At 35.0% G+C, this 135,000-nt stretch overlaps 8 protein-coding genes and 3 non-coding genes across 14 annotated transcripts in view; 10 read left to right on the forward strand and 1 right to left on the reverse strand.

Moving 5' to 3' along the window:
* Positions 1-7,149: 7,149 nt before the first annotated feature.
* thap11 (THAP domain containing 11) lies at positions 7,150-8,955 on the forward strand. The gene is given in 3 exon segments (XM_059356400.1): positions 7,150-7,820; positions 7,822-8,008; positions 8,052-8,955. Coding segments are annotated over 3 exon segments (822 nt in total). The 5' UTR covers positions 7,150-7,452; the 3' UTR covers positions 8,319-8,955.
* A 5,212-nt stretch (positions 8,956-14,167) lies between these two features.
* On the reverse strand, positions 14,168-17,272 carry LOC131990944 (tripartite motif-containing protein 16-like). Its single transcript, XM_059356197.1, has one exon. The coding sequence runs from the start codon at positions 17,213-17,215 to the stop codon at positions 15,548-15,550; it is 1,668 nt and encodes a 555-aa protein (XP_059212180.1). The 5' UTR covers positions 17,216-17,272; the 3' UTR covers positions 14,168-15,547.
* Positions 17,273-23,868: 6,596 nt separating this feature from the next.
* On the forward strand, positions 23,869-33,106 carry nrn1lb (neuritin 1-like b). Its single transcript, XM_059356367.1, has 3 exons — positions 23,869-23,993; positions 28,774-28,921; positions 32,803-33,106. Exons 1-3 carry the CDS (start codon positions 23,939-23,941, stop codon positions 33,104-33,106), a joined length of 507 nt encoding a protein of 168 aa, XP_059212350.1. The 5' UTR covers positions 23,869-23,938.
* A 14,076-nt stretch (positions 33,107-47,182) lies between these two features.
* kars1 (lysyl-tRNA synthetase 1) lies at positions 47,183-71,872 on the forward strand. Of its 2 annotated transcripts, XM_059356151.1 has the most exons (15): positions 47,206-47,338; positions 48,703-48,874; positions 50,029-50,164; positions 52,795-52,960; positions 54,062-54,155; positions 55,959-56,145; positions 58,759-58,884; positions 60,444-60,563; positions 61,496-61,658; positions 67,044-67,217; positions 67,830-67,915; positions 68,004-68,089; positions 68,179-68,305; positions 69,012-69,155; positions 71,207-71,872. In XM_059356151.1, exons 2-15 carry the CDS (start codon positions 48,729-48,731, stop codon positions 71,279-71,281), a joined length of 1,830 nt encoding a protein of 609 aa, XP_059212134.1. In that variant the 5' UTR covers positions 47,206-47,338; positions 48,703-48,728; the 3' UTR covers positions 71,282-71,872. The 2 variants fall into 2 exon arrangements, with proteins under 2 accessions (XP_059212143.1, XP_059212134.1); XM_059356160.1 differs by lacking the exon at positions 48,703-48,874 and having other exon boundaries at positions 47,183-47,338.
* A 1,360-nt stretch (positions 71,873-73,232) lies between these two features.
* gcshb (glycine cleavage system protein H (aminomethyl carrier), b) lies at positions 73,233-87,664 on the forward strand. Its single transcript, XM_059356354.1, has 5 exons — positions 73,233-73,444; positions 78,047-78,126; positions 83,288-83,351; positions 85,417-85,548; positions 87,252-87,664. Exons 1-5 carry the CDS (start codon positions 73,297-73,299, stop codon positions 87,347-87,349), a joined length of 522 nt encoding a protein of 173 aa, XP_059212337.1. The 5' UTR covers positions 73,233-73,296; the 3' UTR covers positions 87,350-87,664.
* Positions 87,665-91,666: 4,002 nt separating this feature from the next.
* Positions 91,667-94,693, forward strand: LOC131990952 (tripartite motif-containing protein 16-like). Its single transcript, XM_059356210.1, has one exon. The coding sequence runs from the start codon at positions 91,746-91,748 to the stop codon at positions 93,411-93,413; it is 1,668 nt and encodes a 555-aa protein (XP_059212193.1). The 5' UTR covers positions 91,667-91,745; the 3' UTR covers positions 93,414-94,693.
* A 1,544-nt stretch (positions 94,694-96,237) lies between these two features.
* rpl13 (ribosomal protein L13) lies at positions 96,238-106,349 on the forward strand. Of its 3 annotated transcripts, none has more exons than XM_059356325.1 (6): positions 96,238-96,347; positions 96,799-96,916; positions 99,157-99,298; positions 101,885-102,058; positions 104,823-104,879; positions 106,144-106,349. In XM_059356325.1, the coding sequence occupies exons 2-6, from the start codon at positions 96,813-96,815 to the stop codon at positions 106,300-106,302; spliced, it is 636 nt and encodes a 211-aa protein (XP_059212308.1). In that variant the 5' UTR covers positions 96,238-96,347; positions 96,799-96,812; the 3' UTR covers positions 106,303-106,349. The 3 variants fall into 3 exon arrangements, with proteins under 3 accessions (XP_059212308.1, XP_059212324.1, XP_059212316.1); XM_059356341.1 differs by having other exon boundaries at positions 96,322-96,343; XM_059356333.1 differs by having other exon boundaries at positions 96,325-96,466.
* On the forward strand, positions 98,059-98,136 carry LOC131961125 (small nucleolar RNA MBII-202). Its single transcript, XR_009389836.1, has one exon. It is a non-coding gene; the product is annotated as a small nucleolar RNA MBII-202 (small nucleolar RNA).
* Positions 100,966-101,043, forward strand: LOC131961118 (small nucleolar RNA MBII-202). Its single transcript, XR_009389835.1, has one exon. It is a non-coding gene; the product is annotated as a small nucleolar RNA MBII-202 (small nucleolar RNA).
* On the forward strand, positions 105,945-106,024 carry LOC131961129 (small nucleolar RNA MBII-202). The gene has a single exon (XR_009389837.1). It is a non-coding gene; the product is annotated as a small nucleolar RNA MBII-202 (small nucleolar RNA).
* Positions 106,350-124,059: 17,710 nt separating the features above from the next.
* cpne7 (copine VII) overlaps positions 124,060-135,000 on the forward strand; it is a 99,496-nt gene continuing 88,555 nt past the window's right edge. Inside the window, exons 1-2 of the mRNA XM_059356184.1 lie at positions 124,060-124,184; positions 131,155-131,493. Of these exons, the coding sequence (XP_059212167.1) occupies positions 131,320-131,493 (174 nt within the window). The 5' untranslated portion in view covers positions 124,060-124,184; positions 131,155-131,319. The remainder of the gene's footprint in view (positions 124,185-131,154; positions 131,494-135,000) is intronic.

Below are 135,000 nucleotides of genomic sequence, written 5' to 3' on the forward strand. Positions count from 1 at the left end.
TTATGTTTCCTTTGTTTCTTTTGGGTTCAACATTTTTATCAAGTAAGTCAAAGTTAAAAATTTTAGTATTGTGACAACCCTAGTCTGTAGAAACAAATAATATAAATAACAAAATATAAATCAATCATAAATCTAAAACCTATTATCAAGTGCAAATCTCAACAGTTGCCAAATACAAAAAGAAAAACTCTTCGCCACAGTCATAACGGGTCATTAATGGAAACCTTTATGCCTTATATACGTCAAGAAGTAGGAATGTTGCCAGTATCATGATATGCATTTTTTTTACCCATAAAAAAATATACCGGTATAATCATGAACGATACGATATGGCACACAACTACAAAACACTTTAAAAAACTCTTGTGAACAGACAGGAAGTAATTTAACCTGTTTCACAATGTTACAATAACTAAAACCAGCAGTTCTCAACCTTTCTGAGTCGTGACCCCCGCTCACTGAACACAATCTCACAGATCACCCAAGAAAGGAACAAAATGACCACAAAGACACAAAATGACCAAAAGAAATACACAAAATGACGCAGAAAAGAAACAAAATGACCAAAAAAAGACAAAATGACTAAAGGAAGACACAAAATGACAAAAAGACACAAAATGACTAAGAAAAGACACAAAATGACCAAAAAAGGAAACAAAATGACCAAAAAAATACACAAATTGACCAAAAAAGACACAAGATGTTCAAAAAAAGAAACAAAATGACGCAGAAAAGACAAAATGACTAAAGGAAGACACAAATTGACCACAAAATGATCAAAAAAAGACAGAAAATGACCAAAAAAAGACAGAAAATGACCAAAAAAGACCCAAAATGACCAAAAAAAGACACAAAATGACCAAAAAAGACAAAATGACCAAAAAAAAAAGACACAAAATGACCAAAAAACCCTGAAATGACCAAAAAAAAGACATGAAATGACCATAAAGACTAAAACACTTTAACACAGTGGAGACAGAGCTGACTAAAATGATTTGTTGACCCCAGAAATCATCTCGCGACCCCAACTGGGGTCCCGACCCCAAGGTTGAGAACAGCTGACTAAGACCACAGACAGACGACATTACTTTGTGTAAAATACTTTATGAGTGATTGTCTCCATAAAACAGGACAAACATGTCCGTTAGAGGTCCACACCAGTTTTTCTCATCAGCAGTCTCTCATTGTGTCCTACGACATAGTTGACATGCCATTCCTCACTAGTGCCACACCCACAGAGTCTACGTCACCTCCACCTCTGGAGACAGAACGCTGCCCTGAGTGTGTTTTCACCTCTCAGACCTTCAGCAGCAGCAGAAACTGATTGAGTCTGAGCTGCTGGTAACTCACAGCTGAACCTTCCATCTTTCAATCTGATTTTATTGAAAACAATAACACAGCAGCATTTTTCTTTAACAAATAAGAAAATCATAATGTCTGAGGTAGTTAATAAGATATTCAACTTAAAATAAATAGCAACAATTTACAGGACAAACTAAGAAAAGAACTGCAACCATAAATAAATAAAGAGTCCTAAAGAGGTTTTGGTTTCATTATAGTCCACAGAATACAGTTTCAGTTTTTATTTTTATTTCAGTTAACGAAAATGTTTTTTCAATTCTAGTTTTGGTTATTTGGTTAGTTTTGTTAACTATAATAACCTTGTTACAGACTGAGGCTGATCATATTAATATTTAGTGTAACTGTGGAGGAGAAGCTGATCTACTGTCAGGATGGAGGAGGTGAACAGCTCCGTGATGTGTGTTAGTGTGTTTATGGGATAAGGAGTTATCATTAGAGCAGTGTGTGTGTGTGTGTGTGTGTGTGTGTGTGTGTGTGTGTGTGTGTGTGTGAGCACCTGAACATGACCTTTAAAAACAGCTCTACCTTCTTCACTCTGCAGCAGCCAAACATTCATCAAGCTCTTTATTTATCATTTATTTATTCATTTAACTCTCTCTTCTTTATTTAACTCTTTATTCATCATTTAACTCTCTTTATTCATCATTTAACTCTCTTTATTCATCATTTAATTCTCTTTATTTATCATTTAACTCTTTATTCATCATTTAATTCTCTTTATTTATCATTTATTTTATCATTTAACTCTCTTTATTTATCATTTAACTGTCTTTATTTATCATTTAACTCTCTTTATTTATAATTTAACTCTCTTTATTTATAATTTAACTCTCTTTATTTATCATTTAACTCTCTTTATGCATCATTTAACTCTCTTTATTTATCATTTAACTCTCTTTATTTATCATTTAACTCTCTTTATTTATCATTTAACTCTCCCAAACATTCATCAAGCTCTTTATTGATCATGTATTGTATTATTATTTTTTATAGTTTAGTCCTCTGATGGTCAGATAACAGAGTCACTCTGTCCACATCAACAGTAGCTAGCTGCTCTTACACTTCATTTATTTATTTATTTAGATTTTATTACGATATCACAAACTTACACACACACACACACACACACACACACACACACACACACACACACACACACACACACACACAGTGAGCTAGCTAGCTGATGCTGCTAACGTTAGCTAGCTCGTCCAGCTAGCCGGCCAGACAAACTCATACCGGAAGTAGAGCTACTTTACAGAGTTACTATCTAAAGCTAATTCATCTAACGGCCTTTAAACTCGGTATGGAACAAAAGAAACGGAGGAGAAACATTATAAACCTACTGAAATCACCAGAAACCATCAGAGAGCTGCTCCACCGACCTGCTCCACCCACAGAGACTCTACAGAGGTGGAGATGGTCCCAGCAGAGGAACGGGCGCTGCCCTGTTGCTAATGGTAACGTCAGCCGGACGACCAGAGACTCTATAGAGGAAGCCGGAGATGGTCCCAGCAGAGGAAATTCACTTCCCCCGACACGCGGAAATACGGCTTCACCAAACACACGGAAAGTTTTTACTTGTGAAATATATTATAATGTAGATGAAAACTAAAATTAAAATATTTAAACACAAAAATGACTTAGAGGAAGTTATGTCACTCATTTTTTATTTTTATTTTTATTTTTTTCGTCGTTTTTTTGTTTTTTTTTGTTTTTTTAAATCAACTTTATTAAGGCAGTTGGGTGTAATACAAAAAAATACATCAGAACGTCGCCAGGGGGTTTCAATAAATCCTAAAGAGGTTGTCATACAAAAATATTATAAAAATTACAAATATTCAGAGTTTTAGCAGCTTTCAAATTAGTAGAGTCTTTAATAGAATTAATATACTGCTTGGTTTCACTTATAAATATAGAAAAGAGGGGATTTTTTTTGTGTATCGAGATTTATGTATGTGATATTTTGCCAATAGTATAATTAGATTTATAATGTAATATTGATTTGTGTATGGGAAGTCAGTGAAACCAAACAGTATATTTTCAAAACAAAGGGACAAATTAGGTTCAATTGAAAAAAAAAAGGAAGTTACAAATATCTTTCCAGAACTTAGACGAAAAAGGGCAAGACCAAAATAAATGAAAAATACTTTCAGGGTGCCCTTCACAAAAAAAGCAATTCAAATCTAAATCTTTTTTAAAACGTTGAAGAAATATGTCACTAATATTGGTGTAACTTACTGTGGCGCAAGTGCACTCGTTGAGACACCGGTTTTTCCCATGATGCACCATTCTAGCATACACTCACCTCATATGAAAAGTTTCTTTTTAGTTTTAGGTTTTAAGAAAACGTTATAGCATTCATTTTAGTTCTCAACAAGTTTACTGGTTAAGACATTATGACACATAATTTCTAAGGTTACCGCCGGCCGCTGCTTCAGAGACTCTTTAAGAGGTGGAGATGGTCCCAGCAGAGGAACGGGCGCTGCCCTGTTGCTAATGGTAACGTCAGCCGGACGACCAGAGACTCTATAGAGGAAGCTGGAGATGGTCCCAGCAGAGGAAATTCACTTCCCCCGACACCCGAAAATACGGCTTCACCAAACACACGGAAAGTTTTTACTTGTGAAATATATTATGATGTAGATTACACTAAAATTAAAGTATTTAAACACAAAAATGACTTAGAGGAAGTTATGTCACTAATATTGGTGTAACTTACTGTGGCGCAAGTGCACTCGTTGAGACACCGGTTTTTCCCATGATGCACCATTCTAGCATGCACTCACCTCATATGAAAAGTTTCTTTTTAGTTTTAGGTTTTAAGAAAACGTTTTAGTTTTCAACAAGTTTACTGGTTAAGACATTATGAGATACACTTTCTAAGGTTACCCAAAAATAAATAAATAAATAAATAGTCCTTTTTTTGGGCTTGATAATGTGACAGTATGCATTATATTATAATTACAATTATGATTATATAATTATATATACATTATTATAATATAATGTTATACACACACACACACACATATATATGTATATATATATATACATATATACATACATACATACATATATATATAGACCTATAAATATATAGGCCTATATATATATATATCATTATAATTATAATATATATTATAATAGTTGTTTAATGCAGGTGTGTCTTTATGTGTGTATATATGCTACCTTGTTATTCACAGCTCCATTAACACAGTGAATGGAAGGTGCTGTAGCTCTGTTATTCCTTTCATGTTTTATTTTCTCATGGCCTTTTCAGACCTGCATTAAAAAAAAAAAAGACCTGCATCAGGAGCTCTAAAGGAATACCGGCTCCTAGAAAACTATTTCAGAAAATAAGTCTATGTTAATAACCAGTTCTGTTTAAATGGCATTTGGTAGTGGAAGACTACACTGCAAAAACCAACTGACAAAAAATAAGACGGAAATAACTAGAATTATGCAAATAATGCTCTAAAAAAGTCAAATTATCTGCCAGTGCAGTAAGTAAATATTTATTTGTAAGAATTCGTGAAATAAGTAACATATCTAGCACTGGAAAAACAATGATGTCTTAAAATAAATACAAATTTACTTATTTGGAGTAATTATGGCTTGAATAGCCCGACTGTAGTAACATTAAAATAAGCCAGAAATACTTGAAACGAGCACATTTGGTGACATTTGGTGAAAATGCTTTTGAAATATCATTTTAACTCCATGCAACTAAAACTCTCAACTGGAGCCAATATTTGAGGTAAAAACTCACCATATTCAACAGTTGAATAGATTGAAAAGCATGAAAAAGCTCACAATGTCAATCCTAAAAACAAGTCTTTACACAATAAGATAATAAAATAAGCACATAATAGTAATACTAATAATTAAATAAGCACATGAAGCTATGGTCAGTAGGTAAATTATACTCAAAACAATATAATTAAGATGCTATTGCTAGATAGAAGAAGAAAATACTTGGTAAGCTTCATGTTTTTTTGCAGTGAATCACTTCTTTACCATATTTGCTATTAAGAAACGTGACTGTTTGTTTCCAATTTTGGACATTTTAAGTATATTCAAAATAAAGTGTCACCAATTTTTGTCAAATAGGCACAAATGAATGTGCTATGTCCACTTTACAGAGTTTTTTTAAAAGTATAATAATCCTTCTGTAACCTGCAGCCTCTGAAAGAGCTCCAGGTGTTGATGTGGTGGTTGGGCTTTTTATGGCTAAACTCATTTCTTTGATTAAGAACAAAAAAAAGATGCTATTGAAGCAGCTCCTAGTGCTCCATTATGGTCGCCAGCACAGACTCAATCACAAAGGAGGAATCTACAGCGCCACCAAGTGGCTGAGGAAGGTTACTACCACCTGCAGCCTGCAGGGCTTCACAATCAGCTGATTCACAAATACAACATGTAACATGTGCTATGAGTAGCTATGGGGAAGAAAACAACTAATTCACTCCTCAGATTGAATGAAACGCTTTAACGATGCTCTTTTAACCGTTTGTGTTTAACATTCTGGAGTCTCTAAAAGCTCCAAATAATCAGACTTGTTGCCTCCATCAGAGTATAAAACAAAGCAGCGTGGAGCCCTACTGTACATTTACCTCTAAAGTTCTGGCTGTAAACTCCATGAGGCCAGTTTCAGTTTGATGATGATATACCAAGTAAAACTGGAGACAAGCTCAAATAGATTTAGTATCAAATGATAGAACTGGATGGAACCCTCTTATATGGTAGATTTGACTCCTTTGGTCACATTTGACACATTTAACATTCTTTATTGAGCATGATAGTGTTTTGAAAGTTAAAAAAAGATTCAAAATCACATTTTATGTTGGACTAAAGGACTAAAAAAGAGACAAAATGACTAAAAAAAAGACACAAAATGACAAAAAAAGATACAAAATGACAAAAAAGGCACTAAATTACCAAAAAAAGCCACAATATGAGAAGCATAAATGACCACAAAATGACTGAAAAAGACCAATAATAATAATAATAATAATAATAATAAATACTCATAATAAAGACTCTTTATTATGTCTCTGGGCGTTACCTCAGACATGTAAAGATAAATAATAATAATAATAATAATAATAATAATAATAATAATGATAATATGATTATAATAATAATAATAATAATAATAACAATAAAGAATACTCTATAAATAAAGACTCTTTAATATGTCTATGGGAGTTACCTCAGACATATATAAAGGATTTAAATAATAATAATAATAATAATAATAATAATAATATTAATAAATACTCATAATAAAGACTCTTTATTATGTCTCTGGGCGTTACCTCAGACATGTAAAGATAAATAATAATAACAATAACAATAATAATTATAATAATAATAATAATAATATGATTATAATAATAATAATAATAATAATAATAAAGAATAAATACTCTATAAATAAAGACTCTTTAATATGTCTATGGGAGTTACCTCAGACATATATAAAGGATTTAAATAATAATAATAATAATAATAATAATAATAATAATAAAGAATAAATACTCTATAAATAAAGACTCTTTAATATGTCTATGGGAGTTACCTCAGACATATATAAAGGATTTAAATAATAATAATAATAATAATAAAATAAAAACAATAACAACAACAACAATAATAATAATAATAATAATAATAATAATAATAATAAGATAAAAAATAAATGTGCGCTACCTGCCTCTGGCCACTAGGGGCGGTAGTTGCCTAACGGGCCGACCGCAAGGCATTGTGGGACTTTTAGTTCTGAGCGGGTTTGTCTTGTTAACGGAGAACAAACGGAGACTTTTATCAGGTAAAACTGGACATCAGCTGCTGGTTCTGGTCCGATCCCAGCTCCTCGGACTCTAATCCGGATTAAACCGGGTTGATCTGGTCCCGTCCGGAGGGAAGAGACTCACTTTGGGAGGAAAATAAACAGGAAGTAGTTAGATTGTGGGACGTGTAGTTCCTGTAGGCCACCAGGACGGAAAAAAGAAACAACAGTAAATAGTGTAAAGTGTCTCCGGGAGCCGGACTCTGCCGGACTCTGCCGGACTCTGCTCCGCCGCCATGCCGGGCTTCACCTGCTGCGTCCCGGGCTGCTACAACAACTCGCACCGGGACCGGGAGCTCCGGTTCTACACCTTCCCGAAGGACGCGGGGCTGCGGGAGCTGTGGCTCCGGAACATCTCCCGGGCCGGGGTCAGCGGCTGCTTCAGCACCTTCCAGCCCACCACCGGGCACCGGGTCTGCAGCGTCCACTTCCCCGGCGGCAGGAAGACCTACAGCATCCGGGTCCCGTCGCTGTTCCCGCTGCGGGGCGTCAACGAGCGCAGGAGCCGCCGGGGCCGCGGCAGGAAGGTGTCCGCGGCCCCGGCGGCCCCCTCGGGGGGCCCCCCCGCGACCTCCGGGCTGGGGGTCAGCGGCGGGCTGGAGGGGGGGGGCCGAGGGGGCCGCGGGGGGCGAGGCCAGCGACGACGGCATCACGGTGGTCCAGATCGGCCAGAACGGGGAGTACCTGGGCACGGCAAGGCTGCCCGCCCAGTCCGAGGGGACCTGCTACACCGGGGGACCGGGTCCGGTGGGCTGCAGCGGGGACGAGCTCACCGCAGACGAGTGTGCCCCGGTGGAGCCCGGGTCCGGGGGGGACCGGGGGGTCCGGGGGGCAGCAGGTGGCCGTGCAGTACGTGAGCGTGACCAGCAGCCCGCTGGACCACTCGTACTCCCTGACCACCGGGACCACGTCCACCGAGCTGCTGCGGAAGCTGAACGAGCAGCGGGACATCATCGCCCTGATGGAGGTCAAGATGAAGGAGATGAAGTCCACCATCCGCCAGCTGAGGGTCACCGAGGCCAAGCTGCAGGAGGAGGTCCGGGAGCGGGACCGGCTGCTCTACGGGAACTCCGTGGCGTTTAACGTCCGCAAGAAAATGTGATGAGACCCGGTTTCTGACCCCGAACCCTACCGGAGACTGAGACCCGGTTTCTGACCCTACCGGAGACTGAGACCCGGTTTCTGACTCTACCGGAGACTGAGACCCGGTTTCTGACCCTACCGGAGACTGAGACCCGGTTTCTGACCCTACCGGAGACTGAGACCCGGTTTCTGACCCTACCGGAGACTGAGACCCGGTTTCTGACTCTACCGGAGACTGAGACCCGGTTTCTGACCCTACCGGTGACTGAGACCGGTCCAGAGACTCAGAGAGACTCAGAGAGACTCAGAGAGACTCGGAGAGACTCGGAGCGGGTCCAGCTCTATTTTGTATAAAACTTTGAGCGATGACAATTTATTTTCAACAAGTTGAGCTGATTTTTCAGAGGCTGAAGTAAAAATAAAGTTGAGTGGCTCGTTAATGTAGCTTCTATAATAACATGATCACCTGGAGACCTGCTGGTCCACCAGCCAGACTTGGAGACCTGCTGGTTCACCAGCCAGACTTTGAGACTTGCTGGTCCTCTAACCGGACTTGGAGACCTGCCGGTCCTCCAGCTGGACTTGGAGACCTGCTGGTGGACCAGCTGGACTTGGAGACCTGCTGGTCCACCAGCTGGACTTGGAGACCTGCTGGTGGACCAGCTGGACTTGGAGACCTGATGGTCCACCAGCTGGACTTGGAGACCTGCTGGTGGACCAGCTGGACTTGGAGACCTGCTGGTCCACCAGCTGGACTTGGAGACCTGCTGGTGGACCAGCTGGACTTGGAGACCTGCTGGTCCACCAGCTGGACTTGGAGACCTGCTGGTGGACCTGCTGGACTTGGAGACCTGCTGGTGGACCAGCTGGACCTGGAGACCTGCTGGTGGACCAGCTGAGGTCAATAAAAGACATTTTATCCAAACAGACTGGTGTGAGACGTTTTAACTGACTGATGAGGAGAAAACGCCTCGTTACATAGAAAGTTTTTCTCTTTCAGATAGTTTTTATTTGCTCTTGTGGATTGAAATGAAGAAGCTGCTGCAGTAAAAAGATCTGCAGAGATAAACATGATGCCATGAAGCATCTTTAGGGTTTTTAGTAACTGAAACACTATTGTTATGTAGAGCTGCAAATATTAATTGATTAGTTGTCAACTTTTTAATCAACCAACAAACATTCTCACAAGTGGTTTTATTTCAAATAAATCACTTTCCAGCTTCTTAAATCTCCCTTAGCTGAATATCTTTTTAATTTGTGGACAAAAACAACATGTAAGGACATTTAAGTCGTCTTTTCTGACATTCAATACACCAAACAACTAATCAGTGAATTAATAATGTATTTATTCATTTGCATATGAATGGAGAATAAAGACAGTTAGTTGCAGCCCTGCACTTGTTAGTAAATGAACTAAAACTACCATTTATTAACCTGAGTTGCCTTCAACGGTACCTTAAGTTGTTTTCCTTTTATTTTTGTTGCTAAGAGAAGTTTGTGCAGCAGATATTAATAATAAAAGACTGAAAAGGAATTCTTAAAACTTGAATGGGCGCTCAGAAGATGAGATCTATTAAAAAGATGTTTTTGATGCATTAAGTTACATTTGCTCAGCTTCTGTTGTAGGAAATCTAAAGAGAAGTAGAAGAAAAGAGCTTTTTTCTGCAGATAAATGAAGCTCGGCCCAGACGTTGTTCTGCTGGTCTCAGTGTGATTTAGTGGCTGCGTCTCATTACTGTTTCATGCACACGATGTTACATTTCACATGTTTGAACTTTTGTCTGACAGCTTTGTTCTGCTCTCATTTTGAAGTAAACTTCATTTTGTCATAGTTCTGATTCACGCTGATTAATTTCTCTGTTTGTGAGATGTTTCCTGATTGTGTCCAGTTTCACATTAACAGTCAAAAGATCATGGAGGATTTTTATTTATTGCTTTTACTTTAAAGTTGGGAAGATTTTAGCTCAACCCTCCTGGATTACAGTCACCTGGAGGAAGCACAGAACATTCTGAATGTCTTTACACTGTAAAAAGGTGATAAAAACCAGATAAAAACAGTAAATCTAAAGGTCTAAAACCAGATCAAACAGTAAATCTAAAGGTCTAAAACCAGATCAAACAGTAAATCTAAAGGTCTAAAACCAGATCAAACAGTAAATCTAAAGGTCTAAAACCAGATCAAACAGTAAATCTAAAGGTCTAAAACCAGATCAAACAGTAAATCTAAAGGTCTAAAACCAGATCAAACAGTAAATCTAAAGGTCTAAAACCAGATCAAACAGTAAATCTGAGGGAAATGATCTTGCTGCATGGACAGATAATTTACCTTGACAAGATTTATTAAATTAAGATTATTAAATCTAGAAATAAGCATGTTGAACACTTACCGTTACCTAAAATGTATGTAAAAATGACCACTAAAAAGACACAAATTGACCAGAAAAGACACTAATTGACCAAAAAATACACAAAATGATCAAAAAAGACAGAAAATTATTAAAAATGTATGTAAAAATGACCACTTAAAAAACACAAATTGACAATAAAAGACACTAATTGACAAAAAAAAAGACACAAAATGAATAAAAAAAGACGTGAAATAACCAAAAAAGACACAAAATGACCAAAAATAGATGTAAAAATGACCACTAAAAAGACACAATGATGAAATTAACTCTTAAAACCAGATAAAGTAAAGCTGCCAGCAGTGATGAACTGGCCCGAGCAGAGTGACCTGATGATTATTTGGTTCTTACCAAGATAAAAAAAAACTTTTTGTCTTTTTTTGGGGATTTTACGTCTTTTGTGTCCGTCTTTTTTTGGGTGTTTTTTTTTTTGTCTTTTTATGTATTTTTTTTGTAATTTTACATCTTTTTTTTTTTTTTTTGTCTTTTTGTGTCTTTTTTTGGTCATTTTGTGTCTTTTTACATCTTCTTTTGGTCACAAAATGACCAAAAAAGACAAAAAAATGTACAAAAGAGACACAAAATTACCCAAAATATATGTAAAATGACCACTAAAAAGACACAAATTGACAAAAAAAGACACAAAATGACCAAAAAATACATATAATGACCATTAAAAAGACACAAAATGAAAAAAAAGTTGTGAAATGACCAAAAAAGACACAAACTGGCCAAAAATAGATGACCACTAAAAAGACACAATAATAAACTAACTCTTAAACCAGATAAAGTAAAGCTGCCAGCAGTGATGAACTGGCCCGAGCAGAGTGACCTGATGATTATTTGGTTCTTACCAAGATAAAAAAAACTTTAGATTAAAAGTGTTAGATCATTTATCTGGTTTTAAGAGTTAATTTCTTATTTTAAGTGTTCAACATGCTTATTTCTAGATTTAATAATCTTAATTTAATAAATCTTGTCAAGTGAAGGAGGAGGATTGTGGTTGAGCCAGAAAATCATTCTGCAAAATGCAGCTATATGTAGTTGGACATCTTGGTATTTTTTGTATACTGCATTTTACATATTGGGACATATTGCAGTATAGTTTTTGGCAGAATAACTAGTACGGTAGTCGAGTATTTGATTGCACACTTTGTCTTTCTTGGATGAAACTACGGTGAACAAAGAATCTAAAAACTGAGAACATTTGAAGTGGATGTGGGACAAGTTTAACAACTGAAGAAGTAAATCCAAATACCTGTTGATAGACTAGAGCTGCAACAATTATTCTATTAATGGAACAATAATGGATTATTAAATTAATGGTCAACTATTTTGATAATCCAATAATTGGTTTGAGCAGTTTTTTTTAAAGACAATAAGTCCAAATTCTCTGATTTCAGCTTCTTCAATGTGAATATTTCTGGTTTCTTTGTTCCTTTATGACAATAAACTGAATATCTGTTTGGTTTGTGGACAAAACAAGAGATTTGAGGACGTCATCTGGTGGTTTGGGAACACTCATTGATATTTTTATACATTTTATTCACCAAACAACTAATCGATTAATCGTTTAAATAATCGACAGATTAATCCATAATGAAAATAATCGTTAGTTGCAGCCCTATAGTGATAGACTCTAACATAACTTGTGCAGTTTAATTTAAGTCTCATTTATCTAGTTGTATAAACAAACACATGCATTTTCATGTGGGGATGGATCTCCTCATGCTAATACATATTCAATTATTTGCATTTTTCAACAGTCTGCAGTTCTGTCAGATGTTCAGTGAATATTTGTCACCGTTGGTCTCAGCAGAATCAATCAAGTCTTCAGTGTCTCTGAGGAGAATTTCATGTTTTTAACAGCATCTCGTTAGTGCAAACTGTCTATTTTTTTGGCAGAATAAAGTGATTTTGACAGAAATATCACAATTTTCTCTGGAGTCCAAGAAAGCTCCGGAGCTCTTTGACTTCTTCATGACGTCACGAGGTAAAAACGTTCAGCAGCATGTTTCCTGCTGCAGCTCAACTCTAAAGTTTTGGCTTTTACAGTTAAGTTCACATGTCACATTTAATGCATCAACTCTTTTTCAGCAAAGGTAAAAAAAAATTAAAAAAACACCACAGAGACAACACAGGGATTTTTGCAGTGTTCATTCAGCATTTTTGTGTTAACTGTTTTTTATTATTTCCTTGTGTTTTTATCTGTTTTGTGTGTGTGTGTGTGTGTGTTTTTGAGTGTGTTTATTGTAATTTTGTGTGTTTTGTTTTTTTGAGTTTTTTGTAATTTCTTTGTTTTTTGTTTTTATGTGTTTTTTGTCATTTCTTTATGTTTTTATGTGTGTTTTTTGTAATTTATTTATGCTTTTTGTGTTTGATGTGTATTTTTTGTAATTTCTTTGTTGTTTTTGTGTTTTTATGTGTGTTTTTTGTAATTTCTTTGTGTTTTTGTGTGTTTTATGTAATTTTTTTGTGTTTTATGTGTGTTTTTTGTGATTTCTTTGTGTTTTATGTGCATTTTTTGTAATTTCTTTGTTGTTTTTGTGTTTTTATGTGTGTTTTTTGTAATTTCTTTGTGTTTTATGTGTGTTTTTTGTAATTTCTTTGTTTTTGTGTGTTTTATGTACATTTTTTGTGTTTTATGTGTGTTTTTTGTAATTTCTTTGTTTTTGTGTGTTTTATGTACATTTTTTGTGTTTTATGTGTGTTTTTTGTGATTTCTTTGTGTTTTATGTGTATTTTTTGTAATTTCTTTGTTGTTTTTGTGTTTTTATGTGTGTGTTTTGCAATTTATTTGTGTTTTTTGTGTTTTTATGTAATTTCTTTGTGTTTTATGTGTGTTTTTTGTGTTTTTATGTGTTTTATGTAATTTCTTTGTTGTTTTTGTGTTTTTATGTGTGTTTTTTGTAATTTCTTTGTGTTTTTGTGTGTTTTATGTAATTTATTTGTGTTTTATGTGTGTTTTCTGTAATTTATTTGTGTTTTTTGTGTGTTTTATGTGTGTTTTTTGTAATCATTGTTTTATTTTTTTTGTGTTCAAAATGTTGATCCAGTAAGTCAAAATGAAAAACAGTAATAATCAGGTGATATAGGTGAGGTTGTGCTGAAAACAATGACACCAACATGCAGGTGCGTGGCCACCGGGTGGCACCAGTTAACCCTGACATGTGATTGGCCTCCTCACCAGAGCTGCCAGTCAGTTTGCCCGAGCTGATTTTTGTTGCTTAAGCTTATGAATTCAGTCATTATTCAATGGTATTCTAAAAATCCATGTGGAAAAAATTACTTCTCACTGTTCTCAGGTCAAATATTTATCTGCAATTAAAATGCGATTAATTTCGATCAATTAATTACAAAGCCTCTAATTAATTAGGTTATTTTTTTAATCGAGCAACAAGTGATATAAAACTCTGACCTTTGAACTTTCCTCATTAAAACAGCTTTTGTTGGAGAAATGAGAGACTGACTGACAAATGTTCTTCTGCTCTCAACATGAACAGTGAACTTTGTGTTGTTTCAGGAGAACAGCCTCAGTTATATCTCATATTAGTCTCATCATTTATCCATCAGCTTTATATCAAACCCTGGAATTAAGACCAGAAGAAAATACTTTGTTTATGTTTGTTTATTCATTATAGAAACAGTTTTTTCACACATCCCATCAGTGAAGTTTGTTAAATCATTTTTGTTCAGTGATTTCTTGTACAGATTCACTTCATCCACACAATCAATTAGTTTGATCAGAATCTCAGAGATATACAAGATAATAATGATTATTTCCTTATTGATTATGAACATGATAATTATAGTTTTATAATACATCATAGAGCCTCATTTGTGCTTTGATTATAACAGCAACATTTGGTCTAACAAACAAATAAATGTAGATATAATTCTAGTTTTTTTACACATTTTCTTTGAATATCTGGAGCTTTCTCTCTTCAGACCCATGCATAAAAGAAAAACAACAACAACAACATACAAATATTCAACAAACATTTGGAGCTCAGAGAAATGTACATTTTCCTGCAGAGAAATATGAGTTGAGGTGAACAACAGTCATCATGAGCAGTGAAAGCCTCCGTGGCTCAACAGACACAGGAAGGAAAGTCAAACATCTACAGAACAACTAATGAGCAGATGTCAAAGCCCCGCCCATAATGTTTGATTGACAGCTGATCTCTGCAGAGAAGAAATGCCACAACGATGAGCTCTCAGCAACAAACATGGAAAGAAATCAGTTTAAAGGTCCCTTATTGTAGAAAAACACCAGTTACAAGTCTTGTGATTATAAAGCAGGTGCAGTTGCAATAAAAATACTGTGAAAATATATTTTCTGACTGCTTCCTAAAAATCTGTCACTCAAAGAAGCTGCTCCTATAGGATACGGCAGTATACACATTATCGTGTCCGACTCTAAATCTGCAACTTGTAAGTGAACCAGTAATATATTTCATGTTTGAGTCAGAGGGAAGCATCATCAGGCTCTAACATGTAAAGTCTGACAACATCTTCCTCAGCGGTGGCCATCGTCTTTTTACATTCACCGGTGAGTTTAACCTGCAAACCGTTAACTGTGGTTAGCCTGGCCGGGTGTCACTCAAGACTGTCAGCCAATCAGAAGAAAGGCTCATGAATATTAATGAGACAGGCCCAAAATGATCTGAGCTGCTGGAGCTGCAGAAGGAGGCTGAGAGAGCAGATGAACAACTGAACTGAGATGGTTTTTAGAACGAAAACTACAAATGTATATTCTTATAAAACACAACAAAGGTGAACAATATGGGAGCTGTAAGAGTTAAAACACATTTTTACCTGCTGTTCCTTTCAATGACTTTGGTTATTTGAGTTTACAGAACTCAGCAGTGGTTCCAGCGCTGTAACCAACCACAAGTCCAGCATAGAGCGGCTGAGTGAACGTGGTCTGGACTCTGTGGAGGAGGGTCATGGTTTCAGAGATGCTGTAGAAGGACAGAATACCTGCTCTGTGATCCAGGTACACTCCCACTCTGGAGGACCCAGGACCTGAGACGGGAGTTTGGATACTGTTGTACCAAAATGTATTTTCATTGTCGTAACATTGTAAAGCCCAAGACTTGTCATTGTATCCAAATAAAGAGTCAAACGACTCCCCTCTGCTGATGTTCTTGTATGAAGCTGCTACCCAAACTACACCCTCTCTCCACTCCACCTCCCAGTAACATCGTCCAGTCAGACTCTCTCTACTCAGAACCTGATAACATACAGTGAATCTGTCTGGGTGACTTGGATAGGACTGTTCATTACTCATGTGTGTTGCTTTTCTGTTCCCATCAGATAATAACAGGTCTGTGCATGCTGTGTTTGGATCCAGTGTGATCTCACATGAATATTTTAAGAACTCAGCTCTGGTCGTGGGCTCTGCTGGTGAATCTGACAGTAAAACATCCACTTCAGTCAGTGAGACGTCTGTCCATTTGTCTCTCAGGACGTCCTGCAGTTTGTCTCTGACTCGTGACACGGCCGCTGTCACGTGGTCAAAGTAGCGCAGAGGACGGATCTGGATGCTGGATGTAGACGGGCTGAGTGCTGACAGTGAGGGGTAGCTGTGGAGAAACTGGTTGTGGTCCTCTGTGTTTGAGAGCTTCTTCAGTTCAGCGTCTTTCCTCTTCAGCTCTCTGATCTCCTGCTGCAGCTTCTCCTCCACCTCTTTGACTCGACTCACTTCAGTTTCCTGCTGGGATCTGACCTGCTGCTTCACCTCAGAGCTTCTTTTCTGCATGAGAAGGATCAGCTCAGTGAACATCTTCTCACTGTCCTCCACTGCTTTATCAGCAGAGAGATTGATGGCCTCCAGCTCCTGTTGAAGCAGCTTCACATCTTTCTCTCTGTCCTGGATTCTCTGCTGGATGTTGAGTCGACTCACCTCCAGCTCTTTCTGCTTCTCCGTCCGTTCTGCTGCAGCTGAGACCGTGTCGTGGCCTTTATGTTGGTCCACAGAGCAGAGATAACAGATAGACTTCTGATCAGTCCGGCAGAACATCTTCATCACCTCATCGTGCTGAGAGCAGATGTTCTCCTGCAGCTTCTCGGAGGGCTCCACCAGCTTGTGTTTCTTAAATCTCGGTGATTCATAATGAGGCTGGAGGTGTTTCTCACAGTACGAGGCCAGACACTGCAGACAGGACTTGAAGGCTTTCAGTTTTCTCCCAGTGCAGACATCACAGGCCACATCTCCAGGTCCAGCATAGCAGAGATCAGCAGGAGCAGCTTGGAGTCCAGTCTTCTTCACCTCATTCACTACAACTGCTAACATGGTGTTTTTCAGCAGGACAGGCCTCGGAGTGAACGTCTGTCTGCACTCAGGGCAGCTGTAGATTCCCTTTCTATCCTCTCCATCCCAGTGTGTTTTAATACACTTCATACAGTAGCTGTGTCCACATGTAGTCGTCACCGGATCCTTCAGTAGATCCAGACAGATGGAACAAGAGAAAGTTTCCCGGTCCAGCTGAACTCCTTTCTGCGCCATTTCACCTCTCAGTCACAACGACTGTCTGAGTTTCACTTCCTCATAAGTGAAACCGGTTTGAGCTCTGTGTGTGTGTGTGTGTGTGTGTGTGTGTGCAGTGAGTCACCACCATGTTGGTAACACCCATTTTCTAACTAGTAGATGTGAAGGGGAGGGAACCAGGAAACAGAGTGCATGATTTCTTCAGGGGCAGACAGTGATAGGGAGAGAGAGATCAGGATGGAAAGGACTCAAAACATTGAGACATTTTTCATGATAAATAACAAAAAAAGTCTGCAGATAACGATGATGAAGGTATCAGTCACTCCATCCTGAATCAGTCACACTCAGACTCACTACTGCCACACAACAATCAAGAACTATTAAATACATTCTGTTTTATTACTTTATGTGTATTTCAATAGTCTTTATTGTTGATGAGTGGACGTGTGGTTGTTGTTTTTATAAGCTTATAGACAGTTGAATATCTATCTATCAAATAGAAAAAGGAATAGGCTAGAAGTATATATATATATATATATATAACATTTTATAACATATATATATATATATATATATATATATATATAACTTCTTAAGTGTCCTTGTTCTATTCTGTGTTTTTTCTATTGTTGTTTTTATTTATTCTACCTCAGTATTTTATTCTATTGTATTTTATTGTACTTAAAATACCGGATTACTGTGACCACCGAATGTCCCTTCAGGGATGAATAAAATAATCAATCAATCAATCAATCAATCAATCAATCAATCAATCAATCAATGAATCAGTGAATCAATGAATCTATCTATCTATCTATCTATCTATCTATCTATCTATCTATCTATCTATCTATCTATCTATCTATCTATCTATCTATCTATGTCTACAATGTCAGGAAAAGCAGCAGGATTACTTTAAAATTAATCACATTTGAATAAGTTCAGTTTATGTTATTCTTGTATTGATATTTTAAGTAACTGTTACAACTTTTCCCAGGAACTTTGCATATTGCTGAGGTTGCGGGCCCATCGTCTGCATTTCAGCATTCTGCAGGTCGCTAAATATTAAAGTCATAATGGATAACCCTAAGCAATTAAATAAAAACAGTGTGTTTACATATCTTCTTGATCCAATAATTGAATATTTCTTTGTGATCAGACACTTCCCCTAGTGACCAGTTGGATCACGACAACACATGCACACATGATTTTTTTTTACAATGTACATTTATAACAAAATCAATTTGAAAATGTTTATTGACTGAAAACTGAATACAAAAGCTGAAAGAAGACAACAATGCAGACATGAATGTACACTGTAAAAATAATCTGTTTAATTTACGGTAAAATACTGTCAGCTATGTTTGCCAGAATTTCACCGTGAAAAATACAGTGAGTGGGTTTTCTCCTGTAAATTAAAATGTAAATATTAGCAAAAAAAAAACAGTAATTTAGTCAGAGTAGTCCCTTTATTTTTAGGGTAATTGTGTCCTTGTGACAATATGGTAATTTCCCTTTAATTTTAGATGAAAAAAACTGTTTTCTACTGTTAAAGGGTTTTGTACTATTCCTTGATTTACGGTGATTAAAAGTGTCTACTTCAAAATTATAGTTACTGCACTCTGTTTATCATTTTTACAGCAAAGTAGAGTAGAGTAACTACATTTTTGGGGTCAAAGATCAAATAAATGATCATGATTTTTGAGCACAACTAATTAATGAATCGTTTAAATAATCGACAGATTAATAGATAATGAAAATAATTGTAAGTTGCAGCTGTTTATCATATTGACTAATCATTTGCTGTTACAGTGTGTGAAATAAATGACTTTCTGTTTATTGACCTTTTTTAATAAGTTGATTTACTTTTATGTTATACATTGGTATGAATATTTCAACCATATTTACACGAGGATTTACATAGGACTGGAACATGTGCTGGAACATGTGCTTAACTGTCATTTATTTTTGTATCTATATAATTTCTGAATCGTCTGTCGATATGTATTTTTTTCTTATTTATTTATTTTTTCTCTGTGTCTGTGAGCCGAGTTGTAGTGTAGTATAGCCCAGTGTGGGTTGTTTTTATTTTATTTTTATATATTCTATTTTATTTGTTTGATTGTTCTTTGTGTTTGTTTGTTTTTCACTGTGTGCTGTGAAAATCAATAAACATATTGTTTAAAAAAAAAAAAAGTTGATTTACAGTAGAAACCAGTGTGAACGGGTCAGAGGCTGCAGGAGGAAGTTCAGCCTGTAGGTGGCGCTGCAGTAACAGCTTTAGTTGATATGGACTAATTTGTTTCATCTGTGTGTCTGAGGCTTGAATGGTCATTTGCTTAATTGTTACTCGTCAAAGCAGCGAATCAGCTGAATGTTTCTCTGTGATTTTAAAAGAGACTCGTTCTAAACTTGACATGCGTCATTCTGAACACCTGCTGCTGTGATAATGTGTCACATGAAGCAGAGAACGAGAGAGAGACAGATGAATGGATAGACAGAGAGAGAGAGAGAGAGAGAGAGAGAGAGGATCCAGATCCTAATCTCATCTGGATTTATTTTTTTTTACTCCCAACAGTGTTACATAATGTTTAATCCAGAGCTGTCCATCAAATTTACACAACTCTTTTTATATGGCGGCTGCTGCCTTTACATTCAGGACAAACAGACCAACAGCAAACTGTCATTATTATTATGTCATTATATTCTGTCATTATGTCATATTAGAGAAGGGAAACAATGTTTGTAATATGTGATGCTGCAGTTTGTCATCAGACGAGGCTCAGACTGATAAAAAGGTGTTTAAAAACCAGATCAAACAGTAAATCTGATGGAAATGATCTTGCTGCATGGACAGATAATTTACCTTGACAAGATTTATTAAATTCAGATTATTAAATCTAGAAATAAGCATGTTGAACACTTAAAATAAGAAATGAACTAAATATCAATTATATGGTTCTTACCAAGTCTTTTTTTGTGTGTTTTCTTTAGTTTTTGTGTGTTTTTTTGGTGATTTTACATCTTGTGTATTTTTTGTGTGTGTGTTTTTATGTCTTTTTTGGTCATTTTACATCTTTTGTTTCTTTTTTGGTGATTTAACCTCTTTTTGTCTTTTTACATCTTCTTTTGGTCACAAAATGACCAAAAAAGACACAAAATTTACAAAAGAGATAAATTAAAGCTGCCAACAGTGATGAACTGGCCCGAGCAGAGAGTTATTTTTTTATTTTAAGTGTTCAACATGCTTATTTCTAGATTTAATAATCTTAATTTAATAAATCTTGTCAAGGTAAATTATCTGTCCATGCAGCAAGATCATTTCCCTCAGATTTGCTGTTTGATCTGGTTTTTAGACCTTTTTATCAGTGAAGACTGGATCCAGTGTATCTGCATGAGGAAAAGGTTGCCATCATAAAAAAATCGCTTCATACCTTTTTATTCGTGGTGTTATTCTAATGAATAACTGTCCTCTCCTCTCTGCTCTGTGTAAACAGCCTCTCCTGTCCTGTCCAACTGTTTATTTTTGGCTAAATTTTAAATGAGACATTTAGAATAAAGTGTTTTTGACAGAATATATATAATATCTGCAATTAAGCTTTGTTTTAATTACTTTTTCCAACAGAAACTAACCTATGGTCCGTTTAAGGACTGTCAGAAAGTTAAAATCTTAACGATAATTCCTGTTTTCACAGTTTCTTTCTAGATAAACGGTGTAAGTAGCGTCTGTTTTGATTGATTGATTGATTGATTGACAGCTGAACATCTCATCATCAGTTGGATGTCTTCAACATACAGTTGTTCTCTCAGCCTTAGTCAGAGATTGATCCTACACTGCAAAAACCAACTGACAAAAAATTGAAACAAGTTAAATTATCTGCCAGTGCAGTAAGTAAATGTTTCTTTGTAAGAATTCTTTAAATAAGTAAAAATATCTAGACACTGGAAAAAACAATGATGTCTTAAAATAAATCCAAAAATACTTATTTCGAACAACTGTGGCTTGAAAAGCCTGACTGTAGTAACATTAAAATAAGCCAGAAATACTTGAAACGAGCACGTTTTTTTCCTCATTCCAGTATCTGTGGGTAGATACTGGTGGGAGAAAATACTTTTGTAATAACATTTTAACTCCATGCAACTAAAACTCTCAACTGGAGCCAATATTTTAGGTAAAAACTCACCATATTCAACAGTTGAATAGATTGAAAAGCATGAAAAAGCTCACAATTTCAATCCTAAAAACAAGTCTTTACACAAGACTGAATCCCTGTGAAGAAGGGTTACTTTTGTTGTATCTTTTTAATTTATTTTGTGTCTTTTTTTTGGTCAAATCTCCTTTTTTTCCGTCATTTTGTGTCTTTTTTTGTCTTTTTTTTGGCATTTTGTGTTTTTTTGTCTTTTTGTGTCTTTTTTTTTGGCATTTTGTGTCTTTTTTAGTCCTTTAAACAAGACTGAAATCCCTGTGAAGAGGTTATTCACTCATTTTAGTTTTACAGAAAGACACATTCTTAAAATAAGCGCATAAAGCTATGGTCAGTAGGTAAATTATACTCAAAACAAGATAATTAAGATACTATTGCTGGATATAAGAAGAAAATACTTGGTGAGCTTCATGTTTTTTGCAGTGTGAGCATGTTTGCGAAACAGAAAGGAAAGAATAGCAACGTTTCCAGGAACATTGTTGCCATGATGTATTGATTCGGTGCAGATTATTGTGCTGTAGATGCTGATTTTAAGCCTCAGATTAACAAAGGGTTACTCCTCCTGTGTCACTATACAGATGTGAAGCAGGACTTATACTAATGCACAGAGTGTGAGCCATCGGGGGGGCGTGGCCGAGGATTTGGAGGCCGCGAGGAAGAGGAAGACGGACGTTTGTTCACAATAAGGTAGATGGTTTATAATCAACCATCTAAAGACATATAGTTTAATCTGTCCAACCTGTAGTTGAGATTTAACTCTATGGAGTTTTGTTCTATTTCCTCCATGTCTGACTCCTTCCATCCTGCCTGTATTCACCTTAAAACATGTTTAAATACCATGTTGGTATATTTTTCACCTATATGACCTGATAATAATAATAATAGATTTTTTATTCTGACTTACTGGATCAACATTTAGAACCAAAAAGAAACAAAGAAAAACCAACATAAATGTGATCTTGTGATTGTGTGTGATCCTGTCATCAACTCTGGTTTTATTCTAGTGGGACTCTGTTTGATTTGGCTCTGGTGTGTTTAGAGGAACAATTTTAGTCATTTTGTGTCTTTTTCTGGTGATTTTGTGTCTTTTTTTGGTGATTTTGTGTCTTTTTTTTGTCTTTTTGTGTCTTTTTTTAGTCTTTTTGTGTCTTTTTTGGTCTTTTGTGTCATGTTGTGTCTTTTTTGGTGATTTTGTGTCTTTTTTGGTGATTTTGTGTCCTTTTTTTTAGTCTTTTTGTGTCATTTTGTGTCTTTTTTTAGTCATTTTGAGTCTTTTTTTGGTCATTTTGTGTCTTTTTTTTTAGTCCTTTAGTCCAACAAAAAATGTGATTTTGAATATTTTTTTTAACTTTCAAAACACTATCATGCTCAATAAAGAATGTTAAATGTGTCAAATGTGACCAAAGGTGTCAAATCTACCATATAAGAGGGTTCCATCCAGTTCTATCATTTGATACTAAATATATTTGAGCTTGTCTCCAGTTTTACTTGGTATATCATCATCAAACTGAAACTGGCCTCATGGAGTTTACAGCCAGAACTTTAGAGGTAAATGTACAGTAGGGCTCCACGCTGCTTTGTTTTATACTCTGATGGAGGCAACAAGTCTGGATTATTTGGAGATAGATTATTTAATTTACTGCAGTTTCATCATATCTGGTGAAGTGAAGGGTCCTATATATATATATATATATATATATATATGGCCCTGTGGTCACCATCAGCCATCTAAAACATGGTGTTTATTGTGTCCAGTCTGTATTTGAGAGTTTAGCAGCTCTTCAGTAACTCCTCCTGACCTACATAGCAGCAGATGATTCTCACATCATCAGGGTCTCTGCTGCTGTCAGGGCGCTCTGCGTCCGTCTGACTCCCAGGTGAGCTGATTCTTTATCCTCAGCGGGACGTCCTCCATCTGTCCACATGACAACACAATCCTCCCGACACTTCTCATCATGTTTTACATCTAATCTAGTCATCTGAGGACTTGTTCAACAGCACACTCAAGTCCTTGTTTCTGCAGCAGCAGGTATAAATGTATAAATGTATAAATATATAAATGAGAACGAGGCAGAATCACTGACATACAATAATTTATTTGTGTTTCGAATAAAAAATGCTCTAAATACTAAAGACCGGAAATGAGAACGCTCTAATCCAGTGTGCTGTGTTGTGATGCTGTCATTGGTCTGCTGCCTCCACCGAGCTCTCTATGACACACACACACACACACACACACACACACACACACACACACACACACACACACACAGCCTCCTCTTACTCTGGTAATCCAGCCTGCTCTGCCTCTGTGCATTGCTGTACTTTTGCAATCTGATGAAGTCCCAACGGACGGCAGGAGGCGTCACAATCTAAAGCAGAAACTGTGGATTCAGTTTCACATCAGAGTCTCTGGTTCAGTTCTGGTTCGGCTCTGGTTCAGTTCTGGTTCAGGTCTGGTTCAGTTCTGGTTCGGCTCTGGTTCAGGTCTGGTTCGGAGGGGGACCTCAGCTCCACGGGACTTGTGGATCAAGCGATGGAGTCCCCACCAGGCTCTGGGACGGTGCTGCTGCTCCTCGCTCTCTGCCTCAGTAAGGATCTGTCTTTAACCTTCTGAAATCTCCGTCAATTATGTCCGTTAAAAAATATGTTTAAAAAAAATCTATACCATGCCATGTTGGTATCCGTTTTTTCAGCGCAACCTCAAAAGAAACTAAGGAAACATAAAATCTGATCTTGAAAATGATGCTTCAAAACACAGAATTTTAAATATTGCAAATATGAACACAGGTTGCACATGTAACATATAACATGCACAATGAGGATAATATATAGTTCTATATTTTATACTAAATATATTTGACATTATCTCCGGTTTTACTTGGCTGAATATCATCAAAAAAAATCTGGTATGGAGTTTCAAGCCAGAACTTTATTTGGAAGCTGATGGAGAGACTCAATGTTGCTTCGTTTTTATAGTGTGATGACTATATGAGACTCGTAGGGGGAAAAAGGTTGTAAGTGCTGAGTTTCCTCTTGCTCGTCTCATGTTGTTAACTGTTAGTGGTTTTTCAGGTTTCCTGACATTTGTTCACGTATGTTTTGAAACTCAGGTTTATCAATCAGACTGTATTTGTGTAGCACTTTTCATACAAGAGAGATGCAACACAAAGTGCTTTACATATAAAGGAGAAAGTCATAATAATAATAACAAATCATAGAAACATGCAAACACCCTCCACCCATCCTATTAAAAACAAAGCAGAAACTGAGGAAGCTCCATCTCTCACTGGAGGCAGACTAGAAATTAATTAGATACAATAAATAAAAATAAAGTAAGGTACGATCAAATAAAAAACAAAAAGTAAAAAAGCTAGATAAAAACAATAAATAAATAACGAAGAAGTAGAGCATGATAATATATATTAGTATATATATATATATATATATATATATATATATATATATATATATATATATATATAAATAGACTGATCAGAGGAATTAGAAGCGGTTAGGATGACTGAAGGATTTTTCATTCATCTGGTTCTGAAACTGAAGAGAGACAGGTTTTACAAATGCACTTACCTTAATGAGATGCTCATTGTTCTGATTCTCTCTTTGTGTGTGTGTGTGTGTGTGTGTGTGTGTGTGTGTGTGTGTGTGTGTCGTGTACAATGTTCAGTATTTAGTTGCAAATGCAACAATCTATTGTTTTTAGCTTATTTTGAGTTTTTTCAGTAAGATTACAACAGAGGAAAAAAACAGCTTTTTAACAACCATGTATGAGATTAAAAGAATAATTCATCCTTAAAACTATAATTTGTACACTGCAAAAAAGGTGTTTAGTCTAAAAACCAAATCAAACAGTAAATCTGAGGGAAATGATCTTGCTGCATGGACAGATAATTTACCTTGACAAGATTTATTAAATTCAGATTATTAAACCTAGAAATAAGCATGTTGAACTCTTAAAACAAGATAAATGATCTAACACTTCTAAATTTAAAGGTTTTTTTTAAATTATCTTGGTAAGAACCAAATAATTTGCAGTGTACATCAATTTCTTACCCCTTGTTCCCTTGAATTGTTGAATAAAATTGAGTAAATCCTTGATGAATTGAAGTAAAAAGTGCTCAAAACTCTAACACTGTTAGTTTAATCTGTTCAGTACTTCACAAACACTGTAATGTTACTATTTAAAACACTTTCCACTACTGCGCGGCTCCTCTGGAAGTGTTTTAAGTCGTAACATTTTAGAGAACATATGACAGGATAAATGAGACCTGGATTATACTGCACACGTTCCACAAATCTCTCAAAACATTTGGTAAATCCTTCACAATGTGGTTTTTCTGTTGTTAAAACCTGCACTGCAAAAAAAATGTTGTCTAAAAACCAGATCAAACAGTAAATCTGAGGGAAATGATCTGCTGCATGGACAGATAATTTACCTTGACAAGATTTATTAAATTCAGATTATTAAATCTAGAAATAAGCATGTTGAACACTTAAAATGAGAAATTAACTCTTAGTGTTTTTGCAGTGTGGGCTCCATTTACTTCAATTTATTAAGAATTTACTCCATTTTCAGATTCTTTGTTCACTGTGGAGGTGTGTGCTTTAAAAACATGACATATTTTCTTCAAGAATTCAAGGTAACATTGGGTAATTAATGGAAGTTTTCCTTTAACGAACCAGGACAGCAACATGTGAATCATTATAGAATTTGATGATCATCTGCTATATTTTAGGAAATACTTTAAATTAATTAGTTATAAAACAGAGGCCATAGCAACTCATTTCATCCACTGCACAAGCTGTTTACACAGAACTGAGAGGAGAGGACATGAGAGTTGGTAAAGATGTAAATAGTTAAACATGTATAGCATGTAGCGACCCAATTCATTTTTACAATATTCATGACAGTATCATCTGTCTGATGCAAAGGCAGGAGCTATAACTCATGAAATCTGAAAAGAAAAAGGCTAAAAACTAGAGCTGTAACAATTAATTGATTAATCGAACAATAATCGATTATTAAATTAATCGTCAACTATTTTGATAATCCAATAATTGGTCTGAGCAGTTTTTTTTTTAAAGACAATAAGTCCAAATTCTCTGATTTCAGCTTCTTCAATGTGAATATTTCTGGTTTCTTTGTTCCTTTATGACAATAAACTGAATATCTCTTTGGTTTGTGGACAAAACAAGAGATTTGAGGACGTCATCTTGTGGTTTGGAAACACTCATTGATATTTTTAGACATTTTATTCACCAAACAACTAATCAATTAATCGTTTAAATAATCAACAGATTAATCCATAATGATAATAATCGTTCGTTGCAGCCCTGGTAAAAACCACCAACAATAGATGAAATGAGTTGACCTGACCTGTTTTTTAACAGGTCTAATTTAAAGTAAATGGCTTTTTCTCATGTTTTGGATGCTTTGGACTCCTTAGTTACAGTTAAAGGTTGTTAATGCTTCTAGGCACAGTGAAATATTTTAAATAGAGAGCTTCCAAACAGTATAAAGTGAGCACAGATACAAACAGTGTTTAAAGACAAAGTAATGGTAGAAATCTGATCCACAAATAAATCTGACATTTGCCAATAGTTTGATGCTCAACATATAAACACCTTCTAATATACAAAATGGGTCTAAAATGACCCTCATTCATCCCCCATGTTATTAATGCTGCTGTGTGTTTGAATATATTTTTATTTTTATTACAACAGATCATTATATCCATTTTTCCTTTCATACTTTACGAAGAAAAATAGTTTTTGTATTATTACATCAAGTTTACACACATGGGTCTAAAATGACCTTGTGCATTAGAAGAGTAGTGATACAAAAAGTGATTCACTGAATGAACAATGTGAGTATATGTGTAACTATGTTTGTCTTATTTTGAAGGTTTAACTTTAAAAGAGTTGTTAGAACCACCAGATTACATTTAAAAAATCACATATTTTAACATTTCAGACTTATTAGAGCCACCAAATAATAATTTCCATTGGAAAAACAATTTAACAAAATAGGATAGTTAATATTTGTGTCTTCTTTGTCAGGTTTTAAATTAGTGACAACATATAAACACCTTCTAATGCACAACATGGGTCAGAAATCACCTTGTGACTTAGAAGAGTAGTGATAAAAAAAGGTTTTTATTCAAAAAGAAATGAAAACAAAAAATTAGGATGTATGATGATCAAAAACAAGTTATTTGAGGAAAACCTGCAATACTGAATGATGAAATTAATTTATTGCAAAGATATAGAATATAAGTGTTTTGGACTGGGATTTGTTTTGTGAAACTGTTAGCGAGAAAAATAATTCTGCTGAACTGGAAACAAAAAAATCCTCCTATCAGTCTATGAAGCTTTAATGAATGATAAAATAATAAGAAAAAATAAAATTCACCCTGCTGAGAGGTATATAGATAAACACCTTTTACACAATATGGCAGCCATTTATGGACTATTATACCAAATATAATCCCATGAAAAATTAACTTTAAATTCTCCGATTGTATTATTACTATTTAAATCTTTCTTTCATTTGTAAACCTTGTTATTGTTTTGATATTTGATTTGACTCCATCTAGGTTTGTTTTTCTTTTTTTCTTTTAATTTTTTTAAATTGCTTTTATTTTTCTACTATCATTCGGTTCTTTCGTGTTAATTTATGCTTGAAATCAGCATGCATCTACTTTATTTTTGTATGTGAACGAAAGAAGAATATAGAGAAGTTGAAAAAAAAGAAAAGATATCGAATATAAAAACTCAGTCGGGTGACTTTAGACCCGTGTTGTGCATCAAAGGGTTAAATAAATAAGTATTCATGGTTTAGTGGTTCCAGTTTACGTCCACAAACGTCTTGAAGGTCACACACACACACACACACACACACACACACACACCTCCACAGCCTCACGGACTGATCGGATTAAAGCACAAATCTCCTCTATTCCAAATCAATATTTAAAAATATTCCAGTCAGTCCTTGATTTTTTTTTTCCAGGAATGTGTGAGTGCCTCAGACAGTGTTACGTGTTACGTATGAGCTGATCAATGTACCGCACACAAGGTTTTGTAGTCTGAATTTGGCTTTGAGGTTGTATAATCCCTCCAGATGAATGGAATACAACATATTTCTGTATTGGTTTGATCCATCTAAGCACCGGATGGATCATGTCTCTATGAACATCTAAAAATTGTGTTTCACTCCACAAGATGAAATCCCTGAACCAAAGAATTTACTGATTTTAATTCTCTCATCCCTCACTCATCCCCAGATAGCCGTTTTAATGAAATGATCTGAATAAACAGTGACTTAACAAACAGACTTCTTGTCTCCACCAGGCCTGGTCCCCGTCTGTTTCGGAGCCGCCATTCCTGTTTCATGTGACTCCATCTACAAGGGTTTCGCTCAGTGTTTGCTCACACTTGGAGACAGTTTGGTGGAAACACAAAAAGACCAAAACACACAGGACATTGATGCAATCTGCAGGTATGTGTGTTTATAATGCTTAACCCTCTGAACCCCACCATCCTGACTGAAACCTGTGTTTTCAGACTACGGCAAAAAATACACCTTTTATTGCAGAAAGAAAATGTAAAACCGGGTATTTGTGGGAATGGTTCATAGGTTACAAAAGTTTCTGTTTGAAAAAGTGACCAAATTAAGTTGAAAATTAAGAAATATCTATCAAAAACACTTTATTCTGCCATAAAAAATATTCTACACAGAGCAGAGGGGAGAGGACAGGAGAGGCTGCAAAAATGTAAATAGTTAAAAACTAAACTAAAACTAAGCATTTTCCAAAAAATAAACTAAAACTAGCAAACTCACTCTAAAAACTAACTAAAACTAACTGAATTTGAAAACAAAAAATCACAACGAAATTAAAACAAAAACTAATGAAAAATCCCAAACTATTATAACCTTGGCATGTTGACATGCAAAACTAAGATGGTGAACCAACATGATAAACGCTTTATTCACTAAAGGGAACAAATGCTTGTTTTCAGGTTGAAACTTGTATTTTTTTGTGGTTGCTGCTCCTCCAGTCGTCCTGTCTGAGATGCTGTTTATTCTCTTCTTTAACCCTATAACCGCTGCAGTAAACGCTAGGAGCAGATGACCATATCAAGAAATCAAGTGACCTCAGCCCGAGCCGAGATTAGAAAAAAAAAAAGGTGGAAATGGAACCTCATCTCGTTGCCATTAATGGTTCATGATAAAATGAAATATGTACAGGTCTAACTGGGGATTTCCACCGGGCGCGGAATGGCTCCACCGCGGTTTTGCTCCGTCTTCTGCCGGGTGTTAATTCACACCGGGCGCGTTTTGACCGCGTAACGGCAGCGTAGCGAGCCAGCCGTATACACGCGAGATCACGCGATAATCCTGAACGTATGCGAGACCGCAAGATCCCGCGATAAACTAAATAAAATATTTTAAAGATACTCAAAGGCAGTTTCTGTAAAGTGAATATACAAACACATTTTTATAATCTTAAGTAGTAGCTTGTACTTACCATCCACTCCCAAAACTCCTGCAATTAAATACCAAACTTTGTCCTTTCATGCATTGTCCTTATAAAACGAATGTGTTGTGTCATAAATGATAATATGCTGCTTCACTTCTACAATCTGCTCTGTTGAGATTTACGAGGTTTAGCAGCGGCTCACAAAGAAAATAGAAATGTTAAGGAATGCTCCCGCTGCAGAGCGGAGAGCCGCGGCTGGGACGTTGCTGAACCGCTTCGCGCCCGGTGGAAATGCTCTTATTGATTAGAGTGGCAGCGATCAGCAATGGCGACCGCGGTTCCGCGCCCGGTGGAAATCAGGCTTCAGTTGCATACGTTTCCAGGACAACAAGCCTTTTCACCATCTTTACCAAGAGTAGCTCTCCGTTTGTTTGGTACGACAGTATTTACATGCATCATTCAGCAAAACATTGCTAACATTTGTTATCTTGGTTATTTACAGATAAGTTAATGAAGCTAAGCTCCAAAAGTTAATGTTAGTATAACTAAAGTCCTTTGGGCATCAGCTAACAATCATGATAGTACAAAGTACAAAAACTAGCACATAACAAGCCAATGAACTCCCAGCAAACAAAGTGACACGATGTACAATGCAGCTAGAAGCTAACGTTAGGTTAACTTTAGAAAGGGTTAGGCTAACGTTAGAAAGGGTTAGGCTAATGTTAGAAAGGGTTAGGCTAACATTAGGCTAACTTAAGAAAGGGTTAGGCAAACGTTAGCTAAAGTTAGAAATGGCTAGGCTAACGTTGGGTTAAAGTTAGAAAGGGTTAGGCTAACGTTAGAAAGGGTTAGGCTAACTTCAGAAAGGGTTAGGCCAACATTAGCTAACGTTAGACTAACGTTAGAAAGGGTTAGGCTAACGGGCTAACGTTAGGCTAAAGTTAGAAAGGGTTAGGCTAACGTTAGAAAGGGTTAGGCTAACGTTAGGCTAACGTTAGAAAGGGTTAGGCTAACGTTAGAGATGTTAAAGATAACTTTAACATCTCTAACATCTAAACTTCTCTAGCAGAGTGACAATATGTTGCCTCAAATACGTTGTTGACTTCCCTTAGAACAGATGTAGACATCCTTGTTCATTTTATCCACGTTTAGTTGGTGTTGTGGTCTACTGCATAACTTTATCCAGAGCATTAGTTGCTGTAATGTTTAGTTCCAGCTGGAGACATTTACTTCATGATTAAATAAACTTTTAGGACAATGACAGGGTTTTTTTTTAACCGAGGTGAGACACAGCTAACAGTGCAGCAACATGAAAGGTTAAACAGTGGTGGAACCTAACTAAGTACATTTACTCAAGTACTTAAGAACAATTTTAAGGCACAATTTTATGTAATTTTATACTTCTACTTCACTACATTTAGAGGTAAATATTGAACTTTTTACTACACTACATTTAGCTGACAGCGGCTTTAGTTACTTTACAGGGCAAGATTAACATAAAAACATGATACATGTAAAGTAATTAGACATTTTATTTTTAAATTTAACCTCATAACAGTATATTAAGTAGTTAAAATGAGCCCTACCTTGAGAGAAGTAAAACACTGCTTACTTCTTATTTTATTTTTTTATTATTATTATTATTATTCATCAATAATAATAATAATCTAATAATATATTTAGAATATATAAAACAATCTGAGTGGGCCCATTCTGCATAACAAGTACTTTTACTTTTGATGCTGATATTTTTGTACTTTTACTTCAGTAAGTTTTGAATGCAGGACTTTTACTGTAGTGGAGTAATTTCACAGTGTGTATTAGTACTTTTACTGAAGTAAAGGATCTAAATATTTCTACCACCACTGGTCAAGAGATATTTACCTCCTGTTATATATTATTATTATTACCACAGAGATTTCCATTTCCACATTTGGTGGAAAAGTACATTTACTCTTAAGTATAATTTTGAAGTACTTGTACTTTACTTGAGTATTTCCTATCGAACTGATATCTAACTTTATACTTCTATTCCACTACATTTAGCTGACAGCTTTAGTTACTTTACAGGTTGAGATTTAACATAAAAACAAGATAAATATGAAGTGATTGCACTTGTTTATATAATAATATATTTAGAATATATAAATCAATCTGAGTGGGTCCATTCTGCATAACGAGTACTTTTACTTTAGATACTTTAGGTACATTTTGATGCTGATACTTTAGTACTTTTGCTTCAGTAAGTTTTGAATGCAGGACTTTTACTGTAGTGGAGTCATTTCACAGTGTGTATTAGTACTTTTACTGTAGTGGAGTCATTTCACAGTGTGTATTAGTACTTTTACTGTAGTGGAGTCATTTCACAGTGTGTATTAGTACTTTTACTGTAGTGGAGTCATTTCACAGTGTGTATTAGTACTTTTACTGTAGTGGAGTCATTTCACAGTGTGTATTAGTACTTTCACTGTAGTGGAGTCATTTCACAGTGTGTATTAGTACTTTTACTGTAGTGGAGTCATTTCACAGTGTGTATTAGTACTTTTACTGTAGTGGAGTCATTTCACAGTGTGTATTGGTACTTTTACTGTAGTGGAGTCATTTCACAGTGTGTATTAGAACTTTTACTGTAGTGGAGTCATTTCACAGTGTGTATTAGTACTTTTACTGTAGTGGAGTCATTTCACAGTGTGTATTAGTACTTTTACTGTAGTGGAGTCATTTCACAGTGTGTATTAGTACTTTTACTGGATCTGAATACTTTTTCCGCCCCTGGAGTTCAGCAGTAACAGCACTGTGATTGTATTCTTTCATGTCTGGATTATTGTGACTGTTCCTCACCTTGTTCTAATAATAATAATAATAATAAGGTGATGCTTGTTGTTCTGGTTCCCTGAAGGTCCTGGAACGCGTTCCATGTTTGTGCCAACTCGGCGCTGTCCGGCTGTCCTGGAGAAGCAGCAGCCGTCTGGGAGTCTCTGAGACAAGAGTCCAGGAAGACCCAGTTCTCCGGGAACCTGTACGACATGTGTGCCAGCCGCACCACGCTGCCCCCCAGCACCGTGCCGGCCCCCCAGAGCCCGCCCACCTCGGACCAGACCAACAAGGAGACCCTGAAGGGGAGAACGAGCCAGCAGAGCTCCAGCTCCAGCGTCCTGCTGCTTCCTGTGTGCAGCACCGTCCTGCTGCTTCTCACCACTTAGTCCCCGTGAGACAGCTGCTCCCCCACAGCTAGGGTTGCCAACTCGCCGAAAAATAAATAAGGGACCCCTCATTGTCAGGACCGGCCCACCAGATTGGCGTCACCCTTTCCTGGCGTGGTGATTTTTTTTAGCCCCTTTTTTTAACGATTTGACTCAAACCTGAATTGAATTACCGTAATTTTCGGACTATAAGCCGCGCCTTTTTCCCCATTTTTCGATTATGCGGCTTATATAACGGTGCGGCTAATCTATGGATTTTTACAGCTAACGGCCACTAGGTTACCTCCTAAATCTATGGATGTTACAGGTTACAGTCCACCAACTTTACCTCTATGGGCTCTATGACCGGTCCGCGAGGAGCGGCGGGCTCCAGCAGGAGAAGCTGGAGGCAGGTGAAGGTACCAGATCGGCTCGGGGTCCTTCAGATACTTTTAAGATATTTTTCACTTGTCTGTGTGTATTTGTGTCGAAAGCTACTTAGTTTGTCGGAGTCGCCGTGCCGTAATCAGCGGCAGACGAAGGACCCCGAGCCAATCTGGCAGGGCGCCGGAAAAGAGTGAAACAGGTAGCGCGCAAAAGTAAAAGTGAAACCGAGAGTGGTACGAGAGACAGAACGAAAGACAGACCGACATTACGAGAGCGAGATAGTTTGTGCAAAGGAAGTTTTCATGCACAAACCCTCATTATGGAAAACAAAGGTAGAAATGCATATGATGCAGCTTTTAAGTTAAGACAGTCAATCTGGCTGTAAAAGAAGCTTCCTCAAGCAGCCATCTCTTTCCCCACAATCCCCTCTGTGCACCAACCCTTACATATGATAATTAAACATTAAAACACCTGCGGCTTATAGTCCAGTGCGGCTTATATATGTACACATCATTCAATTTAGCTGCTGCGGCTTATACTCCGGTGCGCCTTACGGTGTGTTCAGACCGGACGCGTAGCGAATTTTCGCGTCGCGTTAGTAGTTGAATTTACTCGCGTCACTCGCACGAGTAAATAACTCGCGAATCTTCAGATAAATATGCCGGCCGGCGAAGGCTGCTAATGCTAATGCTAACTTTGTAGAGAAGTAGCTACAACAGATAGCTGAAATCACATTGTCACAACTTACCAGGCAGACCGGTGACCTCACTCACCCTCCTCCAGGCAACATCTTTATGGTTCCGGTTGCGGTAGGAGGGTGATGATGTGTCAAAAAGCTCGGGAAGCCCACAGACCGCAACAGTAAGTTTCTCCTCCATTTTTCCGGAATAGGCGGGTTCCCGGGATGCATGACGTCACTGTCGTCCAGAATCTCAACGCTGATAGGCTGTCCCGACACAGCGTCACGCGAATATTTCGCCAAAGTTGAATTTATTGAACTCACGTGAATTTGCGTTGTCTCATTCACGGCGTGACATTCGCGGCGCGCTGCCGGCAAAAATTTGCGTCTATTCGCGTGTTTGCATTGACTTTGTATGTAATATTGTCGCGCGAAATATTCGCTACGCGTCCGGTCTGAACACACCGTTATAGTGCGGAAAGTACAGTAGATGCATATTTTTGTGTGACATGAATACATGGAAAACAGAATATTATCCAGCAATTCACTTTAATACAAAATAACAATTAGGCCCTGTTCTTCAAAGATGTGGTGGAGTTTGCTGATAACAATTTGATTTACTCCTTTTGTTGCCTTTTAATATGCAGCATGTATGGCCATTTTGGAAGATTTTGACATTCCATAATTCCAAATTTTACAGTAAAAAGGCGTGAAATTCATGTCATACACACATGGGACCTGGTCTTCAAGAATGCACTGGAGTTTGCTGATAACAATTTGATTAACTTATTTTATTGGATCAGCATTAATACACTTGAATGGCTGTTTTGGAGTCATGCAGCTAACAAACGGGCTGACTACCGTAAAGTGTAATGTAATTGCGCACTAAAATTTAAAGTGCAGATGGCGTGACGCAGTACTGGAAGCATGTTGTTTCAGATCAGTCACCTGGGTCTACGGGAAAAGAGCGCCGGCACACCGTGCAGTGGCTTTATAGAAGTTATCACACACTTTTTCCACCCAGGTGTTTCCTTTTTCCCATTCCTCAGTATTTTTCTACTAGTGGCATTGCTGCCCGAAGGTGTATCGCCGCGTAAAGTATGATGGCGTCTGAGTCAGTTGTAACCTACGCATGCTGCTTTGTTGTCTATCTTCTCCTCGACCAATGGGATGAGCGTATTCTGTATCGTCATACTCGTGTGTGAATATGCTGTCAGCTCATTGGTCACAGAGCAGGACGGGGTACGTTTACTGTAAGTTTTCATATAAAGCGCCCTGTTATTCATTTTTCATTGGCGTTTACGGAGTATATTTTTTGACTGTCACAGTAATACGGAACAAAGTGTGTCCCCTTTTCACCTCAATACGGGACGGGTGCTTTTGTTTCTAAATACGGGACGATTCTGTTTTTCAAGTGACGGTTGGCAACCCTACTAAATGTGTTCATGATTACACAATATGCAACAATCAGTCAACTAATTGATTGCCAAAATAACTTATTTTGATAGTTGATTAATGGTTTTCGTGCTGTATTCAGTCTCTCAAATAAGGAGATTTCACCGCAAAAAAGGTGTTTAGTCTAAAAACCAGATAAACCAGTAAATCTGAGGGAAATGATCTTGCTGCATGGACAGATAATTTACCTTGACAAGATTTCTTAAATTAAGATTATTAAATCTAGAAATAAGCATGTTGAACACTTAAAATAGTTATAATTTACTCTTAAAACAAGATAAATTATCTAACACTTCTAAATCTATTTTGTAGGGCAGAATAGGTGATAAACAGATGGTCATTTTTAGGGTGAAATATTCCTCTAAGATAAAGTTATACAGTAGTATTTGTTGTAAACATGTTCATCACTTATGCAGTACGTCAGTAATACTACATGATTTATTTTTTTTAGGACAAAAGAGATTTTAAGGGGTGGCAGGTGTTCAATGTGCTTCTGATCCAATCAGGTGTGATCCTGAGAAGAGTTTATTACAGGCTGCACATGTGTGTTTGTGCAGATTAATATCAGAAAATGAGATTTTTGTGTGGGACCTTATTACAGTGCGTGCACGCTGTTATGCAAAATGTTTAAACTGTGTCATTACATTTGACCCCTTTCAGTGGTTTTCTGGTCCTTCTTTAAGCAATTATGTGTTGCTTTTTCTACTCTGACTGTTACACACAGTAAAGTTGATCTTAAATTAATTTAGCCCTCTAAACCCCAAATATATGTTTCTTTAAAACATCAGCAAAAATATACTGTTTATCATAGAAACTATAAAATCAGGTATTAATGTAGGAATTTTAACTTTCTGACGGTCCTTGAATGGATCATAGGTTGATAAAGTTTCTGTTAGAAAAAGTGACTGAAACAAATTGTGATATTTCTGTCAAAATCACTTTATTCTACGTCTCATTTAAAATGTTGCCAAAAATATTTGTAATAACTAGATCCTGTTAAAAACATTAAATTCTGCTACACAGAGCTGAGAGGAGAGGACAGGAGAGGCTGTTTACACAGAGCAGAGAGGAGAGGACAGGAGAGGCTGTTTACACAGAGCAGAGGGGAGAGGACAGGAGAGGCTGTTTACACAGAGCAGAGAGGAGAGGACAGGCTGTTTACACAGAGCAGAGGGGAGAGGACAGGAGAGGCTGTTTACACAGAGCAGAGAGGAGAGGACAGGAGAGGCTGTTTACACAGAGCAGAGGGGAGAGGACAGGAGAGGCTGTTTACACAGAGCTGAGAGGAGAGGACAGGAGAGGCTGTTTACACAGAGCAGAGAGGAGAGGACAGGAGAGGCTGTTTACACAGAGCAGAGAGGAGAGGACAGGAGAGGCTGTTTACACAGAGCAGAGGGGAGAGGACAGGAGAGGCTGTTTACACAGAGCAGAGGGGAGAGGACAGGAGAGGTTGTAAAAATGCAAATAGTTCAATATGTGCAACATGTGGAGACAGTGAATAAAATGTAAACACAGCTTGGGGTTCAGAGGGTTAATAACTTAATGTTTCCACTGTGTGGCAATTAAGAAGAATTGCAGTCACATCTCAGTAAAACACAAATAATATTTTGGGAATTAATTAATAAACATTAATAAGAGATACATGCTAAGTGCATGAGTCCATGGTTTCATCCTTATAACATTTACAGTTTCTGTAATGTTATTTAATGTTGTGTAACTTTTCTTTGATACTGTTATGGAATCATGCACAGCATTTTATTTCACATCACCAGTGTATTTACTGTATTATTTTAATGTTTCATTTATTTTCATTATTCAGTGTTTTTCACAGCAGTTTCGAGTGGCAAATGCCTCGTTTCACTCTGATTTTTAACCCAACAAAAACTTAAAATTAAAAGCATGCTGACAAACACGGCGCGTTCTTCAAAGAGCAGATAGTATTTTTCTTGAAGTCATGTGTTTTTTGTGTCAGTTGTGTGTGTGTGTGTGTGTGTGTGTGTGTGTGTGAACTTAATACTCTTAAGCTGTTTCATAACAGCAGAATCATGAGTAGATTAATCTCGTCTGTCTTTATTCGTCCTCAGTGTAGCAGGTTGCACCTCGAAAACCCTCGAGAACCGTCTTTGAGCTTTAAGAGCATAAATACTGTAAGTGGGAGGTGGATGATGGTCGGTTGTGTGACATCTGAAGGTTGGAGGTGATAACTTTATTACATTATTTATTACTTTATTACATTGCATCATGCTGAATTTAAGGCCCCGTTTACACCAGGACGCTTGCGGGTAAAAACGACAAAATATTTGATGTGAAGTGCCTTTCGTTTAGACGGTGACGCCGTTTTTGGGGCTTAAAAACGCAAGAATGTGCCTCCAGCCTCCAGAGTGTAAAACTGTAATCCGCTCCGCCGTAGCGTGTCGTCTACACTGACAAGACACAAAACTCAAATCAATCAAATCAAATCAAAATTACTTTATTCATCTCCGAGGGGAAATTCAGTTAGTCTGGTAGAATCTCTTGAAGAATGAGACTGATGGCTGTAGGAGAGAAGGATCTTTAGAATCTCTCCGTCCTGCAACGGAGAGAGAGGAGCCGTCCACTGCTGTTTTTTTGGTCCATAAAGGCTTTGTGTAGCGGATGATCTGGGTATTTCAGGATGGCCTCCAACATCTTGACAGTGTGTCCAACCTGGCTCCAACCACAGAACCAGCTCTTTAGACCAGTCTCTGCTCAGATCGGCTCACATCACGTACGCCTTTACCTCACATCCATGCTCCAGTAGAGGAAATAAAGAAACGTGGGATTATTTCCATGGTGGGACCTTCAAGCTGCTCTGGCAGCTCTAATAAACTTCCAGGAGTCTTTCCACCAAATGTCCAGGATATGTACAGATAGTATTAGTGAACAGAGAAGGATCTGGAATTACCTCCATCACATTCTGGATGCAGCGATTGGTGGGAGGAGCCAGACGGCTTTGGAGGAGACCTGGGAGATCTAGTGATGGTGGAGAACTTTGTGGAAGGAGTAGCTGATGAAAATGTGTGGCGTGAAAACTTCTGCATGCCCAAAGATGCTCTTATGGCTTTAAGTGATGCCGCCTGGCTGCATACAATCACATTTCACACACTTTTGATCACCGTATCAGCAGATTTCCTCCTGAAAACGCTCGTCTAAACGAGGAATAAAAAGTGAAGACGAGACGCCACTTTTTGTTGTTTTTACCTGCAAGGGTCCTGGTGTAAACGGGTTCTTATACAGTCTATGGTTCACACCAGCAGAAACCAAATGGACTATCTGACAAAACAAACTTCTTGGTGGTCCATCACTTCAGCATCCTTTAATATCAAAACAAAATGACCACCATCATCTTGGGTAACTTCATTAAAAATTGGTAAGGTTGTTTTTAAAAAAGTGAAATCTTGTGATATTTCTGAAAACATGCCTGGAGGATAAACTAACGAGGTCTTTGAACTGTCCCTGAACACCTTGGTGTGCCAGCTCACTCTAATCTCTCGTTGTCCTGCATTGCACTTAAGAAAATCTGCAACATCACCATCAAATCTTTTTTTAAGGTGCATCACATTCTGCACCCGGCTGTTGAAATGCTCAGCATACAGTAAAAGTTGATTTTTTTTCCCAGTCCTGCTGGCTGGTTGTTAGAGAGCTGTAGAACAATGTTTATGGGATTGTGGCCGGGGCTCTCTGCTCTCTAACAGATGGTGTGTAGCATGAAACATGGCTGGGATTATGTTTCCATGTGTGGTAGATTGTACAATCCAATCCATATGACTGGGTTTTTATTTGACCAGCACATAAACTGATGCTACAACCCTGTAAGCTGCTCTGCACACAACTCAAAAAATATGAAATCTATAATACATAATGACATCTCTGTTGACTATAAGCAGGATTTTTTTTATAAAGAGGGGTTGTATGAGGTCCTCATCCATAGTCAGTGTATTATCTCCTCGGTTTGGAGAAGCAGGCAGGAGCACAGACACGGTAACTAAACAAATCAATATCAGTTCAAGTGTTGGCTATATTTAGATTGATCACCACTTCATCAGGAAGAAACAGACAGGCCTATTTAGGTTTTGCAGGGGTGAACTGAAGCTGTTATCTATCTATCTAGATTCCTTAGATCTTCTAGTTTCATATGATATCAGTGTCTTCAGTACACTCCTAAAAGAAAAAAAGAGGGCGGGCCATCTAAACCGTGACAATGGTGAGCATGCGTCTATCACGTGAACATTATTAAACAGAAATAACGTTGAGTTTATCTTTCTATTTAGACAAATAGCCTAGTGAAAGTGTTTGGGGTTAAATACTCACGTTTCAGGTTACTAGCAGCTTGAAAAGTTCGACCGAAAAGTTTGAAAAAACTTTCAATTGGCTTGTTTTTGATAGCTCTTGTTCGCTCAAATCTCTCAGACTTTATTTCACATCACAATTTTTAGTACATTTCAATTTGAAACAGCAATTTCCAAAAACTCTTTCGAGGAAACATTGCTTGCATTTTTACAAACACAGTACAAGCTTATAACACGTTAATAAAATAAATACAGGGGTTGACTTTCAACAAGGTGCGCGTAATAAAAGAAAAAACAGGATTGCATCCTAAAACACAAGAGACCTAGACATTGTTTCATACAAATCAGTTATGGACTGGTTATCTTCTGTTAATGTCTTCAGGAATGTCATATAATATTTAATTTGGGTTAAGACGGGTTAGTAGCATAACTTTTTGCTCGCCCAAGTCGGTAGAAATAAATCCACTCAATTTAAGTAACTCGACCTACAACCTTCATAGACTTTGAGATGAGTGGTCACTGAAGCCGGAGAAATCTCCGACGAAAGTGAACCTGAAAGTGAAGCGTCGGAGAAAATGGATCACGCCGAAGCACTGAAAGCTGGACTGGCAAACATCAGCAGCGATATACGGGAGCTCAAGCAAGAACTCCGGAACGAGCTGACAACATTTAACATCATCAGGCTCCACCCCCTTTCTTTCCGGTAAGCATACATCAAAGCAAAAATATAAAACATCAAAACAAAGTATGCTGGTAAGCATCCGAAACATTTCAAAACACCTTCTTATACTTTTTACAATGAATTCTAGATCAATTTACCTCAAAATAATAATAAAAATACATATATACAGAATTACTTTTAAACACACAGACATCATTTTGTGATTTAGCATGAAAAGTAAATATAAGTTGGATTAACATGCCGGGTAAGTATGATTTTGATTAACATGAAAGGTAAATATGATTTGGATCAACATGAAATGAGCTCCTGGAAATTAGTGTCACTCAGCCCCCACTCCACCATTTTGCGATCAGACCTGATATGACGTGTAACCTGAAACGTCAAAAGTCTTGGAGTGGAGGTGCGACTGTCACTTAAGTCAGGAACTGTGTCTTCCAGGCCAACCAGAAACTCTGGAATTACAGGAGGTTGTGGGTGGATCTGGGCTACCACCTCCACCATATCAGGAACCAAGACTGGAGTTGTGTCCAGCTCTTTCTGCTGATCCAAAAGTGCTTGGGGGATTTCTGTCCCCGCCTGCCTGGAGTCCTGTTCCCCCTGTCCCTGATCTGGCTGAGAGTCCCCACTTGGGACCTCCACCTGCACCCCTTTTGGATGAGCCCGTCTCACCCTCTGCTCTTTAGGAGGCTCTTCCACCTGTCTGTCCTGTCCTTGTGGTGAACAGGTCACGGCCACCACCGTGCGCTTAGATTGCGCCACTGGTGGAGCTGAGTCTGGGGTAAGTTCAACAATTTCCTCCAGGAAGTCAGTTTGACATGGAGTTGTGACCATGCCACATCTCCTTGAGGTTGTTTTACTCCCCCTTGGTTGGTGGTGGTAGATGTGGACCTTGTCTTGGGGGGCAACTCCACAGTCAGTGTTGACTGGAGTTCCCCGCTGCTGTTCCTCCCCCTCTGGATCGACACATGCCGCCACCAACGCCTCAGCGTGATCCAGCACCTCCTGTTTGAGGCGGGGAACGATCTTGTGGGAGCCGCATTTAGGTTTCTTTAATGATTTTTGATTTGTGCTTGATTATGTGCACCACAAACTTCTGTTGTGTCAGCTCCTCCCTCCTCAGGTGGTGAGGAGGTATCAAATAGGCTGGGAGATGGCCCAATCAGTGGCAAAACTGTCATTGACCGCAGCCAGGCGCAACACAGTTTTTGGACATTGTTATTTTCAAGATTAAACCCTTTATTGTTTATAATAAAAACATACCGTGCGCTCCTGCGCGTCATACACATTACCCTTTTTTAGTAGCGGGCAGAAATTAAGAAGAAGAAAGAAGAATATAGGAAATAAGGTGCTTTTTTTGGCCCGTTACAGTTCTTTTGTGCCCATTTAGTGGCCACATTGAAGGCGTCTCTCCAATTCCTAGTCAATAAGCTAGGTAAGTCGTTCAATATCTCCTCCAGACTTTTTTCATAATGGTCATGAAGGATAATAAGTGTGTTATGCCCCCAATTCTTAGCGTTCCCCACAATCATGTCTGTCGTAGCTGGAGTGGGGATGGCCGGTTTGATCATTGCTGCCAAAACATCCACCATCCGTGTTATCATCTGTGGCTGATTACCGGATGCTGGCGTGACATTCCGCAAATGATGTACCATTTTGATAACCTGATGAAGCTTCCTCACCAACTGTCCAAATTTTGGATCAGTAGCTTCAGGTCTAATAGGGACCGCATAATTGCCTCTTGGGTAATTTTGGCGCGTCACAGCTGCATACGATCTAGGCTGGGGTCCCTCATACCTAGAAGGTGCTCTGTGCCAGGACGGTGCTGGGAAGTTTGAGGGAGGCACAGGCCGGTTAGGGAACTGTCTTCGATCCTTTCCTCCAACATGGAAGACAGGTAATGCATGGGCCCTCCTCCCATACCACACCTGCATCCATCCATCATCATTAAAACCAGTCATACTGGCTGTTACTTCCGTCTCCGGTAAGTATTTTTTTGAAGAAAAAACAAACAAATTTCCTTCCTCAGGTCTCCGGTAATTTTTTTCTACAGGTGAGTTGTGCCCTCTGCTGGTCTAAATATGTATTGCACCTGTATTATTTCACAGGCAGAGTTTTTAACAATTACCCCTGACTGCAGCAAGGAAAGCAGTGGTTCTCAAATGCACTGCAAAAAACATGAAGCTTCCAAGTATTTTCTTCTTCTATCTAGCAATAGTATCTTAATTATATTGTTTTGAGTGTAATAACTTGTAAAACAAGTCAAATTATCTGCCAGAGCAGTAAGTAAATGGTTCTTTGTAAGAATTCTTTAAATAAGTAAAAATTTCTATACACTGGGAAAAAAAGAATGATATCTTAAAATAAGACCAAAAATACTTATTTTGAGCAATTGTGGCTTGAAAAGCCCGACTGTAGTAACATTAAAATAAGCCAGAAATACTTGAAACTAGCATGTTTTTTTTCCTCATGTCAGTATCTGTGGGTAGATACTGGTGGTAAAAAATACTTTTGAAATATCATTTAAACTACATGCAAGTAAAACTCTCAACTGGAGCCAATATTTTAGATAAAAACTCACCATATTCAACAGTTGAATAGATTGAAAAGCATGAAAAAGCTCACAATCCTAAAAACAAGTCTTTAAACAAGACTGAAATCCCTGTGAAGAGGTTACTCACTCATTTACTTACAAAAAGACACATGTTCTTAAAATAAGCACATAAAGCTATGGTCAGTAGGTAAATTATACTCAAAACAAGATAATTAACATACTATTGCTAGAAATAAGAAGAACATATTGGTAATCTTCATGTTTTTTGCAGTGTGAGAGACTTCTGGGTGTTGAAAAGTGCTCCCATCCCCCTCAGAATGAGATTCACAGTCAGAAAGAAAGTGAAACTGTGGATTGTTATATTATTATCTAACAGAACCAGGTCACACCTCTACAGCCAATATTTACTCCAATAATTACTCTGAAACTCACATCAAAAGTATCTAGACGGGAAATAAGAGAAGAGAAATTTACTTTTGATTTGAGGGTAAACTCCCTTTTCTCTTTTTCTTTTTTTCTAACAACTCTATTGCCTTTTACAAAAAAGGAACAAGAATAAAACAAAACATTTTTATTGTAAAATGTTGTAATTAACCCTTTAGAGTTCGGGGCTTTTTTGACTCCTTTTCATTCTGCCTCTATAAACCACAACCTCACCTATATGACCTGAGCATTTTTTAGATTTTGACTTATTGGATCAACATATTGAACACAAAAGAACACACCAAAAACACACAAAAAGTTACAAAAAACATTTAAAAAAAAGACAAAGACACACAAAAAACACAAAAAAGCACCCAAAACACACAAAAAAAAATACAAAAAACACAAACATACAAAAACATATATAAAAAAAAAACGCACAACAAAAAACAAAAAACTCACATAAAAATACACAAAAATCACAAAAAACATTAAATATTAAAGATTCCATTAAAAATGATGAAGGCACACTGCAGAATTTGAAAATATGTGCAAAAAGAAGGGAAAATAACTCTTTACACTTGGCCAATAAAAAGAACAACCGAGGCATATTCAAGCAATAAAATGCAATAAAAATAAAAATGTCTAAAGAAGGAGTATTGATTATAGTGCAGGATAACATATGAATATACAGTATAAAAATATAAGGTGCCGTGAAACAAATAAGGTGCAGTGAACAGTGTGCAAATAGCTAAATTAAAAAGCAATATATATTTTTAAAAAGAAGAAGAAGTGAAAGTCATTAAAAAAGTGAAAGTAAAAGTGAAGCAACATGAAGAAACTCCCTAATGTTTGCCTCAAAATACCTTGTTGAGAGGCACAAAAAACAAATGGACAGAATATTTATTATGAGTTTTTCTGAAACAATTCATGGAAAATATTAGGCTTTTTAATATAAGGTACACTTTGGAAAGTTTGTTTTTACTGTTATTTCCTTGAGGTTAATGATATAATAATGATTGAACGACTTTATTATTTCATTGTATTTATTTATATTATTATTACTTTTTATTACTGATATTAATCCTTTTTATGCATTTATTCGTTTTTCCCTTTTCCATTATTTTTGCTTCTATGTGTTAATTACAACATTTTACAATATAAATGTTTTATTTTATTCTTGTTCCTTTTTTGTAAAAGACAATAGAGTTGTTAGAAAAAGAAAAAAAGGGAGAGTTTACCCTCAAATCAAAAGTACATTTCTCTTCTCTTATTTACCGTCTAGATGGTTTTGATGTGAGTTCCAGAGTCAGTATTGGAGCAAAGACTGTATATAAATATTATAAATATTGGAGTAAATATTGTCTGTAGAGGTGTGACCTGCTTCTGTTAGATAATAATAATAATAATAATAAATATCCACAGACCCTGTTGAGAGCAGTTTCACTTTCTTTCTGACTGTGAAGCAGATAACATTCTTGTCAACGCCCAAAAGTCTCACAGTAAAGCCACCTTTATTATGATTATTCCCTGTATTAAAATAATAGTAATGTATGTATTAAAAACGTATTAATAATATTTTATTTTTTTAAGGTGTCTATTTATTTTATTGTTATATATTTATTTGTTTTTGCTTCATTCTTTTCCATTTAATTACTCTTCTATTTTAAAAAAAATATATTATTTACTTCTATTTATTTTTTGCATTGTTTATTTTTCTGTAACTTATTTCTTCTTATTTGTAACTGTGCAATGTATTGCTCTTATATATATATATATATATATATATATATATATATATATATATATATATATATATATATATATATATATATACATATATATATAAACTACGCACAAAAAGCAAGGCAATTTGTGTTTGGTAGATTATTTTGTCGTTGTCACAAAGCTTTTTGGCAATAAATAAATACCGTTGGAAAGCCTGAAGCCTCCCCTCTGAAAAGGTACCACATGTGTGAGGAAGATCCATTTGTGGGATTAGCAGCAGAGCTGAGTATGGAGGTAGCGCCAAAGAAAAATGTGCCAAATCTTCTCTGCCAATAAAAGAATGCTACTTTGCCATTGACTCTTGTTTGGGGTTTGGTGGATTGGATGATTGAAGTTTGAAGAAACAAGACATATTGACAATTCAACAACTGGCACCTCCTCCTCATGCTGGTCACACGCTGCTGTGGGATGGTTGGCCTCCCATTCTTCAACCAGCATTTATCATAAGTCAGCCAACCTGGTTGTGTTGGTCACACTGGCACGAAAAGCACGCCCAGAATGTGGAGATATGGGATTGCCACTGGTTGCAGAATCTCATCTGGATATCTCTCTGCATTGAGATTGCCTCCAATGATAACTGACTCTTGTTTTTCCACTGAGGGAGATATCGCCCCACTCCATCACACTGCCTCCACCAGTGTGATGGTGGAACAGACACCAACTGTACTGACTGGACTGACTACATACTGTAGCAGGGCCCATTCTCACAGGTGATGCCAATCACATTTTTGGTTGGCATCACCTGGGAGAACCAAAAGCTCAAAATAAGAGTCAATAGCAACAGCAAAATAATGAGAAGATTTGGCACATTTTTCTTGGGCACAGCCTCCATACTCAGCTCTGCTGCTAATCCCACAAATGGATGTTCCTTACACATGTGCTACCATTTAAATAACAAAATAATCTACAAAACACAAATTGCCTTACTTTTTGTGCGTAGTTTATATATATATATATATATATATATATATATATATATAGAAAGAATTTTTTAAAAAATTTGAGAACTGGAAACAAAAAAATCCTTTATCAGTCTATCAAGCTTTAATGAATGATATAATGAAACATTTGCAGTTAGAAAAAAATAATAAATAAAATTCACCCTGCTGAGAGGTAAGATTAACACCTTTTACACAATATGGCAGCCATTTATGGACTATTATACCAAATATAATCCTATGAAAAATTAACAAATGTTAATTTTAGAAAACTTGACATCCTCCAAGTTGTATTATTAATATTTAAATCTCTTTCTTTCATTTGTAAACCTTATTTTTGTTTTGATATTTGATTTGACTCCACCTAGGTTTTTTTTTTTTTTTTTACCCTTTTATTTGTCTTTTTTTTTTTTTATCTCTAACACTGTTTTGGATTGAGTTTTTATTACTATTTTATTCTATTTTATTTTATTGTTTTTACTGTTTTTTAGTATTTTATTGTTTTCATTGTTTTTTATTTATACCTATTTGTGTATGATTTATTCTATTTTAATAACTGTACAGCACTTTGGTCAACTGAGGTTGTTTTTAAATGTGCTCTATAAATAAACTTTGACTTGACTTGACTTATTTTTTATTGCTTTTATTTTTCTACTATCATTCTGCTCTTTCGTGTTGATTTCAAGCATAAATGGACATGTACCTTCTTTATTTTTGTATGTGAACGAAAGAAAAACCCCCAATAAAGAGAAGTTTAAAAAAAAAAAGTTTGAACATCCATGCAATTTCCGTTGTAGTTGCATCATACAAACCGTTTATTATCTGACATATCTTTACTTTCTCTTTTCTTATGAGAGAGCTGAGGAGTATAAAAGCAGAGCACAGGGAGCAGGAGGAGCACTCAGAGTTCCGACAGTCACCCAAACGCACCATCAACTTCTCGCGTTTTCGCGGCGCGTTTTCGCGGCAGTTGATCTTTCTGAGCGCCGCAGCGACAACATGGCCGACGTGACAGCGGTGGACGGAGACAAACTCAGCAAAAAGTGAGATTATTCTTCCCTATCAGCACATTTTAACCCTTTACACCCCTCTTATATGTATTATATCACACGCATAACGTGTTGTGTTTGCGGTTGTGAGCGTTATAACGCGGCTACGCAGCATTATAGAGCGTTGCATCAGAAGATGAGAGCGAAGTAAAGGCTCCATATGGAGACCCGCCACGCGACTACATATCCCAGGATGCAGTTCGGTGTTTGTCCGTTGGTAGTTGTAGTCCTCGGGAGGAGTTCCAGCCGACCGCGGTAGTTCTTTTTACTGAGCAGAAAAACTACAACACCCACAATAGAAGCGTCAGAGAAATGTCCTCCACACGTTGATCTGAAACTGTCTGGTTTCTGTTTCTAGCGTCAGATATACCGGCTTTAACGGAAGGTTTTTAATTATTATTATTATTATTATTATTATTAATTGGTGACATTCTACTGTGGTGGAGCACTTTGTTGTTATGTGTTTAAGGCGAGTAAAAACGGCTAAACAAGTATAATTGGAGACAAGGTCAAATATATTTAGTATAAAATGATAGAACTGGATGGAACCCTCTTATATGTTAGATTTGACACCTTTGTTAACATTTGCAACATTTAAAATTCTTTATTGAGCATCATAGTGTTTTGAAAGTAAAAAAACAAGATTTTATGTTGGACTAAAGGACTAAAAAAGACACAAAATGACCAAAAAAAGACACAAAATGACCAAAAAAAGACACAAAATGATCAAAAAAAGACACAAAATGATCAAAAAAAGACACAAAATGATCAAAAAAAGACACAAAATGATCAAAAAAAGACACAAAATGACCAAAAAAAGACACAAAATGACTTAAAAAATACAAAATTACTAATAAAGACACAAAATGACCAAAAAAATACACAAAATGATCAAAAAAAGACACAAAATGACCAAAAAAACCCACAAAATGACTAAAAAAAGAAACAAAATGACCAAAAAATGCACAAAATGACACACAAACAAACACAAATAAAATAGAGTCCCACTAGAATAAAAACCAGAGTTGATGACAGGATCACACACAATCACAAGATCACATTTATGTTGGTTTTTCTTATTCAGAAATGGATTAAATAGCCCAAAACTCCATAAATAGAGTTAAATGAAGCTAACTGTGTTGCTCTTCATCCATCCTGACTTCCTTTTTCTTGCTAGCAGCATCGTTATGTTATTGCTAATAGAAAGTAAAAGTAGAGCAGATCTGATGTTTATCTACCACAGACGAGGGTCTGGCTGCAGTATAGTGGAGTTGTTTATTTCTGCCTGGTGGGCCGCAGTAAGCCACATTGTCTCTGTATATATTATATATTATATATTATATTGTCTATTTTCTCAGGTGTGTCGGCTGACTGGTAGCTCAGCATGCTGAGTCTGGTCAGGGCAGCCAGGCAGCAGCTGTGCCGAGGGCCCTTTGGGCTCCGGGGACACTGGTTAAAATGTGGCCCCCCATGTACAGCTGCAGCCCCAGATCCTCAGATTTACGGGGTCCGTTGGAGAGGTGACAAAAGGTTGGTGGCTTTTCCATTCCAATGAGAAAAACAACCAACCTTTTGTCATCAGAGATAAATGTGGTCCCCTTTCCTTTTCTTTCTGCATGACTGTGTGCTTTTCTGTTTTGTCATTTTTTTTTTGTGTTGTTTTTTTGTGTTCTTTTATGTATGTTTTTTTGTGTTTTTTGTAATATTTTTGTGTGTTTTTGTGGGGTTTCTTTGGTGGTTTTTTTCTGTTATTTTTTTTGGTCATTTTTTATGTATTTTATTGTGTTCAAAATGTTGATCCAGTACAAAATAATAATAATTATTAAAAGTTTATACAGGCAGAATAAAAAATAGTCAAAACCCACCAAAAGAGCCCCATTCTTCTTATTAGTTGATTGTGCCCATTGCCTTGTTTGTGGCCTTTTGCTTTTTTTTACATTTTATTTTATAAACACCAACACCGGCTTTGTTATATAGATGATAGCTTTTTTATTATTTATAGGGCTGCAACTAACTATTATTTTCATTATCAATTAATCTGTCGATTATTTAAATGATGAATCTATTAGTTGTTTGGTGAATAAAATGTATAAAAATATCAATGAGTGTCTCCAAACCACAAGATGACGTCCTCAAATCTCTTGTTTTGTCCACAAACCAAAGAGATATTCAGTTTATTGTCATAAAGGAACAAAGAAACCAGAAATATTCACATTGAAGAAGCTGAAATCAGAGAATTTGGACTTATTGTCTTTAAAAAAAACTGCTCAAACCAATTATTGGATTATCAAAATAGTTGATGATTAATTTAATAATCAATTATTGTTCCATTAATCGAATTATTGTTGCAGCTCTAATTATAAAATTTTTAAATATATTTTTGTCCCTTTTATTGTTTGTTTTTTCGTTTGTTTTTGTGTTTTGTTATTGCTGAGAGTGTAAGGGCACTTTTAAAAAATATATATATAAATTGTATTTGTAAAGCACTTTTTTTTGATGATAAAAAGAAATCTATAAAATCAATGTAATTATAAACACCAGAACACAAATTTTACAGTGTGGTTATGTGGGAAATCGTATATATATATATATATATATATATATATATATATATATATATTTAAAACAGTTTGAACATCCATGTTTAACGTTTAATTCCTCTTTCTTTCTTTGTTTCTTGTCAGTGAGCTGAAGAGACGAATGAAAGCCGACAAGAAGGCGGCGGAGAAAGAAGCCAAAGTCAAAGAGCTGGTGGAGCAGAAGAAGGAGGCCAACGACCAGAACGCCTGCGGGCTGGACGAGGAGACGCTCGACCCAAACGTGAGATTTTTCTCTCATCGTAGACTGACGAGGAACATCTTAACAAGTCTAGACGACAAGAGTTCCTGGGAGAAACAGCCCTGTGTGGGATTTAATGAAAAGTATCAAAAAAAGACACAAAATGACCAAAAAAAGACAAAATGACAAAAAAAGACACAAAATGACCAACAAAAAGACACAATGACCAACAAAAAGACAAAATTGCTAAAAAAAGACACAAAATGACCAAAAAACCCCACAGAAGACACAAAATGACTAAAAAAGACACAAAATGACCAAAAAAAGACACAAAATGACCAAAAAAGACACAAAATGACCAACAAAAAGACACAAAATGACAAAAAAGACACAAAATGACTAAAAAAGACACAAAATGACCAAAAAAAGACACAAAATGACCAAAAAAAGACACAAAACGACCAACAAAAAGACACAAAACGACCAACAGAAAGACACAAAATTACCAAAAAAGACACAAAATGACCAAAAAAAGACACAAAATGACCAACAAAATGACAAAAAAAAGACACAAAATGACCAACAAAAAGACACAATGACCAACAAAAAGACAAAATTGCTAAAAAAGACACAAAATGACCAAAAAACCCCACAAAAGACACAAAATGACTAAAAAAGACACAAAATGACCAACAAAAAGACACAAAATGACTAAAAAAGACACAAAATGACCAACAAAAAGACACAAAATGACCAACAAAAAGACACAAAATTGCTAAAAAAAAGACACAAAATGACCAAAAAACCCCACAGAAGACACAAAATGACCAACAAAAAGACACAAAATGACTAAAAAAGACACAAAATGACTAAAAAAGACACAAAATTGCTAAAAAAAAGACACAAAATGACTAAAAAAGACAAAATAACCAAAATTGTTGTGCTAAACACACAAGACACAAATAAAATAGAGTGAGTCCCACTAGAATAAAAACCAGAGTTGGAGGAATCCAACTTGATCCAAACAGAAAGTGAAGTTAATTTTCTATTCCTGGTTCTATTTATATGTCATGATTTCCTGTTTTGTTCCAGTCTGGTGTATCGGGAATTCCTAAATCAGAGCCGCTGTTATCTGGATCTAGCAGCACTAAGAACAGGAAGTAGTGGAGTCCTTTAACTTTCCTCTCAGAGTCTGTGACTGCTGGACAACTAAATCATACGTGATGCATTTTTAACTGCTATATATCCCGATTTAATATATCTTCCAATGAATTCTACAACAATACCTTACTCTTGTTATACCCTTTAATATTTTGATCTTTTTATATTAACCCTGTGGAGTCCAAAAGCTCCAAATAATCCAGACTTGTTGCCTCCATCAGAGTATAAAACAAAGCAGCGTGGAGCCCTACTGTACATTTACCTCTAAAGTTCTGGCTGTAAACTCCATGAGGCCAGTTTCAGTTTGATGATGATATACCAAGTAAAACTGGAGACAAGCTCAAATAGATTTAGTATCAAATGATAGAACTGGATGGAACCCTCTTATATGGTAGATTTGACACCTTTGGTCACATTTGACACATTTACAATTCTTTATTGAGCATGATAGTGTTTTGAAAGTTAATAAAAAAAAGATTCAAAATCACATTTTATGTTGGACTAAAGGACTAAAAAACACACAAAATGACAAAAAACACACACAAAATGACCAAAAAAACACACAAAATGACCAAAAAAGACACAATTACCAAAAAAAGACACACAAAATGACCAAAAAAGACACAAAACGACCAAAAAAAAGACACAAAATGATAAAAAAAAGACACAAAATGATAAAAAAAAAAAGACACAAAATGATCAAAGAAGACAAATGATCAAAAAAAGACACAAAATGACTAAAAAAAAAATACAAAATTACCCCCAAAAAACACAGAAGACACAAAATGATCAAAAAAGACACAAAATGATCAAAAAAGACACAAAATGATCAAAAAAGACACAAAATGATCAAAAAAAGACACAAAATGATCAAAGAAGACAAATGATCAAAAAAAGACACAAAATGACAAAAAAAAGACACAAAATGATCAAAAAATGACCAAAAAAAGACACAAAATGATCAAAAAAGACACAAAATGATCAAATAAAGACACAAAATGACAAAAAAAAGACACAAAATGATCAAAAAATGACCAAAAAAAGACACAAAATGACTTAAAAAAATACTAAATTACCCCCAAAAAACACAGAAGACACAAAATGACCAAAAAAAGACACAAAATGACCAAAAAAAGACACAAAATGACCAAAAAAAGACACAAAATTACTAAAAAAAGAAACAAAATGACCAAAAAACACACACAATAACTAAAATTGTTCCTCTAAACACACCAGAGCCAAATCAAACAGAGTCCCACTAGAATAAAAACCAGAGTTGATGACAGAATCACACACAATCACAAGATCACATTTATGTTGGTTTTTCTTTGTTTCTTTTTGGTTCTAAATGTTGATCCAGTAAGTCAGAATAAAAAATCTATTATTATTATTATCAGGTCATATAGGTGAAAAATATACCAACATGGTATTTAAACATGTTTTAAGGTGAATACAGGCAGGATGAAGGATCCGTAGAGTTAATACTAATAATCTGTTTCCCTCTAAACCAGCAATACTACAAGATCCGGACCCAGGCGATCCAGGACCTGAAGGGGACCGAGCAGGACCCGTACCCTCACAAGTACCATGTGGACCTGTCACTAACAGACTTCATAGAGAAATATAATGACCTGCAGCCAGGAGACCAGCTGACTGATGTGGTTCTCAACGTGTCGGGTAGGAGGAAAACTTTATGATATTAAACATATAAACATGTGCAGCGTGACCCAGCAGTAGATCAGCTGTTAAACTCTGATATATATATATATATATATATATATATATATATATATATATATATATATATATATATATACATACACACTACTGGTCAAAAGTTTTAGAACACCCCAATTTTTCCAGTTTTTTATTGAAATTCAAGCAGTTCAAGTCAAATGAACAGCTTGAAAGGGTCCAAAGGTAAGTGGTGAACTGCCAGAGGTAAATAAAAAAAGGTAAGCTTAACCAAAACTGGAAAATAATGTACATTTCAGAATTATACAAGTAGGCCTTTTTCAGGGAACAAGAAATGGGTTAACAACTTAACTCTATGGAGTCTTGGGCTATTTTGTCCATTTTTGAATTCTTTTCATGTCTTTGTTAGTCATTTTGTGTCTTTTTTGGTCATTTTGTGTCTTTTTTGGTCATTTTGTGTCTTTTTTTGATCATTTTGTGTCTTTTTTTTGTCATTTTGTGTCTTTTATTGTCATTTTGTGTCTTTTTGTCATTTTGTGTCTTTTTTTTTGGTCATTTTGTGTCCTTTTTTTTGTCATTTTGTGTCTTTTTAGTCATTTTGTGTCTTTTTTGGTCATTTTGTGTCTTTTTTGGTCATTTTGTGTCTTTTTTTTGTCATTTTGTGTCTTTTTTTTTGGTCATTTTGTGTCTTTTTTTTTGTCATTTTGTGTCTTTTTAGTCATTTTGTGTCTTTTTTGGTCATTTTGTGTCTTTTTTTTGGTCATTTTGTGTCTTTTTTTTGGTCATTTTGTGTCTTTTTTTTAGTCATTTTGTGTCTTTTGGTGTCTTATTTTGTCATTTTGTGTCTTTTTTTGTCATTTTGTGTCTTTTTTTAGTCCTTTAGTTCAACATAAAATGTGATTTTGAATCTTTTTTTAACTTTCCAAACACTATCATGCTTAATAAAGAATTTTAAATGTTACAAATGTGCATTAATTTCAGAGTACACTGAGACATTAAACTGCATCATTTTCAATTAAATTCTGGAAAAGTTGGGGCATTCTAAAACTTTTGACCAGTAGTGTATGTGTTGTTGTTCTTTAGGTCGTGTCCACGCTAAGAGGGTTTCTGGTGCCAAGCTGCTTTTCTACGACCTGCGAGGTGAAGGCGTCAAGCTGCAAGTCATGGCCAACTCCAGGTACACAACGAGGACTGTGGTCTCTATTTTTTACTCTTTTTCTTCTTAATCTTCTTCTTTTTGTTCTTCTCTGTTATTCCAAATGGGAGGATTGTTGAATATTTTGTAGATACATTAACTCTTGAAGGTTAGAGTTAAATAAAATCCACTCACATTAGGTTCAGGACAGACCTAAGGGTCAGGTCATAATAATAATATTAGACTAATATTAGACTAATACAGGTCGCAAAAAGTGTACAGAGAGAAAATAAAAAGGAGGGAGAGATACAACAACTTCCTTACTTCCTACTAATAATCAATAATTCTGCGGTTATTGAGGGAAAACTCTTAGTTAATGTCTGACTGGTTGTATAATAAGGCCATGCAGAATAAGGCATTAATAACTACTGAATAATGACTCATTAAGAGACAATATGTTACTGATTTACATGCTAATAAGCAGCTAATTAATGTTGAATATGTGTTCCCTAATATAAAGTGTTACAGTGAAATGTTATTCAGTATATCATGGCTCCATGTTTATCCAGGGTTCATATGGCTGCTTGAAATCCTTAAATGCTTGAATTTAAATGTTGTATTTTCAAGGATTCTGGATAAAGTGCTTGTAAATGCTTTAAATTCTTCCTGTATTTCTCTTCAATCTGACTCTATCCATCTCTAGACTATAGATAATCACATGTTAATGTAAAATAATGAGTATCTATCTGAATGAAGAGCGTTCCTCCTGAAAGTGTAACACCATCTCTGTTGGTTTGGTTCAGTGAAATCTCCCCTTTTAGTCTGTAAGAACTCATCTAAAACATGCAGCTTACAACAGGTGAAGATACTGGAAAAGACTGAACATTTACCTGGAAAGTCTTTGAAAGAAGCTTGAATCTGACCACTGATAAAGAGTACCAACTCTGTTTTCACCATGAGTTAATCCAGTAGTTCTCAACCTTTTTGAGTCGCGACCCCCAATTTAACATCCATGTTGTCCGCGACCCCCACTCACTGAACACAATCTCACACACACAGTTCAGATCACCCAAAAAAGAAACAAAATGACCAAAAAAAGACAAAATGACTAAGAAAAGACACAAAACGACCGAAAAAGGAAACAAAATGACCAAAAAAAGACACAAATTGACCACAAAATGATCAAAAAAGACACAAAATTACCAATAAAAGACACAAACTTTCCAAAAAAGACATAAAATGACCAAAAAAAAAGACACAAAATAACCAAAAAGAGAAACAAAATGACCAAAAAACAAACAAAATGACCAAAAAAAGACAAAATGACTAAGAAAAGACACAAAACGACCAAAAAGGAAACAAAATGACCAAAAAAAGACACAAATTGACTACAAAATGATCAAAAAGACACAAAATTACCAAAAAAAGATACAAACTTTCCAAAAAAGACACAATTGCCAAAAAAAGACACAAACTTTCCAAAAAAGACATAAAATGACCAAAAAAAGACACAAATTGACCACAAAATGACCAAAAAAAGACACAAATTGACCACAAAATGATCAAAAAAGACACAAATTGACCACAAAATGATCAAAAAAGACACAAAATTACCAAAAAAAAGACACAAACTTTCCAAAAAAGACACAAAATTACCAAAAAGAGAAACAAAATGACCAAAAAAATCCCAGAAATGACCAAAAAAAGACATCAAGTGACCAAAAAGACTAAAACACATTAACACATGAACACTTTAACACAGTGGAGACAGAGCTGACTTCCAAAATGATTTGGCGACCCCCAGAAATCATCTTAATCTCCGTTTCTCGTCTCTCTCTCTGTCAGGAACTACAAGTCGGAGGAAGCCTTCGTGGCGATCAACAACAAACTGCGGCGCGGTGACATCATCGGTGTCCGTGGTAACCCCGGGAAGACTAAGAAGGGCGAGCTGAGCATCATCCCCGTGGAGATGACTCTGCTGTCTCCATGTCTGCACATGCTGCCTCACCTCCACTTCGGCCTCAAAGACAAGGTAACGCCAGGAAAGAGAGAGTTCTTACATCTGGGATCATTATTTCTTAACTGTATCTTCTTCCGTCAACCTTTCTACGTTGCCCAATTTGCTGTCACTCAGTCAAACTCAGTCGAACCCCGCCCAGCTCTCCGTCCTCCAAGACACGTGGCACATTTCACACACACACACATTACTTCCTGTCGCTAAACAATGCAGCTTTCAAAATAAGAGCACAGTGTGTTAAATCCACCAGAGAATTTACAAGAAGACTGTCAAAATAAGACGCCTTAAATAAAACATGCAAGAAGCTTTATCCTCCTCAGTTCATGGAGTTGAATGTCTCAACCGTTGTAGCAGTTTCTATTGTTTTCTTTTGTAAATATGTTTTATTGGTTTTTACATTTTTTTATTCCACAGAGATGAAAAATACAGAACATCTGCATATTACTTCAATTTACACGTACCGGTACATCTCCAAAAATGTACAAGTGAAGTTTTTAGCAAATATGTTGATACAGTGAGTTCCCTATTCCCATCTGCTCCCTCCCATAGGTTCATAGGACATAAAGCACATTTAGGTAATAGGAAAGCAAAAGTAGATGGAGAAGAGAGAAACAAAACAGAAGCAAACACAACAACAAAAGCAACCTAACTAATAAAGATATATATAAATAAAAATAAATGAACAGAAATTATAATAAAAATGAAAAATATTTTTTTTTAAAAGGAAAAAAAAGAAAAAGAAAAGGGGAGTGTTCACTGCTGCGATCAGTCGTGTATGAGTCCCATCCTAATCATTGTCAAGGGGCTCCTGCAAGGAGTCATAAAAGTCGAGAAAGGGCCTCCATATTTTGAAAAAAGATTGAGAGGAACCTTTGAGTGTGTACTTGATTTTTTTCTAGCTTTAAGAAATACATAACCTCCTTGATGCAATGAGAAAAGGATAGTGGAGCTCGTTGTTTCCATCTGAAAAGTATTAAACGTCTGGCAAGGAGTGTGGTGAAGGCTATAGCTACATATATAATAGGCTTTAGCTAGTTAGACAGCCCGACATTTCTCTGATGTTAAACCAAAGAGAGCGCAGATCGGATCAAAATCTAACTGGATCCCAAACATCTCACTAAAAGCTTTAAAAATACTTAACCAAAAGGTGGAGAGGTTCGGACACAACCAGAACATGTGCTTTAAGTCTGCTGGCTGACCTCCACATCGGGGGCATAGTGGGTTAGCATTTGGATAGGTCTTTGCCAGCCTGGCCTTAGTAAAGTGAGCTCTATGTACCACCTTCAGTTGGATTAAACTGTGCTTAGCAGACGTAGATGAAGTGTGTATCAGCTTTAAGATGGAGTCCCATTGATCGTCTCTAAAAACTACTCCAAGATCAGAATCCCAGGCCTTCCTTAAGTTTTCAGTGGAGTGTGAGTTAATGCTCTGGATGAGATCATAAATCTGGGCTACCAGTCCAACCTAGTTGTTTTCTGACTCAACACATGATGGCAGGTGAGAGCTGCTGCTGCCACTAAAGGAGGAGTCGGTGGTGTAACCTCCACGTGGTGTTGCATCACAACTCTATCCTGTTATTTTACACTGGCACACCTAGAGAGGTTTTTTAAGATACACTTCTGCTTTTCCTGCTGTAACAAGTCATTTGATCCCATAATAAGTGTATTTTTCTAATGCTTCCTACACACCAGAAGACTTTGAAAAGATTTGAAAAAGACTCCTGTAAAACTCTGGTGTCCCACCTGGTCCCATCTAAAGACATTTAGTGTTTAGAGTTTCTAGTCTCACACTGAGATTTTAGACAGATTGTTAAACTATTTACAAGACTACAACTAGATTATTTTAGCAGTTTTTTAGTAAAAACTGACTAAATGGAGGAGAAGCAGCTTTTGGCTCCAGCTGCTCTAGTGAGTGACTCAGTGGTTTGTGTTGAAAACAACAACAACAACAAAAAGAAGAAGAGAAAACCCCACAAAATGCCCCTCACAAAGCTGAAAAAGAGTTTCTGTTTTTATCACATGAAAAGTTACTATTTTACAGTAAAAATAGATATAAGGAAGAATAAAGGAAAGGAACATTTAGAAATGAATTCATCATATATATTTATGTCCTATTCCATTATAATAATCAGCTCTATCAACCTTCATTTAGTTAATCAAACATTAATCATGGATTATTTATGACTTATTGATGTCTACATTTATTGATAGATTGTAACTGGGTCTCCTTACTGTTCTCTTTACTAAGAAACATCTAAATATATGACATCACTGTATTTTTATTTAGGACTGATCTTACTAGCATTATTGTGATGTTACTTGTGATGTTTCCTACCTGAAAGATTTTTGCTCATTTCAGTTAAGTGCTCTCAGAAAAAGACGTGATTTTTTTGTTCTTTTTTTGCCATTAAAAAAAACCCCCCATAACCTAGTTACAGTTGCTCAAAAATGTAAAACCACCGAGCTTTTAGTGATATTTGTTAAAGTCGATGTTAATTGTATTGAATTTGCTTTTATTTGCTTTTTATGTGCTGATAGAAAGAAGACAGAACAATCAGTGGTTACAGCAGCAATAACCAACGTTGAAGCAGTTTTTCTAACCTCTTATTTATTTATTTTTCTCTCAAAGGAAACTCGATTCCGCCAGCGATACTTGGATCTGATCCTCAACGACTACGTGAGGCAAAAGTTCATCACTCGCTCCAAAATCATCACATACCTGCGCAGCTTCCTGGACCAGATGGGATTCCTGGAGGTGAGAACGGATCAGCTGAATAATGTATCTTGTCTTACACAAACCTATATTTTAAAATGCTCTAATACATTTTGGTTCACATTTAACCCTCTGAAATCTTTGGCTATTATGTCCGTTAAAAAGACTGTTATAAAATCTTCACCATGCCACGTTGGTATCAGTTTTTTCAGCGTTACCTCACTTTTATGTCCTGATAATTAACTTTTAACTTTGACTTACTTGATAAAAACTAAGGAAACAGAAAAATCTGATCTTAAATTATATTTCCTTGTATTTGTAATATTGTATTTATATTTTTTATTGTATTTTCATTGTCTCTTAAACTCTATAATTGTGCCTGTTTTTGACTTTTTTGAAAAAAGGCACATAAAAAACACTCAAAACACACTTTTTCTTTTTTTTATACAAAATACACACAAAAGTTACAAAAACACATACAAAATATCACAAAAATACAAAAACATACAAAAATAAAAAATACACAGAATTTTAAATGTTGCAAATATGAACACAGGTTGCAAATATAACATATAACAGGTAAAATGAGGATAATATCTAGTTCTATATTTTATACTAAATATATTTCACATTATCTCCGGTTTTTCTTGGCCGAATATCATCAAAATAAATCTGTCATGGAGTTTACAGCCAGAACTTTATTTGGAAGCTGATGGAGACTCAATGTTGCTTCGTTTTTATGTTTTCATGTCATGAAGAAGTGATATGCAGCTGGTTTCATGGACTCTGGAGGGCATTTTTTGTGCTTTTTTTTCTCATTTTACTCACTGTAATCTTGTTTTTCACAGCAGTATGTGCAGGAGAATCTCAATAAATCAGAATATGATGAAAAGTCCAGTAAAAGTTCCAGTAGTTCAAGTCAAACAAGTATTGAGTCATATAGATGACAAACTGTTCACAGGAAACATTTACATATTAAACAGCAACTTTGTAATATTGTGATTTTTTTGTGATATATATTTTTTGAGACACTTAATTTTAGGTCTTCATTAAATGTAACTTTTTTTCAAAAAGTAGCCTGAGTGTATTTTAAATGAGACATGAAAAATAAAGTGATTTTGAAAAAGATATATCAAAATTTCAAGCTTCGTTTTGGTTACTTTTTCAAACAGGAACTTTCTAAACCTTCAAGGACTGAAGGTTCAGATTAAGACGATGACTTTAACTTTTTAACTTTATAACTTAATAACTTTTTAATTAGTATTAGTATTAGTTTATTTAAAAGGGGACAGTGCAATTTCATAAAACACATGATTATACATGGTTAAAAAAAGCCAGAGTTAGCCAGAAGGCTAGTTTTCATCTGTAGTCCCCTGGCCATGATGTAAAAAAGCAGAGAATTACGAAACAAAAAACAAACAAACAAAAAACAAAAAAAACAAACAAACAAAATAATAATAATAAAAATACTTATACAGTTAAACAGTGTATTATTGACGATCTCTTAAAGAAAATGTATGTTCCTATCCCCGCAGCGACGTGGTTCAGAGGTATTATTATTATTATAAATTATTGAATTATATTTGTTGTTGTTCCTCCAGATTGAGACTCCGATGATGAACATCATCCCTGGAGGAGCCGTGGCTCGTCCCTTCGTTACCTACCACAACGAGCTGGACATGAACCTCTACATGAGGATCGCTCCGGAGCTCTACCACAAGGTCATTAACAAGCTTTTCACTCAGTTATCACTTTTAAAAGCTTTTCCTCCTCTCTAATCTACCTCTTCCAGGTAATATTTAACTCTTGTTAGTCCTCCTCAGGGGTCTTAAAGGACCCCAGGACATCAGACTGGTTTTAGGACGTGTAGAAAAAAATTATTACCAACTTTTTTTATTCACCCTTTAAGGCAACTCATGACCAAAACCTTGATATATGATTTTTTAAATAGTTTTTCATTATTATTGGTCAATTTTAGTCAAATATTCAAAATTAGGCCTCATTTCAAGAGGAAGAAAAAAGTAATAAAACCTGAATATTTTTCCCCACTATTACTATTGAAAAAATATTCAGGTTTTATTACTTTTTTTTAAGGAGCCACTACATAACCCCAACCACAGAATATGGCTGTTTTACACACTTCATTCACTAATTCTGCATTATTATAGTATATATTTCCTTGTATTTGTAATATTTCCTTGTATTTATATTTTATATTGTATTTTTATTGTCTCTTGAACTCTCTAATTGTGCATCTTCTGACTAAGTTTTTAACTTTTTTAAACAAAAAAGGCACATAAACACTCAAAACACACTTTTTTTTTTTTTTTTTTTTTACAAAAACCACACAAAAAAAAGTTACAACAAACACACATAAAAAACACATACAAAATATCACAAAAAACACACAAAATACAAAAAACTCACAACAAAATACACAAAAAAACAAACATAAAACATTACATTAAAATGATGAATGCACGCTGCAGAATTTGAAAATATCTGCAAAAAGAAGCGAAAATAACACTTTACACTTGGTCGAGGTGTTTTTTTTTAACCTTTCTATCTATCCATCCAATTTTCGTGTTCTTCACTGTAATTTAAGGTATTTGTGAAATGTTTATATATTAACAACACGTGGTGTCTCCTCCAGATGCTGGTGGTCGGTGGGATGGACAGAGTTTATGAGATCGGTCGTCAGTTCAGGAACGAAGGCATCGATCTGACCCATAACCCAGAGTTCACCACCTGTGAGTTCTACATGGCCTACGCAGACTACAGCGACCTGATGGACATCACAGAGAAACTCCTCTCAGGTCAGTTAAAGCTCAAACTGTTAACGCTTCGGAGTTTGGGGCGATTTTGTCAGTTTCTGACTCCTTTTCCTTCATTCTGTATAAACCACTTAAAGATCTTCACCATGACATGTTGGTATCATTGTTTTCAGCACAACCTCACCTATATGACCTGATTATTATTTTTATTTTGACTTACTGGATCAACATTATGAACACCAAAAACACACACAAAATTAAAAAAAAAATACACCAAAAACATTATTAATTTTTTTACAAAAAACCCATAAAAACACACAAAAACACACAAAAAAATTAAAAAGAACACAGATTAAAACACAGAAATACAAACACAAAAAAAGAACACAAAATGATCAAAGAAGACACAAAATGACTTAAAAAAAATACAAAATGACTAAAAGAAGACACAAAATGACTAAAAGAAGACACAAAATGACTAAAAGAAGACACAAAATGACTAAAAGAAGACACAAAATGACTAAAAGAAGACACAAAATGAACAAAAGAAACACAAAATGCCCAAAGAAGACACAAAATGACTAAAAGAAGACACAAAATGACTAAAAGAAGACACAAAATGACTAAAAGACACAAAATGACTAAAAGAAGACACAAAATGACCAAAAGAAGACACAAAATGACCAAAAGAAGACACAAAATGACCAAAAGAAGACACAAAATGACTAAAAGAAGACACAAAATGACTAAAAGAAGACACAAAATGACCAAAAGAAGACACAAAAAGAAGACACAAAATGACCAAAAGAAGACACAAAATGACCAAAAGAAGACACAAAATGACCAAAAGAAGACACAAAATGACCAAAAGAAGACACAAAATGACTAAAAGAAGACACAAAATGACTAAAAGAAGACACAAAATGACCAAAAGAAGACACAAAATGACTAAAAGAAGACACAAAATGACTAAAAGAAGACACAAAATGACTAAAAGAAGACACAAAATGACCAAAAGAAGACACAAAATGACCAAAAGAAGACACAAAATGACCAAAAGAAGACACAAAATGACTAAAAGAAGACACAAAATGACTAAAAGAAGACACAAAATGACTAAAAGAAGACACAAAATGACTAAAAGAAGACACAAAATGACCAAAAGAAGACACAAAATGACCAAAAGAAGACACAAAATGACCAAAAGAAGACACAAAATGACTAAAAGAAGACACAAAATGACTAAAAGAAGACACAAAATGACTAAAAGAAGACACAAAATGACTAAAAGAAGACACAAAATGACCAAAAGAAGACACAAAATGACCAAAAGAAGACACAAAATGACCAAAAGAAGACACAAAATGACCAAAAGAAGACACAAAATGACCAAAAGAAGACACAAAATGACTAAAAGAAGACACAAAATGACTAAAAGAAGACACAAAATGACTAAAAGAAGACACAAAATGACTAAAAGAAGACACAAAATGCCCAAAGAAGACACAAAATGCCCAAAGAAGACACAAAATGACTAAAAGAAGACACAAAATGACTAAAAGAAGACACAAAATGACTAAAAGACACAAAATGACTAAAAGAAGACACAAAATGACTAAAAGAAGACACAAAATGACCAAAAGAAGACACAAAATGACCAAAAGAAGACACAAAATGACCAAAAGAACACACAAAATGACCAAAAGAAGACACAAAATGACTAAAAGAAGACACAAAATGACTTAAAGAAGACACAAAATGACTAAAAGAAGACACAAAATGACCAAAAGAAGACACAAAATGACCAAAAGAAGACACAAAATGACCAAAAGAAGACACAAAATGACCAAAAGAAGACACAAAATGACTAAAAGAAGACACAAAATGACTAAAAGAAGACACAAAATGACTAAAAGAAGACACAAAATGACCAAAAGAAGACACAAAATGACCAAAAGAAGACACAAAATGACCAAAAGAAGACACAAAATGACCAAAAGAAGACACAAAATGACCAAAAAAAGACACAAAATGACCAAAAAAAGACACAAAATGACCAAAAAAAGACACAAAATGACCAAAAAAAGACACAAAATGAACAAAAAAAGACACAAAATGAACAAAAGAAACACAAAATGCCCAAAAAAGACACAAAATGCCCAAAAAAGACACAAAATGACTAAAAAAAGAGACAAAATGACTAAAAAAAGAGACAAAATGACTAAAAAAAGACACAAAAAGATACAAAATGACCAGAAAAAGGAAAAGTTAACAAAAAAATTGTTTATTTAAAAATAAGGCTCCCATGGTTGACCTAAAAGAGTCAGCTCTTTGAAGCTGTTTGTTGGCGACTGACACATCACTAATAGAAAGCAGGAAATGTAAAAAATATAAATTAATAAATCAAAAGCAGAATGGAGAGACAAGCTGAGACAAGATTCCCTTTGCTGCGGTTTATATATCCTGTTTGTCAGCTCTTCCCTGTAATCTAGCACACCTTAATCAAACCGTCAGGAAGCAGATAATAGAGCAGCAGAGCATGTCAGGCTGCATTCCTCAGGAAAATCTCCTTCAGACAAGAATAAACTGTAAATGTTGATTGATAGCTGAACACACTACAGGAGTTCAGTTCAGGTGAAGAAAGTCTCTGAGAGCTGCATCAGCAGAACTGGTTCCACTTTAATAAGAAGAACCCAGACCCATAATCCTTAAAGGAACATTATGGGGGATATACCACAGACCAAGAGGACACATAGAACACATAATGATGTTTTAAATAATAATAATAAAACTACTCCTAAATGTCAAAGATCTGTGATGTGACATATACGATACATTGGGCGTTTATGGTATTTATGTTTATGATATTTCTTATTTTCAAATACAAAAACTAGACACATTTTCTGCTTACAGAGACACAAATGTGCCTTTTTCTTTGCATCTCCACAACATTTATCAAAATTGTGACATTAATAGTGCTGTTTAACAATCATTTTTTTGTCAGATTTGTTTTTAAGTTACAAAATAAGAATAAATCAATAATAAATAGATTATTATTTTTGTTTACATCTCCATAACATATATATATATATATATATATATATATATATATATATATATATATATAAAAATGTGGCTTTAATTTGTTCAGGAATTATGGTCAGTAACAAATAAGTTTTTTGAAATTAGCCGCTTTTTCACATTTCTGTTCTGAATATGGGAGATTCTGGAAGATTTAAAGTGTTTGTTACACGGGTGTCACCATAGGTTCCTATGGGTTAATAAGAGGAAGCAGAAACAGTAATGAGTCAGTTTGGGATCAGGAGAATATTAAACATTAAAACTCTAAGAATGAAGCCTGGAATCAGCTGGATGGAAGCTAATCAGTGTTTCCCTACCATTATATTGGGGGTATTTAAGGTTATCTTTCCTATAGAACAGCTCTATATCTGGTCCTTTTATTAAACAAACTAAACAGCCTTATGTTATTTATTTTATTTACACGACGGCGTGTCATTTCTGTCATGTTTGACGTGTTCAGTTCTCGTCTGCTCTCTCAGACCTGCAGATTCCTGTTAATGACCCAGACTGTGGCGACCCGCTAGAGGCTAATCTGCCGCGCTAAAGTCACATTTCAAGCTACTTAAAGTATATTTACACTTTTCACGATATAAAGTTCTATATAAGTGTCTGTGATCTGTCAGTCAGTCTAAGCCCCGCCCACCTCTCCGTCCTCCTCCGAGACATGAGACGCGTTCTAGGGTTGTCAAAAGTATTGATACTCAAAGAAGTATCGATACTAACACGTTGTATCCGGATACAATACTCATTTTCAAAAGTATCGATCCAACAACTTATTAAGCAGCTAAACCATACAACCTCAAAATATTGTTCTAATTGTTATTGTTTATTGTATTTATTTATTTGTTGCACTACCTCAGACCTGAAGCTTGTTATCATAGTTGCAGTTTCTTTTTGCACAACTTGTTTTTTATTATAAATATTTAACCTGTGGTTCTGTTCATTTTTACAAGTTGCATGTTTTCATTTTTAATATGTCTGTTAAATTTTGGGGTCTTTGTTTTTATCCTTGTGGTTTCGAAAATGGTATCCAGTATCAAATATTTTCCTGAGTGTCGGTATCGAGTTGAAAATTTTAGTATTGTGACCACCCTAACGCATTCACACACTTACACAAGAGCTGAATACACCGAGCTGGTTCACCGAGGTCCAAACACACTGCTGCACCGTTTGGTAGCCGCGAGCTAACGTTAGCTTACAATTAATGTTGCTTTAATCACAAAAAGCTTAACTGTGAATAACGATCTGAATTACTTCCTGTCGCTAAACACATGCAGCTTTCAGAATAAGAGCACATGGATGTGTTAACAGAATCCACCACAGAATTTACAAGAAGACTGTCAAAATAAGACGCCTTAAATAAAACATACAAGAACCTTTTATTCTACTTTACAATAATTCATTAAAATCTGCAATAATAAGATCAGTGTATATGATGGAATAGTGGCATTAGTCGTGTTAGAGGCACCAAATTTGGGCTATTGACTGAAAAAACTAATTCTCCAGAGATAAAGATCCTATGTCATGGTGTCTCCTGACTGTGATAAACGTTGTGTGAGGTGTTTGCTGTTTGTGTTTAGCTCTCAAAGTGCACAAGATTGATGCATTTAAGTTAAAATGTACTTTTTTTTCCTGGGAGGCATTCACGTTGTTAGAGCAGGGCTTTTAAAGCCTCCCACACATTGCAGAGTGATAACAAATGTCACACTCCTCTTCTTGGGTTGGGCCAACCCCGAACATTTGGTCGGGCTTTTTAACGCAATTGGTCAATTTTTGTGGGATGTTTTCTGTTGCCCCCCTTAACCGAGCATCCGAGGATTTGACATCTCCTTGACCTTTAAATCTATGTGTGTGTTTGTTGTCTGCTGAAAACACACACAAAATTACAAAAAAAAATACACCAAAAACATTTTATTTTTTTAAACACACATAAAAAAACACATATTAAACACATACAAACACATAAAAACACACAAAAAATTAAAAAGAACACAGATAAAAACACAGAAATACAAACACAAAAAAGAAACACAGACACAAAATGACAAAAAAAGATACAAAATGACCAGAAAAAGGAAAATTTAACAAATAAATAGTTTATTTAAAGCTTTGATCCTTCCTCTCCTCCCTATCTTGCTTCTCATCACAGCCCAGGCCTGAGCTGAACTCCTACACATCCCTTCAGTTTGAACTTAAATAACCCGGTCATAATTTAGAGACTCAGCCAATCCGAATATATTCTTTATTCCTACAGCGTCGGAAAATGTGTCATGTCATGAAATGTGTTGAATGAACAACAGTAACAGCTGCTCTCCTGACTCTTTGGTTCCTCTGTTTTCTCTCCAGGAATGGTGAAGCATGTGACTGGAGGTTATAAGGTGACGTACCACCCTGATGGTCCCGAGGGTCCGGCCCAGGAGATCGACTTCACTCCTCCGTTCAGGAGAGTGAGCATGACTCACGACCTGGAGAAGATCATGGGCGTCAAGTTCCCTCCCAGCGACAGCTACGACAGCGACGGTGAGGACCTGCAGAAATGTAGAAAAATGTAGAAATAGAATAGAATAGAGGCTTTATTGTCATTGCACAATAGTATAAAAAAATATGACGATATTGAGGCACAGCTCTCCCGTCAGTGCAAAAAAGATAAATATTAAATAAATAACCAACAAGGCATCAAACAAACAAACGAAAAAAAGGAAATCACACAAATCACAAAAGTAAAGAACTGTAAACAGACACATAGTAAAGGAAAAACCTATTGCACATGTCACACAGAGAAAAAAGTTATTGCACATGTTCTACAGTAAAATAAAACCTATTGCACATGTTCTACAGTAAAAATAAAACCTATTGCACATGTTCTACAGTAAAAATAAAACCTATTGCACATGTTCTACAGTAAAAATAAAACATATTGCACCATTTTAAATAGATTTTGTGTGAGAAGCTTCTTTTCTCTGAAATGTGGAAGAAGCTTTTTGTCGTTTTCTTTTTTTTTTTCTTCGGGTTGATGTTTTGAAGCCTTTATGTCTATTTAGATGTTTTTTCTCACTCTTTCTCTTTTGCTGTGTCAATCACAAATGTTCTGTTTTTTCTTTATGTTTCTCTTTTACCCTTTTTTTCCTCCAGAGACGCGTAAATTCTTTGACGAGTTGTGTGCAAAGAAAGGAGTTGAGTGTCCTCCACCCAGAACCACCGCCCGCCTCCTCGACAAGGTGCTCCACTGATAAAACATCACCTGTTTATTCCCTTTTCTTGTGTTATTTTACAGCCTTTTACTAATGACTCTCCCTCCACACACAGCTGGTTGGAGATTTCCTGGAGGTGACGTGTATCAACCCCACCTTCATCTGTGACCACCCTCAGATCATGAGCCCCTTAGCAAAATGGTGAGAAACGCCTTGTTTCAGCCTCATATTTTTATCTTTTTAATGTGTTTTGCTGAGGTTCATAGTGACTCTTGTGTCCGTGGTTGCAGGCACAGATCAGAGAAAGGCCTGACGGAGCGCTTCGAGCTCTTTGTGATGAAGAAGGAGATCTGCAACGCTTACACTGAGTTGAATGATCCGATCCGACAAAGGGAGCTCTTCGAGCAGCAAGCCCTGGTGGGTAAACCAGCAGAAACAGCTTTATCTTCTGCTGCATCGTCTAAAACAGAAGTTCTAAACCTTTTTTCACTGATGTTCCTCCTGTGAAATATGTTTTCAGCCAAGTTCCCCCTAACCAGGGCAAAAAAACCCCTTAAAAACAGAACGCTGTGCCTTCAGTGTCTGAATTTTCTGTGTTTATCAGTTCCAAAGTTTAATAAATGAAACATTTGAAAACAAAAAAACTATTTCAAACATTTTAAATGTTAATAATCCATGACTAAATTTATTGCAAATATTTCTCATCACTTAAATGTAGTGATTCAAACTAATGTAGTAAAACCAGTGACCATAGCACCATTTAAAACTATAAAATGAACCATTTAAAACTACAAAATGAACCATTTAAAACTCCATAAATGTGCAAAACACTGCTCATTTGTTTGGTCTCTTCAACTATTTAGAAATGAAAAGAAATGAAATAATTAACTTAATTATAAATAAAGATTTGTGCACATAAAAAAATGTTAAGGTGTTTTCTAAAATATGTATTAGATAATTATTTTTAAAGGATTTTTACATGCATGCTACTTTTTAAATGTATATTTTAAATCTCACGTACCCCCTGAGGGACGCGTACCCCCATTTGAGGACTCCTGGTCTAAAGGTTCAGGCTCCTAACAGCAGATCTGTGCATGTTACTAATGTTTCCTCTTGTTTCCAGGCCAAAGCTGAGGGAGATGATGAAGCCATGTTCATTGATGAGACCTTCTGCACAGCTCTTGAATACGGCCTGCCGCCCACCGCCGGCTGGGGGATGGGCATCGACCGCCTCACCATGTTCCTCACCGACTCCAACAACATCAAGGTAAAGATGGCCGATCAATGCAGATAATCAACGGCCGTGTTGTGGTTGATGTTGTGTAGTCTTGGGCGGAGGGAGGGAAAAGTACCTATTGAAAATGCGCCTATACCTACCTTGAACTTTAGGCTTAGTTCAGACTGAAACGCAACAGAAAACATGATTAAAGGGAACAATAGGTTAGAGAGATTACCTCGTCAGGAAAGCAGATTTCTTGCCTTGTTTACACACACAAAGCCGTGTTTCCTTTAGGGGGAAGAGTGTCCACTGGGAAAGTCTCAGGCCACGCCCTCTCTAAAGTCTCAGGCCACGCCCTCTCTAAAGTCTCAGGCCACGCCCCCTCTAAAGTCTCAGGCCACGCCCCCTCTAAAGTCTCAGGCCACGCCCTCTCTAAAGTCTCAGGCCACGCCCTCTCTAAAGTCTCAGGCCACGCCCTCTCTAAAGTCTCAGGCCACGCCCTCTCTAAAGTCTCAGGCCACGTCCTCTCTAAAGTCTCAGGCCACGCCCTCTCTAAAGTCTCAGGCCACGCCCTCTCTAAAGTCTCAGGCCACGCCCTCTCTAAAGTCTCAGGCCACACACATACACACTGTACTGCTACAGAGCTAACTGTTAGCACATACACACTGTACTGCTTCAGAGCTAACTGTTAGCCTGTTAGCACATACACACTGTACCGCTACAGAGCTAACTGTTAGCGTGTTAGCACATACACACTGTACTGCTACAGAGCTAACTGTTAGCCTGTTAGCACATACACACTGTACTGCTACAGAGCTAACTGTTAGCCTGTTAGCACATACACACTGTACTGCTACAGAGCTAACTGTTAGCCTGTTAGCACATACACACTGTACTGCTACAGAGCTAACTGTTAGCCTGTTAGCACATACACACTGTACTGCTACAGAGCTAGCTGTTAGCCCTTTTGGCACATACACACTGTACTGCTACAGAGCTAACTGTTAGCCTGTTAGCACATGCACACTGTACTGCTACAGAGCTAACTGTTAGCCTGTTAGCACATGCACACTGTACTGCTACAGAGCTAACTGTTAGCCTGTTAGCACATACACATTGTACTGCTACAGAGCTAACTGTTAGCCTGTTAGCACATACACACTGTACTGCTACAGAGCTAACTGTTAGCCTGTTAGCACATACACACTGTACTGCTACAGAGCTAACTGTTAGCCTGTTAGCACATACACACTGTACCGCTACAGAGCTAACTGTTAGCACATACACACTGTACCGCTACAGAGCTAACTGTTAGCCTGTTAGCACATACACACTGTACCGCTACAGAGCTAACTGTTAGCCTGTTAGCACATACACACTGTACTGCTACAGAGCTAACTGTTAGCCTGTTAGCACATACACGCTGTACTGCTACAGAGCTAACTGTTAGCCTGTTAGCACATACACACTGTACCGCTACAGAGCTAACTGTTAGCCTGTTAGCACATACACACTGTACTGCTACAGAGCTAACTGTTAGCCTGTTAGCACATACACACTGTACCGCTACAGAGCTAACTGTTAGCCTGTTAGCACATACACACTGTACTGCTACAGAGCTAACTGCCACTAATGGAGGCTCTTAACATTAAGAAGAGTAAGAAAAAGTATCTGGATTTGTCTCCAGTCGCTTTCTTGAAAAATAGTCTCTAAGGGGGTCTGAAAAGTTGCTAAATTCAGCAACATAGTCGCTAAGTTGGCAACACTGCTTCACCGGCTTTTACAAATGTTGCGTGTTGTATAGAGTACTACGTCACATCCTGTTTAGCGTTCTATCCAATCAGCAACCAGGCTTTTTATAGGGGAGAAAAAAGACCCTGCTCTACTACAGGGACTAAAAAAGTCCTGACAAAAGTCCGCTCTGGACGGCTCGTGTCCAGATTAGAGGCGTTTCGGCGAGTGAGACCGCCTCATTCTGGGTATTGCCCGGTAGTTGAATCAGCCCTTTTTATTGTCTGTCAGGTAGAGTCGTCTCTTTCTTTCCTGTTCGTGCTGTAAGAGAGGAACCCTCCGCTGACAGTCTTTTGTTCCTTCACCAGGAGGTGTTGCTGTTTCCAGCCATGAAGCCTGACGACAACAAGACGTCGGCGCCCACAGAAGGAACCTCCGTCTAACGACGCCACGTCTGACCTGTCCCCTCAGATCTGTGCAGGCGTCCGTATGGAAAAGAAGCCGTTACCTCACTGTGGTCACCAGTGGAGCCTGCAGCTTTTCTGTTTTATCAATGTTGGTCTGTCATGGAGGGAAATCACCAGTTTAAACAGTAAAACAATGACGAATGCTTCTTTTTTTTTTTGTATTTCTTACACTTTTGCGCTCATATTTGCTGCGTCCTCCTTGTTTGACTCTACGGGGACATTTTAATCCTCATTGTTTGTCATCCAGACAGTAAACGGATGGTTTTGATCAGGAAGTCATTCATGTGTTGATCTGCTGTTGTTGTATGCAAACTTGGATAATATTTTTGAATATACTTTGAGATACTTGAAGGGGTTTTTGATTCTGACAACCAAATATAAAGCAGAGACACAACACAACGAAGCCTGAGCACCTCTGATATTTTAAGTATATTCATCTGTTTTATCAGGTCCTCCTTGTATTTCCTGTCTGAGGTTTTTCAAGCTATTACTCCACATATTCAATATTCTCCTGCCAGGAAGATTAAAAAGGGTATGTCTGAATAAAGTGACTATGAATCAACGCTGCTCGCTGTCTTGTCATTTTTCTGGTCTATGCAGAGATGTTCTGTTTGAATCTTAAGAAAATTGTATAAACGATCCAGGGAACGGAGAGTTAATATTTTAAGTGTGGCGCCCCCAGTGGTGGAAAGTAACTAAGTACATTTACTCAAGTACTTACTTAAGTAGTAGTATTTTGAGGTACTTGTACTTTGCTAATATTTCCAAATATTAAACTTTATACTTCTACTTCACTACATTTTGAGGCAGATATTCTACTTTTGACTCCACTACATTTAGCTTCCAGCTTTAGTTATTTTTCAGGTTTAGGATTTAACATGAAACAAATACGATCAATTAAAATGATTGAGCATGTTTATAAATTAAACCAGAAAAACAGTATATTTAACTTAGTACATTAAGTTAAAATTTGCATTATGCTGACAATTACAATGCTGCTTTTGCAGAAAGGCATGAAAAAAATAATTAATAATAGTTTGTCTTAAGAGCAAAGTTAAGTAAAAAGTGGTTCTTAAGCATTTTTTTTTCTTAAGAACCACTTTTGTGAATCCGGACCTGGTTTCGAACTCAGAGCTGAATTCTCCCTCCCGGCGGGCAAGTTAAAAAAAAGATTCAAAATCACATTTTATGTTGGACTAAAGGAATAGAAAACACACAAAATGACCAAAAAAAGACACAAAATGACTAAAAAGACACGAAATGACTTTAAGAGACCACATAACAGTATATTAAGTAGTAGGAATTATCCTTATTATCCTGGCAACAATTAAAATGCTGCTTTTACATAAATGCTAATTTAATTTATGCTAATCCTAATAATAATCGAATAATAAAAAACACAAAATGAATTACAAAGACAGTTCTTAAGCATTTTTTCTTTTTAATAATGTTTTGTGAATCCGGACCTGGTTTCGAACTCGGAGCTGAACTCTCCGGGCAAGTTAAAAAAAAGATTAAAAATCACATTTTATGTTGGACTAAAGGACTAAAAAAAGACACAAAATGACCAACAAAAGATACAAAATGACTTTAAGAGACCACATAATTAGAATTAATATAGAATTATCTTATAGAATATAAGAATTAGCCTTATTATCCTGGCAACAATTAAAATGCTGCTTTTACATAAATGCTAATTTAATTTATGCTAATGCTAATAATAATCGAATAATAAAAAACACAAAATGAATTACAAAGACAGTTCTTAAGAAGCATTTTTTCTTTTTAATAATGTTTTGTGAACCCAGACCTGGTTTCGAACCCGCAGCTGAACTCTCTCTCCTCCCTCCTCCCTCCCTCCCGGCGTGAGCGCGCACCATCCCACTGTTTGCGCGCTCCCGCCGTCAAGTGTAAGTGCACAGACCAGTGGACACACACACACAGACACACACTCACTCACACACACACACACAGAGACACAGAGAGTGAAGATGGCGATGCGAGCAGCGCTGCGGAGCTTCTGTCTGTCCTCGAGCTTCAGTCCCGGACTGTCCCAGCAGCTCCCCGCGGCCCGCCTGCTGCTGTGGAGGAGGACCGGCTCCCCGAGGACCCTCCAGACCTCCTCGGCCCTGTCAGCAGGTACCAGAACCTCCAGAACCTCTAACTAACTAACTAACAGAGATCAGTAACATGCGGGCTGCTGGACACATTCCTGTCTGACGGACCGAGTCACGCAGTTGGAGTGGAGCTGCGGAATGGAGCAGAAAGTTACTTTTTAACTCTGAATATCTGATAAATAGTGAAACTGTAGCAGCAGCATGTTAGTTAGCACACAGACACACAAGGCTTTCATTTAGTCCGACCACGAGCTGCACATTAACACATTAATATGTTAATTAATGACGGAAAACCACAAATTACCTGCAGCAGCAGCAGCTGTTAACCCTTCGATGACGACAGAAAGTCACCCGACTCAGTTTTTATATTCTATATCTTTGCAATAAGTTAATTTCATCATTCAGTATTCCAGGTTTTCCTCAAATAACTTGTTTTTGATCATCATACGTCCTCATTTTTTGTTTTCATTTCTTACTTTTTGAGTAAAAACCCTTTTTTTGTAAAACTGGAGACATTTAAAATTCTTTATTGAGCATGATAGTGTTTTGAAAGTTAAAAAAAAAGATTCAAAATCACATTTTATGTTGGACTAAAGAACTAAAAAAGACACAAAATGACCGAAAAAGAAACAAAATGACTAAAAATGACTAAAAAAAATACACAAAATGACCCCAAAAAAGATACAAAATGACAAAAAAAACACAGAAGACACAAAATTACCCAAAAAGACACAAAATGACTAAAAATGACTAAAAAAAATACACAAAATGACCCCAAAAAAGATACAAAATGACTAAAAAAAAGACAAATTGACGACAACATAAAGTGACCCGACTGAGTTTTTATATTCTATATCTTTGCAACAAATTAATTTCATCTTTCAGTATTGCAGGTTTTCCTCAAATAACTTGTTTTTGATCATCATACATCCTCATTTCTTGTTTTCATTTCTTACTTTTTGAGTAAAAACCCTTTTTTTTTGTAAAACTGGAGACAAGCTCAAATAGATTTAGTATCAAATGATAGAACTGGATGGAACCCTCTTATATGGTAGATTTGACACCTTTGGTCACATTTGACACATTTACCATTCTTTATTGAGCATGATAGTGTTTTGAAAGTTAAAAAAAGATTAAAAAATCACATTTTATGTTGGACTAAAGGACTAAAAAAGACACAAAATAACTAAAAAAGACACAACAAAAGACACAAAATGGCCAAAAAAGACACAAAATGACAAAAAAACACAGAAGACACAAAATTACCGAAAAAGACACAAAATGACTAAAAATGACTAAAAAAATACACAAAATGACCCCAAAAAAGATACAAAATGACTAAAAAAAAGACAAATTGATGACAACATAAAGTGACCTGACTGAGTTTTTATATTCTATATCTTTGCAACAAATTAATTTCATCTTTCAGTATTGCAGGTTTTCCTCAAATAACTTGTTTTTGATCATCATACATCCTCATTTTTTGTTTTCATTTCTTACTTTTTGAGTAAAAACCCTTTTTTTGTAAAACTGGAGACATTTAAAATTCTTTATTGAGCATGATAGTGTTTTGAAAGTTAAAAAAAAAGATTCAAAATCACATTTTATGTTGGACTAAAGAACTAAAAAAGACACAAAATGACCGAAAAAGAAACAAAATGACTAAAAATGACTAAAAAAAATACACAAAATGACCCCAAAAAAGATACAAAATGACTAAAAAAAAGACAAATTGATGACAACATAAAGAGACCCGACTGAGTTTTTATATTCTATATCTTTGCAACAAATTAATTTCATCATTCAGTGTTGCAGGTTTTCCTCAAATAACTTGTTTTTGATCATCATACATCCTCATTTCTTGTTTTTATTTCTTACTTTTTGAATAAAACCCTTTTTTTAATCACTACTTCTAAGTCACAAGGTGATTTCTGACCCATGTTGTGCATTAGAAGGTGTTTATATGTTGTCACCAATTTAAAACCTGACAAAGAAGACACAAATATTAACTATCCTAGTTTGTTAAATTGGTGTTTTTTTCCAATGTAAATTATTATTTGGTGGCTCTAATAAGTCTCAAATGTTAAAATATGTGATTTTCCAATGTAACCTGGTGGTTCTAACAACTCTTTTAGAGTTAAACCTTCAAAATAAGACAAACATAGTTACACATATACTCACATTGTTCATTTAATAAAACTCTTTTTGTATCACTACTCTTCTAATGCACAAGGTCATTTTAGACCCATGTGTGGAAACTTGATGTAATAATACAAAAACTATTTTTCTTCATAAAGTATGAAAGGAAAAATGGATATAATGATCTGTTGTAATAAAAAAAAGTTGAGCATTAAACACATAGTAACAAAGTGCTCCACCACAGTAAAATGTCATTAATAATAATTGATCATCATACATCCTAATTTTTTGTTTTCATTTCTTACTTTTTGAGTAAAAACCCTTTTTTTTATCACTACTCTTCTAATGCACAAGGTGATTTTTAACCCATGTTGTGCATTAGAAGGTGTTTATTGTGCATCAAAGGGTTAAACCAGATAAAACAACAGAATTTATCTTGAATATGTGCCACTAATACTATTAAAGGGTGCATTTTTAAATGTACATGTGGTTTAAATTTGAAAAAAACCTGAATAACTTACCTAGTTGTTGCTTTCATTCATTATTCTTCCTGTCTGTTAGATTGTAAAACCTTTTTTAAGGGTTTATAATGAGGGAAAACTTGATTTTAGCCCTTTAAAACAGCTGTTCTCAACCTTGGGGTCGGGACCCCAAATAGGGTCGCGAGATGATTTCTGGGGGTCGCCAAATCATTTGTTTTAGTCTTTTTGGTCACTTAATGTCTTTTTTTGTTCATTTTGTGTCTTTTCTGGTCATTTTGTGGTCAATTTGTGTCTTTTCTGGTCATTTTGTTTAGTCGTTTTGGTCACTTAATGTCTTTTTTTGGTCATTTTGTGTCTTTTTTTTGGTCATTTTGTGTCTTTTTTGGTCATTTTGTGTCTTTTTTGGTAATTTTGTGTCTTTTTTTTGGTCATTTTGTGTCTTTTTTTTGGGTCATTTTGTGTCTTTTCTGGTGATTTTGTGTCTTTTTTTTGGTAATTTTGTGTCTTTTTTGGTAATTTTGTGTCTTTTTTTGGTCATTTTGTGTCTTTTTTTGGTCATTTTGTGTCTTTTTTGGTCATTTTGTGTCTTTTTTTTGGTCATTTTGTGTCTTTTTTTTTGGTCATTTTGTGTCTTTTTTGGTCATTTTGTGTCTTTTCTGGTCATTTTGTGTCTTTTTTGATCATTTTGTGGTCAATTTGTGTCTTTTTTGATCATTTTGTTTACTTTTTTTGGTCATTTTGTTTCTTTTTTGGGTGATCTGAACTGTGCATGTGAGATTGTGTTCAGTGAGCGGGGGTCGCGGACAACATGCATGTTAAATTGGGGGTCACGACTCAAAAAGGTTGAGAACTACAGTACTGGTCTAGAGGAGGAGTATTGATCTGTCAGGACTGACTTCTCATGTTCACACAGTTCATATTGTGGTTCAGACCTGTGTTTCATGTTTCTGCATGGTCTGAAGCCAACACTGGACTAGTTGAGGCTTTGTGAGAAGATGACAACATGAACTCACAACAAGCTTACAATAGGTTAGATTTTATTAGTTTTAGTTTTAATTACGTTGTCAATTTTTTTTTTTTGTACTGTACATTTACCTCTAAAGTTCTGGCTGTAAACTCCATGAGGCCAGTTTCAGTTTGATGATGATATACCAAGTAAAACTGGAGACAAGCTCAAATAGATTTAGTATCAAATGATAGAACTGGATGGAACCCTCTTATATGGTAGATTTGACACCTTTGGTCACATTTGACACATTTACAATTCTTTATTGAGCATGATAGTGTTTTGAAAGTAAAAAAAAAGATTCAAAATCACATTTAATGTTGGACTAAAAAAGACACAAAATTACCAAAAAAAGATACAAAATAACTAAAAAAGACACAACAAAAGACACAAAATGACAAAAAAACACAGAAGACACAAAGTTACCCAAAAAGACACAAAATGACTAAAAATGACTAAAGCATACACAAAATGACCCCAAAAAAGATACAAAATGACAAAAAAAGACAAAAAATTATTTAAATAAAGACACAAAATGACTAAAATAAGACACAAAATGACTAAAAAGAGACACAAATGACTAAAAAAAGACACAAAAAGGACACAAAATTATTTAAAAAAGACACAAAATTATTAAAAAAAGACACAAAATTACTTACAAAGACACAAAATTATAAAAAAAAAACACAAAATGACCAACTAGACACAATCACAAGATCACATTTATGTTGGTTTTTCTTTGTTTCTTTTTGGTTCTAAATGTTGATCCAGTAAGTCAGAATAAAAATTATTATTATTATTATCAGGTCATATAGGTGAAAAATATACCAACATGGTATTTAAACATGTTTTAAGGTGAATACAGGCAGAATGGAAGGAGTCAGACTTTACAGAGTTAAGAGCCATTTCACATCCCTGATTGATAGTTTTATGTTGTCGACACATTAATAAATAAATGAATGAGCTCCAGCTGAACCCTCCTTTGTTCTCTCTGCAGCCCTGAAGTTCACAGATAAACATGAGTGGGTCCAGGTGGACGGAGGCGTGGGGACCGTCGGTATCAGCAGCTACGCTCAGGTACGTCCTCACTAATCATTGATTTATTACTCAGCTGCCTCACAGCTTATTGATGCTAATCTATAAACGCTGATATGCTCACTAATGTCTGCAGCCGCTGCCCTTTGATCTGCTACAACCAGATCATTTACTGTTTTATGACTATTGTTGGAGACTATTGATTACAGACAAACTGCTGAGGTGTGCAGAAAACCTCAAGGACACCAACACAGACACTACAGAGTCTAACTAGTAACTAGCAAAGGGTTAAACTGAGAACAACTGCTTTAAAGATTTTAGTTTTTAACGTTTTTTTTAACTGGTCATGTGCAAGTGAAAGTCTTCAATTAAACCATCAGATTACAAATCACATTTTTTTTACAGCAGCGCTGAAAATCCAGCAGAATACATGAAGGGAAACACTGAATGATGCTTTCTGGTTGATATGAAATATATTTATTATCTGCTGGTTAGTGAAGCTGCAGGAACACATTATGAATAATCTGTTTACATTATGACATTATAAACACCAAGAACTGTAAGAGTTAATAACCTTATTGGGGCTGAGATGATAAAAGGAAATAAAGGAAACATTTATTATGACCTCTTTGAATCTCACACCAACACATAGACTATTACAAAACACTACAACTAATAAAAACTAAACTACAACTAATAAAAACTAAACTACAACTAATAAAAACTAAACTACAACTAATAAAAACTAAAACTAATAAAAACTAAACTACAACTAATAAAAACTAAACTACAACTAATAAAAACTAAACTAAAACTAATAAAAACTAAACTACAACTAATAAAAACTAAAACTAATAAAAACTACACTACAACTAATAAAAACTAAAACTAATAAAAACTAAACTACAACTAATCAAAACTAAACTACAACTAATAAAAACTAAACTACAACTAATCAAAACTAAACTACAACTAATAAAAACTAAACTACAACTAATCAAAACTAAACTACAACTAATCAAAACTAAACTACAACTAATAAAAACTAAACTAAAACTAATAAAAACTAAACTACAACTAATAAAAACTAAACTACAACTAGCAAACTCGCTCTAAAAACTCAGTAAAACTAACTGAATTTGAAAACAAAAAATCACAACGAAACTAAAACTAAAACTGAGGAAAAATCCAAAACCATTATAACCTTGGAATGCACTGAGAACTTTCTCTTATTTGACAAAACAATTCCTGATTAAATTAATTTTCTTGACACAAAATGCCGTTAAATCTCAATATATTAATATAATATATCACATTGTGTCACCATATCGCAAAATGCTTAAAATCACAATAATATCGTATCGTGACTCAAATATGGGGATAAAGTCGTATTGTTGTGATTCCCACTTCTAGTTATGACACAATTTTTTAAATCACAAAAGCATATTTTCATGCATTATATTCTGCAAAAAAAATATTTGTGCATATCAGAAACATGTTGACTGACACATCAACGATATAGAAGCTAATATCGTTTAATAAAATCAACAATGTTTTACTATCGCTGTTTCTATTCATTAACCTTCTTCTGGACATTCAGAAAGAAATGCTCATAAACTCTATGTGTGATTATTCATGAGCAACGTGTGAACTTTATCAATCTGAACTTAAACTGCTTGGAAACGTGAACTTTGAGCAGCAGTCTGACGGTGAGGGGGATTCTCCTGAAGCCAGTCTGAGTTATAAAAAAAAGACACAAAATGACTAAAATAAGACACAAAAAGACACAAAATGACCAAAAGTCACAAAAAGACACAAAATGACCCAAAAAGTCACAAAATGACCCAAAAAAGTCACAAAATGACTAAAATAAGACACAAAAAGACACAAAATGACAAAAAAGTCACAAAAAGACACAAAATGATAAAAAAAATACATACTTTATTAAACTAAATATATTTCACTTTTATATGAATTAACAATATAGCCATAATGAGGCACAATTCATTGTTTTGTGTTAAAATAATATTTTCTATATTTTTAAACATATTTTTGATATGAATACACTATATATATATATATATATATATATATATATATATATATTATAAAAATAACACAAAATTACCAAAAAGACACAAAATTATTTAAAAAAGACACAAAATTACCAAAAAACAGTAATTAAAGGGACCTTCCACACACAACACGGTAAAGTGCCATTCATATTATGTATATTATATGTATTCTATGCTCTCTGAGTTTTGCTATGAGCTGCACCATGTTCAGGAGAATCACCCATAGATATCTATGAGCAGCAGTCTGACCGTGTTAGCTCCACAGCTTTAACTGAGATAAAAACGCTGAGTAGAACAAATAATCTAAACATGAGACAGTTTGTTCCGTCTAGAACAGCTTCATCATCTCCAGGGTCACTGAGTAGTTCCCTTATCTCGTCCTGCTCGCTGTAAAAGTCAGAAAACTGAGATTTTTCCCCCACAGACTCTAAACTCAAACTATAAGCAGCCACACTGTAAAAAAGGTTGTAAAAATTACAGTAAAACTCTGTCAAATTGCACCAGAAATAGGGCGTAAATTAAAAATGTAAAATCACCGTAGTAGATGCTTGTAACTACCATAAATCAGGGAATTATGCAAAAGTTTTTTCATGTAAAATGAATGGAGGACTACCATAATATCACAAGGACACAATAAAGGCACTACTCAGTCTAAATTACAGTTTTTGCTGATTTTTACATTTAAATTTACAGTAGAAAACTGACTGTATTTTTAAGGTGGAATTCTGGCGACCACAGCTGCCGATATTTTACTTTAAATTAAACACATTTTTTTTTAGAGTGCATTTAGAGGAATAATCAGAATATAATCTAACAAGCTTTTACTGCTCCTGTGTTATTGAGCTCCATTGTTGCTCAGAAACCTGTAAAAAAATGTTAAAAAAGCCAAACTTTTGCCTTGTGTGACATTTCATCTGTCCTGCTGCTATAAATACTAAATGTGTCTTGTTTAGTCTCTGGTTTTATTGTATGGTTGAATATAATCCCCAATAAATGCATCATTTACTCCTGTTGAACTAATATCGGCTGAAACATACACTGGTCTACCAAGTCTAACTGCAGTAAATACATTTTTGGTTAAAATTGAGTTCCAACTAAAAATGAACTCCTTGATTTGTCTATCTTGTGACAATTTTTTGTTCAATTTTGCTTAATTTCAGAGAAATAATTATATAAAAACCACAAAATCCAACTCAAAACCAAGCCACTTACCACCGTCTGCTTTGGATATATAAACTAATTTAAACATAAAAGTTTATTTGAAAGGGAAATTATTATCTAGATCAGTAGTACCTTTTTGAGTCGCGACCCCCAATTTAACATGCATGTTGTCCGCGACCCCCACTCACTGAACACAATCTCACACGCACAGTTCAGATCACCCAAAAAAGAAACAAAATGACCAACAAAAAGGAAACAAAATGACCAAAAAAGACTCAAAATGACCAGAAAAGACACAAAATGACCCAAAAAAGACACAAAATGGCCCATAAAAGAAAAAAATTACCATAAAAAGACACAAAATGACTAAAAAAAGACACAAAATGACCCAAAAAAGACTCGAAATGACCAGAAAAGACACAAAATGACCAAGAAGACACTAAATGACCAAAAAAAAGACACTAAATGACCCAAAAAAAGACACAAAATGACCCATAAAAGAAAAAAATTACCATAAAAAGACACAAAATGACCCAAAAAAGACACAAAATGACCCAAAAAAGACACAAAATGACCAAAAAAGACTCAAAATGACCAAAAAAGACTCAAAATGACCCATAAAAGAAAAAAATTACCATAAAAAGACACAAAATGACTAAAAAAAGACACAAAATGACCATAAAAAGACACAAAATGACTAAAAAAAGACACAAAATGACCAAAAAGGAAACAAAATGACCAAAAAAGACTCAAAATGACCAGAAAAGACACAAAATGACCCAAAAAAGACACAAAATGGCCCATAAAAGAAAAAAATTACCATAAAAAGACACAAAATGACTAAAAAAAGACACAAAATGACCCAGAAAAGACTCGAAATGACCAGAAAAGACACTTAATGACAAAAAAAAACACAAAATGACCCAAAAAAAGACACAAAATGACCCATAAAAGAAAAAAATTACCATAAAAAGACACAAAATGACTAAAAGAAGACACAAAATGACCCAAAAAAGACACAAAATGACCCAAAAAAGACACAAAATGACCAAAAAAAAGACACAAAATGACCCAAAAAAAGACACAAAATGACCCAAAAAAGACACAAAATGACCCATAAAAGAAAAAAATTACCATAAAAAGACACAAAATGACCCACAAAAGGCAACAAAATGACCAAAAAAGACTCCAAATGACCAAAAAAGACTCAAAATGACCCATAAAAGAAAAAAATTACCATAAAAAGACACAAAATGACCAAAAAAAGACTCAAAATGACCAAAAAAGACTCAAAATGACCCATAAAAGAAAAAAATTACCATAAAAAGACACAAAATGACTAAAAAAAGACACAAAATGACCATAAAAAGACACAAAATGACTAAAAAAAGACACAAAATGACCAAAAAAGGAAACAAAATGACCAAAAAAGACACAAATTGACCAGAAAATGATCATAAAAAGACACAAAATGACCAAAAAAAAGACATTAAGTCACCAAAAAGGCTAAAACACATGAACACTTTAACACAGTGGAGACAGAGCTGACTTCCTAAATGATTTGCCGACCCCCAGAAATCATCTCGCGACCCCAAGGTTGAGAATAGCTGCTCTAGATAGTGATGAAGTCACCATCTGGCTCTTCGCCATTTATATTCTTCTATATATTTTTTTTCCAAAACTAGCTCCAACAGTAAAGACAGATTGGTTTAGTGCTTCACGCTGAGTGATTTGCTTGATTTGCAGCAAGAAATAAGCAATTTTATTTCATTATAAGGCTCAAAGATGCAGCTCCAGAGGGGATTTTCTTTCTTATTTTTGGACAAAAATGTCTCTTCTGCCCATAAAGGCTGCCGAGCCCTTCATAGACTGACATGTTCTGATACGGATACGTCTATATAAGACTTTATAATACTTTATAATAACGTTATGTAGGTTATAATTCACACAACTTGTTGTGGTTTCAGGAAGCGTTAGGAGACGTGGTGTACTGTGGACTCCCTGAAGTCGGACAAACACTCGAACAAATGGGTAAGAGCCTGGAGCACACTGTAAAAAATGTTGAGATTTTAGGGTGAAAAACTGTTAAACCATGACAGTAAAAGACGTAAAATGATAAATTAGTTAATTCAGTTTCAGTAACAATGAAACACTGTAAATGTTTATATCAGCCAGAACACTATTTTTAACATTATTTTTGTTTTAAATAAATTACTCCACTATAAAATACTCTGGCACCGTATATATATATATATATATATATATATATATATATATATATATATATATACAAGCATCACTGTAATTTATGCATTTATCTTTTGTAAAAATACTTTTCCTCCCTGTTAAATGTACTAAACACCATATCTCTAACAGAAATATACTGTAATATTTAATGGTGAAATCTTTAATTTATGCAGCATTTATAAAGTATTTTCTTGTCAATTATATGGCAGAACAGCGTTTCTTTTGATGGGAAAACTTTTTATTTATACGGTAAAATATGGAATAAAATGACAATCTTAAACATGAAATCAACAGTGCTAATATCATTTTACCATAATATTAGAAAAGAGTTGCACCGTATTTATTACGGTAAAGTTCTGGCAACCACAGCTGCTGGTTTTTTTACAGTGTAGAATTAAGCAAATATATGCTTTTTATGATAATTATCTGCCAGTGCAGTCAGTAAACTTTTCTTTGTAAGAATTGTTTGAATAAGTAAAAATATCTAGACACTGGAAAAACCAAAGATAGCTTGAAGTAATCCAAATATTCTAATTTTGAGTAATTATGGTTTGAAAAACCCGACTGTAGTAACATTAAAATAAGCCAGAAATACTTGAAACGAGCACGTTCTGGTGATAGAAAATACTTTTGAAATATTATTTAAACTCCATGCAACTAAAACTCTCAACTGGAGCCAATATTTGAGGTAAAAACTCACCATATTCAACAGTTGAATAGATTGAAAAGCATGAAAAAGCTCACAATGTCAATCCTAAAAACAAGTCTTTACACAATAAGGTAATTACATAAGCACATAATAATAATACTTTTAATTAAATAAGCTCATGAAGCTGTTATTATTTTCCATGACTGTATTTTTTGTCATTTTGTGTCTTTTTTTGATAATTTTTACATCTATTCTTTGTCATTTTGCATCTTTTTTTAGTCATGTTTTAATCTATATTTGGTAATTTTGCGTCTTTATAGTCATTTTTTTAAAATCTATATTTGGTAATTCTGTGTCTTTTGGTAATTTTGGGTCCTTTTGGTCATTTTTACATCTATTTTTGGTGATTTTGTGTCTTTATAGTCATTTTTTAAAATCTATATTTGGTAATTTTGTGTCTTTTGTGTCTTTTTTGGTAATTTTTACATCTACAGTCAATCAATGTTAATCCTAAAAACAAGTCTTTACACAATACACTGTAAAAAAAACAACAACCAGAACTTTACCGTAATAAATACGGTGCAACTTTTTCTAATATTACGTTAAAATGATATTAACACTGTTGATTTCCTGTTTAAGACTGACATTTGTGTGTGTGTGTGTGTGTGTGTGTGTGTGTGTGTGTGTGTGTGTGTGTGTGTGTGTGTGTGTGTGTGTGTGTGTGTGTGTGTGTGTGTGTGTGTGTGTGTGTGTGTGTGTGTGTGTGTGTGTGTGTGTGTGTGTGTGTGTGTGTGTGTGTGTGTGTGTGGTGTACAACCTCCAGTATTTAGTTGCAAATGCAACAATCTATTGTTTTTGTCTTATTTTGAGTTTTTTCCAGTAAGATTACAACAGAGATTAGATTAGATAAAACTTTATTGATCCCTTGAGATATCTCCCTCAGGGAAATTGAGTTTCCAGCAGCAAACAGGTTAAAAAGCACACATAAGAGAAAAAAAGAACAATTTATATACAATAAATAAATAAATAAATATGATATGAGATGGTTTTTAAATAGTCCTTATGTATTTCTTATTGTATTTCTTATTTGTTACTGCTCCTTCCTGTCCTCAGAATAAAAACGTCTTTTTAACAACCATGTATGAGATTAAAAGATTTATTGTTTACTTCATCTTTTAAACGATAATTTGTCCTCCGTAGAGGAGTTCGGGGCTCTGGAGAGCGTGAAAGCAGCCAGCGAGCTTTACTCTCCTCTGACGGGAGAAGTGACTGAGATCAACACGGAGCTGACGGAGAATCCTGCTCTGGTCAATAAATCCTGCTACGGAGACGGTCAGTGTTTATCCTCTCTGTCGCCATGGTTACCCACATCTTCATGGTTTTATTATTAATCTCCTCCTTTAGATGCTCAACACTGGCTTCTTTTAACCCTATAAAGCCTGAACCATGAAATAATTGCCAGAAAATTCAATTTTTTTAAAAACCGAGTGCTTATTAACCTGCTGACGAATTTTTAAAAAACAAATACATTTTATATATGAATTCTTATTTGTATCATATTTGATACATCAGGTCTTTTTGTGCAATTTGTTGCTCACAGTTGGTTTTTCTTGAACTAACAAAAACATATAAACCCTAACATATTTAACCTATTAAGACTTTGACTTTTCCTTTTTCCTCAAACATGCAAAATACATATTTTTTCCATATAACACAACATCGTACATCTGCTGATATGAAGTTTTTTAATGCAGCAATGACTGATCCACTCGTGGAACCTGCATATCATTTTTGCTACATCTGGTATTTTTGTGCAATTTGTTGCTCAGTTTGTTTATCTTCAACACATGTATACATCAGGTTTTTGATGATGTAGAGGTCTCAAAAATTACTGTATCTAATATGATACACTTGGCTTTATAGGGTTAAATCTCTTCTAAAAAACTCACTTTTATCCGTTGGCCTTCTCTTAATTTCCTTTTATTATCGTTGTATGATTACCTTGTTGTGATTGGTGATTTTAAATTTTAAATATTTAAAGTCCAATGTGATTTCTTCCTGTGGTTTTATTTTGTTCTTGTCAGTTAATTGTATTTGATATGTTTTATTTCTGTTGTACAGCACCTTGTAACTCGTTTTTGAAAGGTGCTATATAAATAAAGTTATTATTATTATTGTTATTATTAATATTATTATTATTATTATTATTATTATTATTATTATTATTATTAACATAGGTCTAAAATGACCCGACTGAGTTTTTATATTCTATATCTTTGCAATAAATGAATTTCATCATTCAGTATTCCAGGTTTTCCTCAATTAGTTTGTTTTTAATCATCATACATCATCATTTTATGTTTTCATTTATTCATTTTTGAATAAAATCTCTTTTTGTGTCACTACTCTTCTAATGCACAACATGGGTCAAAAATGACCCATATCCATTTTTTAGCTAAGTAGCTTGCTAAACTAACTACTAAACCAACTTCTTGGCTAAGTAATTAGCTAGGTAGCTTGTTAAGCTAACTACTTAGCTACCTTCTTGGCTAAGTAGATAGTAGCTTAGCAAGCTACTTAGCCAAGTAGTTAGCTATGTAATGATACAAAAACCTTTTTTCTTCATAAAGTATGAGAGGCAAAATGGAAATAATGATCAGTTGTTATCAAAAACAATATATTTAAAGAATACTTGGAATATTCAATCATAAAATAAGTTGAGCACAGAAACACACAGCAGCATTAAATAACAATATTATATTAAATAACATGGAGAATGAATGAGGGTCATTTTAGATCCATGTTGTGGATTAGAAGGTGTTTATATGTTGAGCATCAAAGGGTTAATCTACTTTATTACCTGTGTCTTTTTTATTTATCTACTGCTGATTTTAACGTGTCTTTTGTTTATTTTTGGTTTCTGTAGCACTTTGAGATTACTTTATATTACTTTATTAAAAGTGCTTTACAAATAAAATGTATTATTATTATTATTATTATTACATGTTTTGACATGTGAACTCTTTATGTTTCAGGCTGGCTAATCAAGATGACGATTGAGAAGCCAGAAGAGCTGGACGGCCTCATGGATCAAGCTGCATACGATAAATTTCTAAAGTCACTTGAAGAATAAGTGGATGAAACTTCTCTGCACTGTTTTTATAATGTAATTACAATCAAAGATTAGTAGGCAGGGTTACTAACATCTCTTTCTTATATCTGTGGTTATTTATTTTGATACTGGAATTGTTTCTATCAAAATAATAATAATTTAAAAAGTCCTCAGTAACATCTTCCACGTAGAGAGTTTGGGTTTGTTTATCTTGTAGCCGGCTGAAATTAATCTGAAGATCTGTCAGAAAACTTTTGCTCCATGTCAACCAATGTTATAAAAAGACTGGAACGTGATTGTAAGAGCCATTCATTTAATAAAACCTGGTCCTTAAAACCCCTATAATTATTTTTATTATGTTCTTTAACCCTGTGGAGTCTAAAAGCTCCCAATAATCCAGACTTGTTGCCTCCATCAGAGTATAAAACAAAGCAGCGTGGAGCCCTACTGTACATTTACCTCTAAAGTTCTGGCTGTAAACTCCATGAGGCCAGTTTCAGTTTGATGATGATATACCAAGTAAAACTGGAGACAAGCTCAAATAGATTTAGTATCAAATGATAGAACTGGATGGAACCCTCTTATATGGTAGATTTGACACCTTTGCTCACATTTGACACATTTAAAAATCTTTATTGAGCATGATAGTGTTTTGAAAGTTAAAAAAAAAGATTCAAAATCACATTTTATGTTGGACTAAAGGACTAAAAAAGACACAAAATGACTAAAAAAGACACAAAATAACAAAAAAAAAGATACAAAACCAAAATTAAATTTTAATTTTAATTAACAATAAAATAGAGTCACGCTAGAATAATAACCAGAGTTGGATTTTGGATGACCAAAAAAAAGACAAATTGACAACAAAACACAATGAGAAGACTAAATGACCCAAAAAAAAACCCACAAGAGAACACAAAACGACTAAAAAAAGACACAACAAAAGACACAAAATTACCAAAAAAAGACACAAAATGACTGAAAAAGACACAAAATTACCAAAAAAGACGACAAATTAATAAAAAAAGACACAAAATAATAAAAGACAAAATTTCCAAAAAAGACACAAAATGACCAAAAAAGACAGAAAATTGCCAAAAAAAGACACAAAATGACTCAAAAAGACACAAAATTACCACAAAAAAAAGACAAAAAATGAATTAAAAAAGACACAAAATTTCCAAAAAAGACACAAAATTACCACAAAAAAAAAAGACACAAAATGAGAAGAAAAAAAAGCCCCACAGAAAATACAAAATGACAAAAAAAAGACACAAAATGACCCAAATTGTTCCTCTAAACACAAAGAGCCAAATCAAACAGAGTCCCACTAGAATAAAACCAGAGTTGATGACAGGATCACACACAATCACAAGATCACATTTATGTTGGTTTTTCTTTGTTTCTTTTTGGTTCTAAATGTTGATCCAGTCAGTCAGAATAAAAAATCTATTATTATTATTATCAGGTCATATAGGTGAAAAAATATACCAACATGGTATTTAAACATGTTTTAAGGTGAATACAGGAGTTAACTGTAGAATCTCAGTAATATGTTGTAATATTGTGTGAATATGACCAATAAGTCCCTCAGCAACAAAGCCAATCTGACCTCTACTGAAACAGAAAAGCCTTGTGAAGAGTTTTTATGATGTGAGAAACGTTCCTGTCATGTTGCCGTGCGGTTGCTGACAGATCGTGCTGTTTCTTTTTCTGCCTGTGAAGTTGAACCTTGACCTTTGCCCTTTGCTCAGGTGAAGATAGGCCGAGATTACAGCTGATCAATGATTAATGAAGCAGAGCTTTAAAATCAGTGACTGAACACAAAAACTGCACTCTCAGGCAAGATTATAATAGTTTTAGATTTATCATTAGTTTGAGTTTTAATTTAGTTAGTTGTGATTTTTCATTTTTAAATTCAGTTAGTTTTAATGAGTTTGTTTGTTTTTTTCGAAAATGCTTAGTTTTTAAATTTGTCACTTTTTTCTTGTAAATTTGTCACTTTTTCTGGTTATTTTGTCCCTTTTTTTCTTTAAATTTGTCACTTTTTCTGGTTATTTTGTCCCTTTTTTTCTTTAAATTTGTCACTTTTTTTCTTGTACATTTGAGAATTTTCCCCCGTAAATCTGTCATTTTTTTCTGTTAAATTTGTCACTTTTTTTGTAAATGTTGTCACCTTTTTTCTCATAAATTTGAGATTTTTTTTTATTACTTTTATTACTTATTACTTACTTAGTTTAGTTTTTATTAGTTGTAGTTTAGTTTTTATTAGTTTTAGTTTAGTTTTTATTAGTTGTTGTTTAGTTTTTATTAGTTGTAGTTTAGTTTTTATTAGTTTTAGTTTAGTTTTTATTAGTTGTAGTTGTTTTGTAATGGGGTATTTGTTGGGTCCAGATTCAATAAGGTCACAATAAATGTTTCCTTTATTTCCTTTGTCTGATCCATCTCAGCCCCAATAAGTTTATTAAGTCATAAAACCAGATAGATGAAATAGATTTCATATCAACCAAAAAGGTTTACGGATGAAAAAAGTTGACAAAGATGAAAACGAAGGACATTTTACTATAATTTTAGTTAGTTTTGGAACCACAAAATACAGTTTCAGTTAGTTATCGTTTTTTGTTTTTTTTTCAGTTAATGAAAATGTTTTTTCAATTCTAGTTTTTGTTATTTCGTTAGTTTTCATTAACTACAATAACTTTGCTCTCAGGCTGATGATGGAAAATAAATGCTGTGGTTTGTATTTTTTGGCTAAAACAGACAAGTTGAAATATTGCAACAGGTGGTTTAAGTCACTGAGAGCCTCTATGTGTCATATAACATTTTTATTTATTAATTTACATAATAAAAGAGACGTATTTCAGATGCATTTTATATCCAAACATGCACTTGATCTCCTGCTCCAAAAACATCAATCACGGTGCTGTTAAAATTAATTTAACAACCATTTCTTTGTCGTGTTTATCTGATATATTGAGGGGACAATAGTTTCAGTTTGTTTCTTTATCAGGGTTTTAATGAACACTATATTCAGATTTATTTCAGAAAGAGAAGTAGTTACAATTTAATTAAGGTGAGACACAAACAGGCAAACATTGTTTTTTTTTTCATGCAGTGGTCAATTTAGACATTTTTGACTATTTTGATTTCATAACGTGGAAAGAAAACATCCAAAATATACATTTCAGTGTTATTATTCACACGTGATTAGACATTCAAGTAGCAAGAAATCAGTAATTATTGACATTATTGACATTTTTCTACACATAGTGTGTTGCAGTAAAGGCCCGTTGTCTTGATTAAGAAAACTTAATTACTAAATGACATTAATGTGACAATAATGACAACAATCAGTAGTAAAGCAGTAGCAGGACATTATTTTTTTCTCCACTTTTAATGTCAAATTGTTTCTTGTGTCCCACTGATATAAAGTGTCAAGCTATTAAAACACAGTGGTTAATAGACATCACACATCATTTCTTATCTGTTCTACTGTTTTAGACTTTCAACAGTAGTATTTAACACATGTGGTAAATACTTTGGTGATTTCTTACGGCTCCTCCAGCTCTGCTGACTGCTGATGAGTGTGCTCGGCGACATCTAGTGGCCAGAGCACAAAGTTCATCTTCTTACTGTGAATCAAACCTATGAACTCAAAATTGCACTTTAAAGAACTCAAAATGTCAACATGAGATAATCCCAATGAACATATCAGCATGCAGAATAAATTATAGACAGACAGACAGATAAATAAAATGTATTGATCCCAAACTGGGTTACAGCAGCAGACAAAAATGAAGACACCAAGCACACAATACAAAATATTGAAATGTATATAAGAATATTGGAAAAAAACTATTAAAAAAACCCTGTACAACAAACAAATGTACATACTAAAAATAACGGCTTGTTCTTCTTGTGGGGGGATAACTATTCCTTATAGACTCTTTGATCAGATCTGTTCACACACACACACACACACACACACACACATATAGTTATACATATATATATATATATATATAGCTATAGACTTCTAGCCTATTCCTTTCTATTTGATAGATATAGATATGACTGTGACTGATACCTTCATCATCGTTATCTGCAGACGTTTTTTGTTCTTTATCATGAAAAATGTCTCAATGTTTTGAGTCCTTTCCATCCTGATCTCTCTCCCTATCACTGTCTGCCCCTGAAGAAATCATGCACTCTGTTTCCTGGTTCCCTCCCCTTCACATCTACTAGTTAGAAAATGGGTGTTACCAACATGGTGCTGACTCACTGCACACACACACACACACACACACACACACACACACACACACACACACACACACACATTGTTCAGATCAGAGCTCAGAGCGGTTTCACTTATGAGGAAGTGAAACTCAGACAGTCGTTGTGACTGAGAGGTGAAATGGCGCAGAAAGGAGTTCAGCTGGACCGGGAAACTTTCTCTTGTTCCATCTGTCTGGATCTACTGAAGGATCCGGTGACGACTACATGTGGACACAGCTACTGTATGAAGTGTATTAAAACACACTGGGATGGAGAGGATAGAAAGGGAATCTACAGCTGTCCTGAGTGCAGACAGACGTTCACTCCGAGGCCTGTCCTGCTGAAAAACACCATGTTAGCAGTTTTAGTGGATCAGATGAAGAAGACTGGACTCCAAGCTGCTCCTGCTGATCTCTGCTATGCTGGACCTGGAGATGTGGCCTGTGATTTCTGCACTGGGAGAAAACTGAAAGCCTTCAAGTCCTGTCTGCAGTGTCTGGCCTCGTTCTGTGAGAAACACCTGCAGCCTCATTATGAATCACCGAGATTTAAGAAACACAAGCTGGTGGAGCCCTCCGAGAAGCTGCAGGAGAACATCTGCTCTCAGCATGATGAGGTGATGAAGATGTTCTGCCGGACTGATCAGAAGTCTATCTGTTATCTCTGCTCTGTGGACGAACATAAAGGCCACGACACGGTCTCAGCTGCAGCAGAACGGACGGAGAAGCAGAAAGAGCTGGAGGTGAGTCGACAAAACATCCAGCAGAGAATCCAGGACAGAGAGAAAGATGTGAAGCTGCTTCAACAGGAGGTGCAGAACATCAATCGCTCTGCTGATAAAGCAGTGGAGGACAGTGAGAAGATGTTCACTGAGCTGATCCGTCTCATGCAGAAAAGAAGCTCTGAGGTGAAGCAGCAGGTCAGATCCCAGCAGGAAACTGAAGTGAGTGGAGTCAAAGAGGTGGAGGAGAAGCTGCAGCAGGAGATCAGAGAGCTGAAGAGGAAAGACGCTGAACTGAAGAAGCTCTCAAACACAGAGGACCACAACCAGTTTCTCCACAGCTACCCCTCACTGTCAGCACTCAGCCCGTCTACATCCAGCATCCAGATCCGTCCTCTGAGCTACTTTGAGGACGTGACAGCGGCCGTGTCACGAGTCAGAGACAAACTGCAGGACGTCCTGAGAGACAAATGGACAGACGTCTCACTGACTGAAGTGGATGTTTTACTGTCAGATTCACCAGCAGAGCCCACGACCAGAGCTGAGTTCTTAAAATATTCATGTGAGATCACACTGGATCCAAACACAGCATACACATGGCTGTTATTATCTGACGGGAACAGAAAAGCAACATTAATGAGTCATCAACAGTCCTATCCAAGTCACCCAGACAGATTCACTTATTGGTCTCAGGTCCTGAGTAGAGAGAGTCTGACTGGACGATGTTACTGGGAGGTGGAGAAGAGAGGGGCTGGAGTTTGGGTAGCAGCTTCATACAAGAACATCAGCAGAGGGGAGTCGCTTGACTCTGTATTTGGACGCAATGACAAGTCTTGGTCTTTTGATTGTGACAACAACAAAAATAAATTTTCCTACAACAAGATCCAAACTCGCGTCTCAGGTCCTCTGTCCTCCAGATTGGGAGTGTACCTGGATCACAGAGCAGGTATTCTGTCCTTCTACAGCGTCTCTGAAACCATGACCCTCCTCCACAGAGTCCAGACCACGTTCACTCAGCCGCTCTATGCTGGACTTCTGGTTGGTTACAAAGAAGGAGACACTGCTGAGTTCTGTCAACTCAAATAACCAAAGTCATTGAAAGGAACAGCAGGCAAAATGTGTTTTAACTCTTACAGCTCCCGTATTGTTCACCTTTGTTGTGTTTTATAAGAATATACATTTGTAGTTTTCGTTCTAAAAACCATCTCAGATCAGTTGTTCATCTGCTCTCTCAGCCTCCTTCTGCAGCTCCAGCAACTCAGATCATTTTGGGCCTGTCTCATTAATATTCATGAGCCTTTCTTCTGATTGGCTGACAGTCTTGAGTGACACCCGGCCAGGCTAACCACAGTTAACAGTTTGCAGGTTAAACTCACCGGTGAATGCAAAAAGACGATGGCCACCGCTGAGGAAGATGTTGTCAGACTTTACATGTTAGAGCCTGATGATGCTTCCCTCTGACTCAAACATGAAATATATTACTGGTTCACTTACAGGTTGCAGATTTAGAGTCGGACATGATAATGTGTAAACTGCCGTATCCTATAGGAGCAGCTTCTTTGAGTGACAGATTTTTAGGAAGCAGTCAGAAAATATATTTTCACAGTATTTTTATTGCAACTGCACCTGGTTTATAATCACAAGACTTGTAACTGGTGTTTTTCTACAATAAGGGACCTTTAAACTGATTTCTTTCCATGTTTGTTGCTGAGAGCTCATCATTGTGGCATTTCTTCTCTGCAGAGATCAGCTGTCAATCAAACATTATGGGCGGGGCTTTGACATCTGCTCATTAGTTGTTCTGTAGATGTTTGACTTTCCTTCCTGTGTCTGTTGAGCCACGGAGGCTTTCACTGCTCATGATGACTGTTGTTCACCTCAACTCATATTTCTCTGCAGGAAAATGTACATTTCTCTGAGCTCCAAATGTTTGTTGAATATTTGTATGTTGTTGTTGTTGTTTTTCTTTTATGCCTGGGTCTGAATAGAGAAAGCTCCAGATATTCAAAGAAAATGTGTAAAAAAAAAAAAAAAATTATTATATCTACATTTATTTGTTTGTTAGACCAAATGTTGCTGTTATAATCAAAGCACAAATGAGGCTCTATGATGTATTATAAAACTATAATTATCATGTTCATAATCAATAAGGAAATAGCCATTATTATCTTGTATATCTCTGAGATTCTGATGAAACTAATTGATTGTGTGGATGAAGTGAATCTGTACAAGAAATCACTGAACAAAAATCATTTAACAAACTTCACTGATGGAATGTGTGAAAAAACTGTTTATATAATGAATAAACAAACATAAACAAAGTCTTTTCTTCTGGTCTTAATTCCAGGGTTTGATATAAAGCTGATGGATAAATGATGAGACTAATATGAGATATAACTGAGGCTGTTCTCCTGAAACAACACAAAGTTCACTGTTCATGTTGAGAGCAGAAGAACATTTGTCAGTCAGTCTCTCATTTCTCCAACAAAAGCTGTTTTAAAGAGGAAAGTTCAAAGGTCATAGTTTTATATCACTTGTTGCTTTTACAGCCAAGATTTGGTTTGTGCTCTTAGTTCATAAAAGGATTTATTACAGACACATTCCTGACACATATACATGCTACTAAACTCTTAAATCTTAGTGAAGTCAACAAGGAAGAAAACTCTAATCTATTGTCTTAATGTTTACCTGTTGACTCAGAAGAGTTTGCCTGCTAAAAGTTGAAATGAGTTCAAAAGAGAAATGAGCTCTGTTGTAAATGCAGGATAAAATGTGTTTTAACTCTTACAGCTCCCATATTGTTCACCTTTGTTGTGTTGTTATTAAAGTTTTGACACCTAAAAGGAGATAAATTTGTAGTTTTACATTCCTAAAATGATCTCAGATCAGTTGTTCATCTGCTCTCTCAGCCTCCTTCTGCAGCTCCAGCAGCTCAGATCATTTTGGGCCTGTCTCATTAATATTCATGAGCCTTTCTTCTGATTGGCTGACAGTCTTGAGTGACACCCGGCCAGGCTAACCACAGTTAACGGTTTGCAGGTTAAACTCACCGGTGAATGCATAAAGACGATGGCCACCGCTGAGGAAGATGTTGTCAGACTTTACATGTTAGAGCTGGAGTCACAGTCTGAATCCCAGATGATCTAAAAACCTCCACAGTTGTATTTTATGAAGCACTTTGTAACTTTTGTTTGAAAGGCAACAGACATGCACACAAACATAGCCTACACAATATGCTCGCACACAGTGTGTCTTCATAGTCCTTTAGTCTAGCTCGTTCTTAGTGTTGGGATAACTATCCCTTATATACTCTTTGATCAGATCTGTTCACTCATTCTCAGATGTAATAATACGTAATATTTAACGTTTTAACCGGTTTTAACGGCATGTTCTTGTGGGGGAGATTACTATCCCTTATATACTCTTTGATCAGATCTGTTCACTCATTCTCAGGTGTAATAACACGTAATATTTAACGTTTTAACGGCTTGTTCTTCTTGTGGGGGAGATAACTATCCCTTATATACTCTTTGATCAAATCTGTTCACTCATTCTCAGGTGCAATAACACGTAATATTTAACGTTTTAACGGATTGTTCTTGTGGGAATAACCATAGATTTATGTAAGAAAGTGTTTATATATATATGGGGATAACTATCCTTTATATACTCTTTGATCAGATCGGTTCACTCATTCTCAGCATTCTCAGATGTAATAATACGTAATATTTATTACGTTTTAACGGCTATATTTACGTTTTAACGGATTGTTCTTGTGGGGAGGGGGGGGGGGTGACTATCCCTTATATACTCTTTGATCAGATCTGTTAACTCATTCTAAGATGTAGCTAATAATCAGATATTTAACGTTTCAACGGCTTGTTCTGGTGTGGGGGGGATTACTATCTCTTTATATACTCTTTGATCAGATCTGTTCGCCCATTGGCTAGTTCACACATATCCCACAATCCACCGCGTTACCACTTCCTTTTTCCTTTCGGCCATTTTCCTCCCTTGTAGGTACGATAATTTTCCTCCACATATTTAGAAATAATCTGCTTTAATCCTCAGTATTTTGGCTGTGTTTGTCTATTTCACGTACAGCCTGTAATAGAGTGTTTTGTCACCTTTGAAATAAGGTGATTATTGTTGTAAGAATATATCGTTAAATTGCTAAAAAAGCATCTATTTTGTGTTTGTGTGTGTGTGTCGCGTTGCTGTTCAAGGCCAACTTATAGCTCCTTTATATTAACACAGCCACTTAAAAAATGAAAATAAGCATTAGTAGGTAACGCTGGAGTGGTGTGGTTTAGTTATTATGGCATGCAGTAACCGCTTACAGTCATAGCCGCTAGTTAGCTTGTTAGCTTAGCATCCCCGGCTGGTGCCGGTGTGACTCTGGTCCTCATGTCCGGGCTCCATGCTTGTTTAACTCTGGTCCTCATGTCCGGGCTCCATGCTTGTTTTGCAGGGACGTAGGCAGACATGGCCCCCAGCCGGAATGGAATGCTCCTGAACCCTCACTTCCACAAAGACTGGCAGAAAAGAGTCCGAACCTGGTTCAACCAGCCAGCCAGGAAGATCCGCAGGTAAGAACCGCCCAGAATAATGTCAAAACCAACATGCAATAAGAGTTTTTATATCCATATTAAAGGTGGAGGATGATGACAGGCTCAGGATCAGAGGCAGAAAGCAGATCAGTTGAGAAAATGTTATAATATTTTGAGCTGCGTTGAACAAAAATTGCAGCAAATTTAAATGAGCGTGGAGCTAAACAACCCGTCATCATAACAGGCTGGAAAAATGATACAAGAACAAGAAGATAACTTCTTCTACGCTTCATTATAAGATCAGAACAAGCAAAAATAGATGCAAAAATGACCAAAGATGACACAAAATTATCAAAACAGACACAAATTGACCAAAAATACATGTAAAAATTACCAAACAACCAAAAAATAGATGCAAAAATGACAAATAGATGCAAAAATGAACAATAAATGACACAAAATTGAATAGCCTGTATTAAGTAATTAATAACACGTCTTTATTGTGTGGGGGGAAAAAATGTAATTGTATAATTATCAGACCGCCATTACATTTTTCATCTCGCGCACCCCCAGGGGTCCACGCACCACACTTTGGGAATCCCTGATCTAAGGTAAAAGTTAATCTCCCAGTAGCAGCAGTGACTGGTTTTATTGGCTCCCTATCATCAGAAGAATTTGGGAAAGACTCCTAGAAAACTCTAGGCTCACATCTAAAGATTAAGTGTTTAGAGTTTTTAGTCTCACACTGAGATTTTATACAGACGGGCAGTGGGTGTTTAGGGGGAGATATCAGGGCAACAATAAATGCCACATAGAAGTGGTGAACATCATCTGAAAGCTGTGAACCTGAAGATTAATCTGAGATGAAGCTCAGCACTGTGTGTCAAGTTGTTCTGGTCAAAAATATTATATTATATATTTGGGTTCAAAAACTTAAGTCATTTTGTAGATTTCTGTATTTGGCTCTTTAGATTCATTAGATCTTCTAGTTTCATGTAACTCCATCTTCAGTATTCTCCTATTTGCTACTTTTGACTGCTGCGCGTCTGCTCTGCAGCCATGATCGGTGCATATTTGCCTAATTGGCATTTCACTTTTTCAGAAGTTTTTCTCTACACTTGGCAGACATGTTCAGAAATATAAGGACCCCCTTTTATATATTTTGTTTTGCAGCAGTCAGATGATGATAAAACTCCGGAATCTCTGTATTTACTTGATGAATCCTGAACCCTTTTTTCTGATGACTGCTTTTTTTGATTTATTGCATTTCTTCATACTACATGGACACAATACTAAACTAAAGAGAAACACAATTAATTGTCTGAAAAGCTGTTTTTATTCCCCTGACTCTGTTATTTGCATCTGGTTGAGATGGTAGAAATACAATCAGTAATCAGTGTAAAACAGATTGTAAAGTTCCTGAGTCCTTTTAGTTTAACACCCATTTTTATTCTGTTTTTTTAACTTTGTATGAGTTTTGTGGTCCTCTGTGTCTTTTATTTATTTTACTACGTTTAACTACGTCTTTTATTTATTTTACTACATTTAACTACATCTTTTATTTATTTTTACTACATTTAACTACATCTTTTATTTATTTTACTACATTTAACTACATCTTTTATTTATTTTACTACATTTAACTACATCTTTTATTTATTTTACTACGTCTTTTATTTATTTTACTACATTTAACTACGTCTTATTTATTTTACTACATTTAACTACATCTTTTATTTATTTTACTACATTTAACTACGTCTTTTATTTATTTTACTACGTTTAACTACGTCTTTTATTTATTTTACTACGTTTAACTACGTCTTTTATTTACATTTAACTACGTCTTTTATTTATTTTACTACATTTAACTACGTCTTTTATTTATTTTACTACGTTTAACTACGTCTTTTATTTATTTTACTACGTTTAACTACGTCTTTTATTTATTTTACTACGTTTAACTACGTCTTTTATTTACATTTAACTACGTCTTTTATTTATTTTACTACATTTAACTACGTCTTTTTTATTTATTTTACTACATTTAACTACGTCTTTTATTTATTTTACTACGTTTATCTGTTAGATTTTATAGTTTCATTTATAGCATCATTTTAGATTGATGCACTTATTTGATTATTTATTGCTGATTGTTTTATGGAAATGGTTTTTATTGATTGTTTAAATGTGCTGTTATAATAAAGTGGGTTGTCTAGTTCCTGGAGTTGAAGGGACCCTTTGATTCCTGTGGTTGTAACTCAGATTTGTGTCTTCAGGCGAAAGGCTCGCCAGGCGAAGGCTCGTCGTATCGCTCCGCGGCCCGTCGCCGGACCTCTCCGGCCTCAGGTCCGCTGCCCCACAATCCGCTACCACACCAAGGTCCGCGCCGGGCGAGGCTTCACTCTGGAGGAACTCAAGGTAAAACCTTCTTTTTTCCAACAATATATATATAAAACAAGAAAACATAGAAGAAGATGGCGGCCAAAGGGAGCAAAGTTTAAGAACAAGAGTCCTTCAGGATCTTTTCAAAAAAGAGTTTAGAGCAAATGAACATGAGTATAAATATACAGAGGGTCAAATTATTCTTCTCCAGGTTCCTTTATTAAATGAGCCAGATTATTGTTCTTAATATAATGTATAAAACGTCTCCGTACTCTTTGTAACAGCTCTTGTTTATTCTGCAGCGTGGATTCTTTCCAGAGGAAACATAAAGACTTAAACCACTGTGACATGCTGCTTTATCAATGTTTCTCCATGTTAATCAATCACTCATTCTGCCTTTAATAAACACAAATGAATGAAAAACTTGTTCATGATAATAAGACCAAGTAAAAACAGTCTGAGTTCACAACTCGTCTCACTGTTACTGTTAAATTTGTTTAATTTTACTGGTGTAATCTTCACTCTCTAACCAATGAAATAGTAAAAGTTTTAGGCGTGTATTAAACCCTGACTGGGTTTGGTCTTACAGGCTCTGTTCTACTGTTAGTTCCTCTCATAAATCTATTTCCTTTGCTCTGCGTTCAGAATTAGAGGCAAGATAACACCTTCTAGTCGTCTGTGTATCCATGTTGGAATACTTGTTCAGCAATGTGACTTTTGTGTTTGAAAACCGTCTCAAAGATTTTAATTTGACACCAAAAAGCAGTAAAGCAGCTGATGTTTGTGTAGTGAGGTAGAAACTATCTGTGTTTCAGCTCCACTGAGACTTTAAAACCTATAAAAACGTTTATCGAGGTGATCTCCACCTTCTATTGACGACTAAACAGAAGAAACTCAACGTTTCTCTGATGAATCATCGTCCCACCAACATAAAACTCTCTCAAACTGAAGCTTCTCTGCTGCTGTTCTTTCTCTTTCTGCTGTGGCAGGAAACTAAATGTTGATGTGCTTCACCTCGGGCTGGGCGATACGGCCCTAAAGGAATATCACCATATTTCAGGCTGTTTTATGGATAACGATATTCTTGACGATATTAGGAAATACTTAAAAAGATATAGAAAATATGATTTTTTTTTTTTTAGTCTGTATAAATAATTAAAAATCTAAAATGTAGTGTGAAGTGCAAATCTCAACAGTTGACAAATACAAAAAAATACTCTCGAATCTTGAGTATGAGCAGCAGCATTTTGAAATAAGAAATTATGACTATTTCAAACTGAATGTTGTTCTAAATACATTATTTACTATACTTATACTATATACTATAGGGTTTCCGGTACATGCATTGAAAATAGGATCTTGCTGCATCACCAGGCCAAAACAACAAACACAACAACAACAAATTAAAGATACAGGTTAAATAACTAAACTAGTCTATACTGAATACAGTGAAATAAACATTATTATAAAAATGATCATTTCTATGGACTTGAGGGAAAAACATGACGACAATAAGTCAAGAACATTGAGGCTCTCCTTTATGTAAGGTTACTGACTCTTCTTTTAAAATAGACACATTTCATGGTAAAAACAACAAGGTAAAAAAACCCAAACATCAAATAAAATCAACTATTTTGAGAATAATAAGTCCATTGGTCTAATAATTTTTTTCCTTCACTGTATTTTGTGTCTCAGCAGTCAGATGATGATAAAACTCCGGAATCTCTGTATTTACTTGATGAATCCTGAACCCTTTTTTCTGATGACTGCTTATTATTATTATTATTATTATTATTATTATTATTATTATTATTAATATTAATAATATTAATCAATAAAAACAAATTAAGGCCCCATTTACACGAGGAAGCTTGCAGGTAAAAATGACAAAATATTTGATGTGAAGTGCCTTTCGTTTAGACGGTGACGCAGTTTTTGGGGTTTAAAAACATAAACATGTGAAACCAAACTCCAGAGTGTAAAACTGTAATCGGCTCCGTCGTAGCGTGTCATAATTTGTCCTTTTTGTCATTATTATCTTTTTTGACATCATTTTGTGTCTTTTTTGTCATAATTTTGTCATTTTGTGTCTTTTTGTCACAATTTTGTCTTTTTTGTCACAATTTTGTGTCCTTTTTCATTTTGTCCTTTTAGTCATAATTTTCTTTTTTTGTCATTTTGTGTCTTTTTTGTCACAACTTTGTGTCCTTGTCATAATTTTGTCCTTTTTGTCTTTTTTGTCATAATTTTTTGTCTTCTGTCATAATTTTGTCTTTTTTTGTCATTTAGTCTTTTTTGTCATTTGTGTCCTTTTTGTCTTTTTTGTCCCATCCATGCTCCAGGACAGGAAATAAAGAAATGTGGATTATTTCCATGGTGGGACCTTCAAGCTGCTCTGGCAGCTCTAATAAACTTACAGGAGTCTTTCCACCAAATGTCCAGGATATGTACAGATAGTATTAGTGAACAGAGAAGGATCTGGAATTACCTCCATCACATTCTGGATGCAGCGATTGGTGGGAGGAGCCAGACGGCTGTGAACGAGACCTGGGAGATCTAGTGATGGAGGAGAACTTTGTGAGCTTCTATTTAACCCTCGATGTGCTGTTTCCCTCCTTACAGGCAGCCGGCATCCACAAAAAGACGGCCCGCACCATCGGCATCTCCGTCGACTCTCGGCGCCGCAACAGATCCACAGAGTCTCTGCAGGCCAACGTGCAGCGCCTGAAGGAGTACCGCTCCAAACTCATCCTCTTCCCCAGGAAGGCTTCTGCTCCCAAGAAGGGAGACAGCACTGTGAGTTTGGTTTTTTCATCTTGTTCATAGATCAGGGATGGTCAATAGGAGGCCCGGGGGCCACATACGGCCCTCAGCCTCACCTGAAGTGGCCCTCAGTACAACTACATGCATCTGAGCATGAAATCTTAAAAGTTCAGTGTAAAAATGCACAAATTTACTTCTTACAATTAATGTTGGTCTGCTGTTCTTGCACTGAAAAAACAAAAATACTGTTATACATGCATTAGAGCAGGGGTGTCAAACTCTGGCCCGCGGGTCAAATTTGGCCTGCAGTGTAATTTTATTTGGCCCGCGAGGCAATACCAAATTATTATATTATTATTGTACTATAAAAGCCGGTATTATACAGCGCATTTACCGCTAATATTAGATTTATTATTATTTTATTTTTAAATGTATTAACCTGTTGAAAAACTTCATTTTGATATTTAAATCAGAAGGATAAAAATAGAAAAGAGGCATATGATTTTTATTTATTTTTTATTTAATAAATTAATGACATTGATGTGTTTTTTTTATTTGAAATTTGATTTTGCATGTCTGCACTATTTAGTTATATATTGTATGTTTATAAGCGTTGCTGGTTCCATATTTAATGTTAAAGCAAAACATGTTTGGTATATATTAAAAGGTTTATTTGTTCAATGTTGGCCCGCGATTTTATTCAAGTTTTAAATTTTGGCCCATTGTGTATTTGAGTTTGACACCCCTGGTTTGGAGCATGAAATATGTTAAGTTACTGCACTGTAAATATATTTAAAATGTCAGTTTCATCATATCTGGTTAGTGATGCTCCTATATGTGGCCCTGTGGTAGTGGACATGATAAACTGCAGCATTTAAGTTGCCCATCCCTGTTTTAGAGCGTAAAGTTTTAAAAGAAACTTAACATCTTTGTCTGCAGACTGACTGACAGACTGAAGTCGTGTCTTTTAATTATTTGTGTTTATGTTTTGATTGTCATTTCCTTGAGAAAAACAAGTGTTAAACATGAATCAGAAGCAGATGAGTCATCGCTCAGAATGAATAAGAACAATTTGAGAGCCTCTTCACTGTTTGTTTACTGTTATTAAAGTTAATACAACAGCTTTCACACAAAGCTTTTAGAGTAATGAATAAAAACAGAAACAACCCTGTCAAGTTCGACTTTATTCCTTCTGCATTTGAAGTAATAAAGTGAAGATTTGTCTTCAGTCCTGACCTGTTAAACTTTGTCTTTAACGCTGTGTAATCCCTGAGGGACGCCGTTTATTGAGCAATACTTCTGGTTCTGACGGCTGAACACCTTCACTGGAAGATAATTATCTTCCTTAATGCTGTTTTTTTTTTTTTAAACTTTCTTTTTATTGATTTTTCAGTGAAAAACAAAACACAACCATATAATTATACACACAGAACAGGAACATCAGACAGGGTCATCCATAGCAAAATACAATGGCAGGTTTTATTCTAAACACAGGGCTGACATAACTCAAAATACCTTCGTTTGTGCTATCCACAAGGTCACCGGTACAAAAAATAAAATAAAAAAGAACCCCATAACAAGCGGAAATGGAATATATATATATATATATATATATATATATATATATATATATATATATATATTTATATTTATTTACCCAACAAATACCCCATTACAAAACAACTACAACTAATAAAAACTAAACTACAACTAGTAAAAACTAAACTACAACTAGTAAAAACTAAACTACAACTAATAAAAACTAAACTAATACTAAAAACTAAACTACAACTAATAAAAACTAAACTAATACTAAAAACTAAACTACAACTAATAAAAACTAAACTACGACTAGTAAAAACTAAACTACGACTAATAAAAACTAAACTACAACTAATAAAAACTAAACCTAATAAAAACTAAACTACAACTAATAAAAACTAAACCTAATAAAAACTAAACTAAACCTAATAAAAACTAAACTACAACTAATAAAAACTAAACTACAACTAAGCATTTTCCCAAAAAATTAAAATGTAGCAAACTCACTCTAAAAACTAATTAAAACTAACTGGATTTGAAAACAAAAAACAACTAAATTAAAACTAAATCCAATGAAAAACCCAAAAACTATTATAACCTTGATACGGATTAGGTTTCAAAATGAAGACACCATTGATGTAGAATTAATATAATTGTATAATTTAATTTATTTATTTACCTAATGTAAAATAAAAAGATTTTCCCACACAGAATATGCAATCACCTCTCATATATGTAGTCCCTCCATTTCTTCCAGTATTGGTCACCTTTTTCAGTACTGTATCTCAGGGAAAATGTTAACCTTTCCATGTTATAAATTCCTTTAACTATTCCTATCCAGTCTGAAATTGTCGGACACTCCTTGCTTAGCCATTTCCTGGTTATTGCCTTTTTGCTACTAGCCGATAATATTTGTAATAGGTGTCGGTCTTGTTTCCTTAATGCTGTTTTATTGGCTCATTAGATTGGTTGTCAGGAGTTATTTGCTCTCATATCTGAGAAAAAACTTCCTGAGACACGAGGGGAGATTTCTAATCTGACGACTGTTTCACACGTGTAATGTTTTAAATTAGTTTTTGTCATTATCCTGGTAGTGAGAATATTTCGTTTTTGATCATTTTAACTTTTCAAAGTCTCTAAAGTACTAAGAAAAGTTCTGTATACATGTAAAGTTGCTGTATAATATATGTATATCTTATAAATATTGATATTTCTGTTTGAAAAGTATTAACCATCCATAATGGTTTGTTTTCAGGAGGAGGAACTGAAAATGGCCACTCAGCTGTCTGGTGCCGTGATGCCCATCAAGACCGTAAGTTTTAATTCCTGCAAGAAGATTTCTCTAATGTGCAACATATCCAGAATTATAGATTACACTGAGATCAATAGAAATGATTGGAATACGTTGTTTTCAAGTCGCTTTTTATTGGTTTTTGCATATCTAGATGGATGGATGGATGTAGATATATGTAAATAAATTAAATTATACAATTATATTAATTCTACATCAATGGTGTCTTCATTTTGAAACCTAACCTGTATCAAGGTTATAATAGTTTTTGGGTTTTTCATTGGATTTAGTTTTCATTTTGTTTTTTGTTTTCAGTTAGTTTTAATGAGTTTTTAGAGTGAGTTTGCTAGTTTTAATTAGTTTATTTTTTTGGGAAAATGCTTAGTTGTAGTTTATTTTTTATTAGTTGTAGTTTATTTTTTATTGTTTAGTTTTTATTTTTAGTTTAGTTTTTATTAGTTGTAGTTAGTTTTTATTACTTGTAGTTTAGTTATTAATTTTAGTTTAGTTTTTATTAGTTTTAGTTTAGTTTTTATTAGTTGTAGTTTAGTTTTTATTATTTTTATTTTAGTTTTTATTAGTTGTAGTTTAGTTATTATTTTAGTTTTTATTAGTTTTTTATTAGTTGTAGTTTAGATTTTATTAGTTGTAGTGTAGTTTTTATTAGTTGTAGTTGTTGTGTAATGGGGTATTTGTTGGGTCCAGATTCAATAAGGTCACAATAAATGTTTCCTTTATTTCCTTTGTCTGATCCATCTCAGCCCCAATAAGTTTATTAAGTCATAAAACCAGATAGATGAAATAGATTTCATATCAACCAAAAAGGTTTACGGATGAAAAAAGTTGACAAAGACGAAAACGAAGGACATTTTACTATAATTTTAGTTAGTTTTGGAACCACAAAATACAGTTTCAGTTATCGTTTTTTAAAAACTCTTTATTTTTATTTCAGTTAACGAAAATGTGTTTCCAATTCTAGTTTTTGTTATTTCGTTAGTTTTCATTAACTATAATAATCTTGATTTACAGGACATGAATGATAACTCTTCAGTAAATATCAGATTGTTTTGTGTTGCAGCAATCAGATGATGATAAAACTCCGGAATCTCTGTATTTACTTGATGAATCCTGAACCCTTTTTTCTGATGACTGCTTTTAAAATCAAGCTGAAAAAGATTGTTTGTCCCAGAATATTGATTCTTCTGTTTGCATTTTGTCCAAGCTGTGAGCCAGAGCTGATTGTGAAACGTGTCTAAACGTTTGTTTGTTTGTTTGTTTGTCTCAGGTGCACAAGAAGGAGAAGGCGCGTGTGATCTCTGAGGACGAGAAGAACTTCAAGGCGTTCGCCAGCCTGCGTATGGCGCGCGCCAACGCTCGGCTCTTCGGTATCCGCGCCAAGCGAGCCAAGGAGGCGGCCGAGCAGGACGTGGAGAAGAAGAAGTAACGTCGTCACCATGGAACTTTGCAAAATAAAGAGTTTAAAAGGATAAACATGTGAGAATGTCGTGATTATGATCTGTGTGGTCTGAGTTTATTACGAGACGCTGAACATCTGCAGCACTTTTAGACATTTCTACATGTGGGCAAAGATGCGTTTTAAGTCGATATAGTGGCTGTTTAGTAAGTAAAATATTAACACTATTTAACTCTTTGGAGTTTGGGGCTATTTTGTCATTCTGCCTGTTTATAAACCACTTAAAGTGTTCACCATGACGTGTTGCTATCATTGTTTTCAAGACAACCTCACCTTTATGACCTGATTATTATTTTCATTTTGACTTACTGGATCAATATTTTGAACACAAAAAAACACATAAAAACAAACAAAACACAAAATTATGAAGAAAAAAACCGAACACACCAAAAAAATAAAATAATATATGAACAAAATACATTTGAAGAATAACAAGTAGCCTTACATACAAACAATAACTTAGAATATATCACATCTTGAAAGAATATATATTTTTACACTTCTTTTTTTTATTTTTAAGAAAAAACAATACAAAAACACATGAAATCACACAAAAACAATGAAATTGCACAATTTTTTTTTTTTTTTTTTTACAAAAAACACAAGGATTGCATTAAAATGCTGAGTGCACACTGCAAAATTGCAAAGATGTCTAACTACAAAATCATGTTACTACACTTGGTCGAGGTGTTTTTTACCCTTTTCTGAAAAAGAGTTAATGCATTAAATGTGACATGTAAACTTGTGTAAAAGCCAAAACTTTAGAGTTGAGCTGCAGCAGGAAACATGCTGCTGAACGTAAAATATTAACACTATTTAACTTTTTGGAGTTTGGGGCTATTTTGTCACTCTGCCTGTTTATAAACCACTTAAAAAGTGTTCACCATGACATGTTGCTACCATTGTTTTCAGCACAACTATATGACCCGATTATTATTTTCATTTTGACTTACTGGATCAACATTTTGAACACAAAAAAACACAAACAAAAAAAAACCAACACAAAATTATTTTTTGAAATCCCACAAACGCACCAAAAATATATATATATTTGTTTTTACAATTTTTATTTATTTATTTTTAGAAAAAACTACAAAAACCCAAGACAACCTCACCTATATGACCTGATTATTATTTTCATTTTGACTTACTGGATCAACATTTTGAACACAAAAAACACATAAAAACAAACACTTTTTTTTTTTTTAAAAACCCCGCGAACACAAAAAAATATATTTTTATTTTATTTTATTTTGAAAAAATACAAAAACCCACACACAAAAACACATGCAATCACAACATCATGAAGTCACACAAAAAAAACAAAGAAATTACAAAAAGACACAAGATTGCATTAAAATGCTGAATGACACTGCAAAAATGCAAAGATCTCTAACTACAAAGTCATGTTCCTACACTTTGTCGAGGTGTTTTTTACCTTTTGCTGAAAAAGATTTGATGTGCTAAATGTGACATGTAAACTTGTGTAAAAGCCAAAACTTTAGAGTTGAGCTGACACTGCAAAAAAAGTTGGGTGAACTCAAAATTTCAAGGCAACAAACTTCGGTAAAATTTTAAGTTAAACTAAATTAAACTAAATATTTTAAGTTTTGTTTTTGAGTTTGCTCAACTCTGAATTCAGATTTTTATCAACTCAACTGTAGTTGAAACAGCCACAATGACACTTTCAAGTGCAGCGGCAACTCAGAAAGTTGGCTTTCCCGAATTTCCCAACAAAGAAATAAGAGTTATCAGAACTATTGTCCCTTGTTGTGAACCCCAACTTAAAGATATAAGTAACAACAACTCACCAACTTGTTTTTGAGCAGACAACTGGCTTCCTTTGTTGTGCTAACTTACATTATTGCCCTAAATGTCAATCATTTATATTTCCAAGTTTTACCAACATAAATCACTGTTTTAGGCCAAAAAATACAAGTTGGCTTTTTTACAGTGCAGCAGGGAAACATGCTGCTGAACGTTTTTACGTTGTGAAGAAGTCAAAGAGCTGCGGAGCTTTAATGACTCCAGGAGACGTTATAAGTCGATATAGTGGCTGCAGCTCTAAAATATTCACAGTATTTAAGAGATGAGTGTTCATTTAAACCATTTTTACATTTGAACAAAAGATGCGAACATGTTTATGGAAAAACCTGATGGCTAAAAAATGTCTCGTAGTACTTTTATAACTAGACTTTTATTACATCATCTTCCACGTGTCGGAGCAGGTAAACCAGCTTTATTTAATGTCTGAACTCTGCTGATCACATGTTGTTCTGCAGATAAAACAGCACATTTTAAGAGATCTGAGCACTGGACACCAAGGTTAGTATAGTTAACGAGAAATAATGAAAACTAAGATAGAAAAAACTTTCGCTAACTGAAGTAAAAATAATTTTAAAAACCTGATAACTAACAAACTGTATTTTGTGGTTTCAAAACTAAAATTATAGTGAAACTGTCCTTCATTTTCGTCTGAGTTTATACGTTTTTTTCGTCTGAACCTCTGGAAAATAGTGTCTTTGTAGCTCATTTTTAAACTGTTTTCATGTTGCATAATCAGTTTATTGTCATAAAGGAACAAAGAAACTAGAAATATTCACATTGAAGAAGCTGAAATCAGAGAATTTGGACTTATTGTCTTTTTAAAAAAACTGCTCAAACCAATTATTCCATTATCAAAATAGTTAACCGATTATTGTTCTATTAATCGATTAATTGTTGCAGCTCTACTATGAACTAAAATGATATTTCAGTGTCCTATTTGCAGCAGCAGGTGGCACTAGAGGCTCAGGATCCAGCTCATTAATGGAGACATAAAATCATTAAAGAGCAGCGTGTTTTGACTGAAAACCCGTTTTAAAACAGCTGGATTTCTTTAGTAAAGCAGCTCTTTAACCTGATGTGACAGCTAATTACCTCACAGTGTAACAGAGTTTTACTACATTAATGCTGTCAGTAACTCAGCACATTATAAGAAAGCTGTGATAGAAAGTGATCCATGATGATTGAGCTGTTTTATAACAGCCATGTCACCAGAATTTACCTTCTCTTGACCCAGAGAAGAGTTTTAAACCAGAGAAGAACTGGATGGAACCCTCTTATGTGTTAGATTTGACACCTTTGGTCACATTTGTAACATTTACAATTCTTTATTGAGCATGATAGTGTTTTGAAAGTAATAAAAAGATGCAAAATCACATTTTATGTTGGACTAAAGGACTAAAAAAAGACACAAAATGACTAAAAAAAGACACAAAATGACCAAAAAAGACACCAAAGGTCCAAAAATAGACACAAAAGGACCAAAAAAAGACACACAATTACAAAGAAAAGACAGAAGACACAAAATGACTAAAAAAAGAAGACAAAATGATTTTTAAAAAAGACACAAAATGATTAAAAAGACACAAAATGGCACAAAAAAAGACACAAAATGACTAAAAAAGACATAAAAAAAGACACAAAAAGACTCAAAATGACCAAAAAAAGACACAAAATGACAAAAAAAGACACAAAATGACCAAAAAAAGACACAAACTGACAAAAAAAACCCACAAAAGGACTAAAAAAAAAGACAAAAGGACAAAAATGACTAAAAAAAGACACAAAATTATTAAAAAAAAGACACAAAATTATTTAAAAAAAAGACACAAAATGACCAGAATTGTTCCTCTAAACACACCAGAGCCAAATCAAACAGAGTCCCACTAGAATAAAACCAGAGTTGATGACAGGATCACACACAATCACAAGATCACATTTATGTTGGTTTTTCTTTGTTTCTTTTTGGTTCTAAATGTTGATCCAGTAAGTCAGAATAAAAAATCAATTATTATTATTATCAGGTCATATAGGTGAAAAATCTACCAACATGGTATTTAAACATGTTTTAAGGTGAATACAGGCAGGATGGAAGGAGTCTGCTGAGAGAGATCGTCTCTTTTTTAAATGTTTTCAGTGTTTCTTTCACTTTTAAAGCGTGGACAGACTGAATAAACTGTGATGTGAGTCTGATGTCCTTTAGTGTCCTTGTGTCTCCTTCAGTGTCTCCTTCAGTGTCTCCTTTAGTGTCTCTGTGTCTTCTGGCTGTCTGAACACTATCAATAATTCAGATAATGAAGCGAGTGGACAGTCAGCAGCTGATTGAAATGGAAACTTAGTGGAGGACTGAAGAACGACGACTGAAACATTAATATAAAACAGGACAATATGAGGATTTTATCAACCATTTTCCTTTCATCACCTTCTCCAAATGTGTTAACATGATTCAAACCAGAATTAACAACTCCCACATTTTAATATCCACCAGTGATGTAAACGTGATTTATCCTCTGATAAAAGCAGGAAACACAGTTAATGTCTCCAACGTGTTGATTTTATTCAGTTTTCATAAACAAAAAGCCTTTAACATAGATATCAATGCAGTCTTTTGTTTCATTTTTGTGTTCTTTTATGTTTTTTGTAATTTTTTATGTTTCTTCTGTGTGTTTTCTGTATTTTTTGTTTTTTTATGTGGTTTTTTTTTCTATTTTTCTATTGTGTTTTTGTGTATTTTTTGTGTGTTTTTCAGTTTTTTGTATTTTTTATTTTTTTTAATTGTGTGTGTGTGTTTTATATTTTTGTGTGTTTTTTGTGTTCTTTTATGTTTTCGGTATTTTTTGTGTTTCTTCTGTGTTTTCTGTAATTTTTTACGTGTTTTTTGTATTTTATTGTGTTTTTGTGTATTTTGTGTGTTTTTCAGTTTTTTGTCATTTTTGTATGTTTTTTGTATTTGTGTTTGTATTTGTGTGTGTGTGTGTGTCTGTGTGTGTGTTTTGTGCTTTTTATGTTTTTTAATGTGTTTTTTGTAATATTTCCGTGTTTTTTAGGTATGTTTTTTTTGTCATTTTTTTGGTGTGTTTTATGTTTTTTTGTATGTTTTTTGTAATTTTTTTTGTATTTTTTGTGTGTTTTTAATGTGTTTTTTCAGCTTTTTGTAATATTTTTGTGTTTTCTGTATTTTTACATGTTTTTTTATTTTTTGTGTTTTTTGTGTATTTACTGTGTTTTTCTGTTTTTTGTAATTTTTTGTGTGTTTTATGTGTATGGTTTTTGTATTTTTTGTGTGTGTTTTTTGTGTGTTTTTTGTGTTCAAAATGTTGATCCAGTGAGTCAAAATGACAAAATAATAATAATCAGGTGAGGTTTTGCTGAATAAAATGATCCCAGCATGGAAAGATAAACAGTTTTAAGTCGTTTTTCAGGCAGAATGAAAAATAGTGAAAACCATCAAAATAGGCTGAAACGCAGCAGCGCAGGACGTTATCACTCTATTAAACCGGTTTTATCTGCTTCACCTGCAGCAGGTTCAGAGGCCGTTATCTTCTATTCACACGGTCGATCACAAAGAGAAATAAAAGACTCAGAGGAACCACAACACTGATCTTTATACTCTACCTTTTTATTTTTATCCTAAATACACACCTGTAAAGTCCTGAGAGTGAATCTCACATGTTGGTGATGATGATGCTGTTAAATGAGTCACATAAACAACCACACTGTAAAAAATGTTTGGAGAAATCACATAAATGTTTAAATAAACATCAGAAATAGGGCGTAAGATTAAACATTGTATATCACCGTAGTAGACACTTTTAGTTACCGTAAATCAAAGAATAGCATAAAAACTTTAACTTTTACTGTCATTTACTGTAGGAAACACACAGTTAGGACATTTAGAACCAAAAAGAAACAAAGAAAAACCAACATAATGTGTCTTTTTTTGTCATTTTGTGTCTTTCTGTCTTTTTTGTGTCTTTTTTTAGTCATTTTGTGTCTTTTTTTGGTCATTCTGTGTCTTTTTTTGTCATTTTGTGTCTTTTTTTGGTCATTCTGGGTCTTTTTTTTGGTCATTTTGTGTCATTTTGTGTCTTTTTTGGTCATTCTGTGTCTTTTTTTGTCATTTTGTGTCTTTTTTGGTCATTCTGTGTCTTTTTTTGTCATTTTGTGTCTTTTTTGGTCATTTTGTGTCTGTTTTTGGTCATTTGTGTCTTTTTTTAGTCATTTTGTGTCTTATTTTGTTTCTTTTTGTGTCTTTTTTGGTCATTCTGTGTCTTTTTTTGTCATTTTGTGTCTTTTTTGGTCATTCTGTGTCTTTTTGTGTCTTTTTTTAGTCATTTTGTGTCTTTTATAGTCATTTAGTCCAACATAAAACAGCATAAACAGTTTGGCTGTAAAAATATAACATTTTCATGTAAAATTAATGGAGAAATACCATGATGTGTGAATGAATGAAACAATTACCCTAAAAATAACAGTAACCATCAAAAGAGCCCAAACTCCAAAGGGTTAACATAACAATTCATACCTGATTTAATTTAATTGGCCAGTAGATCACAAACATACAAGAAATGTCAAAATCAGAAAATATTAGCAAAACACACGAGTCAAGACCAACAGATGCTAAAAGTTGACCCTGCACCGCAAATATCTGATAAATCTGGTTTATTAGATCGAGGTTCACCTGTTTCTCTCATGTTAGATCTTATTTGATGATATCTAGTTTTAGTCTTTTATCAAACACTAAACATTTTTCTGGTTTTTGCTCCTCATATTCTCCTCATGTGTAATTATATTACTGCACTCCATCAGAGATCAATGAGCTGATGATGCATCCTGCAGGATCTCTCACCAACATGATGTATTTATTGTGTGGATCATGTTTACTCTGCAAAAAAAAAGGACCTGAGATGTTTGTAGGTCAGTGAAGCAAATATAACGATGATGAGATAACGTTTCTGTTCACTGAGCTGTTTCTGCTGTTTTATGTTGGACTACAGGACTAAAAAAGACACAAAATGACCAAAAAAAAGACACAAAATGACTAAAAATGACACAAAATGACCAAAAAAGAGACAAAATGACTAAAAAAAGACACAAAATGACCAAAAAAGACACAAAATGACCAAAAAAAGACACAAGATGACTATAAAAAGACACAAAATGACTATAAAAAGACACAAAATGACTAAAAAAGACACAAAATGACTAAAAATGACAGAAAATGACCAAAAAAGAGACAAAATGACTAAAAAAGACACAAAATGACCAAAAATATACACAAAATGACTAAAAAAGACACAAAATGACTAAAAAAGAAACAAAATGACTAAAAATGACACAAAATGACCAAAAAAGAGACAAAATGAGAAGACAAAATGACCCCAAAAAACTGAAAAAAACACAAAATAACCCCACAAAAGACACAAAATGACTATAAAAGGGAAACAAAATGACTAAAAAAGACACAAAAAGACACAAATTGACTAAAAAAATACACAAAAAAAATAAACACAGAAAAAGACACTAAAAGACACAAAATGACAAAAGAAGACACAGAAAGACACCCCTAACCCAAAATAACTAAGAAAGACACAGCAAAGGACACAATAAGACACAAAATTACATAAAATGACAAAAAAAAGACACAAAATGACCAAATTGTTCCTCTAAACACACCAGAGCCAAATCAAACAGAGTCCCACTAGAATAAAAACCAGAGTTGATGACAGGATCACACACAATCACAAGATCACATTTATGTTGGTTTTTCTTTGTTTCTTTTTGGTTCTAAATGTTGATCCAGTAAGTCAGAATAAAAAATCAATTATTATTATTATCAGGTCATATAGGTGATAAATATACCAACATGGTATTTAACCATGTTTAAAGTGGTTTATAGAGGCAGGATGGAGGGATCCGTAGAGTTTGGAGGTAAAGTGGAGCTTTAACATCGTTTCTAACAGGAAACTGGCTGCTTCTGACTCCTCCGTCACCTAAAGTCGTGTTTTCTCTGCAGTGTTTTTCCTCGGTGGTATTCAGAGTGTTCAGTCAACACCTGAGCCCTGTTACGCCACAACAACAACCATCTGCTGCTGCTGCTGCTGCTCAGGACGTTCTCTGTTCACACATGGATTATCTATCACATCCACTCACTGACCACAGGAACCAGACACCAAGATCAGGAGAACTCTCTGACATATTCAGCTGTTAGCTCCTTTAAACAGTCTGTTAATAAATCTATACCATGTCATGTTGGTGTCAGGTTAATCATCGTTACCTCACCTTTATGTCCTGATAGTTTGGGGCTCTTTTGACTATTTTTCATTCAAAAACACAAAAAAAAAATACAAAAACCTCATAAAACACAAAAAAATGACAAAAACATACATAAAAAACACATAAAAACACAAAAAATACCCAAAGATAAATAAAAAAACCCAGAAAAACACAAAAAATACACAAAAAAATTACCAAAAAAAACATTAAAACACACACAAAAACATTTCTTCACCTTTATGATAGTTTGAGGCTCTTTTGATGGTTTTGACTATTTTTCATTCATTCATTCATTCATTTTCATTCATCAAAATCATTTTTTTTTCAGCACAATCTCACCTGATTATTATTATAATTTTATCATTTTGACTAACAGGATCAACATTTTGAACACAAAAAAACACACAAAAAAAATACAAAAACCTCATAAAACACACAAAAAATGACAAAAAAACATACATAAAAAACACATAAAAACACAAAAAATAAATAAAAACCACCAGAAAAACACAAAAAATACACAAAAAAATTACCAAAAAAACATTAAAACACACACAAAAACATACATAAAAAACACATAAAAACAGAAAGAAATAGACAAAAATATTACAAAAACCACACAAAAAAAAACCCACACAAAAAAAACCCACACAAAAAAAACCCACACAAAAAATGTCAAAAAACACATAAAAACAGCGTTTCTTCACCTTTATGTCCTGATAGTTTGAGGCTCTTTTGATGGTTTTGACTATTTTTCATTCATTCATTCATTCATTCATTCATTCATTCATTCATTCATTCATTTTCATTCATCAATAAATGTTTATCTTTCCATGCAGGTATCATTTTTTTTTCAGCACAATCTCACCTGATTATTATTATTATTTTATCATTTTGACTAACAGGATCAACATTTTGAACACAAAAAAACAAATACAAAAACCTCATAAAACACACAAAAAATGACAAAAAACATACATAAAAAACACATAAAAACACAAAAAATACCTAAAGATAAATAAAAAAAACAGAAAAAGACAAAAAATACACAAAAAATTACCGAAAAACACATAAAAACAGAAAGAAATAGACAAAAATATTACAAAAAACACACAAAAAAACATAAAACACACAAAAAATGACAAAAAACACATAAAAACAGCGTTTCCTCACCTTTATGTCCTGATCATTAATGTTTAACTTTGACTTGATCAAAATGTTGAACCCAAAAGAAACAAAGGAAACATAAAATCTGATCTTGAAAATGATATTTCAATACACATAATTTTAAATGTTGCAAATATGAATACAGGTTGCAAATATAACATATAACAGTTAAAATGAGGATAATCTCTTGTCCTATATTTTTGTACTAAATATATTTTAGTATATTTAGTATTTTTTGGTAATTCTGTGTCTTTTTTTAATAATTTTGTGTCTCTTTCAAGTAATTTTGTGTCTTTTTTAGTCATTTTTTTGGTCACTTTGTGTCTTTTTTGGGTCATTTTGTGCCTTTTATTAAATAATTGTGTGTCTTTTTAAATAATTCTATGTCTTTTTAAAATAATATTGTGTCTTTTTTGGTAATTATGTGTCTTTTTTTTGGTAATTTTGTTTCTTTTTTAGTATTTTTTAGTATTTTTTTGGGTCATTTTGTGTCTTTTTTGATCATTTTGTTTCTTTTTTTTAAGTAATTTCATTTTTTTCAGTCATTTTGTGTCTCTTTTAAGTAATTTTGTGTCTTTTTTAGTCATTTTTTTGGTCACTTTGTGTCTTTTTTGGGTCATTTAGTGTCTTTTTGTGGTGATTGTGCTCCTGCCTCCAGCAGTAACTGAGTGTGAGCTCTGGAGGGTTAAATGCTCTCAGACTCTCCGTCATACGAGCTCCGCTGTGTTGCTGTAACATCATCCACACTTTCCCTCCAGCAGCAGTATTTTTGGTACTCAGGTAGGTTTTTTGGGGGTATTTTCAAAGACTATGGATTCCAAAAATCCTTTTATTGACGCTCTGCAGCGTCCCTGTTACTGGTAATCAATGAGTGGGTTTGTGTTTCAGCAGAAACAGAAACCTTATATTTGCCTTACTGACCTACAAACATCTGCAGAGAAAACATGATCCACACAATAAATACACCACAGTGGTGAGAGATCCTGCAGGATGCATCATCAGCTCATTGATCTCTGATGATACAGCAGCAATATAATTACACACGAGGAGGATATGAGGAGCAAAAACCAGAAAAATGTTTAGTGTTTGATAAAAGACTTCCATTTATCTATTTCCTCCATGTCTGACTCCTTCCATCCTGCCTGTATTCACCTTAAAACATGGTTAAATACCATGTTGGGATATTTTTCACCTATATGACCTGATAATAATAATAATAGATTTTTTATTCTGACTTACTGGATCAACATTTAGAACCAAAAAGAAACAAAGAAAAACCAACATAAATGTGATCTTGTGATTGTGTGTGATCCTGTCATCAACTCTGGTTTTTATTCTAGTGGGACTCTGTTTGATTTGGCTCTGGTGTGTTTAGCACAACAATTATAGTCATTTTGTGTCTTTTTTTGGTCATTTTGTGTCTTTTTTTAGTCATTTTGTGTCTTTTTTGTCATTTTGTGTTTTTTTTTGTCATTTAGTGTCTTTTTTGGTCACTTTGTTTCTTTTTTAAGTCATTTTGTGTTTTTTTTTTTAGTCATTTTGTGTCTTTTTTTTTTGTCATTTTGTGCCTGTTTGTCTCTTTTTGTGTCTTTTTTTAGTCATTTTGTCTCTTTGTGTCTTTTCTGGTCATTTTGTGCCCTTTTGTGTCTTATTTTGTGTCTTATTTTTAGTAATTCTGTCTTTTTGTTTCTTTTTTTTGTCATTTTGTGTCTTTTTTTTGTCATTTTGTGTCTTTTTTGGTCTTTTTGTGTCTTTTTTTAGTCCTTTAGTCCAACATAAAATGTGATTTTGAATCTTTTTTTTTTACTTTCAAAACACTATCATGCCCAATAAAGAATTGTAAATGTGTCAAATGTGACCAAAGGTGTCAAATCTACCATATAAGAGGGTTCCATCCAGTTCTATCATTTGATACTAAATCTATTTGAGCTTGTCTCCAGTTTTACTTGGTATATCATCATCAAACTGAAACTGGCCTCATGGAGTTTACAGCCAGAACTTTAGAGGTAAATGTACAGTAGGGCTCCACGCTGCTTTGTTTTCTAGTCTGATGGAGGCAACAAGTCTGGATTATTTGGAGCTTTTAGTGACTCCAGGATGTTAAACTAGCTTAAATTAGCTCCAGGTGTGAATTTGTTACTTCTTTTTTTAAGAGTTTCTCTGATAATATCATCCTGTAGTGAGGTGTTTGTGTTTAAGTTGGATGGTTATCAACTTAACAGAGCAGATAATTAAAAAGCAAGGAGCCAAAGTTTTTATTTTTCAAGCTGTTGGAATAATTTGATTGACCTGCCTGTCGTCATTATTTTCCTGCTGAAAGCTTCTGAGTGTGTCAAAGAATCGACCTCGTCCTCCTGGAATCAAAGACAGTCGTAAATCTGCAAAAGCTCTAATGAAAATAAATGTTCTTTCTGTTTCAAGGACACTTTAGAATCATGAAATTTCAAAGCCTTCAGGGATAAAACGCTCCAAGCCTCCACATGTCTATTATCATAAAGTGCTCCGTGAACACACGAGGTGCTTTTAGACAAACAAAAGCTTTTATTTTCTCTAGTTTTCATCAAGCTAAATTTCCCAAAATCATTTAGTCTTCTCCTTTCGCTGCTTTGTCTTTTTTTTCGTGGCCTTCGCTTCTGTTTTTTTTTTTTTTTTGCACAAACTCGAGGGCTGCTGTTTTGTCAGAGCAATCTAAAAATCTATAAACGTTATGCAATGTCTGGAAATACATTCATGAAAATAATACATTTGTGGGTGGACTGTGAAAAGGTTGAAGCATAAACGTGTGGAAACAATAAGTTACGTAACAAACATCGCTGTCAGCTCAGGATCATTTAATGTGAGACACTTAATATGTGCACGTACACAACACATGTGGGTGGTAAAATAAAGTTAAAGAGCAGAATATCAGCTGTCTGGAGCTGCACATGGAGATCTGCTGCTGGACCAGCTCTCCTTTATGTTCCTTTAAGGTCCTTTAACCTCCTTTAACTTCCTATATGTTCCTTTAAGGTCCTTTCACTTCCTTTAACTTCCTTTAAGGTCCTTTAACCTCATTTAACTTCCTATATGTTCCTTTAAGGTCCTTTAAGTTCCTTTAAGGTCCTTTAACCTCCTTTATGTTCCTTTAAGGTCCTTTAACTTCCTTTAGGTTCCTTTAAGTTCCTTTAAGTTCCTTTAAGTTCCTTTAGGTTCCTTTAACTTCTTTTAACTTCCTTTGTGTTCCTTTAAGTTCCTTAAGCTTCCTTTAAGTTCCTTTAGGTTCCTTTATGTTCCTTTAAGTTCCTTTAACTTCCTTTAAGTTCCTTTATGTTCCTTTAAGCTCCTTTAAGTTCCTTTAGGTTCCTTTATGTTCCTTTAAGTTCCTTTAGGTTCCTTTATGTTCCTTTAGGTTCCTTTATGTTCCTTTAAGTTCCTTTAAGTTCCTTTAGGTTCCTTTAAGTTCCTTTAGCTTCCTTTAAGTTCCTTTAGGTTCCTTTATGTTCCTTTAAGTTCCTTTAACTTCCTTTAAGTTCCTTTATGTTCCTTTAAGCTCCTTTAAGTTCCTTTAACTTCCTTTAAGTTCCTTTATGTTCCTTTAAGTTCCGTTAGGTTCCTTTATGTTCCTTTAGGTTCCTTTATGTTCCTTTAAGTTCCTTTAAGTTCCTTTATGTTCCTTTAAGTTCCTTTAGGTTCCTTTAGGTTCCTTTAACTTCCTTTATGTTCCTTTAAGTTCCTTTAGGTTCCTTTAACTTCCTTTATGTTCCTTTAAGTTCCTTTAGGTTCCTTTAAGTTCCTTTAACTTCCTTTATGTTCCTTTGTGTTGTTTTGCTGTGGAATGTCTCCCATGGTGTTTGTGTTCCTGAGGTGAGATCAAACCTGTGAGAATCAGCTGATTCTCGTCATGAATCTCCTTCTTTTGTTAATGCAGATGATAAACTCCAGCTGCTGGTGGGAGGACCATCACACAAACATCTGCTTTCACTTTCTCACCTCGGAATTATCATCTTAGATCGGAGGCGTGTTGTTGGAACATCGTTCTAATCGTCTTTTTTAGTTATTTTGTGTTTTTTTTTGTGTCTTTTTAGTTATTTTGTGTCTTTTTTAGTCATTTTGTGTCTTTTTGTGTCATTTGTATCTTTTTTTAGTCATTTTGTGTCTTTTTTTAGTCATTTTGTGTCTTTTTTTAGTCATTTTGTGTCTTTTTGTGTCATTCTGTGTCTTTTTTTGGTCATTTTGTGTCATTTTGTGTCTTTTTTTGTCATTTTGTGTCTTTTTTGTGTCATTTTATGTCTTTTTTAGTCATTTTGTGTCTCTTTTTAGTCATTTTGTGTCTTTTTTGTGTCATTTTATGTCTTTTTTAGTCATTTTGTGTCTCTTTTTAGTCATTTTGTGTCTTTTTTGTGTCATTTTGTGTCTTTTTTAGTCATTTTGTGTCTCAAAATGACTCATGCTTCCTCTGATACAGTTAGCAGAGCGCTTCCTGTCACCTGACGGGGAGTTTCCCTGGTTGGACGTTAACGTGTTATTCCCACCGGTTCTTCTCCGTCCAATCAGGCTCCCCGACTGACCAGAGGGAGGCGCTATAGCCACCAGGATCACTATATGTTTGTTTCCCTAAAACAGCGATGGGCAACTTAAATGCTGCAGGGGGCCTCAGTTTATCATGTTCACTAGCACAGGGCCACATATAGGAGCATCACTAACCAGATATGATGAAACTGACATTTAAATATGTTTACAGTGCAGTAACTTAACATATTTCATGCTCTAATGCATGTTTAACAGTATAAATAGGAATACAAAAGGTTTGAAGCAAATAAAAAATAACCACTTACTTCCTTTAACTTCCTTTGTGTTCCTTTAAGGTCCTTTATCCTCCTTTAACCTCCTCTAACCTCCTTTATGTTCCTTTAACTTCCTTTAAGGTCCTTTAACATCCTTTAACTTCCTTTATGTTCATTTAACCTCCTTTAACTTCCTTTAACTTCCTTTAGGTTCCAGGTCCTTTAAGTTCCTTTCACTTCCTTTAACTTCCTTTAGGTCCCTTTCACTTCCTTTAACTTCCTTTAGGTTCCTTTAACTTCCTTTAACTTCCTTTAGGTTCCTTTAAGTTCCTTCAAGGTCCTTTAACTTCCTTTAGGCTCCTTTAACTTCCTTTAAGGTCCTTTAAGTTCCTTTAAGTTCCTTTATGTTCCTTTAGGTTCCTTTAACTTCCTTTAAGTTCCTTTAAGTTCCTTTATGTTCCTTTAGGTTCCTTTAACTTCCTTTAGGTTCCTTTATGTAGTATCTTAACATATTTCATGCTCTAATGCATGTTTAACAGTATAAATAGGAATACAAAAGGTTTGAAGCTAATAAAAAATAACCACTTACTGTGATTTCTTTTGTTTTTTCAGTGTAAGAACAGCAGACCAACATTAATTACAAGAAGTCATTTTGTGCATTTTTACACTGAACTTTTAAGATTTCATGCTCTAATGCATGTAGTTGTACTGAGGGCCACTTCAAGTGAGGGTGAGGGCCGTATGTGGCCCCCGGGCCTCCTGTTGCCCACCCCTGCTGTAAGGGGACCTCGGGGGACAAGGGGAGAACCTGTAAACTCCACAGAGAAAGGCCCTTTAGCCGACCCGAGCGGCCCGTGGAGGAGGGGACACGCCTCCAACGCCCTCAGCGTCCCTGGCGGGAATCGAACCCAGGACCTTCTAGCTGTGAGTCCCGACTGCTCCACCGTCCCCACATGGCTCCTCTCTTTGGTAGCCGGCGAACGGAGAAAGTAAAAGAGGCGTAGCTTTCATATGGCGTCGCTATGACGATCAGCTGCATCCAGTGGAACTAAAATCTGCAACAGAACGAAGCAAAAAGCAGATTAATAGTATTAATATTCTGTATCTGTGGTAGGAAAGCGTAATTAAAGTTAGAAAACAGGATAAAGTGCCCGTGCATTACAGAGAAAAAGAATCCCAGTGAAGAAAAAGATCTGCAGTGATACAAAAATGTCACAGTAGGATTTCTATAATACAGTATAACCCAACTGTGAAACATGTTCTGTGAGGTTTTTGCTCTCATTCTGCTCTTAAAGTGCACAAGATTGATGCATTTTACTTAAAAATGTACAAATTTTCTCCCTGCGGGCCCCCCGGACCCCCTACCATGTCTAGATTACTTTGATCTGGATCTCCTTTAGCTTAATGCTAATCCTAATAGAGGATGAGGACTATTTTATCATACATCAGAGCTTTCTGCTGCTGCTGCTGGGGCCTTTTTATTTTTTCACCCTTCAACCAGTGTGAGTCCGCCCCTGGTTGGAACATCGATCTAAACGTTCTTATGTTAGTGTAGCCATGAATGCAATATGTAAAACATGATATAACATATAGGCATGCTCAGTCATTGCAGTAGGCTGAAAAAATCTGATTATATACATTAAAACTTGTATTTAACCTGCAGAGGATTATTGGTGAAGAGATTAACTTCAAGTCAAAAAAAATGGGAAAGATATTACTATATGTCTTACTCTTCCATTTAAATCTATTTCATTGATTTCTTCATATTTCTCATTATTCTTGCAGCAAATCTCACATGCACACATATCTTTTGCATTTATCTCTGCAGGCTTTCATGTTTTTGGTGAAAGCTGCCAGATACCTAGAGTGAATAAAAGCCTCTGTAATGCATTTTACACACACTGTAAAAAAAACCCTATTTATAATATTACTTTTACTGTCATGGTTTAGCAGTTTTCCACCGTAAAATCCACAGACATTTTTTTACAGTGTATCTGAAACGTTCTTAGTGTAGCTATGAATGCAATATGTAAAACATATGATAACATATAGGAATGCTGAGTTATTGCAGCAGGCTGAAGCTGCATAAAAATCTGATTATATATATTAAAACTTGTATTTAGCCTGCAAATAAAGATTAACTTCACCTCAAGGAAAGTGGGAAAGATATTACACCTATTTCATTGATTTCTTCATATTTCTCATTATTCTTGCAGCAAACCTCACATGCACATGTATCTTTTGCATTTATCTCTGCAGGCTTTCATGTTTTTGGTGAAAGCTGCCAGATACCTAGAGTGAATAAAAGCCTCTGTAATGCATTTTACACACACTGTAAAAAATCCTGTTGTTTTAACGGTTAAAAAAAAAACAGCAGCTGTGGTTGCCAGAACTTTACCGTAATAAATACGGTAGAACTATTTATAATATTACTTTTACTGTCATGGTTTAACAGTTTTCCACCGTAAAATCCACAGACATTTTTTTTACAGTGTATCTGAAGCGTTCTTAGTGTAGCTATGAATGCAATATGTAAAACATATGATAACATATAGGAATGCTCAGTCATTGCAGCAGGCTGAAGCTGCATAAAATCTGATTATATATATTAAAACTTGTATTTAGCCTGCAGAGGATTATTGGTGCAAAGAGATTAACTTCAAGTCAAAGAAAATGGGAAATATATTAAATGTATTTAATTAATTTCTTCATATATCTTATTATTCTTGCAGCAAATCTCACATGCACATATATCTTTTGCATTTATCTCTGCAGGCTTTCATGTTTTTGTGAAAGCTGCCAGATACCTAGAGTGAATAAAAGCCTCTGTAATGCATTTTACACACACTGTAAAAAAAACCTGTTGTTTTAACGGTAAAAAAAACCCAGCAGCTGTTGTTTCCAGAACTTTACCGTAATAAATATGGTGCAACTATTTATAATATTGCTTTTACTGTCATGGTTTAACAGTTTTTCACCGTAAAATCTACAGACATTTTTTTTACAGTGTATCTGAAACGTTCTTAGTGTAGCTATGAATGCAATATGTAAAACATATGATAACATATAGGAATGCTGAGTTATTGCAGCAGGCTGAAGCTGCATAAAATCTGATTATATATATTAAAACTTGTATTTAACCTGCAGAGGATTATTGGTGCAAAGAGATTAACTTCAAGTCAAAGAAAGTGGGAAAGATATGACATGTCTTACTCTTCAAATTTAAATCTATTCCATTGATTTCTTCATATTTCTCATTATTCTTGCAGCAAATCTCACATGCACACATATCTTTTTTTGCATTTATCTCTCTGGGCTTTCATGTTTTTGTAAAAGCTGCCAGATACCTAGAGTGAATAAAAGCCTCTGTAATGCATTTTCCACAGTTTCGTGTCCTGTTCTTTTTTATTTTTTTTATTTTTTTCAGGCTGGATTTTGAATTGAACTCCCAATAATCGAGTCCCAGTGAAAAGCTTCATCCTTGCATCAGCAGCTGGACTCTCTCTCTCTCTCTCTCTCTCTCTCTCTCTCTCTCTCTCTCTCTCCTCTCTAGCCGAGCCTCCTCCCTCCTCATCATCCTCCTCATCCTCACCAGTCCAACCAATGAGTTTCAGCGGTGTGTGTGTGTGTGTGTGTGTGTGTTATGGGCAGAGGATTATAACAAGAAGTGTGTGTGAGAGTAAAGAACAGCGACAGGTAAGAAGTTCTCCTTTCTGACTGGATCGCCTGCAGAGTTTGCTGCTTTCTGGAGGATTATTAGAGATTATTTGTGCGGTTTCTTGGTTTGATTCCCTCCATCAGCTGCTGCTTCTCTGACTGGAAGTGAGTAACAATGAACCGATGTTATCAAAGTGTCACTCCGCTGCTTGGGATCAGGAAGCTCAACCCTGTAAATCGTCATTTTTACGACCCTGATCATCGCGGATGTGTAGCTTGAGTTGATTTATTGCGATGAATTATGAATCAAGCATCCAGGAGCGTTTCCTGGATCGCCTTTATTATGAAGTTGTTGAGCTTGGATCGGCAGCGGACGTGTTGCTTTACCAGGATTTTTTAAAATCTTCCTTTTTTTCCCATTATAACTTTTGCTCGAGTCATATTTTACAGCTTCTGGATGTGATTCTACACTGTAAAAAAGGTGTTTAAAATAAGACAAAACAGTAAATCTGAGGGAAATGATCTTGCTGCATGGACAGATAATTTACCTTGACAAGATTTCTTATAATAAGATGATTAAATCTAGAAATAAGCATGTTGAACACACAATAATTTGCAGTTTATTCCGAGCGTGATTGAGGTAAGTTTGTAGATTGATGCTTTTTTTGGGGTAACATGTGTTTTCCAGACTCTCAGCTGGAAAATAAACAAAAAAAAGGGAGCCACGGGCGCTGTCCCTGGTGCTGAACACCAAACCTCCACTGCTCACAATGTGACAGTGACACAGTGAAGGAAGCTGGTAGAGAAATCACACTTCAACCCTTTAAAACAGGAGATACACTGTTAAAAAGGTGTTTAGTCTAAAAAACCCCCAGATCAAACAGTAAATCTGAGGGAAATGATCTTGCTGCATGGACAGATAATTTACCTTGACAAGATTTATTAAATTAAGATTATTAAATCTAGAAATAAGCATGTTGAACACTTACCGTTACCAAAAATGTATGTAAAAATGACCACTAAAAAGACACAAATTGACCAAAAAAGACACAAAATGATCAAAAAAGACACAAAATTACCAAAATGTTATGTAAAATTGACCACTAATAAGGCACAATGATGAAATGAACTCTTAAAACCAGATAAATTAAAGCTGCCAGCAGTGATGAACTGGCCCGAGCAGAGTGACCTGATGATTATTTGGAAAAAGACATTTTTTGTGTCTTTATTGTGATTTTACATATTTTGTTTCTTTTTTGGTCATTTTGCATCTTTTTGTGTCTTTTTTTTGTGTCTTTTTTGTGTCTGTTTTTGGTCATTTAGTGTATTTTTTTGGTCATTTTGAGTCTTTTTTGGTAATTTTGTGTCTTTTTTTGTCATTTATTGTCTTTTTACATCTTCTTTTGGTCACAAAATGACCAAAAAAGACAAAAAAATGCACATAAGAGATAAATTAAATCGGCAAGCAGTGATGAACTGGCCCCGGCAGAGTGACCTGGTGATTATTTGGTTCTTACCAAGATAAAAAAACAACTTTAGATTTAGAAGTGTTAGATCATTCACCTTGTTTCAATTAGGAGTTGTATTCAACATGCTTATTTCTAGATTTAATAATCTTAATTTAATAAATCTTGTCAAGGTAAATTATCTGTCCATGCAGCAAGATCATTTCCCTCAGATTTACTGTTTTTATCTGGTTTTTAAACACCTTTTTTACAGTGTATTCGTTGCTCAAGAGCTCTTCAGCAGGGCGGCTGCTCGCTTGAACAAGTCATTTTCTTCGTTTAATGTGTGGTATGTTTTATGTTACAAGTGGTATATGTTACTGTTACTATTCTGCTTTAGTTAAAGGACCTTTGTGACTATAACAGTCAGTCAGCAGCCAGCCAGGGGCGGAACAGACTGTTAGAAGGGCGAAAAATAAAAAGGGCTCATTCTGCACAACAAGGGCCCCACCAGCAGCAGAAAGCTACGATGCATCATGTTTGATGAAATATTAGCATTAAGTTAAAGGAGATCCAGATCAAAGTAATTAATAATATGGTGCTGACAATAAAAACCACTGAACCGAACCATCCAGGGGGGAGAAAATTTGTAAATTTTTAAGTAAAATGCATCAGTTTTGTGCACTCTGAGAGCTAAATGAGAGCAAACACCTCATATGACATTATTCACAGTTGGTGATACTGTATTATAGGATCTCTAGAGGGAACATCATCATAATTTATTATATGAAGGGGAACCCTAGAGGGCAATAAATAACTTTTTTCATGTGTAAAAAGCAGCCAATAAGGCACTTCCTCTCGTTTTCACAATCTAAAGGCACTTTTACAACACTGTTTCAACCATGGAGGCATCAGACAGGCAAAAGGGCACTAAAAGGGAACTCATTAAGGCACGTTATCAATTTTTTTGTTGCACGTTATCAAATTTTTTTGCACCCTAGAGGGCACCCACTCATTTATTGCACATGTAAAGACCAGCCAATAAGGCACTTTCTCCCGTTTTCACCATCTAGAGGCACTTTAGCAACATTTTTCAAACTATGGAGGCATCAGACGGGCAAAAGGGCACAAGAAGGGCACTCATTAAGCATGTTATCAAAAATGTTTTGCACGTTATTAAATTTTTTTGGACCCTAGAGGGCACCCAATCATTTATTGCATGTGTAAAGGGCAGCCAATAAGGCACTTTCTCCCGTTTTCACCATCTAGAGGCACTTTAGCAACATTTTTTCAACCATGGAGGCATCAGACGGGCAAAAGGGCGCTACAAGACCCTCATTAAGGCATGTTATCAAACATTTTTTGCACGTTATCAAATTTTTTTGCACCCTAGAGGGCACCCATTCATTTTTTGCACGTGTAAAAAGCAGCCAATAAGGCACTTTCTCTCGTTTTCACCATCTAGAGGCACTTTAGCAACACTTTTTCAACCATGGAGGCATCAGACAGGCAAAAGGGCACTAAAAGGGCACTCATTAAGGCACGTTATCAATTTTTTTGTTGCACGTTATCACATTTTTTTGCACCCTAGAGGGCACACAATCATTTTTTGCATGTGTAAAGGGCAGCCAATAAGGCACTTTCTCCCGTTTTCACCATCTAGAGGCACTTTAGCAACATTTTTTCAACCATGGAGGCATCAGACGGGCAAAAGGGCGCTACAAGACCCTCATTAAGGCATGTTATCAAACATTTTTTGCACGTTATCAAATTTTTTTGCACCCTAGAGGGCACCCATTCATTTTTTGCACGTGTAAAAAGCAGCCAATAAGGCACTTTCTCTCGTTTTCACCATCTAGAGGCACTTTAGCAACACTTTTTCAACCATGGAGGCATCAGACAGGCAAAAGGGCACTAAAAGGGCACTCATTAAGGCACGTTATCAATTTTTTTGTTGCACGTTATCAAATTTTTTTGCACCCTAGAGGGCACACAATCATTTTTTGCACGTGTAAAGGGCAGCCAATAAGGCACTTTCTCCCGTTTTCACCATCTAGAGGCACTTTAGCAACATTTTTTCAACCATGGAGGCACTAGAAGGGCCCTCATTAAGGCACATTATGAGTTTTTTTGCTCTAGAAGGCACATCATCATAATGTATTATATGAAGGAGAACCCTAGAGGGCACCCAATCATTTATTGCACATAAAAGAGCAGCCAATAAGGCACTTTCTCCCGTTTTCACCATCTAGACCAGGGGTCTCAAACTGGCGGCCCGCGGGCCAATTGTGGCCCTCGTGATGATATTTTGTGGCCCCCACCTTGATATGAAAGTTTAATGTGAGTTTTATATGAATGGCACTTTACCGTGTTGTGTGTGGAAGGTCCCTTTAATTAGTATTTTTGGTAATTTTGTGTCTTTTTAAAATAATTATGTGTCTTTTTTTAGTAATTTTGTGTCTTTTTTGGGTCATTTCCTGTCTTTTTTGTGTCATCTTGTGTCTTTTTTTGGTCATTTTGTTTTTTTTTAAGTAATTTTGTTTTTTTTCTGTCATTTTTGTGTCTTTTTTGGGTCATTTTGTGTCTTTTTTGGTAATTCTGTCTCTTTTTTGTGTCATTTTGTTTCTTTTTTGTGTCATTTTGTGTCTTTTTTTGGTCATTTTGTTTCTTTTTTAAGTAATTTAGTTTTTTTCTGTCATTTTTGTGTCTTTTTTGATAATTCTGTGTCTTTTTTTGGTCATTTTGATACTGCCTCAAGCGGCCCCCAGGTAATTTGAGATTGAGACCCCTGATCTAGAGGCACTTTAGGGCGCAAGTGGTATTTTTTCTTGTTATTTTTGAGTTAAGTCTTCTGCTTTAGTTAAAGGCCCGTTGTGACTCCCGGCCAGAGTCTCCATGCCGGTTTAAACCAGAATAACGTGCTCTAGGATCTGGGGTTTGTCAGACTTTAGAGGCTGTGGAAGCAGAATATAAACAGTATAAGTTGAATTCATTTAAAAGGTTAAAAAGTCGACTGAGCAGCGTGCTGGTTCACGGGGAAGCGAAAAAGGTCTAAAAACCAGATAAAAACACTAAATCTGAGGGAAATGATCTTTCTGCATGGACCGATAATAAACAAGACATGAACCAGATAAATGATCTAACACTTCTAAATCTAAAGTTTTTTTTATCTTGGTAAGAACCAAATAATCATCAGGTCACTCTGCTCGGGCCAGTTCATCACTGCTGCCAGCTTTACTTTATCTGGTTTAAGAGTTAATTTATTATTGTGTCTTTTTAGTGGTCATCTTTACATCTATTTTTGGTCAGTTTGTGTCTTTTTTGGTTATTTCACGTCTTTTTTGTTCATTTTGTGTCTTTTTTTGTCAATTAGTGTCTTTTTTGTCAATTTGTGTCTTTTTTGTGGTCATTTTTACATCATTTTTTGGTCATTTCATGTCTTTTGTTCATTTTGTGTCTTTTTTTGTGGATTTGTGTCTTTTTAGTGGTCATTTTTACATAAATGTTTAATAATTTTCTGTCTTTTTTGGTCATTTTGTGTCTTTTTTTGTCAATTAGTGTCTTTTTAGTGGTCATTTTCACATAATTTTTTGGTCAGTTTGTGTCTTTTTTGGTCATTTCACGTCTTTTTTGTTCATTTTGTGTCTTTTTTTGTCAATTTGTGTCTTTTTAGTGGTAATTTTTACATATATTTTTGGTAATTTTGTGTCTTTTTCAATAATTTTGTGTCTTTTTTGGTCAATTTGTGTGTAAAATAAGAAATTAACCCTTAAAACCAGATCAATAATCTAACACTTCTAAATCTAAAGTTTTTTTTATCTTGGTAAGAACCAAATAATCATCAGGTCACTCTGCTCGGGCCAGTTCATCACTGCTGCAGCTTTACTTTATCTGGTTTAAGAGTTCATTTATTATTTTAAGTGTTCAACATGCTTATTTCTATATTTAATAATCTTAATTTAATAAATCTTGTCAAGGTAAATTATCTGTCCATGCAGCAAGATCATTTCTCTCAGATTTACTGTTTGATCTGGTTTTTAGACACCTTTTATCAGTGTGATAATAAAGATAATAAAGAGGACTAAAAGGACCCAGACGTGATCTTAAGTTCCTCTCCAGATGATCCTCTGGGCTATAAAGCCTCTCAGCCGTGTGTCTGCTGCATTTTATCTGACACTTCCACTTGTTTACTCATTCTTCCACCACATTGTTTTATCTCAGAGAAGGAAATAGGATTAAAATAGAGACATGCAGACTTCTTGTGTGTACTTCTGTGGTGCCACGCCACTTATTTTACACTGGAATTATAAAAGAGCATTATAATAAAAAAGAGGAAGCAGCAGATTTGATCATCTTACACTGCAGAAACCAGCTGACAAAAAATAAGAAATAAATAACTAGAATGAAGCAAATACATGCTGGAAACAAGTCAAATTATCTGCCAGTACAGTAAGTAAATGTTTCTTTGTAAGAATTCTTTAAATAAGTAAAAATATCTAGAAACTGGAAAAACAATGATGTCTTAAAATAAATACAAAAATACTTATTTTGAGAAATTGTGGCTTGAAAAGCCCGACTGTAGTAACATTAAAACAAGCCAGAAATACTTGAAACGAGCATGTTTTTTCCTCATTTCAGTATCTGTGGGTAGATACTGGTGATAGAAAATACTTTTGAAATAACATTTAAACTTCATGCAACTAAAACTCTCAACTGGAGCCAATATTTGAGGTAAAAACTCACCATATTCAACAGTTGAATAGATTGAAAAGCATGAAAAAGCTCACAATGTCAATCCTAAAAACAAGTCTTTATACAAGACTGAAATCCCTGTGAAGAGGTTATTCACTCATTTTAGTTACAAAATGACTTTTTTTTTTAGGTTTTATTACTATACAAGACAAAAAAGACACCTGTTCTTAAAATAAAATAAAAAACCTTTTTGTGTCTTTTTTTTTTGTGTTTTTTGTCTTTTTATGTCTTTTTCGTGATTTTTCCGTCTTTTGTGTCTTTTTTGTGTCTTTTTAAAAATATTTTCTAGTCTTTTTTTTAGTGTCTTTTTTTGGTCATTTTGAGTCTCTTTTTGGTCATTTTGTGTCTTTTGACATCTTCTTTTGGTCACAAAATGACCAAAAAAGACAAAAAAAAACGTACAAAAGAGATTAAATTAAAGCTGCAAGCAGTGATGAACTGGCCCGAGAAGTCTTTACACAAGACTGAAGTCCCTGTGAAGATTTTTGTGTCTTTTTTGGGTTATTTGTGTCTTTAAAAAAAATAATTTTGTGTCTTTTGTCATTTTGAGTCTTTTTTTTAAGTAATTTTGTCTCTTTTTTTGTCATTTTGTGTCTTTTTTTAAAGTAATTTTGTGTCATTTTTTGTTATTTTGTGGCTTTTTTTTGTAATTTTGTGTCTTTTTTTGGCTTTTTGTGTCTTTTTTTTAAGTAATTTTGTGTCTTTTTTCAGTTATTTTGTGTCTTTTTTCAGTTATTTTGTGTCATTTTTTGTTTTTTTGTTGCTTTTTTTTAGTAATTTTGTGTCTTTTTTCGGTCATTTTGTGTCTTTTTTCGGTCATTTTGATACTGCCTCAGCTCCCAGGTAATTTGAGTTTGAGACCCCTGCTTTAGACCATGTTGTGCATCAAATAGTTAAACAAAATCCACCTAATTTTTCTACTTTCTCCTTGTTTTTAGGAGCTGATTGTTTGCAGTGTATGGCCTCTGCTCCAAGTCAAACATCCTCCAGTCTCCTGTGATCGTCCTCGTCTCCACTGAGACCTTCCACCCTGCGCCTCCTTCCTCCCCTCGGAGCTCCTCCTCCTCCGCCTGGCTGGTCGGCAGCTCCTCTCTCTCATCAGGATGAATGACGTTCAGGAGGCGACCTCCCCCGCCACCAGCCTCAGCGGCCCAGCGACCTGCGTCTCCAAAGTGGAGCTCCGTGTTTCCTGTAAAGCTCTGCTGGACCGGGACACGCTCAACAAGTCCGACCCGTGCGTCATCCTCATGGTGCAGACCAACGGGCAGTGGACCGAGGTGAGACCCTCCTCGGCTCGGTTTTATCCTAAATCTGACCTTTTGGGACCCAGTGTGAGCTGATAGATCCTCAACAAACCAGTTCTATATGCAGCAGCTTTTCAAAATTACGCTCAATGAACAGAATCTCACAGTTCAGATCAGACAAACTACAAACATTTTGGACAAATAATAAAGCAGACAACAACTAAAACATCTCTCTGTCTGTGCATTTATATATATTTTTTTTATATTTTATTGTAACTTTTAATCTAAGTCCTTTGCTATCAGTTTAAAGGTCCATTCTGACCTCCTGAGTGTGTAACAGTCAGCTTCAAGACAGAGACTCCTGGGAAAGTAACAACTTGATACTTTGGGATTTGTCAGAAAAGACACAAAATTACCCAGAAGAGAATCAAATTGACCACAAAATGACACAAAATGATCAAAAAAAGACACAAAATGACAAAAAAGACACAAAATGACAAAAAAAAGACACAAATGACCAAAAAAAGACACAAAATGACTAAAAAAGACACTAAAAGACCAAAAAAACGCACAAAATGACCAAAAAAAGAAACACAAAATAATCAAAAAAACACACAAAATTATCAAAAAAACACAAAAAAAATACCAAAAAAAGACAAAATTACCAAAAAGAAGACACAAAATTGCCAAAAAAAGACACAAAATGACTAAAAAAAGACACAAAATGACCAAAAAAAGATACAAAATGACCAAAAAAAGACACAAAATGACCAAAAAGACTAAAACACATTAACACATGAACACTTTAACACAGTGGAGACAGAGCTGACTTCCAAAATGATTTGTTGACCCCCAGAAATCATCTTGCGACCCCAATTGGGGTCGGGACCCCCAGATTGAGAATAGCTACCCTATGATACGGTGTTGCCCCATTTTTGTCCTGTCAAATTTCTACAATGCATGTTTTTGAGTGATGAAATACTTTAAAAAAAGAGGGAAGAGTATAGGGAACCAATAGCAAAGCTTTAATGTGTCATATGACCTCCAGGCGGCCATATTGAAACACTATTTTGCAGACTTTTCCAAAGTAAATAGATATTAATGCCATTTGTTCCACAAAAAAAGCCCTTTTCCATCTGGAAAAAGATATTTTCCTACTGGTAGGTGAGTAAACCTTCATTGTTGATAGTTTCTTGCAATTTATTTTCTAAACTAAATAATGGAAACCTGTTAAAATGCAACTGTTGCCCTGAGGCAACAACATACCATTATGGGAAAATTGCTCTGTTGCCCCGAGGGAAAAATGATGGCAGCATAAGATATTGTTAGAATGTGTTTAAGTATTAACAATTGGAACACATTAGTAAAACATTGGAATTAATGTTCCAAAGCATACCATTTATCATAATTTTGTTTTGATCTTTACAATTAATCAAAGATATATTTGATGTTGGTTGCAGTAAAGTAAAGTTCAGGCTGTTACTATTATTACCCTGTAGGCCATAATCTACTATTATAGGGAACTTTGCATATAACATTTCTTCAGATCATGTTTATTTAGTCTATTTTAAGACAAAAAAGCATGTTTTTCCTGACTGGCATGATAATGTCGACCATAGAAGGTTAACCAGCATCTTTTATTAATCTCCCTCGCTGAATCATTAAGCACATTTACTTCATGTGTAAATGATCTTGTGTCTTGAATCAAACATACATGAGAGTTCAAATTATTCACATCGCAGCGCCTCGAGGTGATCCGAGAAACATGTTTCCTTAATCGTTGCTTGTTATACAGAAGGAGGGCGAGTAGATAGTAGTTAGTGGAAAAAAAACCCTCTAAAAAATGAAGCAGTGGTTTTGTGTGAAAGGTTACACTGTAAAAAAGGTCTAAAAGGTGTTAAAAACCAGATCAAACAGTAAATCTGAGGGAAATGATCTTGCTGCATGGACAGATAATTTACCTTGACAAGATTTATTAAATTATGATTATTAAATCTAGAAATAAGCATGTTGAACACTTAAAATAATAAATGAACTCTTAAAACCAGATAAATTAAAGCTGCCAGCAGTGATGAACTGGCCGAGCAGAGTGACCTGATGATTATTTGGAAAAAATATATTTTTTGTGTCTTTTTTGTGATTTTACATATTTTGTTTCTTTTTTGGTCATTTTACGTCTTTTTTTGTGTTTTTTTTTTTTGTGTGTCTTTTTTTTGTCTTTTTATGTCTTTTTTGTGATTTTATGTATTTACGTCTTTTTGTGCCTTTTTTTGTGTCTTTTTTTGGTCATTTAGTGTATTTTTTTGGTAATTTTGAGTCTTTTTTTATTAATTTAGTGTCTTTTTACATCTTCTTTTGGTCACAAAATGACCAAAAAAGACAAAAAATGCACATAAGAGATAAAATCGGCAAGCAGTGATGAACTGGCCCGAGCAGAGTGACCTGATGATTATTTGGTTCTTACCAAGATAAAAAAAAAACACTTTAGATTTAGAAGTGTTAGATCATTTATCTTGTTTTAAGAATTCATTTCTTATTTTAAGTGTTCAACATGCTTATTTCTAGATTTAATAATCTTAATTTAAGAAATCTTGTCAAGGTAAATTATCTGTCCATGCAGCAGATCATTTCCCTCAGATTTACTGTTTGATCTGGTTTTAGACACCTTTTTATCAGTGTGTCTGTGTGTTAAAGGTTAAATTACATTGTGATGAATCCTCAGTTTGTGTGTTTTTGGTGGTGGGGCGACCAGGGAGATAAATCTGTTAATGGTTTGCTGAACTTGCAGCTGTTTGGGAGAAAGATCGCGGCTTACACAACAGCTGTCTGATTGAGAATTAAAAATGTCAAATGCAGCGAGGAACATTTTCAGAGGAAGAGTGAACTCTCAAAATGACGCTTTTGGTCATTTTGTGTCATATTTGATAATTTTATGTATTTTTTTAAAGCTAATTTTGTGTCTTATTTCATAATTTTATGGTTTTTTTGGTAATTTTGTGTGTTTTTTTCATAGTTTTCTGTCTCTTGGTTATTTTGTGTCTTTTTGGGATAATTTGATGTCTCTTTTGGTCGTTTTGTGTCTTTTTTTGGTCATTTTGTGACTCTTTTTGTGTCTTATTTGATAATTTTATGTATTTTTTGGGTAATTTTGTGTCATATTTGATAATTTTATGTATTTTTTGGGTAATTTTGTGTCTTTTTCTGAGACACAAAATTACAAAAAAAAAAGAATCAAAATGACCAAAAAAAGACACAAAATGACAAAAAAAAAAGACACAAAATGACTAAAAAAAGACACAAAATGACTAAAAAAAGACACAAAATGACCAAAAAAAGACACAAAATGACAAAAAAAAGACACAAAATGTAAAAAAAAAAAAAGACACAAAATGACCAATAAAAGACAAAATGGTAACACTTTACAATAACCAACTAAGTGATGTTTATAGATGGTTTATAGAGCAATTATTAAGCATTTACAAAGTGTTTAATCTTTAAATGTTTTCAACCAATTTCTTAAAGGTATATAAATTATTTAAA

The sequence above is a fragment of the Centropristis striata genome, chromosome 2, assembly GCF_030273125.1.
Source record: "Centropristis striata isolate RG_2023a ecotype Rhode Island chromosome 2, C.striata_1.0, whole genome shotgun sequence".
Lineage (NCBI taxonomy): Eukaryota > Metazoa > Chordata > Actinopteri > Perciformes > Serranidae > Centropristis > Centropristis striata.

Excerpts from the sequence above, each read along its gene's own strand:
- LOC131990952 (XM_059356210.1), top strand. The coding sequence starts at position 91,746 with ATGGCGCAGAAAGGAGTTCAGCTGGACCGGGAAACTTTCTCTTGTTCC.
- LOC131990944 (XM_059356197.1), bottom strand. The coding sequence starts at position 17,215 with ATGGCGCAGAAAGGAGTTCAGCTGGACCGGGAAACTTTCTCTTGTTCC.
- kars1 (XM_059356151.1), top strand. The coding sequence starts at position 48,729 with ATGCTGAGTCTGGTCAGGGCAGCCAGGCAGCAGCTGTGCCGAGGGCCC. Across the intron at positions 61,659-67,043 it reads CACAGAGAAACTCCTCTCAG|GAATGGTGAAGCATGTGACT; the intron begins GTCAGTTAAAGC and ends TTTTCTCTCCAG. Across the intron at positions 68,306-69,011 it reads TCTTCGAGCAGCAAGCCCTG|GCCAAAGCTGAGGGAGATGA; the intron begins GTGGGTAAACCA and ends TCTTGTTTCCAG.
- rpl13 (XM_059356325.1), top strand. The coding sequence starts at position 96,813 with ATGGCCCCCAGCCGGAATGGAATGCTCCTGAACCCTCACTTCCACAAA. Across the intron at positions 99,299-101,884 it reads TCACTCTGGAGGAACTCAAG|GCAGCCGGCATCCACAAAAA; the intron begins GTAAAACCTTCT and ends CCCTCCTTACAG. Across the intron at positions 104,880-106,143 it reads CCGTGATGCCCATCAAGACC|GTGCACAAGAAGGAGAAGGC; the intron begins GTAAGTTTTAAT and ends TGTTTGTCTCAG.
- gcshb (XM_059356354.1), top strand. The coding sequence starts at position 73,297 with ATGGCGATGCGAGCAGCGCTGCGGAGCTTCTGTCTGTCCTCGAGCTTC. Across the intron at positions 73,445-78,046 it reads CTCCTCGGCCCTGTCAGCAG|CCCTGAAGTTCACAGATAAA; the intron begins GTACCAGAACCT and ends TTCTCTCTGCAG. Across the intron at positions 83,352-85,416 it reads ACAAACACTCGAACAAATGG|AGGAGTTCGGGGCTCTGGAG; the intron begins GTAAGAGCCTGG and ends TGTCCTCCGTAG.
- nrn1lb (XM_059356367.1), top strand. The coding sequence starts at position 23,939 with ATGGAGTCCCCACCAGGCTCTGGGACGGTGCTGCTGCTCCTCGCTCTC. Across the intron at positions 23,994-28,773 it reads GCTCCTCGCTCTCTGCCTCA|GCCTGGTCCCCGTCTGTTTC; the intron begins GTAAGGATCTGT and ends TGTCTCCACCAG. Across the intron at positions 28,922-32,802 it reads GACATTGATGCAATCTGCAG|GTCCTGGAACGCGTTCCATG; the intron begins GTATGTGTGTTT and ends GGTTCCCTGAAG.